Source organism: Zea mays, chromosome 2, assembly GCF_902167145.1.
Source record: "Zea mays cultivar B73 chromosome 2, Zm-B73-REFERENCE-NAM-5.0, whole genome shotgun sequence".
Classification (NCBI taxonomy): domain Eukaryota; kingdom Viridiplantae; phylum Streptophyta; class Magnoliopsida; order Poales; family Poaceae; genus Zea; species Zea mays.
The window spans coordinates 89,635,387-89,779,565 of record NC_050097.1 but is presented as its reverse complement, the minus strand read 5'-3'; positions in this window follow the sequence as shown (position 1 = coordinate 89,779,565).

Sequence of the window (144,179 nt, the reverse complement as noted above, 5' to 3'; positions counted from 1 at the left end):
TCGGGGATGAGCACGTACTCTCCGTCAGCGAGATTGCAATCTAATGAATGCAATGAGTAAGATACATGCATGGTATGATATGCAATTTAGCAATTAAACTTTGATGGTGAATGATCAAATTAATAAGGTAGAGCTTAGTCTTGCTACTAAAGATTCTTGTGGTATACTTAGCAAATTAGGGTCAAGCTTGGTTAAGCTAATTGGTAAGTTTATTTTGGTGTTATACTGATTTCCCTTTAATGTCTTAGTGAGAGTTTGTTAAGGTTTCTAGCTGAATCCTTAGAGTGAGATTTATTATTCCCTCTCTTCTTTTCTATTTCTTTTATGCTTTTAAGGTGGGTTTGAACTATAAGATAGCTTAATAAATTTCCAAAAATTCTACAACAATTACAGTGGCTTCTTACTGGTGTATAATTCTTTGTCTCAAAATTTTGGGTTTCAAAAGTGAGTGATTCTCTCTGCATAAAATTATCAAATATTAGGGCAAAGGGGGTGTTTTGAACTACAACCTTCTTTTTACAGTGAGTTATTGCCCAAGACTTATTTTTGCTAGCATCTAGATGTTATAACATGACTTTGTACAAATTTTTAGCCACTAATACTCATTAATTATTTTATTATGATTTTCCAAGTTTTCTAGCCAAAGGGGTGCTTTCTACTACCACTATATTTGAAAAATATCAAACAACAGATTTCCAATTTTTCCTATCTTCTTCTTTGTGTAAGAGCAATCATTCTGAAGTTTGGTAACTTTTTGCTTAAGGGAAAGGTGGTAGGAATTATTTGCATTAAATGGCATTTTTCATAAAGTATTGGCAATGGGTATTATTTTGTAGTTTTCAATTGGGTTTTGCATTTTTATCGGCTGGTCTACTTCATTACCTATCTGGTAAAAATTTATTTGCCCATTATTGCACTCTTTTTGGTTTGCTCATGATTTAGTTGAAATATGGCTCAATATCAAGTTCTATTTGTATACCCTACTTAAAATGATGGACTCGGGTGTTTATTATTTTTGTAGTGGGGTTCTAGTGGTTACAAGTCCACTAGATTTTTCTTAACAATTTTGAAATTGCCTTCATAAATCTAATAATTGTTTTTCTAGTTTGATTAATGCTTAATAAAATATTTCACCTTGAATCTGTTCTGGACTATGGATCCCTTTAATTTTCCTAGGTTCTCTACTACCTTAGTAGACTAGGAAAAATAATTACATTCATTGTTCATTATTTTCTAATAGCTTTCTGATTTTCTTAAGTTTTGGGCAAAAATGGCTTTTAACAGATAACCCTTCTTAAATCTTCAATAATGGGGTGTTCAATATTTTTAAACAGTGTCTAAATGGTATTTGAATTTCTACAAATTTTCTTAAGTTCAACACAAAAGCATAGCTATTTTTCTTCCTTTTAAAAAGGCTTGGTCAGTTTCTTTAATTAATTTCAAAATCTAAAATTTAAAACAGAAAGCATAAAGTTCAGTATTTTTATGTGATAGTTCATAATATTTTGAATCTAGCAAAATTGGTTTGGCTAAATTTGGTTGAATATAACTCAAGATATAAATTTTTTAAGTTCTCTGCTGAATTTAAAAAGATTAATTAGGAATGGTTAAAGGAAAAGTAGTTTTGCGCTGGGGTCCCTGACGAAAGGTTTTGAATGAATTACAGACAGGTCCTCGGTGCACTATTCACATGAGTCTAAGGCTCTGCAGAAAACCCCTCAGGGTTTTGCAAAATCGAACCTGCGGTCCTTCCCTAATGGAACAGTGGCCGCGGAGGAAGAAAGGGGTGGAGGGGCTTATCGGCGGCGAGACTGGTCCGGTGAGGTGGTCGAGGATGTAGGGGAGGTCCTGAGGGTCACGGTGATGTGCGGGTCGCCGTCGGGAATGGTCGGAGTCGGCCGGTCCACGTGCACAGGCGGAGATGCTCGTCGGCGGCGAGGAATCCGGCCTGCTCACGGTGTGAGTGAACCGGTCAGAGAGCTTCGCTAGAGGTCAAGAAAGATAGCGGTGCAAGGAATTAGAGAATGGCTCACCGGATTGCTCTGCCCACACGCGGCGGCGGGCGACCAAAGTCCGACGAGGGTGAATCTGCCTCTCCGTTGAGGCAATGCCTCGACTCAAGCTTGGAGAAGCTTCACGGCTTCATGGGGAAGCGGTCCAGGGGCTCGGGCGAGGCTAGGGGTCAATAGAAGGGGCTGGCCACAACGGCCATGCTTAGGCAGAGATGGGGGGCGGTGGTGCTTGCTTTCCACGGCGAACTCCGGTGATCTCTGGCTCGGGCGGGGCTCTGGGTGCACGATTGCAAACGGCTAAGGCCTCTGGAGGCATTTATAGGCGAGGGCGAGGTGCAGACGCGTGGGGCGGGGCGACCACGCGCGGGGCGCGCGCTGCTGCGGCCAGTTCGCGCTCGGCTGGCCTGACACGGCGTCGAGCACGTGGCTCTTTGCTTCTGCCCGAGTTCAAACGCTCATAGGTTGGAGATCTTCGCGTATTTGGGCATGACCACTGCACAAGCCCCGATGCATTATCCCTTTTCCTTGATGTTTTAAAATCTTTATCACCTTATATGATGCATTAGGTGATAGGAGTTGTGTGCTAAATACTTGATGCATTCTTTTCCTTGGAAACTTATTACCATTCCTTGTTACCTAATTTACTTAAAAGTTTTCTGATGCTTAGCTTTGCTTTAGAAAACAAAATGTTTTGTTTTAAACAAAAGGTGATGCTTCATATGGGATGGGAATTTTTACAAAGAAAAGACTTGTGATGGTGAATCCATCATGGTCGTGATGGGTTCAACATCTAGAAAGATGTACCTCTGCCAGGTACCAAACTTTGGGTTTTAAATGATAAAGACGAGACCAGACGGGTGACTTGCACAAGAAGGAAGTCCCGGTGTAGTGTCTCCGTCTGAGTCGATTAAGGACCGAACCGATGTAGGCTTGATGATTGAGGACCTTTTAACTGGCTACATGCCTCATCATGGGTAAGCTTTGCCTCGGTCGGACCAATACCAGAAAGGCCACCACACAATGGGAGTGGAGAGATAGCGAGAGTAGCGTGTACCCTCCATGGCAAGAGGCTGGATGATGGTGTATCTGTGCTCTCGGTTGGCGTGAACCCATTTTGGTCTTGAGAAACCCGGTGGTGAGTTGACATATGCAAGGGTTAAGTGCTACATATGTCATGTGGTTGGACATCCCCAGCTGTGTATTAATCGATTCGAATCGTTGTTACTTCTCGGACATGAAAACTTAGTCACTGCCCTACACGTAGCAATCAAGTGAAAACTGAAGGAATGATAAAAGACGGCTAGCATAGGCTAAGTGCCTGATCTAGGATAGAAAGAACTCTAGATGCAGGTAACTTCTTAACCTGGCAAGTAAAATGAATTTTTAAGGATCCACTCATAGTAAGCTTTTCTGTAAACAGAGTCTTTGAATGTTGATAAGCTTTACCTTGATTCCCAAAAGCCAGCATGGCCTTGAGAGTCTTTTTTATTTGATGGGTAAGACTTGCGAAAGTACACTCCATACTCAGGGTTTTTGAACCCATGTTGTTGTAGGTGATGAAACAGCGGAGTTCTATTGTTTCTGTTCTAAGGTGGTGCCAAAGCAGGAGGAAGAACACTAAACTTATTTGGGGAGGGTGTTTTGCCTCCCAGTAATGTAATAAAAAGTTCTGCACTCGAACACCCTGTTATGTAATAATTACTCTTTCTATATTTTGGTATGAATGTAAATTATATTATTGTAATCCTTTCCGCTCATTCTCTTCTCTGATTATGTGTAATGTCTGCGTGATGGGTGAAACACTCTTGGGCGATATGATGAAGATACAGATAACCAAACTTACCGAGTCATTATGCGCACCTGCATGACTATCTGAGGTCCTTAGGACAAGGACATCTGTAGGTGGGCCTAATACCTTGGGAGGTTTTGTCACAGCTGGTATCGGAGCGAAGCCCATCTCTTCGGACATTACGTAGTACTTCAAAAGATTTTTAAAATACTTACCTTGAAACATTCTTTCATTCTTATCTTGCCACTATCTGGTAGTAACTTATCTCTGGAGTCGGTTAACAGAGTGCCAAATAATAGTATACATAGGACGTAAGGGATCAACGAAAAGGTTGATTCCATAATCATTAGGTCATGCATGCATCATGTTTAAACTATACTAAATAAATCTTCCCCTCTTATGGAGGTATGGCGCGTACCAAGACCACCCAACGAAAGGCAACCAGACCTCAAGGTGTGCCCGAAACCAATTGGCTCCTAGACATGAAGGGAGCAGTATTGGAAGCAATGATCCAATAGGGGATCTACAGGCCACGGTGGAACGACTCATGTCAGAACTACGCCATGAAAATAGGGAGCATGCGCGAGATAGCCGTCGCATTGCTAAGCTGACAACGGAGGTTAATCGCTTGCATTAGGAAATTGCAGAACGAGACACGCCTATTGACTGGGTCGTAAATTCGCGTTCTTTCGCCTGGGATTGTGAGGCAAATGTTGAAACCCGGGTAGCGGAACTAATCGCATCCTTGGAAAATCTACAAGCGTACTGTAACACCCTACATGAAGAGGTGCACGTGTTATATGACTGGCTGCATCCGAATGTACCGCCTGAGGTTGCAGCAGTGGGAGCCGGACCATCTGGAGCAGCTAGTGGAGGACCTGATGGGGAGTTGGATCTTTTTGAAGCCCCTCCTTCCATGAACCTCGCATATGAACGTTCTCCCGATGCTGGCAGTGGCGCGGCCAAGGACGAAGATAATTAGAGTAGGGTAGTATAAGTAGTGTCCTTATGTAAGTTAAATAAGGAAGTTGAGTTGTACTAATAAGTATGTATAATTAGTACTAGTTTGGCATGATGTAATAAAGGTGGTGTACTTTCAGCATGTAATAATCCAGTATATTTTTTTCCTCAGATGCCATCAAGAACGCGTGCTCATGACGGGGCGGGAACTTCCCGCGGCGGGAAGGAAACTCCAAATCCGCCACTTGTACCTCCTACAATGGCTGAGGCTATCGCTGCCTTAGTCAATGCTAATGCTGACAACACACGTTTCTTGCGTGAATTGGCGGGGAATCAATTTCAGCAACATGGAGGCACAGGTCAACCTCAAGGGCCACGAGACACCACTTACTTGGAATTTTCTGAAACCCGTTGTTGGGAGCCTTCGTCTTCCAAAGGTCCTCAAAAACATGATTAACAATGTTTCCCAAGCATAATATATGTACAGGAACCTTCGAACTCGGGATGAAGCTGTACACAATACGAAAAGCAGGGTCGGAACGAAGGTTGAACCAGCGTCGAAGCTGCACACAAGGAAGCTTCGACTCAGTACCAGAAAAAGGAACCGACTTAAGGAGGAAAAGGCTATCTAGTCCTCGACAGATTGTTCTTAAGTCAATAGTGAATATGAAGGGCATGAATGTAATTTTACACATGCTGCATTCTGTGCCTATAAATAGATGAACAGTACCCTCGTATTGTTCACGCTGACTTGTACTCGCTCGTGCGTCACGCTTGTACTTTCACCTTCTATCAAGCCGAAGGTACAAATGTAATTCAATATTATTCTTATTCATCCATGATTATATAATAAGGACATGTAAATAATGTTATGTGATTATTCATGTTATTCTCTCATGTTTCATATGCTTCTCCTTTTATCAATGTAAACTGTGATGATGAAGGTATGTCCTTCATGACCTTCGTCCGAAGATCATTATATCCTAAGGGAAATAATGCTTCGAGGGATGAAGGGCATTAATCATTAACTTCTTTCTGTGTTGCCTTGTTCTTAATTCATAGCATTTGAGAACAAGTCCCCAACATTGGCGCCCACCTCCGGTGTACTCACTTCCACAACCTTCGGCAAAGCATCAACCTTCGTCATGCCGCCGAAGAAGATAACAGCGCCAGGGGCTGCTCTGCAGCCACTGGACACAAACCAAGACACTCTCTCTCTCCGAGAGGCCAGAAGCCAAAAGAGGAAGGCCACTAGTCCAACACTTCAGGAGGAGGAGTTGGACTAGGAGATTAGGGATCTAGAAATCATTCACTAGCAGGTGCAAAGGAAAAAGGAGAAGATGGCTCGGTTGGCTAACCTTCAGAAGAAGATCGACGAAGCTACTGAAGAAGTGCGTCATCTTACTCAAGATGATCACGACCGAAGGCCTCAATACCGGGAGCTTCGTCAAGAGGGCTCATTCAACGAAGATGAATGGTACGATGATTTTAATCATGGTACCTTTGCTTTTGATAATGCTTCTCCCCTGGCAGCAGAATTGCAGGCTATCCCATGGCCACAATCCTACAAGCCACCTCAGCTACCCATGTACGATGGGCACTCAGACCCAAAGCAATTTTTGATGAGCTATGAGGCAACAATATCCTCATATGGAGGCAATGCAGCTGTTATGGCAAAGTCCTTCGTCATGGCGGTCCGAAACGTGGCCCAGACATGGTACTCTTCTCTTCGGCCAGGGACAATCACATCATGGCAGAAGCTCAAAGACATGCTGGTTACCAGTTTTAGGGCTTTCAGATGAAGCCAGTCATAGCTCAAGCCTTGTTCCAGTGCACACAAGACCATGAGGAATACCTGCAGGCGTATGTCTGAAGGTTCTTGCGACTGAGAGCGCAAGCGCCCATAGTGCCCAATGAAATTGTCATTGAGGCCATGATCAAGGGTCTTCGACCAGGACCCACAGCCCAATACTTCGCCAGGAAACCTCCCCAAACTCTGGAGAAGTTGCTTCAGAAAATGGATGAGTACATTCAGGCTAACAATGACTTCTGACAAAGAAGGGAGGAAGCTTACAGATTTTCTGAGATGACTAGGGGCTTCGGAGGGAGAGTCCACCCTAGGCATGTCAGATCAATCCATAGCTCCAGTCAGAATGATGACAAAGGAAGCCAGCTTCAGAAGCCACAGCACACCTCATAGTCTTTGGGACAGCAGCAAAGCTCCTTCAGGCCGCTAGCTCCAAGGGGCAGAGGCGCTAGAGGCTTCGGAGGAAGATATGGGGATCAGCCCAGGAAAATCTATTGCTTATTCTGTGGAGATGACAAAGGTCACACTACAAGAACCTGTCAGATCACCATCTTGAAGCAAAAGGAGATTGCTGAAGCAGAAGCTCGGCAGAATCAGCCGAAGCAAGTCCTACATACTGCTTCGTGCCACTCTCCTTACATACCGAAATATGTGGGCAACCAACCTGCAGCTTCTGTTGCTTCGGCAAGCCATTCACAGGCTTCCTGGCCTCAACTCCCACCGCCACCACCACTGCAGCCTACATATTCCCGAAGCCAGCAGAAGTAAGAAGGGCGTCAGCACTCCCAACAACAATGTGACTTCAGGGAGGAGTCCGAAGCTCGTACAGTCAATAGCACTGTACCAGAATCAAAGCACATATACTAAGCAATATCCTACTTCCTAAATGCTTTTATATTCTAGGTTATTTTGTTTTTGAATAAGTAACAAGCAATGAAAACTTAGTTTTATTTTTGTAATGACTTTGCTTCTATCAGAATGAAATGTATCTTCTTCACAGACTTACGAAGATCAAAAGTTACGAAGCTCAAAAAATTTACGAAGCTCAAAAGTCGTTCCTAAGGGAGCGTAGCGTAAGTTTTTTGCTCAAAAGTCGTTCCTAAGGGAATGCATAGCTAAAATTGCCGAAGCTACAAAAAAGTTGTTCCTAAGGGAACGCAGTGTAAGTTTTCTGCTCAAAAGTCGTTCCAAAGGGAATGCAGAGCCAAATACCGCCGAAATAGAAGGCGAAGAAGTTCAAAAGTCGTTCCTAAGGGGATGCAGAACTTATACTACCGAAATAGAAGGCAAAGAAGTTCAAAAGACGTTCCTAAGGGGATGCATAACTTATATCACCGAAATAGAAGGTGAAGAAGCTCCAAAGTCGTTCCTAAGGGGGTGCAGAGCTTGTGTGTTCCAGTGTGGGTGTGTGGATGTGTGGCTTCATCATCATCATCATTTTGCATCATATCATCACATCATTTCGCATAACATCACATCATACATCATATCGCATCAATGACACGAGAATTGAATACGGAACTGATTTTCGGCAAATGCTTCGTCAAAATAAAAAAGTGCTAAGGCACGAAGTAAGCTTCGGGAATTACAGCTTCATCAGCCTGGACACAAAGAGGGGATCTCTCTTTGCGAAGTATGGATATCTTTTTTCTTTATGAAGCATGGACCTTTTTCTTTACGAAGCATGAAAAGAAGGGAAGGTGTTTTTTCGCCGAAGGCTCAAAAACGGTATGTATGTAAGTTTTATGCATCGCAAAAAAATTAAATTACAATAATTTACTTATTCGATTCAAAGTTACACACATCAAATATTACAGCTTTGTTACAATAAAAGCACAATGTCCGTTCTAGTGTCTCTTACATTGACCATTTCAAAAATGTTTTTACAATAAGTGTTATTCTTCTTTAAGGACTTTCTCTGCAACTTCATTTAGCAATTTATTGACGACTTCGTCGACAATGGATTCAGCCATGTTTATAATGTCCAGCGCTTCCTTCATTTCTGGATCGGCTAGGGGATCGAACGGTTCCGGTGGAGGAGATAATTCAGCTGAAGTAGGAAAAATTAGTTAGTCCAAAGCCACGAAAACAAATGTCGAAGCTGAAAACCAAAAAATAATACCTATACGCTTTTCGCGCTCTGCAGCTTCTTCAGCTTGTCTTGCTTCTACTCGGGCGTCATGGGTGTCTTTTTCACTTTTCTTTATAATTTCATGGGCCATCTCTCGACCACCATTCACCCAGACATCATTGTAGAATTTTCCGCCCATCAAGGTTGCTTCAGCTGAAGGATCCTTCGTATCATCTATGGAGAAGGCAGCTTCGGTCTGGGCCATGGTTTTAATATGGTCGCATCCCGCCTTCTCCAAGATGGCTGAAATTCCCCGAGCACCGAAAAACGCGCAAACATCCCTGCGATCACTTAAAATTTCTTCGAAGGTCTCGGCCTCTCCACTTATCCATTCAATAACGCCTTCGGGGTTGCCTCGTATGAAGTTTTCTTCGGCAGAATAGGCACCCACTTTGGCGAAACTAGCTTTTATTTTCTTCACACAATCCAAGGATTTTTCAAAGCACCTTTCCTTGGATGTGCGAAGTTCTTCAACATTTTTCTCTAAATGATTTTTCCAATATTCGATGATTTCTTGGTTAGCTTCTGCGAGTGCGCATTTTTCCTTAGCTTCGGCCAGTTGCCTCCGAAGGCCTTCAATTTCTATCTTTTGGGCTTTAGCCTGAGATTTGAAACTAGCTTCGTCTTCTTTCACTTTGTTAACCAGAGAAATTAAGATTTTGTCTTTTTCAAGACCTTCATTTCTCAATTCAATCACCTCTGAACGAAGGTTGTTCAGAGCCATCGTATAGCCTTCGTCTTCAATAGGGCATTACTAAGAATCAAGCCCTACAAGAGGAGGAAAGAATTGAGTATGACAAATGAAATACCTCATTTTCAAATTAAAAGTTAACTTTTATACCTTTATGCTATTGTGTGCTAGGCTATCAGCAAGTTCATCCTTCGATAAAATCGAAAGGCCGTCTTCCAGCTTCGGGAATCCGATGCTTTAACCTATCTCCCGGCAAACGGATATTTCTTTGTTATCCGGGAGACAGTACAGAAAATCTTCTTCGTCACTACCATAGAACACTAACGCCCCCTTCAGATATTTCAATTTTTGGGCGTAGTGTCGTGCTTCTAGCATTTCTTATTGGGATAGTTCTTTTCCCGAAGCATGACGAATAATGTAGTCAATGCTTTTGTTCGAAGCTTCGGGAGCAGGAGCTTCGATCTTTTCAGATGCAATCTACTATGTTGTTTTTTCCTTAGGATCAGCAGGCTCCATCTCGATGGGCACTGAAGGTCCAGATTCGGCTTCAGTTTGAGCTAGCACAGCTTCAGTTTCTGCTTGCCTAGTTTTGGTTTCGGCCTGCGTTTTTGTAGTTTCAGCAACTTTCTTTGTAGCAGCAGGGCTTAAAACCTTCGTAGTTTCCAGCACAACATCTAGCATGTTGGCCATTCTCCTCCTCTTGGGAGTTGTAGCAGAAGCCTTTTGCACCTTCGGCAGTGTTGCCTCTGTCGGAGGGCTCATAATTTTTGGCACTTGCATTATTTTTTCAGCCTTTGACCCTTCAGCCTTATCAACCTTATCTTCGACTGCCTTGACTGTATGCGTCTTCGGCATTACGGTCGGCTCTTCGGCGCTATGTGTAATCGAAGCAGACTGTGTTGCCTTGGCTGCTGGAGTGGACCCTGCGCCAAATTTAGGCACCACATCTGGTTCAATGTAACGCGGCCGGTGGGTCAGAACCTTCACCTTTTTGCTCTTCAGTACAGGCTCAGTTGGGGTGACCGAAGCAGCAATCTTCCTCTTTTTCTCTTGTCCTCGCAGTGGGTAACGATAATCGGGGTATATGAAGTCGATCGCATCAAAAATCATGTTCAGTCTTTTCTTCCCTCGACCTCCGAAGGCTGCGGACATAGCATTATCTTCGGGCTTGGAGTAAGCTCCAAGCAACTCATCGCTGGTAGCTTCAATACACTTTAGCCAATCATCGTTTGGCTCATCAAACTTCTCCCTAAATCTGAAGGTATTTTTCAGTCGGACCAGACCACCATAACTAGAATCTGTGGTGGTTTCCTTCGTCATTTCCCAGCTTTCCACAAGTGGCCATACCCTAAAGGCTATATGTTCTTGAATCAAATCTCTTGTGCCAATGAAGGAGCAAACAGTGCTGAAAGCCCTCTGACACGCTTCGACAGTGTCATCAATTTCCACCTTCGACCTTCGGAAGCCAAAGCGGGACCAGATGGGGCGCATGATGATTTCTTTAATGTCTTCCCTTGCCTTTAAATCATTCTTCACATAAAACCACTTTCTATCCAGGCCTCAGGCCATCTCTTCCGAAATGTTAGCACCGGGTGGCTTGCGTTAGGGCGAGCAATAAATCCGTAACAACCAAAGTTGTTGTGGTACTGTTCTTTGCCAGTAGCCTTCGTTTCATATAAGAGTTCGTGCATACTGTAGAAGCACTTCGCGCTTGGCTCTAGCCCCTGACTCCTTCCAAACCAGACAAAATCCCCCATCCTCATTATAGCTTCGGGGGTGATCTAATGAAGGAAGATCTGGTAGATTTTTAGCACTTCAACTACAAACTTGCTTAAAGGAAACTGAAGTCCAGCCTTAAAAAAGCTTTGGTAGATAACAACTTCGTTTTCCTCAGGAGCAGGGACGTTGTTGTCTCCGCCAGCCCTCATGATAGACATGTCCTGAAAGTACCTTCCTCTCATGTTCTCAAGATGACTCTGTTTAATGGTCGATTTTCCATAGACAATATGACTTGGTCGCTAGGGCCAGTCTTCAGAATCTTCATCTCCACTTTCCACATCATAGCTATCGCTGTCACCAGTATCTTCAGATAAACCTTCCAGTATCTCTTTAGTAATCTTCTTCGTGTTTGTCTTTTCCATCGACTCAATAAATCCAGCAATATAAGGATCCGCAGCCTTCTTCTCCTCAAACAGCTTCGTCTCCTCAGTCAGCTTCTCCTTCTCAGTAATTTTTCCCCAGACATGGTAAAAACGCGTCTTTTAACCGAAGCTCAAAAGCTTGAAAATCTAGCGAGCGCTAGTGAGCAAGAGCTAAAAGTTTGAGAAAATAATGCATATGGCAGAAACAACGTATGAAATGTAGCCGGTGTGATTTCATATTTATATGCCTAGTACGGTGCAACTTGGAGGGCCCCGTCTGTCATTGATTATTGCTATTCTAGCAAAGGGAAGGTGTTTTTTTGGACCTTCGGCTTAAGTCCTTCGTTCAAGTCGCAGTCTGAATTCGTTGTTATAACAAATTAATACTGCGAGGGGCAACTGTTGGGGGCCTTTGTCTTCCGAAGGTCCTCAAAAACATGATTAACAATGTTTCCCAAGCATAATATATGTACAGGAACATTCGAACTCGGGATGAAGTTGTACACAATACGGAAAGTAGGGTCGGAACGAAGGTTGAACCAACGCCGAAGCTGCATGCAAGGAAGCTTTGGCTCAGTAGCAGAAAAAGGAACCGACTTAAGGAGGAAAAGGTTATCTAGTCCTCGACAGATTGTTCTTTAGTCAATAGTGAATATGAAGGGCATGAATGTAATTTTACACAGGCTGCGTCATGTGCCTATAAATAGATGAACAGTACCCCCATACTGTTCACGCAGACATGTACTCACTCATGTGTCACGCTTGTACTTTCACCTTCTGTCAAGCCGAAGGTACAAATGTAATTCAATATTGTTCTTATTCATCCATGATTATATAATAAGGACATGTAAATAATGTTATGTGATTATTCATGTTATTCTCTCATGTTTCATATGCTTCTCCTTTTATCAATGTAAACGGTGATGATGAAGGTATGTCCTTCATGACCTTTGTCCGAAGATCGTTATATCCTAAGGGAAATAATGTTTCGAGGGACGAAGGGCATTAACCATTAACTTCTTTCTATGTTGCCTTGTTCTTAATTCATAGCATTTGAGAACAAGTCCCCAACACCCGTCCACCGCTTTTTGTCAAAGCAGAAGAAACATTGCAAGTAGATGAATGGGTACGGGTTATGGAGCAAAAATTCGGACTATTCCGATGTACTGAAACACAGAAGCCCCTATTCTCCGCCCAACAGTTGAGAGGTCCTGCCAGCACTTGGTGGGCAAATTTTTTAGCTATTCAGCCTGCTGGACATCTGGTCACGTGGGCGGAATTCAAACAGGCATTCAGGGAACATTATGTTCCAGAAGGGGTTCTACAGATTGAGCTGGAGGAGTTCATATGTTTGAAGTAAGGGGGAGACTCAGTAATGCAGTATCTCAACAAGTTTGATCATCTCTCCCAATATGCTATCGATCAAGTGGACACAGATTTGAAAAAGAAAAATTGCTTCAAGAGAGGGTTGAATGATCGACTCCAGCGCATGATGGCCACATGTCTGGATCTCACCTATAGCAGGGTTGTAAGCACAGCGCTGTCAGTGGAAGCTAAGAATTCGGGACAAGAAAAACCAAGAGATATGGAGGTGAAGGATCATCTCAGGGATCTGAAAAGCGAACAAGGTTGGTAATTCGTCCCTTCAACCCAAACCGTTCTTCTCCTCGTCCACCCACATATTCCTTCAGGCAACAAGTGTTCATCCGTCCCACTCCTGCCCTCGCCCAGAACAATCAGCCGAGTGCCCCTGGTGCTCATTTCCCCGCCCGACCCAGTTCCTCAAATGGCTGCTTTAATTGTGGGAAGTTTGGACACTTTATCAAAGACTGCCCTATCCGAAGCAGAACAAATCAAATTTCCAACAGACTTCGGGGAACGTGACTCAAGGAAAGGGAAATGTGGTAAACCCCCCAGCGGGCAAGAATATGAAGAAAACTGGGCGAGTTTATTACACCCAAGTGGGACTACCCCGGAAGGAGAACCGGTGATGATGGGTATGTTTCTTGTTGCCAACCATCCTGTCGTTATCCTTTTTCTTTCTGGTGCATCACATACTTTTGTGGAGAAGCATTGCATACATAGTACTGAATCAAAAGAGGGATTTGTTATTCACTCACCTGGGGGTCAAATATTTACTAAGGAAGTAGTCTTCCACGTACCCGTAACATTGGCCGGACATGAGTTCCCTACTAACATGATTGTTATAAAGGGACAAGATATAGATGTAATTCTAGGCATGAATTGGTTAGCCTAGAATAAGGCTATCATCAATGTGGATCAAAGGACCATTCAATTGAGTAATGGTCAGGAAGAAGTCAAATTGTCCATCCCTGTATTTGTCCCAGTAAAAACATCTAGACAAGTTTTTGAGGCCATAGTACAAGAAATACAGGACATTTCGGTTGTGTGTGAATTCCCGGATGTATTCTCTGAAGACTTGCCCGGGTTACCTCCGGAAAGGGATGTGGAGTTTGTGATCGAATTGAAGCCCGATACAACTTCTATCTCCAGAAGGTCGTACCGTATGCCACCCAATGAGCTGGTGGAACTCAAGACACAATTACAGGATTTATTGGAGAAAGGATTTATTAGACCAAGTTCATCGCCATGGGGATGTGCAGCAATCTTTGTCAAGAAGGAGGATCAGACCCTTCGAATGTGTGTGGACTATACAGACCCCTCAATGAAGTGACTATCAAAAACAAGTATCCACTTCCTCGGATCGATATTTTATTCGATCAACTCACTGGAACCCGGGTGTTTTCTAAAATTGATCTCAGATCGGGCTATCATCATATCAGAATTTGACCCGAGGATATACCCAAGACCGCTTTTACTACTCGGTATGGGTTATTTTGAATATTTAGTTATGTCTTTTGGATTGATAAATGCTCCAGTCCACTTCATATACTTGATGAATTCGGTATTCGTGCCCGAATTAGACAAGTTTGTGGTGGTCTTCATTGATGACATTTTGATTTATTCCAAGAATGAGGAGGAGCATGCAAAACATTTGCGAATCATGTTAACGCGCTTGAGAGAACATCAGCTTTATGCTAAATTCAGCAAATGCTCGTTCTGGTTGGAAGAAATCCAATTTCTTGGACATGTTTTATCTGCCAAAGGGATTGCAGTTGATCCTAGCAAGGTCAAGGATATTCTGGAATGGAAATCACCCACTACACTGCATCAAGTTAGAAATTTTCTTGGATTGGCTAGTTATTACCACAGATTTATTCCGGATTTCTCCAAAATTGTTAAGCCCATTACTGGGTTATTGAAAAATGATACTAAGTTTGACTGGTCCTCTAAGTGCAACGAGGCCTTTGAACAACTGAAAGTATTGTTGACCACTGCACTGGTTTTGGCCCAACTGGATATTGAAAAGCCATTTGATGTTTATTGTGACGCATCAGGCAGTGGACTTGGATGTGTCCTAATGCAAGAGGGACGAGTAATAGCCTATGCTTCAAGGCAGCTGCGCCAGCATGAGGAATATTATCCCACGCATGATTTGGAACTGGCTGCAGTAGTTCATGCCCTTAAGATTTGGCATCATTATCTATTGGGGAATATATGCCACTTATATACGGATCACAAGAGTTTGAAGTATATTTTCACCCAGTCAGAGCTAAACATGAGACAAAGAAGGTGGCTCGAGCTAATCAAGGATTATGACTTGGAGATTCATTATCATCCAGGAAAGGCTAATGTTGTGGCAGATGTTTTAAGTCGTAAAAGCCTCCTGTCATTGTCTCACAGTAAGGACACCTGACACCACTTTATGTCAAGAAATGGAAAAGTTAAATCTGGGGATAGTACAACAAGGAACTTTGACACATTTGAAGCTTGAGTTAGTTATTCTACAAAGGATTATTGACGCTCAAAGAACAGATAAGGGTATGAAATATATTCATGAGAAAATGGAGGCCGGTAAGGCTAATTGTTTTAGGAAAGATGAGCAAGGAGTGATATGGTTTAAAGACCGCATAGTGGTGGAAAAGGATGCTGAAGTCCATCAACAAATCTTGGACGAAGCTCATCTTAGTAGGTATTCCATTCATCCTGGAAGCACTAAGATGTATCAAGACTTGAAGCAACACTATTGGTGGACTAAGATGAAGATTGAAATTGCACGCTATGTGGCAAAGTGTGACACTTGTAGACGTGTCAAAGCGATACATATGAAAGCTATAGGATCATTGCAATCATTGCCAGTCCCAACATGGAAATGGGAAGATATCAGTATGGATTTCATTGTGGGGTTACCCAGGACAGCTTCAACTCTATTTGGGTCATAATTGATCGGCTTACAAAGACTTTCCATTGTCTTCCCGTTAAGGTTAAATATCCATTGGTTGCATATGCATAACTTTATATTGCTGGTATTCTCAGTTTGCCTAGAGTTCCAAAGATGATAGTGTCGGACCGGGGACCGCAATTTGTATCCAAGTTTTGGGAGGAGCTACACAAATCATTGGGTACTAAATTGCTCCACAGTTTGGACTATCATCCTCAGAAGAGTGGACAAACTAAGAGGGTAAATCAAATACTTGAAGTATGTTACGAGCATGTGTCTTGGAATTTCCACAAAAATGGGATGATTGTCTGTCAGTGGCACAATTTTCTTATAACAACAGTTATCAAGAAAGTATTAAAATGGCACCGTTTGAAGCTCTGTACGGACGACGATGCCGAACACCCTTAAATTGGTCAGAACCCGGAGAACGGTGGTTTTTCAGGCCTGATTTGGTTAAAGAAATGGAAGAGAAAGTCCAATGGATAAGACATAACCTGAAAGAAGCTCAAGCTCGGCAGAAAAATTATGCGGATAAACGACGTCGAGCATTGGTTTTTCAAGCCGGCGATCATGTGTACCTGAAAGTATCACCAATGAAGGGTGTTAGTCAGTTCAGGGTAAAACGAAAGTTGGCACCCTGATATATTGGTCTGTTCACCATTCTTGAATGATGTGGGCAAGTGGCATACAGACTTGAATTACCATAATCATTATCTGAGGTGCATAACGTGTTCCATGTATCTCAGTTAAAGAAATGTCTTTGGATTCCTAATCGAACCATGGATGTGGTTGATGTTAATTTGGAACCAGATTTGACTTATTCAGAACATCCCGTTCGAGTTCTGGACTAGAAGGACAGAACCACTCGAAAGAGGACTCTCAAGTTTTATAAGGTACAGTGGAACCAACACACTGAAGAAGAAGCTACCTAGGAGACTCGAGACTTCTTATAGAAGAATTTTCCTAAGTTTTTAACTTCTTGTAACTTGTAAGATTTGTTTACTTTATTGTAAAGTTAGAACAAACCCCAGCCCTTGCTCTATAAGATAAATTAAGAAATAAAGTTGTGACGTGTTTCCTTTTCCATTACTTACCCTAGTACCTTAAATCTTGCGACGAGATTCTTATATGGGGGGAAGGATGTAACACCCCTGGTGTTACAAGAACTAAAACTTGGGCATGACATCATATGCATTGACACTTTATTATGTATGTTACACCTAGAGTGCATCCACTAGGCTAAAATTTCAAAGCAAGTTGTGATGTGATGACTTGAAGTGCTCCTTAACCCTAGAATAGAGTACTTAACCAAGGGATAGAGGTATGTGGGTGTGTGTGACGTAATAAATTGAGTATTATCTCATAAGTCAGAGGATATGTTCATAAGAGACTAAACTTGGAGAATTTGAGTGGCACATAAACCCTAGAACAGTCAAACCCCTAATAAGAACCCTGGAACCCCTAATTTGTGCTCTAAGAGATGAGATCAGTTTCTATACACTTTTGGACCAAAGTGCATCTATCAAAGTGTTAGAGTAACAAAAACTAAGCAACTATTACATTTGGAGATTTCCAAGTTTTGTGGATCAAGTGGGAGTAATTTGCAAAAAGTCTCAAGAGCATCCATGTGACCTAACCCTGAAAAACAGTGTAATTGGGCTGACTTTGAGACCATGTATCTCTTAATCCATGAATATTTTGTTATAGGTTACTACAACAAATTTGTAGATCTACTATTATAGTCTAAGTTTGATTAAGTGGCTAAGCCTTGGAACTGTATGGAAATTGGATAAATATGGACCTAAAGTTGGGCTATCAGTCACATCAGATACTGAAACTCGACTGACAGTGTGTTCTGATGAACTTTGAGATCGAATTGCGTATGAATCAGTGGGTATCTAATCTAGAGCCCTATAACAAAGTTGAAGCTGGTTATTTGGGCAACAACTTGGATACAGACGGATTAGTGGGTTGTCACATAAAAATTTGAAAACGAAGCCCTTCAATGTGCTCTATCAGAACGACTGAAGAAGATCGCGATTGTACAGTGCCTGCAGAAGATCTGAGATGCAGAGCATCTCTGTTGGGGACTTGTTCTCAAGTGCTATGGGTTAAGAACAAGGCAACACAAATTGTTAAATGTTAATGCCCTTCGTCCATCAAAGCATTATTTCCCTTAGGATATAATGATCTTTAGACGAAGGTCATGAAGGACATACCTTCATTATTGCAGTATACGTTAAAATAGAAGGAGAAATATATGGCGTATAAGAAACAACATAAATGATCATATGACATTGTTGATTCATTCTTATTATATAATCATGAAAAACAAGAACAATATTGAATTACAAAAGTACCTTCAGCTTGTCAGAAGATAAAAGGGTACAAGCGTGACGCAAAAGCAGGTCTAACTCAGCGTGAACAGTACGGGGGTACTGTTCATCTATTTATAGGCACAGGACGCAGCTTGTGAGAAATTACAGTCATGCCCTTTACATTTATTATTGACTTGTAGATAGACCTATGAGGACTAAACAGCCCTTTCCCCTTTAAGTCGGTTCCTTTTTCTGCGATTGAGCCGAAGCTCCCTTGAGCATAGCTTCGGAGCAGCGGCAACCTTCATCATGACCATGCTCCTCCCGTCATGTATGCTTTTATCCTGAGTCCGAAAGTACCTATCCATAAGCCATACTTGGAAGATGTTGTTAAATTACGTTTTTGAGGACCTTCAGAGGACGAAGGCCCCCAACAGTAGCCCCTCGCAGTATTAATTTGTTCAAGATAACGAATTCATACTGTGACATGGACGAAGGCCTTAAGCCGAAGGTCCAAAAAAACACCTTCCCTTTGCTAGAATAGCAACAGACAATGACAGACGGGACCCTCCCACTCGGGATGCGCCGAGCATATAAATAAGAACTCACCCTGACCACATTTGGTACGCTGTTTGTGCCACTTGCTTTGTTTGCTCAATTTTATAGCTCTTGCTTACCAACGCTTGCTTAGTTTCTCAAGCTTTCTAAGCTTCGATTTGAAGGACACATTTTCGCCATTTCCAAAGAAAAGATGTCTCAAGACAAGAAAGTTGCTGCTGAGACGAAGCTAACCGAAGAGGAGAAGCTCTTTGAGCAGAAGAAGGCTGTGAATCCTTATATAGCTGGGTTTTTAGAATCGATGGCAAAATCAAATACATAGAAGATTACAAAAGAGATATTGGAGGGCCTGTCTAAAGATACTGGTGACAGTGATAGTTATGATGCTGAAAGTGGGGGTGAAGATTATGAGGACCGGCCCTGGAGGCCAAGTCACTCGATTTTCAGAAAATCGACCATCAAACAAAATCACCTTGAGAGCATGAGAGGAAGATACTTTCGGGATATGTCTATTGTGAGAGCTAGCGGAGACAACACCGTCCCTGCCCCTGAGGAAGACGAGGTTGTGATTTACCGAAGCTTCTTCAAAGCTGGGCTTCGGTTTCTATTGAGCAGGTTTGTGGTCGAAGTGTTGAAAATTTATCAGATATTCCTTCATCTGATAACCCTCAAAGCTATTATTAGAATGGGAATTTTTGTTTGGGCTGTGAGAAGCCAGGGAGTGGAGCCAAGCGCGAGATGTTTCTGCAGTATGCATGAACATGCATATGAGACGAAGGCCATGGGCAAGGAACAATATCACAATAACTTTGGCTGTTATGGATTTACTGCCCGCCCGAACGCAAGCTATCCGGTGCCAACATACAGAAAAAGGTGGCCTGGAGCGTGGATGGTGGAATGGTTTTACGTGAAGAATGACTTGAAGGCAAGGGAGGATATTAAATAAGTTATTATGTGCCCCATTTGGTCCCGCTTCGGCCTTCGAAGGCCAAAGGTTGAGATTGACGAAGCTGCCGAAGCATGCCAAAAAGCTTTCGGTACTGTTTGCTTTTTTTATTGGTACAAGAGATTTAATGCAGGAGCATATAGCTTTCAGAGTGTGGCCGCTTGTAGAGAACTGGGAAATGCCGAAGGAGACTGTCACCAAGTCTGGCGAAGGTGAGCTGGTTCAACTGAAATACACCTTCAGATACGGAGATAAATTTGATGAACCGAATGATGACTAGCTGAAATGTATCGAAGCTACAAGTGATGAACTGCTTGGGCCGTATTCCAAAGCGGAAGATAATGCCTTATCCACATCCTTCGGGGGCCGGGGAAAAAAGAGATTAAACAGATTTTTTGATGCCATTGGTTTTGTTTACCCCGACTACTGCTACCCGCTGCGAGGACGGGGAAAGAAGAGGAAGGCTGCTGCTTCGGCCAAACTTGTTGCTTCGGCCGCCCCCGATGAGCCTGCACCGAAGAGCAAAAAACTGAAAGTCCTTACCCACCAGCCACGTTATATTGAGCCGGTCGTGGTACCTGAGCTTGGCGGGGAGACTTCTTCAGCTGCTGACCCAAAGGAGCCCATTCTCCTACGCAGAAGGCTGAAGAACCAGCTACCATGCCGAAGGCATCCTCAGCCGAGCAAGCTGAGTCAAAGACTGGTAAAGATAAGGCCGAAGATCCAAAAACTGAAGGAACAAAAATGTTAGAAATTTTAAGCCCTTCAGCGGAAGTAACGGTGTCGAAGATACAAAAAGGTCTTGCGGCAACTCCCAAAAGAAGAAGGATGGCAAATGTACTAGATGTGCTAGAATTAGTAAAGGGTTCAAGCTCTACTCCTTCAGGGAAAATTGCTGAGGCTTCGAAAATGCAAACCGAAGCTGAAACAAAACCGGCCGAAGTTGAAGCTGTAGTGAGCTAGGCTAGTGCCGAAGCTGGGCCTTCAGAGCCTGCTGAGAAAAAACCCTCGGAAATTGAAGAGAAGGCAGCAGAGGAAGAGGCTATAGAACAGACTTTGCCTGAAAAAGTTGCCGCCCCTGCTCCCGAAGCATTAAAAGAAACTATTGAATATATCATCTGTCATGCTTCGGGAAAAAGACTCTCTAAAGAAGAAGAACGAGAAGCTCAACACTATGCCTAGAAGCTGAAATATCCAAAGGGGGCATTAGTGTTCAACGGCAGCGAAGAAGAAGATTTTTTGTACTGTCTCCCGGATAGCAAAGAGATATCTGTTTGCCGGGAGATGGGTAGAAGCTTCGGATTCTCAACGTTAGAAGATGGGCTCTCAGTACTGTCGAAGGATGAATTGGCCGATAGTTTGGCATATAATAGTATAAAGGTGTGAAAATCATTTTTTGTATAAAAAACGAATTATTTCATTTGCTTATACTTAATACTATACTCCTCTTGTAGGGCTTGATCCTTAGCAATGCCCTCAGGGCACAGAAAAATATCGAAGATGAAGGGTGCACGATGGCTCTGAACAACCTTCGCTCAGAGGTGATTGAACTAAGGAACGAAGGCCTTGAAAAGGATAAATGTGGCGGAACCGCCCAAATTATTCCAACTTAAGTGCCTAAGTCCCGCCTTAGAGGCTATACCACACTTAAATAGGAATAACACGTCAGTTCCTCGGATCTAGTCCGACGAGGCCACGAACGGGGTCAAGTACCACATACTCACTCGATGGTGAGGCACAGAGCAAATACAATAAAGCATAAAACCATACATTAAGGAGGATCAAATTTATTACATCATCATCGGAGTTTTAGCAAAAGTAGTGATCCTTGTTCGGAATGCAGCGGAATAAAACTAACGATAAATGGAGGGATGGGGAAGCCTGTCCCATCACTCCTCATGCTCCTCCTCAGCCGAGGTAGGGTCCCACTCGACTGTCCAACCCAGTGGCAAGATGGACGGCCAAGTCACTCCAGCAACCATGTCCTCCAGAGAACCTGTAAAATTATGCCACAAGCAAGGCTGAATATACTAATACTCAGCTAGACTTACCCGGTGTGAGGAGTCTAGTCCTCTACCTCTAGACATGAAGCTGTTTGGCTGAGGGGTTTGGTTTGTCAAAAGCAATAGCTGAGTCTAAAATCAAGTTTTAGCTCTTTCAAGTTTTAGTGTGACTCTCTTAAGACTAAATGTGTACCTATCTAATCATACATGATAGCAAGCAATTTAGCAATCAACATCTTTTGCCAAATCATCACATTTCCATTTGTTACTCAATGTAGCAGCATGGATCAAGCAGTCTCATTAGCTGCGAGAAGCAGACGATTCAAATCGAGTTTCAACCTTGCAAGGTAAACCTAAACACACGACGTGGTGAGGCACTCCGTCCCCACACACATCAACCGTCCCCATCGATTCCCCGTCAACAGAACAGGGCTCAACGCCTTGGCATACAATGCCTCATTGACCCCGACTGCCGTCGTGCAGTGACCGCACTTGTACCCACCATAACTGGATTTGGAGACCAGGTCTCAGGTCGCGTGAGGGGCAAAGTCTGCTGCCAGGTTCAATCAGGTACTAGGCTTACCGATTTACCATATTTCTCGGCATGTGCTTAGTACGTGCAAACGCTTGACACACGGTACCACACCTTAATCCTTATTCCAATTTCCATCTCGTAGACAACCAATCCCCATGGATTGTTGTCCACAGACCAATATCAGTGTGATATGAAAGTGGGTACAACCAATTCCCGATCTCGCGTGAGTGCTAGAAAATCACTCGACTTCTACCGAAATCCCTAATTAGTAAAGCAGCTACTCGACCTAGCATACTAGTATCCATCTCAAAAGGAATCCTGAGTCATGCAACTAGGGTTCCAAACAACTCCTACACTTAAGTGCACATTACAAACCTACAAACAATAGGTGTAGTAAAATAGCATAATAAGTAGGTTATGCATAAAACCGGGGCTTGCCTTCCAAAGCTGGGGCAGGCAGATCCTCGCTGGCAGGCTCTCGTGCTGGATCCGGGGCTACCTCCTGAGCAACTTCTTGCTCCAGCACGAGGATGTACTCTCTATCAGCGAGGTTGCAATCTATCGAATACAATGAATAAGAATATGTATGCTATGATATGCAGGATTTAGTAACCCTTATGCACAGTGAAGAAAAACTAAGTTAGTTGATAACTTAGGGTTTCCATGTTATAAGAAGTTCTTAGTGGTTTATGCTTAGCAATTTAAGTGTGAGGTTTGGCTTAGAGGCAAACATAGTGGATTAAGACTTGGATTGCCCTTAAAGGTTTTAGTAGGTACCCAAGGGGTTTGCTGGGTTGGTTAGGGTAACATAAATTTCTACTTCTAATTTCCTCTTTTCATTTTCTATTTATGCTTTTAAGGTGGGTTTGAACTACAACAGTGGTTTTAAATTTTCCAAAAATTTTGTACAAATTACACTGGGTTAACATTGGTCGCCCTAGTATGTCTTATGAATTTGAAGTAAAAAATAAATAAAATATGCCCTGGACAAAAATAACAAAAGTTGGGGCAGAGGTGTTACTTTGCACTACAACTCTTACCTAGGTGTGGGTTCTGTACCAAGAGTTATTTTTGCTGGTATCTATGGGTAATAACATGCTTCTGTGCCAAAAATCATAGAGGGTTACTTAGTGGTTATGTAGTTATGATTTTTCTAAAGTTAAATGCCAAAACGACCCTTATAACTAACTTGCTATTTGAAAAATATCAAACAACAGAACTTGTATTTTTTCTAGGTTCTTCTTAGCACAAGAATAGCCATTCCTAAGGTAGGGGTGTTTTATCCTTAGGATTATTTTCTTATGACTTTTCAAAGTTTTCTCTGTTTTTCATGAATAATTGTGAGTGCAATTTCCTTTCACTGGACTATGGTTCAACAGATTTTTCTTGTGAACTACATAACTTAGGCATGCTAGGAAAAATATGGTTGCCCTCTGGTTTCCATTTTTAATCAGTTTTCTTAATTTTCCTAAGTTTGAGCATAAACAAGCTTTAGTGAATAGACCTTCCTTAACCTTGTATACTGGGGCGTTTATTAATTTTAAACAGTGTAACTACTAGGTTAGGGTCTCCACTATTTTTCTTAACCCTGGTCTAACAACATTTTTATTTTTCCCTTTAATATTAAGTTTTGGGAAGTTTTCTTATTTAAATCAAAACTCTAGAAAATATTACAGGAACTATGGGGTTTATCATTTTTGCATGATAGTTTATATTTCACCAAGTCTAGCAAAATTGGTTTGACTAATTTTGGATGATTATTCTTCAAGTTATGCATTTATTAAGTTCCCTGCAATATTTAAAAGAAAAGTAAATTCGAAATGGAAAAGAAATACAGATTTGTGCTGAAGTCCCTGGGTTTTCTTCCCCTTTTCTCTCACAAAACAGCCCTCGGTCTAATATTTGCATGAGTCACTGACCTTGCACAAAACCCCCTGGACTTAACCTAAATCTAACCTGCGATCCCTGGCTGGCTGAAACAGTAACCGTGGCAAAGATCACGGCGGTGAGGCTTACTGGCGGCAGTAGAGCTCCGGCGGGGTGATCAATGACGTCGGGGAGGTCACGGCGGTCATGTCGGTGTGCGGGTCGGCGTCGGAGGTGGTCGGAGCTGCCCTGGCCACGAGCGCAGGCAGCGGAGGTCGTCAGCGGCTCCTGCTCTAGCCAAACCATGACGGTGGGGTTCAATTAAAGTGCACGAGGAGCTCCACGGGGTGATGCAGAGGCCATGTGCGCAAGGAATTGAGAAATGGTGCAGAGGGTTACCCGATCCACGTGCTCCGGCGGGTTCACGAACTCCGGCGAGCGCGATTACACTATTCCGGTGGGGCTGGTTCTCGGCTCAAGCTCGGGCAAGCTTCACGGCCTCCTGGGGAAGCTATCCGAGGGCTCGGATCGAGTGGAGGTGGGCGGGAAAGGGTTTGGCCATGATGGTTGCCCTCGGGCGGCTCTGGCGGGTCGCGGGGAGGTCGTCGGAGTTGTGGGCGAGCTTGGGAGGGTTAGGCGCGGTGCGGGGGAGGCAATAGGGAAGATGGTCGTGCACGAGGGTGGGCTTTATACCCGTTCGCAGGCACGGTACGGGCGTGGGCACGGGGGTGGCCGACCACGCGCGGGGGTGCACGCGGCAGCGGCCAGTGCGCGCTTGGCCGGTTAGACAAGGCATCGAGCACGTGGCAGCATTTGTTCTGGTCACTTTCAAGCGTCGATTGGCCCGTGATCTCTTCGTATCTACCCAAAATCCCTGTATAAGATTTCTTCCTTGTAGTATACCCGTTGTATCTCATGTAGTGCTCAAGTGGATTTGACCTCTGGTTGGCAAGTTACGAGGAGGTGAAGTTGTGTCTGTCCGAGCTGTCCACACCGAGACAAAAGTCATGTCAAGTCGGGTCAAACGACTTAGGGTTGGTTTCAAACTTTTCCAGGGTGTTCTAGGGGACTTTAGGCGCCATTTTGTCAATTGGGCCATAAGGTTTTGAGGTTGGGAACAAGGTGAACATGTTTGATCTTTGATAGAGGGTCAGCTTTGAACTTGAGAAAAACCTGATTTTTCTTTTATGTCCTTCTCTTTGGTGACCTTTTTGGGGTTTTTATGAATTCTTTTTGGGGTCATTCTCTTACTAACTCTTGTAGGGTATTAAGTGTACTACAATTTTTATAATTAGCCCAAGTCATGACAATGTGATTTACATAGCCTTTTTGCTATAATCCCCTCTAGGGCTCCATTTGCCTAAAGGGATTTGAATTAGGGTTTGAGCCCTTCTCTCCTCTTTAGGTGCATGATAAGGCCAAGGCATGACTTCTAAGATGGGTTACACCTACTTAGGATCTTGATCCCCAAGTTTGGTGTCTTTTGCTCAAACTAAACCACATGTGATGATAGGTTCACTAGTGTAGTCTTGAGTGAAAACCCTAAGTAACACCTGGGGTGTTACAGCCCTCCCCCCTTAAAGGAATCTCGTCCCAAGATTTTGGGTAGGGTCCTTTAGAGGGGGTACCCAAAAAGGTGTGCTGGGGTGTTGCATTTGCCCTTATCTAAGTTTCTCTAGTTAACTGCTCTTCGAATGTCATTCTCTTTGCAACTTCAGAAGGAAGCCCTTTTTAAAACCATTTTCAAAGTTCACACTACCTTTAACATCTATGTTTTTCTTATATTTAGATTCAAAGGGCAGGTGGGGGTGGGGTTTTGGATTACATACCGACTCCTTTGGGCAGAAAGTCGGGGAAGCGAGAACGTAGAAAATCCTCAGTCTCCCACGTAGCCTCTTCTACTGAATGGTGACTCCACTGAACCTTATACATTTTGATCAACCTTGCCTGCGTTGATCTCTCCTTTTGATCCAATACCTTGACAGGGTGCTCCTGATAAGACAAGTCTTATGACACCCCAGGTGTCAGTTTCGTGTTACGTCGCGAGATTTGTCCTAATCTCGGATGCTCAGTAAAAATTTCTATTTCTCGCTCGCCTATGTCCCTGATTATCCAGATTATTCATTCACGTTTCACCGAATTCAGAGTTACTCAGTCTCACAGAAGGCCAATTTTGGAGCCTGTTAAAACTTTTTTCCTCGGCACGAATGCGAACCCAAAAAAATCATTCTCGAATTATAAATCTCATATGAAGCTCATTTAATCAAACTCTCGACGGTTGTTAATTGGTCTGAGCCCGAGTCTAATTCCTCGAACCTCGATCGATGTCCGACTATTTTGATCCGAGTCCGTACTCTCAAACGGAATACTCAATATGTCGTCCTCAAGTCAATTTTATCCGACTCGGCCAAATATCTCATGTCCGAACCGAACTCAAAACCCCATATCGACAGCGATTTTAAAATATCATGATTCGCCTTCTCCGACTAAAAATCCGAAAGCCGATCGTATCCCGAGGCAATTTATTTTCGAATCATGCGCGAGGAGTTATTTTTGCGAGTGAAATCAAATCAGACTCTCGGCCGAGTTAATCGCTCAATCGTCCGTTCATTCGAACTCTATTTCACTCTGTTCTCCGTTGAGACGAAATCCGCAGGAACATTTTTACTCCGAAAAATAAATTATCGCGGCCCGGTTTAGTGTTTGGGCCAGCCCAACCCAGCCCATTCGGCCCATTTATAACCCTAACCCTAGGGCTTCTTCTATAAATAGGGGTGCTCACTTGGCAATTTTTCACTCCCACCCCTCACTTTTCCCTAGCCGCCACAACACTTCTCCCTCTCCTCCTTCCAGCCAACACACGCATCCTCCCTGCCTTCTTCTTCCTCGCTGCTCACGGCACCAACAGCCACCAGCAAGCTCCCTCTCCTCCCATGGCGTCCTCCCCTTCTCCCCCTCGGCTACAGCTGCTCGACGCCCACTACTCCTTCTCCCTCGCGCAGCAGCAGCCGGCGCCCCTTATTCTTCTTCCCTGATATCCACGGCAACCAGCAGGGAGCTCGGTTTCTTCTCCATGGCGCCCCTCCCTGTAGGTCGCCAGCGGCCTCTCCCTGGACGGCGCTCCCTATCCTTCCCCCCCGGCGCGCGCCCCTACAGACCTCCCCAGCAGGGAACGCTTCTTCCCTACGCGCAGAGGCTTCTCCGTGGACGCACCCCCTGCTCATGTCAATGGGTCTCCAACACCTTCTCTCCTTAGCGCGCAACCATGGTTGGCATCCCTCCATGGCCGGCGCCCAGCAACAGTAGCAGTCGGGTCTTCGTCCTCCCTCTGCTGTCCGCGGCTGCAGCAAACATGGAGCTCGAGTTTCTCCCATGGCTGCCGACCTCCTCTACCCCCTTGCTGTCCCACCCCTTCTCCCTCAAGCCAGCGCCTTCCCCGACCATATCTCCATGGCCGAGCAGCAGCTCTGCTCGCCCCCCCCTCCTTCTTTTTCCCCTTGTGCAGCAGCAAGAAGCCCCTGCTCGCGGCCTTGGCGTCCAACTTCGCTGCGCAGCGGTGCCGATCCAAAACAGCGGCCCCCGGATCCCCTCCGCACTGCGTGCTTCACCGGATCTGCGCAGCCCCCAACATCGACGTCGTTCACCTCGGTGAGACGACGACGATCTTTATTTGATTCCGTATTGGCATTTTTCTTTGGTGATTAATTATGTATGTGTGCTGCTTTGTTTTATTTTTGTGGAGGAGAGAACCTCGTGTTTTGCGTGGAGAAGGCAAGCCGCTCGACGCTCGTCGATGTCGTAGCGATGCACAAATCGGAATCGCCATCGTCCTTACAAACACCAATTGGGTTTGTTTATGGTGAGCCGATGCATATCGCTCTCGATCGACTCGATTAATTATTTTGAATGGATGTGTGTAAAATGTTTCGATTATGCGTATTGGTAGGATCGAGTTTGCGATTGGAGAACAAGAGGTTAATTGATTTGCGCGATTTGTAGTTGTCTAATTATGTTTTGGTCGATGATGTGCATGTGGTTATATGTGTGTGAAAGTATAATTTTATGAATGGACGCGTGTAGGGAAGAAAATGAAATAGAAAAGAACTCGGGTATTTTTATTTTGATAAGAAAATATGCGATGCGTTGTTTGATGCGAAAACTAAGTTACAAAATGTGGATTTTGTTTTGGGAAATGCATCGATATGTGTTTATGTGAAAAGTGTATTTGTTTTAAGCAATGTGATGGGATTCGTAATTTTAGAGGGGATATATTTATTGATGTGACGAGTAGTTTAGAGAATGCTGGTTTGCGTAGAGGATGTATCGTTAAGACATGAGTGTCGGAGTCCATTTATATTAGTGGTCGCGCCACATTGATTGAAGTGTCTCGAGTGCACGCCATAATATGGTTGTATGCGAGATAGGGTTATGCGTATGATGAGTTTAGTAAAAATTCCATCGGTGTCAGTTGTGTTAAGTTGAAGTTTATTTGTGCATGTAAAGTAGTATGGTATTAATGCTTACGACTCTTAGTCGATGGTAGAAATTGTCTTGACTTAAATAGGGAGGTGGTGACATGCCAGAGTAGTCATCGCTTTCTCTATATTTATAGGTCAAGTCATGACGATGCGTATTATGCATTCGTTAAATAATGTTTCGTATATAGTGTAGGATTGTGCTCACGATTTCGAGTAGACACTTCAAATAAGTCAAGTAGGTTTGTAATGCAAGATGTGTGGTTTAGGATATGTGTTGAAATGCTCCATTCATGTGATAGACATGTATGGTTATTTCAAAACGAGTCGATGTGTGTGATGATGATATTCATGAATTAAGTAGATGTCCCGAAATTGTGCAGTGAAGCTTAGGTTAAGTTGCAAGCGATGTGGGAATATTTTGGTAAAGATGTATGTGAATTGTGAACGAGTCATTTAACGTTTTAGGCATGTCGTGTAGTGGTGGTATGAAAAATGGGTTAGGAATCGATCGGCTAAATGCCAAGTTCGGTTAGAGTTATTTTGTTAGTTGGGATTGTGGGGTGAAGTGCTGGCATGACTACGTAGCCGTCACGTCATCTATTGTGTGACTATGTTTAAGTGTGCCTTGATATAATTTAGAATAAGTCGAGTCTCTAGAACGCGGCAATTTTTAAAAAGTAAATAGAAGCTGAATTTATTGATTGCTGTTTTGGGCTGCACGCGCTGTTTTTGTCATGCTGTATGTTTGAGGAACTAAATCATATTTTCTGTAGAAAAGTCATATATAAGAGTTGTAGGTAACATGGTTATCTTGCTTGTACTAAAATTTGACAGCCATAAACCTGATCGTTTAGGAGTTGTGCTTTTCACAAGCCCAGCACCTGAATCTGTCGAATTTCTGAACAGATTTCAGAGATTGCAATGGTTGCTTAAGTTAATGTTGAAATCAGTGATTGGTGGTCAGAAGAAAGTTGTGGACAACTTTATTACCTTACTGGTGTTAAAATTTGACAGCCATAGGTCTGACAGTTTAGGAGTTATGCTTTTTACAAATTCAGTAACTGAATCTGTCCACTTCCTGTACAGATTTCAGAAACTGCACTGTTTGCTTTAAGTTAATGTTACAATCTGTTCATGGTCCTTATAAGAAAGTTGTAGGTGCTTTTCTTATCTTGCTTGTGTTAAAATTTCATGACCACATAACTGATAGTTTAAGAGTTATGAATTTTACGACTTGGTTGCTGTGTTCTGTCCATTGACAGAACATATTTCGAGAACTGAATTGTTTGGTTCAGTTCGACATCGAATCACTTCTTGGTGATTATAAAAGATGTGTAGTACTTTTGCTGAGCTTTCAAAAAAGTCTTGGATCACTCTTTTTGGTGATCTGAAGATTTAGTTATGGATGTTTAAAGTCTGAAGACTGAATCTGTCCAGTTCTGGACAGCAAAGTCTTCTAGTGTATTTTCTCCTTAGTAAAATATTGAATCACTTTGAGATGTTTATAAATGATATGTATACAATTTTATTACCTTTCCAGAAAATCTAAGATCACTTTGTTTGGATGTCTGAATCTTCAGTTGTGAATTTTTGAAGTTGCAAGTCTGAATCTGTCCAAATCTGGACAGAGCTGTTGTATTAGCTGTTTTAGCCTTGCTAGGTGTTGAATCTTGTTAAGGTGAAAATACCAAAGTTGTAGAGCACATTTTAAGCTTTCCAGAAAGTCCTAGTTTGCTATGTTTGGATAAATATATGAAGAGTTATGACTGAAATAAGCACCTGCTATGCTGCAGTCCTGATTTTGTTATGTTTGGTGGATGCGCTACTCTATTGTGTTTGACTCGAGTCGACTGTTTCCTCATTTGATGATTTGTTGAACCCGCAGTAATGATAATATAACTAATACAATTAGGCTTAATTATATAAGTAACAAGTATACGTCTCGCTAAGTTAGTGAACCAAATTAGTGAGAGTCTAATAAGTGTTTGCCTAGTGAATAATTTTAAAGCCCAATTAAGTGTCTAGTTCCTTTTCAACTAAGTCTATCTATATATAAGTCATAGCGAACTTGTGTACTTAACTAATTTAATGTTAGGTAACTAATGTATGATTAAAGTGAACGTGGTAAACACTTGTGCTCATGCTTGTGTGGTCATGTTTGTATTGGTTAAGTAAAGTAAGTGTCGTCATCTTTCCAGTGGTAGCGACTACGTATGCCCGATGACGTGTAGATAACTAATGATAACGTGTGGTGGTTTACGGTGTCTTCTAAATTAATGTTAGTTTGCTACTGTGTTTTTGTATATCTTATGGTATTTTTCATTATATTCATACATATGCATCTTGCATCTCATTTAGGACCGAGAGATGACGATCATGCAAGTGATGTGGTGCCAACCACAAGATGCCGTTGGTGGACGACCTGAAGAATGGACTTAACCAGTGGATGCTCGCCAAGCGAGTACCTCCCCAAGAAACACTGTCTAAGTGTTAAATTAAAGGCAAGCCCCGGTTTTATGCATAACCGTTATATATGCTATTTTACTGCACTTAATGTTTGTAGGCTTGTACTGTGCACTTAAGTGTAGGAGTTGCCTGAAACCCTAGTTGCATGAACTCAGGATTCCTTTTTGAGATGGATACTAGTATGCTAGGTCGAGTAGCTGCTTTGCTAATTAGGGATCTCGGTAGAAGTCGAGTGATTTTTCTAGCACTCGCGCGAGGTCAGGAAATTGGTTGTATCCACCTTCATATCATACTGATGTCGGTCTGTGGACACGGATCCATGGGGATGCGTGGTCTACGAGATGAAATTGGAATAAGGATTAACGTGTGGATACCTGTGTCAAGCGTTTGAACGTACTAAGCACATGTCGAGAAATATGGTAAATCGGTAAGCCTAGTACCTGATTGAACCTGGCAGTAGACTTTGCCCCTCACGCAACCTGAGACGTGGTCTCCCATTCCGGTTATGGTGGGTACAAGTGCGGTCACTGCACGACGGCAGTCGGGGTCAGTGAGGCATTGTACGCCAAGGCGGTGAGCCCTGATCTGCTGACGGGGAATCGATGGGGACGGTTGATGTGTGTGGGGACGGAGTGCCTCGCCACGTCGTGTGTTTAGGTTTACCTTGCAAGGATAAAAACTCGATTTGAATCGTCTGCTTCTCGCAGCTAATGAGACTGCTTGATCCATTGTACTGCATTGAGTAAAAAGTGGAAATGAGGTGACTGGCAAAAAGATGTTGATTGGTAAAAATGTTGGATACCATGTATGAGTAGCTAGGTACTCACCTAGTTTAAAAAGGAGCATACTAAAACTTGAAAAGCTAAAACATGATTTTAGACTTAGCTAGTGCTTTTGGCAAACCAAACCCCTCAGCCAAACAGCTGCATGTCTAGAGGTAGAGGAGTAGACTCCTCACACCGGGTAAGTCTAGCTGAGTATTAGTATACTCAGCCTTGCTTGTGGCATAATTTTTGCAGGTACCTCCTTGATTTAGTTGATGGTGTGACTTGGCCTCCATCTCTGCCACCGGGATAGACGGTCGAGTGGGTTACTGCTTCCGCAGGAGAGGACCAGGAGGAGTAGCGTGGCCAGGCTTCGCCATGTTACTCGGTTTTCTCCGTTAGTTATTTCCGCTGCATTAAAATTTATGGTTATTATTTCTGAAACTCCGATAATGTAATCACTAATGATACTCCTTAAATTTGTGGTATTATGCTTTATTGTATTTCTCTGTGCCTCACCTTCCAGTGAGCTAGTGGTATTCGATCCTGGATAAGTGGCCTTGTCGGACTAGATCCGAGGGACTAACGGGTTATCCCGGTTTAAGTGTGTTGCTGCCCTTGAGGGTGTGACTTGGGCACTTAAGCTGGAATAATTCGGGCGGTTCCGTCACAAGTCTGGTTCTATCTCCAATTCTGGATCAGGTAGTACTTCTGTGGGTAAGCGGACACACTTCCGTAGCTGAGAAACATGGAACACATCATGAACTGCTGACATGTGGGGTGGCAACTTCAATTGATATGCTACAGGCCCACAAGTTTCTATGATCTCATAGGGTCCATGTAGCGAGGAGCTAACTTGCCCTTGATTCCAAATCTCTGAACACCTTTGGTGGGTGACACCTTAAGATAAACATGATCTCCCTCTTCAAACTGTAGAGGCTTCTTCCTCTTGTCATGATAGCTCTTTTGTCTGGCCTGAGCAGCTTCTAAGTTCTTCTTAATGACTCTGACTTTCTCCTCTGCTTCAAGTACCAGGTCAGGTCCAAATATTTCCCTCTCTCCTACTTGTGACCAATTTAGCGGTGTCCTACACCTTCTCCCATAAAAGGCCTCAAAAGGTGCCATCTTTAGGCTGGACTGGTAGCTGTTATTATAGGAGAACTCTGCCAACGAAAGACACTTGTCCCAATCCTTACCATCGTGTAGCACAAATGCCCTCAACAAGTCTTCCAAAATCTGATTCACCCTTTCTGTCTGACCATCTGTTTGAGGGTGGTATGCTGAGCTTCTTATTACATGGGTCCCATGTGATTCTTGCAATTGCTCCCAGAAACGTGCTACAAATGGTGCTCCTCTGTCAGACACAATAGTCCTTCGTATCCCATGCAGACGAATTATCTGGTCAATATAAATTTCTGCATACTTTTCTGTCCGGTGGGTGGTATGTCCTGGCAAGAAATGAGCCATCTTGTTCAACCTATCCACAATGACCCAAATAGAATCGTGGTGCCGGGAGGTATTGGGCAGTCCCACAATGAAATCCATGCAAATATCCTCCCATTTCCAAGATGGTATGGGAAGGGGCTGTAAGGTGCCTGCTACCTTCAAATGACTGGCCTTGACTCTCTGGCAAGTGTCGCATTCAGATATATACTTAGCAATTTCCCTTTTCATTCTGGTCCACCAGTACAAGGATCTGAGGTCATGATACATCTTGTTACTGCCGGGGTGCATGGAGAATTTTGAAAGGTGAGCTTCATCCAATAGTTTCTTTCTCAGCTCAGGGTTCTTGGGAACAACCAATCGGTCTCCAAACCATAGAATCCCTTTGCTGTCCTGACGGAAGCATTTGTATTTGTCCACCTTTTGTTTGATCATTTTCTTAATGACTTGAACACCCTTGTCACCAATCTGTGCTATGACTATCTGCTCATGTAAGGTGGGCTCCACTGAAATATAACTTAAAGCACCGGAGGAAATGACTTCTATGTTCAGCTTGCACAACTCATCACATAGGGTGGTGATTTTTGCATCCATATTCATACAGTTGCACCGGGCTTTCCTGCTTAAGGCATCTGCCACAACATTGGCTTTGCCAGGATGGTAATGCACCTCTAATCATAGTCCTTGATTAATTCTAACCACCTTCTCTGCCTCATATTAAGATCAGCCTAAGTGAAGATATATTTGAGACTCTTATGATCAGTGTAAATATTACAATGAGCTCCCATCAAGTAATGTCTCCAAATCTTGAGAGCGTGAACCACGACTGCTAACTCTAGGTCATGTGTGGGGTAGTTCTGCTCATGGGGTCTGAGTGCTCGGGAGGCATAAGCAATGACTCTGTTGTCTTGCATCAAGACACATCCCAATCCAGTACCGGAAGCATCGCAATAAACCTCAAAGGGTCTGGTGTTGTCCCGCTGAGCTAGCACAGGTGCTGTGGTCAAATGTTGCCTTAGCGTATGAAAGGCATCCTCACACTTCTGGCTCCATTCATACTTGACTCCTTTCTTCAACAATTCAGTCATTGGCTTGGCAATTCTGGAGAAGTCCGGAATAAACCGTCGATAATACCCTGTCAATCCCAGAAAACTACGGATCTGCCGTACTGTGGTAGGAGGCTTCCAATTCATCACTTCTTGTACCTTCTCAGGATCAACTGATATCCCATCCTGAGAAATTGTGTGACCCAAAAATTTAATTTCCCTCAGCCAGAAATCACATTTGGACAACTTAGCATATAGCCGATGATCGCGCAGTCGCTAAAGCACGATGTGTAGATGCTCAGTATGCTCGTCTTCATTCTTGGTATAGACCAGAATATCATCAATGAAAACCACCACAATTTTGTCCAGCTCTGGCATGAATACCGAGTTCATCAAATACATGAAATAAGCCGGGGCATTGGTCAGCCCAAAAGTCATCACCAAATACTCATAAAGCCCATATCTGGTAGAGAAAGCCGTCTTCGAAATATCACTGGCCCTGATCTTGATCTGATGGTAGCCCGAGCGAAGATCTATCTTGGAGAATACTTTGGCTCCCACCAACTGATCCAACAATACATCAATGCGAGGCAATGGGTACTTGTTCTTGATAGTCACTACATGGAGAGGGCGGTAATCGACACACAATATCAGACTCTCATCCTTCTTCTTCACAAATAAGGCTGGACATCCCCATGGTGAAGAACTTGGGCGAATGAACCCCTTGTCCAACAACTCTTGTAGTTGCTTTTTCAATTCCGCCAATTCTGCTGGAGGCATCCTATAGGGTCTCTTGGATATAGGTGCAGTTCCGGGTTGTAATTCAATCGCGAACTCTATGTCTCTGTTGGGTGGCATTCCTGGTAACTCATCCGGAAAAACATCTGGGTAGTCACAGACCACTGGGATTTTCTCAACAGGCGACTCTATCATGGTGAAGGCACAGGAACGGGTACATCCCTGGTTAGGTAGGTACAAGGTGATCTCGCCATCCAGTGGGGAGTAAATTTCTATGGCTCTGGCTGCGACATCAATTACCGCATGGTGTCGCGATAACCAATCAGTCCCCAGGATGATATCCACGCTATCCAATCCCATGATCAGGAGAGTGGTTTTAAATATGAAACTACCCAACTTTATTGGTACGTGTCTATTGATCTGATAGGTGGCAACCCTGCCTCCGGGTGTAGAAATTGTAATACCCCCATTGGTGTGGTGAAAAGGTAACTGACACTTGGCCCTAAATTTGGTACTGATAAAACTATGTGATGCACCAGAATCAAAAAGAATAATTGCAGGATAATTCAAAACTGAAAAGATACCAGTCAAGACGGGTGCTCCCTCTAGAATATCAGCCATGGTGGTGAAGTTCAGCCTGCCCTGCCTCACTTGCACCTTCTGCCTCTTGCCTTGGTTCTGGTTGGAATTTTGTCCCTGCCTCTGCTGATTTCTGGGGCAATTCTTAGCATAATGTCCAGGGTTACCACAAGTGAAACACCTGTTGTCATTGGCCTAACGGTACTGCTGTTGCGTTGGCTGGTTGTGCCTTTGAAATGGGGGCTGAGAGCGGTTGGGTGCCTCCTGCTGCTGCTGCTGGGGTCGGATTACCCAACGTCCTTGTTGCTGCTGAGGTCCCCTGTTCTGAGTGTCAGATACAATTCGGAAGCGCTGCGGCTGAGCTGATGATCCTACCACAGGAGTCTTCCTCTTCTTTTCTGCCTGACAGGCTATGATGCAGTCCTCCTGAGAAATGTCCATGTTGACTAACTCATTGTAACTATTAGCCCTGACGGTGTTGAGGCGGTCGCGGAGCTTAGTGCTGAGCCCCCTCCTGAACCTGTCCCTTTTCTTCTCATCGATGTCAGCATGATATCCGGCATACTGGCACAGGTCATTGAAGGCCTGAGCATATTGTAACACTGTCCGATTCCCCTGAGTAAGTGCCAAAAACTCATGGAGCTTGCGGTCCATAATGCCTGCTGGTATATGATGCCCCCTGAAAGCTGCCTTGAACTCTCTCCATTCCACCTCATGGTCAACTGGCTGCATAGCAAGGAAGTGGTCCCACCATGTCCGCGCGGGTCCGCAAAGCTGCTGGGTGGCGAATCTGACCTTAGTCACATCTGAACAAACTCTGTTGAGTAGTGGGAATTTGGATTCCACTACCCTAAGCCATACATCAGCATCCAGTGGATCCTCTGCTCGAGTGAACAACGGCGGATGGATACTAAGGAACTCTTGATAAGTGGCTGCTACTGGGTGACGCTGATGATCACCACCACCATAATGCTGAGGCGGCGGCTGCCGCTGAGCCAACTGTCGCAGAATCTCATTCTGCGGAGCCATCAGTTCTTGCAGGGTAGGAGGCGGTGGCGGAGGAATGCGTTCATTCTGTCCACGACGTGCTCTTCCTGCCATCTGAAAAAATCATGAATGCTCTCAATAGCACATTTCTGATGTCAGGGTTCATACGTGGTGAAAGATTCGCAAGGGTAAACCACTATTTTCTTGCGTAATTCATAAAAAGATTCCACATGGCATAAAACTTTCCTTAATAAATTAAAACTGACATCATTCATCATCCATACTTCCAAAAGAGTTTTCTAAGATTACATCAGTGATCCAAAAGACTCAACTCTGTCTAGCCTAGTACCCCAAGGGTGCAAAAGCTAAGCTAGCTTCGAGGAGTTCTACTGCCACACACTTCTAACTCTATCCCGGCGACCTAGTGAGCTAACGAGGCAACGCTCGACTCGGGAAAAGGTGGTCTCCTTGAGCCAGCAGTGTCCAAGCTGGAGGCAGGCTCCGGCTCCTCTCCTCCCTCGATATCGACATCCTCGTTGGCCTCCATGTCCTAGATCTCCTGGTGGTGCATATCCAAATGTTGGTTAGCTTCCACAAGTTGTTGCTGAGTGTTGATTAGCTGATCCTCGAGAACCTCAATGGTGTTCTCCCTGGTTTCCAATAGCTCCTCAAGCTCCAGGAACTCGTTGGACATCTGTTCCACCTGTAGGTCCTTTTCCACCATCTCAGTGGACAGGTCTACCACAAGTTCCTCTCTGTTATCCAAGGTAATCTTGGTAGCCTCCAATAATGCCATCAGATGAGACATTGCCTCTCCTCGCCTCACCTGCAGAGGATACAGAGCATCCATGCATCGCACCGTTAAGTGTGTAGTCTGCCCTGGGTAAAGAGCCCATATATCCTTGACATGCTCCACTCGGTCTTTCCACATTGGGTCGTCCTCCTTTTCAGCAGGGAATAAGCCAATGGGATGAGTAGACAGCTCCAAGGGGTGAAAACCACAGAAGGTGGTCAGCCCGTGGAGAGCAATTGCCTCGATGGTATCCTCAGCCCGGTATCTGAAAGACTCGGAGTCCAACGAATGCCAGCCTGGCTGTAAGGGATGAGGCTCTAGGGTTCCTCACCCTACAGCGGGGCACTCGGTGCTTCTCGAACAGCTGCACCGCGTACTAGGGAGGTGTCGTGTAACCGGCTCCCTGAAGTACCACCCACAAGATACGGGGAAAACCCTCTCGTGCAAGTCCGTCCGTGTGGGACTGTGCGTTCCCTTCGTCCGAGGATCCGTGAGAAGTCATCTGTGTAGGGTTAAGTGTAAGTGAAAAGGAAAAAGAATTATAAAACAAAAAGGGAATTAGGGCCTGGCCTCTCGAAGGTTACGATAAGGTCACTGAACGTACTTAATCTGTCATTATCTCGTATTAAAAATTCTTACCAAATAATCAATAGTTTAAGTAAGGATGCATGCATGCTCGTCCTAAATGACCTCATTTCAACTTAGAGGGAATAGGGAGGAACTCCCATCCCATATAGTAGCCTGTAGGGCTTACTCAAATAGCCACCTAGCTACCCCTCTATCATCCTAAGGCTTCACGGCCTAGGTCTATCCTGATTGTCCTGACGATCTATCCAACATTTGTCTCTATCAGGTTTTACTTTTGAAAAGGATGGTATTTATAGTTTATTGATTCCTCTGTGGTGGTACGTGCTCTGATACCAGTTGTGGCGGAACCGCCTGAATTATTCCAACTTAAGTGCCTAAGTCCCGCCTTAGAGGCTAGACCACACTTAAATAGGAATAACACGTCAGTTCCTCGGATCTAGTCCGACGAGGCCACGAACAGGATCAAGTACCACATACTCACTCGATGGTGAGGCACAGAGCAAATACAATAAAGCATAAAACCATACATTAAGGACGATCAAATTTATTACATCATCATCGAAGTTTTAGAAAAAGTAGTGATCCTTGTTCGGAATGCAGCGGAATAAAACTAACGATAAATGTAGGGATGGAGAAGCATGTCCCATCACTCCTCATGCTCCTCCTCAGCCGAGGTAGGGTCCCACTCGACTGTCCAACCCGGTGGCAAGATGGACGGCCAAGTCACTCCAGCAACCATGTCCTCTAGAGAACCTGTAAAATTATGCCACAAGCAAGGCTGAGTATACTAATACTCAGCTAGACTTACCCGGTGTGAGGAGTCTACTCCTCTACCTCTAGACATGCAGCTGTTTGGCCGAGGGGTTTGGTTTGCCAAAAGCACTAGCTGAGTCTAAAATCAAGTTTTAGCTCTTTCAAGTTTTAGTGTGACTCTCTTAAGACTAAATGTGTACCTATCTAATCATACATGATAGCAAGCAATTTAGCAATCAACATCTTTTGCCAAATCATCACATTTCCATTTGTTACTCAATGTAGCAGCATGGATCAAGCAGTCTCATTAGCTGCGAGAAGCAGACGATTCGAATCGAGTTTCAACCTTGCAAGGTAAACCTAAACACACGACGTGGTGAGGAACTCCGTCCCCACACACATCAACCGTCCACATCGATTCCCCGTCAACAGAACAGGGCTCACCGCCTTGGCGTACAATGCCTCACTGACCTCGACTGACGTCTCAGGTCACGTGAGGGGCAAAGTCTGCTGCCAGGTTCAATCAGGTACTAGGCTTACTGATTTACCATATTTCTCGGCATGTGCTTAGTACGTTCAAACGCTTGACACACGGTACCACACCTTAATCCTTATTCCAATTTCCATCTCGTAGACAACTAATCCCCATGGATTGTTGTCCACAGACCAACATCAGAATGATATGAAAGTGGGTACAACCAATTCCTGACCTCGCGCGAGTGCTAGAAATTTACTCGACTTCTACCGAGATCCCTAATTAGTAAAGCAGCTACTCGACCTAGCATACTAGTATCCATCTCAAAAGGAATCCTGAGTCATGCAACTAGGGTTCCAAATAACTCCTACACTTAAGTGCACATTACAAACCTACAAACAATAGGTGTAGTTGTCGGTGTTTTGGGTCCGACCGCACACCCGGGGTTGCCCCTCAAGGTGTTTCTAGGAGTAGGACGGTGTCGACGACTGTAGCAAAATGGTTCGTGCCGATCAAACGAGGGACAGTGGACAAGATTTACAGGTTCGGGCCGCTTAGAGATGCGTAACACCCTACGTCTTGGTGAGTATGTGAACGTGGTTACAAGAGGGCTCTCTGGATTGAAGACACAGAGAGTTGATGTGGGTGGCTAAGTAAGATAGGGTCGATCGTTCTGAAGGGGTGCCCCCTAGGCCTTATATACTCGACCGTGGGGCAGTACACGTGGATATGATAACAACAAGTAGCTAAAAGGTAGTGAACCTCCTGAGTTTATCCCTACGTAACCCTCGCCGACTTATCCTAGCATGGCTCCGTTGCATGGGGGCTTCGGCGCGGGAAAGTCGGGTCTCTGTTGCGATTTACTCGTTCGATGTTGTGGGCCGTCCGGGTTTGCACCAATCCGGTCTTACGTCTTCTCTGCTTTGTTGGTTGTCTCTCCCCAGGCCCACGAAAGAATGACCTTACGATTTATTGGGCCCTTGGGCCTTTCGTGAGGTCTTTTACTCCTTTAGTGGACCCGGGGGATATCTATCCCCCACAAGCCCCCGATCTTTGGGTTAATTTAGAGGTAATCAACCCAAAGATCCCAGGTCCAACTTGCGGGTGTTTTGAAGAAAAATGACTTCCTGCTGTCTTCTCTTGCTCCGATCACTCATTTGACCGAAGCTTAGTTTCGTGCTTGTGCCTTAGAGGTCGGCATTTCGATTTGTAGGATTCTGAACTTCATTGGGTGCACCGGAGGTGCACCCAATGGGTGTAGCCCCCGACCTTTGAGTAGATTTTAGAAAATAATCTACTCGAAGGTCTTCCCCAGAAATTATCTCCATTTGTGCTCCTGCATCTTGGTTGAGGGTTGGTCTTTTAATCTTGTCCCACGCCTTAGAAGTCGGCACTATCCCGGTTTGGAATGATGATCCATGGGGTGCACCGGAGGTGCACCCAATGGGTGTAGCCCCCGACCTTCAAATGGATTTTTAAGGATAATCCATTCGAAGGTCTTCCTTTCGTTTGTAAAAATTGGCATGAAGCTATTTGCATTATGCTTTGGAGGTCAGCATTATGTCATCAATATTTTGCTGAAGAGGTCAGCATGTATTTTGTCTTTAGCAGCCGAGTTTGCAATCCATCCATATCTTGCTAGGTAGTGCAATTTATTTGCTTCTGCGACTGATTGGACGTTTGATGGACGTTCTCTGTCTAGTCTTCACGTCGCTTCTGCCGGCCATATCTTGTACTTTGCTGGCTATATTTGGCTTTCCTCTGATCCTTACTGATATCTCATTTTTGTCTTGAGGTATTCACTGCGTGCCCTGCACGGATGTGACTGTTTTGAAAAATATACTGATAATTCCTGGGCGTCCCCCCCCCCAATGGGTGTGGGCGAGGGACGGCTTGGTACGCTGAGTGTTTTAGCCGGCTGCTTCTGAGTAGTAATGTGATGGGACGTCGAGTGTAATCATATCCTTTGCGCTGTTGACTGGAGTCCCAATGGGTGTAGTGTTGCATGAAACGGCGTCAGCCATCTGACGTGTCTTCAGACGGGTGGAAGTGCTTATTGAATGCTTTGCGACTGTTCAGTGACCACGGTTGGAGGTGAGCGGTTGCCTTTTCCTTCTATAAATAACGTCGTTGCTCCTCTGGTTTTTTCACATCTCTTCGCTGTTCTTTACTGCATCCTTCTCTTCCCTTCCGTCTGCTTCCGCCATAGGCAAGAGTAACAAACGCAAGCGCGAGCCGACTCCTCCGTCGGAGGACTTCGGCGACTCGGAATACTCGGAGGAGGAGTTCTCCTCCGAGTCCGAGGGGTCTCCGGCTCCCGTCTCTCCCCCGGCGTTGTCTGATGATTCAGACGACTCCCAGGGGATTGCCGCGGAAGTCTGGACGTACATCCGGGCCGTCGAGCGCTCCGGGCTCGAGGGCTCAGATGAGTCGGAGTTCTCCTCGGATGAGGAGGACTCGGACGGCGGCGAGGACGAGGATGACGACGACGACGATGGCGACGACGACGACGGTGGCGACGGCGACGGTGACGGCAGCGGCAGCGGCGGGGGCAGCGGGAGCAAGGGCAGCACCAGAGGCGGCAGCAGCAAGGGCAGCACCAAGGGCGGCGGTGGTGGCAGCAGCAGCAAGGCCAGTGGCTAAGCGCCACTGGTCTTTATATATTAGTATAGTGTAGTTAGAATAATGTAGTAGTAATGTAGAGTAGTATAGCGTAGTATAGTAGTAGTAGTAATGTAATGTAGTAATAGTAGGGAAGCATCAACTCGCAAAGAGTTGATTTGTAAGCTCATTGTCTTCCCTTAATGAAAAAATGACGTTGGCCTCTTCTTGACGACTCGCTTTCCTTGATTATAGAACTGATTCTTTTGAGACAGTAGATGAATAACTTGTGCATCACACTGACGCTTCTAGAAGTAGCTGCTGAGTAATCTTGTAGTCGGTATCGGCGTTTTAGAAGCAACGCCGAGCGATTGAAGGTCGACGTCAGCATTTTAGAAGTAATACCGAGCAATCGAACACGAGATCAGCGTTTTAGAGGCAACGCCGAGTGAGTGAAGGTCGACGTCGGCATTTTAGAAGTAATGCCGAGCGATTGAACACGAGATCAGCGTTTTAGAGGCAACGCCGAGTGATTAAAGGTCGACATCGTCATTTTAGAAGTAATGCCGATCGATCGAATACGAGATCAGCGTTTTAGAGGCAACGCCGAGTGATTGAAGGTCAATGCCGGCATTTTAGAAGTAATGCCGAGCGATTGAATACGAGATCAGCGTTTTAGAGGCAACGCCGAGTGACTGGAGGTCGGCATCGGCTTTTTAGAGGTAATGCCGAGCAACTGAATATAAAATAAGCGTTTTAGAGTCAACGCCGAGTGATTGAAGGTCAACGCCGGCATTTTAGAAGTAATGCCGAGCGATTGAATACGAGATCAGCGTTTTAGAGGCAACGCCGAGTGACTGGAGGTCGGCATCGGCTTTTTAGAGGTAATGCCGAGCAACTGAATATAAAATCATCATTTTAGAGTCAACGCCGAGTGACTGGATGGTGACATCGGCATTTTAGAAGTAATGTCGAGCGACTGAATATGAAATCAGCGTTTTAGGGTCAATGCCGAGTGATAGCCAGCCGCATGAGTTATTTTGAGGATGATAACCGAGTGATGAAGTGGCACGTCGACTTTTTGGAAATAACTGCCGGATGACCACGTGGCATGCTGGGGTTTCGGAAATAACCGCCGGGTGATGACTGGGCACTTTTGAAACGGTATCTGGCTCGAGAATATCCCATAAGAGCTGCGCTTTTAGCCGCCTTTGCTTTCCGTGCCCTAGTTCTTGCATTCCTGCTTCCGAATCCTCTCTGCCATTCGCCTCCTACTCTGTTCGCTGGTGAAAATCGAGATGGCGCCCAAGAGGAAAACTGCGAGCTCGTCTGCTGCGGTGATCCCTCCAATCGACCCCAACAGCCAGTTGCCTTTCGCAGGTAACCATATGTCCATCATTTCCGAAGCTGAACTTCTCCACCTCGTATCCATCGGGGTTCTTCCTCCGCGGGAACTCTGTTCTTGGCGGATTTGCCACGGGACTACTGTCCCGACAGAGGATACCCACGAGTCTGTAGTTTACGCTCCTTTTCTTCTCCGCGGCCTCGGCCTTCCCATCTCCCCCTTTTTCCGCGGCCTCCTTGATTTCTACCACATTAACTTGACCCATTTGAACCCTAATTCCATTCTGCAAATCTCCATTTTCGTTCACTTATGCGAAGCCTTTCTTGGCGTGCTGCCGCATTTCGGTTTATGGAAGTATTTGTATCATTGTCGCCCTGGGATGGCCGGGGGACAACATCAGTTGGTCGGAGGTGCCAGTTTGGAGATGCGCCGCGGGCGGAAAACTGAGTATCTTGAGATTCCCCTCAAGGACAGTATTAAGGGATGGCATCTAGAATGGTTCATAGTTGATAATTATGGAAATTCTCTCCCCTCCCGGTCGGGAAGACAGCCAGACGTTCGCACTCCGAGCTGGACCGAGTCTCCCACAGATCAGGAAGTGGCTGAGGCAGGTGTGTTGCTAACTGAAGTTGGACTGCTGAAAGAGAGAGGTCTAACTGCTGAAGCTGTGGTCACTGACTTTGTTTTCAAGAACATTCAGCCACTGAAAGACAGGGCCTATCCAGCATATCTGTATCGAGGGCTAGCCGACTCAACTCGGGTTACCAATAGGAGAATTCCTTCTGTAGACTTGGTAAGCCGACTTGAAATGATCCTCAGGGGTAAGGTGTCAAATGTTGGTGCTCCAGTGGCGTACTCAGCCTGGAACCTGCCTCCTCCCAAAGCCTTCACCCTTTTTGTGTCAAATCCGCCTGTGACTGATGGCAATTTGGGCCTTAGAGTGCGACCCTCTGCTGAAGAAGTCAGTACTTTGGTTGCTTCGCTTTGGAAGATTCCTGATGACGAACGGCAGGTCCATTTTGAGGTGCCCCTGAACCCTAGTGACGCGGACATAAATGCCATGCTTGATCTGCTAGCTGAGGATTCCTCCGACGCTGTTCCTGCTGGTACCAGAGGTTGATACAACTTTGGATGTCCAGAAACCTATCAGTACTCGCCCGAGGCGCCCTAGCCGAACCAATCAGCCTGAGCCTTCTGCTGATGAGCAAAACAAGAAAAGAAGACGCCTCCGGCGAGTATCCAGTTTTGATGAGGACACTGGTACCTCAGTTCCTGCGACTGAAGAAGTGCCTGCGACTGGACTTACTGACGCCGACCCCAATGGGTGTACCCAAACTGCTACTGATCCCAATGTGGGTGCTCCATCTCTTGCTGATCCCAATGGGGGTGCTGCTTGCGTTGTCACTGTGGAAGATGAGGAGGAACAAAATGAAGCTCCTTTAACTCGGAAGAACAATCGGCAGTTCATCGCCAGCGGTGGAAGTAGTGGAGTTCCTTCTCCTGCTTTGTCTGCCCTCATTGGTCTGCAAGAACTGTCCTTGGCCAACTTTGATCAAACTCTTGAGGATATGGTCCCAGAGGACTTGTTATCAGAGCCAGTGGATGATGATGCAACAGAGGCTTGCGCTGCCGTGCCTGATGCTGGGTTGAGGTCATCCCGTGCCTCGTCGACCTTAGAGCGCGATCTCGAGGGTCGGGATGCTGACTTGGATTGTCCTGGTTCCATGGAAGTGGCTGAAGGCCCGTCAACCTTAGAGGTGGTTACTGCGGAGAGCCTGGACCCCAAGAATGGTGCTGACACACGCCCAGCCCCCGAGGATGTCGCCGGGGATGACTTGGCTCGGGTGAAGAATGTAAGCCACTGCCCAGCCCCCGAGGGTGCTGCCGGGGATGATCCGGCTCAAGTGGGCAGTGCCAACTATGACCCAGCCCCCGAGGGTGCCCAAGCAGGGTCTCCTTCCTGCACTTCCATGGACGTTCACGCGGGTTCACCTCCACACTCTGGCTGCATGGTGGTAGCCCAAACTTTGGACCAGGGAGTCGCTTTAGAGGGCAGCGTCCCCGCTGATCTGGCGTTTGGCTCTGTTGAAGGCACTGAGCTGATTCCTACTGGTTCGTTGCAAGCTGCTTCGGGTGGTGGTCTTGCGCCTGGTTATCAGCTGATTTCTCCTGATTTGGGGATCCCTTCGTTCTTTTCCAACCTCCAGGTACTGTGCTGTACTTTAGCTTGATCTTTACGTTGCACGAACTTTTGTCATTATGTTCATCTGTTCTTCTCATCAGGCTTTGGTGGATGGGATGGCCAACCAACTGAGATTGCAGGGTGCTTCCGTCCCAGAAGTGGCTTCGTCTCTTGCGTGTTGGAATCCAGTGTCACTTTATCGTCGTGTATCCGAGCTGGAGGCAACTAACGCTGGTTAGTGCCCTTTTTCTTCTCTTCGCCTTTGTTGTGGACTGTTTTACCTTCTGACCTCGTTTTGTTTGATTACCTCTTGCTAGGAATGACTCGGCAGATTGCAATTCTTGAGGAAAAACATTCCCGAGATCAGGCTGAAATGGTTCAACGGTGCGCTGACTTCGAGGAGAAGTACTCTCAAAGCCAAACTGAATTAAATCAGGTCTCCGCTGCCTTGGATGACGCCAATGCCCTGAGTTCTTCTCTTCATGCTCGGCTTGACTCTGAAAAGGTAACTTACAAAACCGTGCCTTGCCTTGCTATGCTCTTATTACCTGTTTGGTTTCTGAAGGAGTTGATTTTTTGTTTGTAGGAAGAAAAACGTATCCTTGCTGCTTCTCGTGACAATCTAGACAGATTGTATCGTGATTCTAGCAGCTCGCTGTCAATCTTGGAGAGGAGTCACCGCTTTACAATGGAGGAACTGGACAATCAGCGTTGTAGGCTGCAAGAATCTGCGGACGAAGTGACCCGCCTTAAGCAATTGATATCAGCGAAGGATGCCACCATCAAAGAACTCCGAGCTTCCAAGAAATCCATTGCCCAGGAGTTAGAGGCTGCTCGGCTGGCTGCTAAAGTTGCCGAAGAAACTGCGACTACTCTCAAAGCCTAGCGCGATAAAGCCATGGACAAGGCTATTCGTGCTGGACGAATCTTAATGAGGAGACCCGACGTGGTTGTTCCTGAAGACATAAAGGCTGACGTGAATGCTGCCCCCGATTCCTCGAATCGTCCTACTTCGTCGGTCGCTCCTGAAAAAGACATTGCGAAATAGAGAAACATTTTGCGTGCTCTGAGCGCGCGGTTAGCATGATCGAGTATTTGTTAGAAGACATCAGTTTATCATTCGAATGACATAACTACTCTCTTATTGTATCAGAATTTATTGGTTCATAAATTTGTGGTAATGACGCATGACGATTATGAAATTTGTTTGCGGGATATGGAAGTCATCCCCTGAATTACATAGGCGCGAGTATGTTGCGCCGGCTTAAGCCACCGCTGACTTTAGCCGATAGCTCCATTAGTAGGGCATAGTGGTCACCCCGAGTTAAGTAAGCGTGAGCATGTCGCACCGCCTTAAGTCGTTGCCGACTTAAGTCGATTGCTCCATTTGTAGGGCATAGTGGTCACCCCGAGTTAAGTAAGCGTGAGCATGCTGTACCGCCTTAAGTCATTGCTGACTTAAGTCGATTGCTCCGTTTGTAGGGCATAGTGGTCACCCCGAGTTAAGTAAGCGTGAGCATGTTGCACCGCCTTAAGTCGTTGCCGACTTAAGTCGATTGCTCCGTTTGTAGGGCATAGTGGTCACCCCGAGTTAAGTAAGCGTGAGCATGTTGCACCGCCTTAAGTCGTTGCCGACTTAAGTCGATTGCTCCGTTTGTAAGGCATAGTGGTCACCCCGAGTTAAGTAAGTGTGAGCATGTTGCACCGCCTTAAGTCGTTGCCGACTTAAGTCGATTGCTCCGTTTGTAGGGCATAGTGGTCACCCCGAGTTAAGTAAGCGTGAGCATGTTGCACCGCCTTAAGTCGTTGCCGACTTAAGTCGATTGCTCCGTTTGTAGGGCATAGTGGTCACCCCGAGTTAAGTAAGCGTGAGCATGTTGCACCGTCTTAAGTCGTTGCCGACTTAAGTCGATTGCTCCGTTTGTAGGGCATAGTGGTCACCCCGAGTTAAGTAAGCGTGAGGATGTTGCACCGCCTTAAGTCGTTGCCGACTTAAGTCGATTGCTCCGTTTGTAGGGCATAGTGGTCACCCCGAGTTAAGTAAGCGTGAGCATGCTGTACCGCCTTAAGTCGTTGCCGACTTAAGTCGATTGCTCCGTTTGAATCACCATTGAATCACTTGAACAATCCCATTCCTTGTTTATCTGGCTGATGACTACCAGAGAATCTCCGTATACCATCAATCTCTTGACGCCCAGTGATATGGCGATGTTCAATCCGTGTATCAAAGCTTCATACTCGGCTGCATTGTTAGAAGCCGGGAATAGCAATTGGAGGGCGTACTTGAGGTGTTCGCCTCTAGGTGCGGTGAAGAGAATCCCTGCTCCTGCTCCCTGCAGCTTCAGCGAGCCATCAAAATACATTCGCCATACTTCTGCAGTTTCTGGATTATCTGATACTTGCTGTTCTGTCCACTCTGATACGAAATCAACCAGTGCTTGAGTTTTGATGGCAGTGCGAGGTCGGAACTCGATGTCGTGGGATCCCAGCTCGCAAGCCCACTTGGCTATTCGGCCAATGGCTTCCTTGTTGTGAAGAATGTCCCCTATTGGAAAACCAGTGACTACTATGACTTTGTGGTCGTCAAAGTAGTGACGCAGCTTGCGGGCAGTTAGAAGTACTGCATATAATAGTTTCTGAACCTGAGGATACTTTTTCTTCGAGGGGCCTAGAACCTCACTGATGAAGTAAACAAGATGTTGTACTGGATAGGCATGTCCTTCTTCTACTCGCTCGACTACCAACGCGGTGCTTACCACGTGAGTCGTGCAAGAGATATACAACAGCAAATCTTCAGCCGGTTGAGTCGGCATAGCTTGCCGGGGTGGTTTCATTACTGGTGGTGTTGTTAAGAATTTCTTCAGTGCGTCTAGAGCTTCTTGTGCTTCTGAAGTCCATTGAAACTTGTCCACCTTCTTGAGTAGCTTGTAAAATGGCAAACCTTTTTCTCCCAGCCTGGATATAAATCTGCTCAGAGCTGCCATACATCCAGTAAGTCGCTGAACCTTCTTTTGTGACCGAGGAGCTTCCATCTTCATGATAGCTTCAATCTTATCTGGGTTAGCCTCAATTCCCCGGTGGCTGACGATAAACCCGAGCAACTTTCCTGCTGGTACCCCGAAAACACATTTTTCAGGATTGAGCTTCCATCTATATCTTCTCAGGCTGTTGAAAACCAGCTGTAAATCTTCGATGAAGTTTTCCGAATTCTCTGTTTTGATCACCACATCATCTACGTAAGCCTCCACACGCTTGCCCCAGTGATCGGCTAAGCATGTTTGAATGGCTCTCTAATAAGTCGCTCCAGCGTTTTTGAGGCCGAACGGCATGGAGGTATAACAGAAAGCACCAAACGGAGTGATGAACGCCGTTTTTTCCTCGTCTTCTTTTGCCAAACTAATCTGATGATACCCGGAATAGCAATCTAAGAAAGACAGCACGGAACATCCGGCGGTAGAGTCCACCACCTGATCTATCCTCGGGAGCCCGAAGGGATCCTTCGGACAGTGTTTGTTGAGATCAGTATAGTCGACGCACATGCGCCAATCCACTTTATTCTTTTTTAGTACAAGAACAGGGTTGGCTAACCACTCGGGGTGTAATACTTCTCTAATAAATCCAGCCGCAACCAAGCGAGCTAACTCGGCGCGAATGGCCTCTCTCTTGTCGGGCGTGAAACGACGTAGCTTTTGCCGGATCGGCCTCGCCTGGGGATAAACCTTCAACTTGTGCTCGGCCAGTTCTCTTGGGACTCCCGGCATATCCGCAGGTTGCCATGTGAATACAATTCGGTTATCTTGCAGGAACTGGACGAGCGCGCTTTCCTATTTGTCATCCAAGCTGGAGCTGATGATGGCCGTCTTGCGCTCATCAGCGAACCCTAGGTTGATTCGCTTGGTTTCTTCAGTCGGCCGCATAGAGGTCGCGGCCTGAGCTTCGTTTGCCGGTACTGCGAGGTCCTCCTCAGGCTTAGAGTTCGCCAGCGTAGAAGGAACCGTTGACGGCTTGGTGGTGAGGGCTGCTTGGATGGCCACTCGGAAACATTCTGTGGCGCCTTGGAAGTCGGCGCGCACAGTTATGATTCCTTGCGGTCCTGGCATCTTCAGTATCATGTATGTATAGTGCCGAATGGCCATGAATTTGGCCAATCCCAGCCTTCCGATGATGGCGTTGTACCCGCAGTCGAAGTTTGCCACTTCAAACCTCAGGAACTCGGTTCTGTAGTTCTCCGGAGTTCCGAAGGTGACCGGCATGTAGATGTGGCCCAGCGGGGATTCCCCCTCCATCGGCACGATGCCGAAGAAGGGAGTGTCCGACTTGTGGAGCTCTTTGAGGTGAGCCCCCAAGCCTTGGAGTGTCCGGGGGAAGGTGACGTTGATGCTGCTCCCCCCGTCCACTAGCACCTTCTTCACCCGGCTCTCTCGGATCACCGGATCGACGAGGAGCGGGTATTTGCCCGGATGGTCGAAGTTGAGCCATTGATCCTCCCGAGTGAAGGTGATCGGGTGTTCTGACCACCGGTATGGGGCGGGAGGACCGGTGGTCGCCACCAGTATCTGGCGGTCGTTGAGCTTTTGTTGTCTCTTGTTCTCCTGCGACCCGTGTCCGCCGAAGATGACGTTGACCTCCCTGTCGACGCGTGGGAAAGCTCCTCCTCCTCCCTCCTCCGGCTGATGAGGTTGTCGTGGTTCATCCGGTCCTCCCCTCGGCGGAGGAGGAGGTAGAGGTTGAAAGGGTCGGCCATGCCCAACGGAGTGCTTGAAGTCCCGGCAGTTGCGAAGAGTGTGGCGCATGTCCTTGTGGTATGGGCACTGGGCGTCGAGGATGTCGTCCAGCGTGCGCTCGCCTCCGCGAGGTCCTCCTCGGGCGCGAGAGGCAGGTGGTCCGGCGGCGTGTACTTCTTCGCGAGGCCTCTTCTCCCAGCGTTTGTCGGGTGGATGGTTCGCGTCGCGTCGTGGTGCTGCCGGTGCAGGCTTTGCTCCTCCGATGAGGTCCTGAGCTCGCTCGTCGGCGGTGATGTAGAGGTCGGCTTCCCGAAACAGCTCCTCGGAAGTAGTCGGCGCCTTCTGTAGTATGGCTCGGACAAAAGCCGAGTCGTTGGATCCTCTGTAGAAGTCCTCGATCACGGCCGCCTCCGTGACCTCGGGGATGCGATTTCTCATGGTCTGGAACCTTTTGAGATACGACCGGAAAGTCTCATCCCCCCGGCGCTTGATGGATTTGAGGTCCCACGGTTGCGCTGGCTTGTCGGAGAGGGACTGGAAGTTGGCGGTGAAACGTCGACTGAAGTCTCCCCAGTCGTCGATGCAGTGTCGGGGTAGATGTCGTAGCCACTGTAGCGCATCTTGCCCAAGGACGATGGGCAAATACGCGGTCATAACGTCCTCAGATGCCCCGGCAGCCCGAGCAGCGGTGGTGTAGACGGCTAGCCAACCCCCTGGATCCTGCTTAGGCTCATATTTGTCGACATTGGATACCTTGAAGTTGGGAGGCCATTGGATGGCCCTAAGGCGCGGAGTAAGAGCGGACACTCCGCATGTGTCCTCCTGTCGTCGGGGACGATGTCTGTCCCGGGGAGGGGAGTTGTGATGGTGGTTCCTTGACCGTCCCCGGGTGGTACCGCCAGTTGAGGCCGTTGCCGACTCGGTCCTGGTGGCCTGGCTCTGAGTCGGGATGCCATGATCCCGGTCGTATTCCTCCCGACGGCGAATCTCGTTCTCATGCCGCCGTTCGCGCGAAGCATTGATGGAGCTTCGCGCGTCTCGGCGACTGTTGATGGCGTGTCGTAGATCGTTCGGCGGGTGAGCGAGCGGTAGAAGATGGTTGGCTGCCTGGGTGAACAGGCGTCAGTATCCCTCGGTGTCGGGAGTCCGAGGAAGTCCATCAGCTATCCGAGCTAGTACCCCTCCGACTTCGCTGGGCGTGTTCATAGCTCGGGCGAAGTCGGGATTCAGGTTGCGCCCGAAGAGCGGATTCTCCCGGCGCTGTCTTGCGTCCTGCTCAGCTTGTTCCTGAGCCCGTCGGCGAACACGTCGTCGGGAGTCCCTTCGTTCTCTGAAGACGCGTTCTTCCGGAGTTTCTCCTATCTCCGAGACCTCGTCTCGCGAGACAGGCTGCTCCGGATCCCGTTCTCCGGCCGCGTGATGTCATCGAACGTTCCTGCGCCGGTTCCTCCGTCGGCGGGATTCTCGTTGAGGCGGCTCTTCTCCAGGCGCGGTCGGTTCGTCGTCAGAGACGGTGGGCGACTCCACTCTCCCGATGAAGAGGACGTCGGGGTAGAATGGTGCTGCTGTCGTGGCGACTTTCTTTCCGTTCTCCTTTGAGGCCGGAGGAACGGAAAGAACGACTTGCTTTTCCCTGGTCTCCTTCTTCCTCGTGATCTGTGTCCATTCTTTTGTCGAGGAAGTAGACAGCGGAGTCTTCCGGGTCAGCGAGCCCTCGGCCCCCGCCTTTCCGAAGACGATCTTTTTCCGAAGAGCTGGAGGTTGTGCCTCTCCGGCATTTTCGGAGTTCGTTGGAGGAGACTTCTTTTCCGGCGGATCCGCGATACGGTGTAGAATTCCCTCTTCATCCGCTACAGATGAGATTGTCCCGAAGCAGAATACGGATCCAGGACGCATGGTGATCTTGCTGTAGAAGGTGATGGCCATTGAGCTAGCTTGGATCGTCGACACACCCCCTACCTGGCGCGCCAGCTATCGGTGTTTTGGGTCCGACCGCACACCCGGGGTTGCCCCTAAAGGTGTTTCTAGGAGTAGGACGGTGTCGACGACTGTAGCAAAATGGTTCGTGCCGATCACACGAGGGACAGTGGACAAGATTTACAGGTTTGGGCCGCTTAGAGATGCGTAACACCCTACGTCCTGGTGAGTATGTGAACTCTCTTAAGACTAAATGTGTACCTATCTAATCATACATGATAGCAAGCAATTTAGCAATCAACATCTTTTGCCAAATCATCACATTTCCATTTGTTACTCAATGTAGCAGCATGGATCAAGCAGTCTCATTAGCTGCGAGAAGCAGACGATTCGAATCGAGTTTCAACCTTGCAAGGTAAACCTAAACACACGACGTGGTGAGGAACTCCGTCCCCACACACATCAACCGTCCACATCGATTCCCCGTCAACAGAACAGGGCTCACCGCCTTGGCGTACAATGCCTCACTGACCTCGACTGACGTCTCAGGTCACGTGAGGGGCAAAGTCTGCTGCCAGGTTCAATCAGGTACTAGGCTTACTGATTTACCATATTTCTCGGCATGTGCTTAGTACGTTCAAACGCTTGACACACGGTACCACACCTTAATCCTTATTCCAATTTCCATCTCGTAGACAACTAATCCCCATGGATTGTTGTCCACAGACCAACATCAGAATGATATGAAAGTGGGTACAACCAATTCCTGACCTCGCGCGAGTGCTAGAAATTTACTCGACTTCTACCGAGATCCCTAATTAGTAAAGCAGCTACTCGACCTAGCATACTAGTATCCATCTCAAAAGGAATCCTGAGTCATGCAACTAGGGTTCCAAATAACTCCTACACTTAAGTGCACATTACAAACCTACAAACAATAGGTGTAGTTGTCGGTGTTTTGGGTCCGACCGCACACCCGGGGTTGCCCCTCAAGGTGTTTCTAGGAGTAGGACGGTGTCGACGACTGTAGCAAAATGGTTCGTGCCGATCACACGAGGGACAGTGGACAAGATTTACAGGTTCGGGCCGCTTAGAGATGCGTAACACCCTACGTCCTGGTGAGTATGTGAACGTGGTTACAAGAGGGCTCTCTGGATTGAAGACACAGAGAGTTGATGTGGGTGGCTAAGTAAGATAGGGTCGATCGTTCTGAAGGGGTGCCCCCTAGGCCTTATATACTCGACCGTGGGGCAGTACACGTGGATATGATAACAACAAGTAGCTAAAAGGTAGTGAACCTCCTGAGTTTATCCCTACGTAACCCTCGCCGACTTATCCTAGCATGGCTCCGTTGCATGGGGGCTTCAGCGCGGGAAAGTCGGGTCTCTGTTGCGATTTACTCGTTCGATGTTGTGGGCCGTCCGGGTTTGCACCAATCCGGTCTTACGTCTTCTCTGCTTTGTTGGTTGTCTCTCCCCAGGCCCACGAAAGAATGACCTTACGATTTATTGGGCCCTTGGGCCTTTCGTGAGGTCTTTTACTCCTTTAGTGGACCCGGGGGATATCTATCCCCCACAGTAGTAAAATAGTATAATAAGTAGGTTATGCATAAAACCGGGGCTTGCCTTCCAAAGCTGGGGCAGGCAGATCCTCGCTGGCAGGCTCTGGTGCTGGATCCGGGGCTACCTCCTGAGCAACTCCTTGCTCAGGCACGAGGATGTACTCTCCGTCAGCGAGGTTGCAATCTATCGAATACAATGAATAAGAATATGTATGCTATGATATGCAGGATTTAGTAACCCTTATGCACAGTGAAGAAAAACTAAGTTAGTTGATAACTTAGGGTTTCCTTGTTATAAGAAGTTCTTAGTGGTTTATGCTTAGCGATTTAAGTGTGAGGTTTGGCTTAGAGGCAAACATAGTGGATTAAGACTTGGATTGCCCTTAAAGGTTTTAGTAGGTACCCAAGGGGTTTGCTGGGTTGGTTAGGGTAACATAAATTTCTACTTCTAATTTCCTCTTTTCATTTTCTATTTATGCTTTTAAGGTGGGCTTGAACTACAACAGTGGTTTTAAATTTTTCCAATAATTTTGTAAAAATTACAGTGGGTTAACATTGGTCACCCTAGTCTGTCTTATGAATTTGAAGTAAAAAATAATTAAAATATGCCCTGGACAAAAATAAGAAAAGTTGGGGCAGAGGGGTTACTTTGCACTACAACTCTTACCTAGGTGTAGGTTCTGTACCAAGAGTTATTTTTGCTGGTATCTATGGGTAATAACATGATTCTATGCCAAAAATCACAGAGGGTTACTTAGTGGTTATGTAGTTATGATTTTTCTAAAGTTTAATGCCAAAAGACCCTTATAACTAACTTGCTATTTGAAAAATATCAAACAACAGAACTTGTATTTTTCCTAGGTTCTTCTTTGCACAAGAATAGTCATTCCTAAGGTAGGGGTGTTTTCTCCTTAGGATTATTTTCTTATGACTTTTCAAAGTTTTCTCTATTTTTCATGAATAATTGTGAGTGCAATTTCCTTTCACTGGACTATGGTTCAATAGATTTTTCTTGTGAACTACGTAACTTAGGCATGATAGGAAAAATATGGTTGCCCTCTGGTTTCCATTTTAATCCCTTTTCTTAATTTTCCTAAGTTTGAGCATAAACAAGCTTTAGTGAATAGACCTTCCTTAACCTTGTATACTGGGGTGTTTATTAATTTTAAACAGTGTAACTACTAGGTTAGGGTCTCCACTATTTTTCTTGACCCTGGTCTAACAACATTTCTATTTTTTCCTTTAATATTAAGTTTTGGGCAGTTTTCTTATTTAAATCAAAACTCTAGAAAATATTACAGGAACTATAAGGTTTATCATTTTTGCCAGATAGTTTATATTTCACAAAGTCTAGCAACAATGGTTAGACTAATTTTGGATGATTATTCTTCAAGTTATGCATTTATTAAGTTCTCTGCAATATTTAAAAGAAAAGTAAATTCGAAATGGAAAAGAAATACAGATTTGCGCTGAAGTCCCTGGGTTTTCTTCCCCTTTTCTCTCACAAAACAGCCCTCAGTTTACTATTTGCATGAGTCACTGACCTTGCACAAAACCCCTGGACTTAACCTAAATCTAACCCGCGATCCCTGGCTGGCTGAAACAGTAACCGTGGCAAAGATCACGGCGGCGAGGATTACCGGCGGCAGTAGAGCTCCGGCGGGGTGGTCAGTGACATCGGGGAGGTCACGACGGTCACGTCGGTGTGCGGGTCGGTGTCGGAGGTGGTCGGAGCTGCCCTAGCCACGAGCGCAGGCGGCGGAGGTCGGCGGCGGCTCCTGCTCCGGCCAAACCACGGCGGTGGGGTTCAATTAAAGTGCACGAGGAGCTCCACGGGGTGCTGCAGAGGCCATGTGCGCAAGGAATTGAGAAATGGTGCAGAGGGTTACCCGGTCCACGTGCTCCGGCGGGTTCACGAACTCCGGCGAGCGCGATTACACTATTTCGGTGGGGTTGGTCCTCGGCTCAAGCTCGGGCAAGCTTCACAGCCTCCTGGGGAAGCTATCCGAGGGCTCGGATCGAGCGGAGGTGGGCGGGAAAGGGTTTGGCCACGGTGGTTGCCCTCGGGCGGCTCTGGCGGGTCGCGGGGAGGTCGCCGGAGCTGCGGGCGAGCTCGGGAGGGTTAGGCGCGGTGCGGGGGAGGCAACGGGGAAGATGGCCATGCACGAGGGTGGGCTTTATAGCCGTTCGTGGGCACAGTACGGGCGTGGGCACGGGGGTGGCCGACCACGCGCGGGGGCGCGCGCGACAGCGGCCAGTGCACGCTTGGCGGGTCAGACAAGGCATCGAGCACGTGGCAGCATTTGTTCTGGTCACTTTCAAGCGTCGATTGGCCCGTGATCTCTTCGTATCTACCCAAAATCCCTGTATAAGATTTCTTCCTTGTAGTATACCTGTTGTATCTCATGCAGTGCTCAAGTGGATTTGACCTCGGGTTGGCAAGTTACGAGGAGGTGAAGTTGTGTCTGTCCGAGCTATCCACACCGAGACAAAAGCCATGTCAAGTCGGGTCAAACGACTTAGGGTTGGGTTCAAAATTTTCCAGGGTGTTCTAGGGGTCTTTAGGCGCCATTTTGTCAATTGGGCCATAAGGTTTTGAGGTTGGGAACAAGGTGAACATGTTTGATCTTTGAAAGAGGGTCGGTTTTGAACTTGAGAAAAACCTGATTTTTCTTTTATGTCCTTCTCTTTGGTGACCTTTTTGGGGGTTTTCTGAATTCTTTTTGGGGTCATTCTCTTACTAACTTTTGTAGGGTATTAAGTGTACTACAATTTTTATAATTATCCCAAGTCTTGACAATGTGATTTACATAGCCTTTTTGCTATAATCCCCTCTAGGGCTCCATTTGCCTAAAGGGATTTGAATTAGGGTTTGAGCCCTTCTCTCCTCTTTAGGTGCATGATAAGGCCAAGGCATGACTTCTAAGATGGGTTACACCTACTTAGGATCTTGATCCCCAAGTTTGGTGTCTTTTGCTCAAACTAGACCACATGTGATGATAGGTTCACTAGTGTAGTCTTGAGTGAAAACCCTAAGTAACACCTGGGGTGTTATAATAAAATATTAATTTCATTGGTAAACAAGATAAAAGAAGATGAAGCTAGTTCCAAAGTTCAAGCTGAGGCCCAAAAGAGTGAAATTGAAGATCTTCGGAAACAATTAGCTGAGGCCAAATTAAAATGCGTTGTTGCCGAAGCTGATCGAGATGCCAGCGATACTGGAAAAATTATTTTGAAAAAACAGTTGCAGAGCTTCGCGCATCCAAAGAAAGGTGTTTTGAAAAAATCTATGGAATGTGTGAAAAAGATAAAGACTAGCTTCGCCAACATGGGCGCCTACTCAAACGAAGACAACTTCATACGGGGCAACCCTGAGGGCGTCATCGAGTGGATCAGTGGTGAAGCCGAAGCTTTTGAGGAGATTTTGAGTGATCGCGGGGACGTCTGTGCATTCTCTGGTGCGAGGGGGTTGCAGCCGTTTTGGAGAAGGCAGGTTGCAGTCATGTTAAAACCTTGGCCCAGGCCGAAGCTACCTTCTCTGTTGACGACACAAACGACCCCTCGGCCGAAGCGAGTTTAATAGGCAAAAAAAATTTCACTCATATCTGGCTCATGAAATAATGAAGAAGAGCGAAAAAGATATTCATGACGCTCGAGAAGCAACGAAAGAAGCTGAGAAAGCTGCGGAACTTGAAAGACGGATAGGTATTACTTAATGGTTTTTAGCTTTGTTGTTTATTTTCGTGACTTCGGACTAAATGATGTCTTCTACCACAGCTGAACTATCTCCTCCCCCAGAGCCATTCGACCCACTGGCCGACCCAGAAATAAAGAAAGCGATAGAAATTATTAATATGGACGAAGCTATTATCGATGAAGTTGTTACCAAGGTGCTTAACGAAGTTGCAGAGAAAGTTTTGAAGGAAGAATAGCAATTATTGTAAAAACATTTCTAGGATATTAATGTAATATTTGGTGAACTAAGTCTGTAATGTTTGATGTTTATATTTTTCAATGTAATATGTAAATTGTTTGTAATTCAGTTATTTGCGATGCATGAAACTTTATGTACATACCGTTTTTGAGCCTTCGACGAAAAACACTTTCCCTTCTTTTCATGCTTCGTAAAGAAGAGTTTTTATGCCTCGTAAGAATCATCCACACTTTGTAAAAACATCAAAGCTTCATAAACAACAGATCTCTTTTTCCACATCAGAACTGATGAAGCTATAATTCTCAGCTTGCTTTGTTCCTTGGCATCTTTTCATTTTTTGTAAAGCATTCTCCGAAGATCGGCTTCGTTTCCAATTGGTGTCATTGATGTGATATGATGTATGATGTGATGCTATGCGATATGATGCGATGATATGATGCAAAGAACGATGCTAATGCCGAAGACACATACCCATGCTGAAACACAATCTCTACGTCCCCTTAGAAACCATCAAAATCTCTTTGACGTTTATTTTTTGGCTTCACCGCTTATTTTTCAGTGTAAGTTCTGTATCTCCTTAGGAACGTCTTTTGAACTTCTTCGCCTTCTATTTCGGCGGTATTCGCGTTGACTTTTCGCGCTTCGCCTTATATTTCGGTGGTATTCGGCTCTACATTCCCTTTGGAACGACTTTTGAGCAGAAAACTTACACTGCGCTCCCTTGGAAACGACTTTTTGTAGCTTCGGCAAACTTATGCTGCGCTCCTTAGGAACGACTTTTTGTAGCTTCGGTAAAACTTGCAATGCGATTTTTAGCTCTGCATTCCCTTAGAAACGACTTTTGAGCTTCAGCAGTTTTTGAGCTTTCGTGAATCTGTGGGAAAGATATCACTATGACAAGAACGAAGCTATTACAAGAAATTAAAAATGACAAGAAGACTAGACTTACATTGGTTGTTCCTTATTAAAAAGAAAATGACAATGAATGTAAAAATGCTTCAGAGGTAGGATATCTCTCAATAGATGTGTTTTGATTATGGCACGGTACTGTTGACTGTGCGAGCTTCGGATTCCTCCCTGAGATCTCGCTGCTGATGAGTCTGATGGCTCCCTTCTGGCTGCTGACCTCGTGAATAGGCAGGTTGTAGTGGCGGCGGAGGTGGAAGCTGTGGCCAAGAAGCCTGTGGCTGACTAGCCGAAGCAACATAAGCTACAGGATGATTACCCACATATTCTGGTATGTAGGGTGAGTGACACGAAGCAGTGTGCAGGACCTGCTTCGGTTGACTTTGCCGGGCTTCGGCTTCTGCGATCTCCTTCTGCTTTTGGATGGTGATTTGGCACATTCTTGTAGTATGGCCCTTATCTTCACCACAAAATAGGCAGTAGATCTTCCTAGGCTGGTCCTCATATCTTCCTCCGAAGCCCCTGGCGCCTCTGCCTCTTGGAGCTGGCGGCCGAAAAGAGCTTTGTTGTTGCCCCGAAGATTGTGAAGTATATTGCGGCCTCTGCAACTTACTTCCTCTATCATCACTCTGAGTGGAGCTGTGAATTGACCTGACATGCCTCGGGTGAATTCTTCCTCCGAAGCCCCTGGTCATCTCAGAGAACCTATAAGCTTCCTCCCTTCTTTGGCGGAAGTCATTGTCAGCCCTAATGTACTCATCCATTTTTGAAGCAGCTTCTGCAGAGTCTGTGGAGGCTTTCTAGCGAAGTACTGGGCAATAATTCCTGGACGAAGCCCTTTAATCATGGCCTCAATGACAATTTCATTGGGCACTGTAGGGGCTTGTGCTCTCAGACGCAAGAACCTTCGAACATACGCCTGGAGATACTCCTCATGGTCTTGCGTGCATTGAAATAGGGCCTGAGCTGTGACTGGCTTCGTTTGAAAGCCTTGGAAACTTGTCACTAGCATATCCTTGAGTTTCTGCCACGAAGTAATAGTCCCTGGCCGAAGAGAAGAATACCATGTTTGAGCCACATTCCGAACTGCCATGATGAAGGACTTGGCCATGACGGCTGCATTGCCTCCATATGAAGATATAGTTGCTTCATAACTCATCAAAAACTGCTTCGGATCTGAATGCCCATCATACATGGGGAGCTGAGGTGGCTTCTATGATGGGGGCCATGGGATAGCCTGCAGTTCTGCTGCCAAGGGAGAAGCATCATCAAAGGTAAAGGTATCATGATTAAAATCTTCATACCATCCATCCTCGTTGAACAAGCCTTCTTGATGAAGCTCCCTGTGTTGGGGCCTTCGATCTTGTTCGTCTTGAGCAAGATGGCGTACTTCTTCAGTGGCTTCGTCAATCTGCCTTTGAAGATCAGTCAGTCGGGCCATCTTCTCCTTCTTCCTTGGTACTTGCTAAAGGATTATCTCCATGTTTTTGATTTCTTGATCCAACTTTTCTTCCTGGAGTGTTGGACTAGTGGCCTTCCTCTTCTGGCTTTGGGCCTCTCGGAGAGAAAGGGTCTCCTGATTTGGATCCAGTGGCTGTAGTGCGGCAGCCCCTGGCGCTAAAACTTTTTTCGGCGGCATGACGAAGGTTAGTGCTTGCCGAAGGTGGTCGAAAAAAGGTTCACCGGAGGTGGGCGCCAATGTTGGTGACTTGTTCTCAAGTGCTATGGGTTAAGAACAAGGCAACACAAATTGTTAAATGTTAATGCCCTTCATCCATCGAAGCATTATTTCCCTTAGGATATAATGATCTTTAGACGAAGGTCATGAAGGACATACCTTCATTATTGCAGTATACGTTAAAATAGAAGGAGAAATATATGGCGTATAAGAAACAACATAAATGATCATATGACATTATTGATTCATTCTTATTATATAATCATGAAAAAACAAGAACAATATTGAATTACAAAAGTACCTTCGGCTTGTCAGAAGATAAAAGGGTACAAGCGTGACGCAAAAGCAGGTCTAACTCAGCGTGAACAGTACGGGGTACTGTTCATCTATTTATAGGCATAGGACGCAGCCTGTGAGAAATTACAGTCATGCCCTTTACATTTATTATTGACTTGTAGATAGATCTATGAGGACTAAACAGCCCTTTCCCCTTTAAGTCGGTTCCTTTTTCTGCGATTGAGCCGAAGCTCCCTTGAGCGTAGCTTCGGGGCAGCGGCAACCTTCGTCATGACCATGCTCCTCCCGTCGTGTATGCTTTTATCCTGAGTCCGAAAGTACCTGTCCATAAGCCATACTTGGAAGATGTTGTTAAATTACGTTTTTGAGGACCTTCGGAGGACGAAGGCCCCCAAAAATCTCGCCGCCGGTGATCTCCACGCGTGGATTTGCGTCGGCCGCAGTGATTCGTGCACGGTGCGGTGTGGATATTACCGGGCCAGTGAAAAGATCGTGACCGCGGATGAGATTATGAGCTGGCCGTTGTACCCACTTGCCCCACGACCGGTCAACATGCCATCGTTGGAGTTCGCCGCTTGCCACAAGGGTGCCACGTGCTTGGAGACATTACCACGTCACAGTAGATCGCAGTAGACATCCCATCTGTCACCTGAGTCTTTGCCCCAGTGAGCGGCACGATAGATGAACTCCGGTAACTCATTCTCTCATCACCACGAGCTCTTCTCCATCCAAATTCATGGTACTATGGTCGCCCTCTATAAATTGAGTGTTCGGCCTGCTCCGCTATCTTGTTACAAAGCCAGTGCACCGCTCCCCACCACCGATTAGCCACCATAGCCCGAGAATTCCAGTTTTCCCCCAATTCGGTCTGTCGCGCCGCCGTGAGACATCTCACTGTGGCCAGCCGATCTCAGGTCCGTTCGTGCCCCTCTGATCCATGTTTCTGCCTCCTCTAACGCTAGTGAGGCTCTCGGTCTTGGTCGATTGAACGCTACCACATTGTAGCTTAGGGAACGTCACATTCATGTTTAGGAACGTCGCCACAGACATGGCTTCCGTAGACCTGTCGTTCTAGGTAGTCTTTGTCCAAAATCATGCAAGCACAGAAGTCCTAGCATGCCACTGATTCTTCCTTAGTCGATAGGTTGAACGCTACCGGCTCTTGTAACCCAGGACGAGCTCGCCGAAGCATTTGCTCCATGGTTGTCGCAAACAAGCATGGATAAGTGACGGACTAGTCAAATTAAGTGTAGAAAGGCGTTCGGGTGGCAACTATGATGGAGCCTATACACTTGACGCCATTGGAACGGGTCATCGCCGGCGAGTACGAGCGGTTCCCGCCAGGTGTTCGACCTGTGTGTGGTCGGGGACCTAAGCCGTAAAGAAATAGAAGTTCAGGGGCCTTTGCGCAAACGTCACTGAGACAGATGAATAGTGCCATGGGTTCTGTTGGGGGCCTTCGGCTTCCGAAGGTCCTCAAAAACATGATTTAACAATGTTTTTGGAGTATAATACATGAACAGGTACCTTCGAACTTAGGTCAAAACCACAGTGTGAAGAAGCACAAAGAATACGAAGGATGGCGCAGAGCCGAATCTATGCGCAGGGGAGCTTCGGCGTGATAGCAGAAAAGGAAACCGACTTAAAGGGGAAAAGGCTATTTAGACCCCGATGAATTACTATAGAGTTATTAGCAGATGTAAAGGGCATGGGTGTAATTTTACATGGGCTGCGTCCCGTGCCTATAAATAGATGAACAGTGCTCCCGTACTATTCACGCTGACTTGGCATTTGCTTTTGCGTCACGCTTGTACTTTTACCTTCTTTCAATGCCGAAGGTACATTTGTAATTTGTTATCATTTCTATTTTTCCACAATAATAAAATAGAAATGAGTTAATAATAATATTTAAGTGTTTATGTTATTTCTTATACTTTACATGAATCCTTCTTCATTATTTGTTGTGCTCATGAAGGTATGTCCTTCATAACCTTCGTCTGAAACTCATTATATCCCAAGGGAAATAATGCTTCGAAGGACGAAGGACTTTAACATTTAACAATTTTTGTGTTGCCTTGTTCTTAATTCATAGCATTTAAAGACAAGTCCCCAACATTGGCGCCCACCTCCGGTGAACCCTTTTCGACCACCTTCGGAAAGCATCGACCTTCGTCATGCCGCCAAAGAAAGCTTCAGCGACAAGGGCTGCTGCTCTGCAGCCGCTGGACCCGAACCAAGAGACCCTTTCTCTTCGAGAGGCCCGAAGCCAAAAGAGGAAGGCCACCAGTCCAACACCCCAAGAGGATGAGTTGGACCAAGAGATCAGGAATATGGAGATGCTTCATCAGCAAGTGCAAAAGAAGAAGGAAAAAATGGCTTGACTAGCTGACTTACAAAGACAGATTGACAAAGCCACTGAAGAAGTACGTCATCTTGCTCAAGATGAGCAAAACCGAAGGCCCCAACACAGAGAGCTTCAACAAGAGGGCTTCTTCAATGGGGATGATTGGTATGAGGATTTCCATCATGGAAATTTTGCTTTTGATGATGCTTCTCCTCTGTCAGCAGAACTGCAGGCTACACCTTGGCCCCCATCTTACAAGCCACCCTAGCTCCCCATGTATGACGGACACTCAGATCCGAAGCAGTTTCTAATGAGCTACGAAGCTACCATATCTTCATATGGAGGCAATACTGCAGTCATGGCGAAGTCTTTCGTCATGGCAGTCAAGAATGTTGCACAAACCTGGTACTCCTCTCTTCGGCCAGGAACAATCACATCATGGCAGAAGCTGAAGGACATGTTGATCACCAGTTTCCGAGGGTTTCAGACAAAGCCGGTTACTGCTCAAGCTTTGTTCCAGTGCACGCAAGATCACGAAGAATACCTTCAGGCGTATGTCCGAAGATTCTTGCGTCTGAGGGCACAAGCGCCAACAGTGCCCAATGAAATTGTCATTGAGGCCATGATCAAGGGGCTTCGGCCAGGACCTACGGCCCAATACTTTGCCAGGAAGCCCCCTCAGACCCTGGAGAAATTGCTTCAGAAGATGGATGAATACATCCGCACTGATAATGACTTTCGTCAAAGAAGGGAGGAAGCCTACAGATTCTTCGAGATGACCAGGGGCTTCGGAGGAAGGATTCATCCAAGGCATGTCAGATCAATTTACTCCACCCAGAATGACGACAGAGCAAGCCAGCAATAGAGGCCACAGTATTCCTCGCAGGCTTCGGGGCAGCAACAAAGCTACCCTCGGCCGCCAGCTCCAAGGGGCAGAGGCGCAGGGGCTTCGGAGGAAGGTTTGGGGATCAGCCCAGGAAGATTTATTGTCTATTCTGCGGTGAGGACAAGGGCCGTACTACAAGGATGTGCCATGTCACCATCTAGAAACAGAAGGAGATAGCAGAAGCTGCAGCACAACAGAACCAGCCGAAGCAAGTTATGCATACTTGTCGGGGACCATAATTAGGGGTACCCTCAAGACGCCTAATTCTCAGCTGGTAACCCCCATCAGCATAAAGCTGCAAAGGCCTGATGGGTGTGATTAAGTCAGGGATCAGTCCATACGAGTGACTCGATCACGCTTCGCCCGAGCCTAGCCTCGGACAAGGGCAGCCGACCTCGAGGGACTTCCGTCTCGCCCGAGTCCCCCCTTTTAATGGAGGACACACCTCCGGCTCGCCCGGGGCCTTGGCTTCGCTAAGAAGCAACCCTGACTAAATCGCCACACTGACTGACCGAGTTGCAGGAGCATTTAACGCAAAGGCGGCCTGACACCTCTATCCTGACGCGCGCCCCCCGGCAGAGCCGAAGTGACCGCTGTCACTCCGCCGCTCCACTGACCGGTCTGACAGAAGGACAGCGTCGCCTGCGCCACTCCGACTGCAGTGCCACTCGACAGAGTGAGTCTGACAGGCAGTCAAGCCTTGCCAAAGGCGCCATAGGAAACTCCGCTCCGCCCGACCCAGGGCTCGGACTCGGGCTAAGACCCGGAAGACGGCGAACTCCGCTCCGCCCGACCCCAGGGCTCGGACTCGGGCTAAGACCCGGAAGACGGTGAACTCCGCTCCGCCCGACCCCAGGGCTCGGACTCGGGCTAAGACCCGGAAGACGACGAACTCCGCTCCGCCCGACCCCAGGGCTCGGACTCGGGCTAAGACCCGGAAGACGGCGAACTCCGCTCCGCCCGACCCCAGGGCTCGGACTCTGGCTAAGACCCGGAAGACGACGAACTCCGCTCCGCCCGACCCAGGGCTCGGACTCGGGCTCAGCCCCAGAAAACGACGAACTCCGCTTCGCCCGACCCCAGGGCTCGGACTCCGCCCTGGCCTCTGCCGAACGATCTCCGCCTCGCTCGACCCGGGGGCTCGGGCTCGGCCTCGGCAACAGAAGACAGACTCGACCTCAGCTTCGGAGGAGCCCCCACGTCGCCCGACCTAGGGCGCAGGCCCGCCACGTCAACAGGGAGCGCCATCATCATCCTACCCCGAGCCGACTCGGGTCACGGGGAACAAGACCGGCGTCCCATCTGGCTAGCTCCGCCAGATGGGCGATGATGGCGCCCCACAAGCTCTGTGATGGCGGCGGCTCTCAGCTCTCTTACGGAAGCAGGGGGACGTCAGCAAGGACTCGACCGCTCCAACAGTTGTCCCTCCGCCAGGCTCCGTTGCTCCTCCGACAGCCACGACATCACGCCAGCAGGGTGCCAAGATCTCTCTGGCTGCCACATTGGCATGTACTTAGGGCGCTAGCTCTCTCTCTGCTAGACGCGTAGCACTCCGCTACACCCCCATTGTACACCTGGATCCTCTCCTTATGCCTATAAAAGGAAGGACCAGGGCCTTCTTAGAGAAGGTTGGCCGCGCGGGGACAAGGACGGGACAGGCGCTCTCTTGGGGCCGCTCGCTTCCCTCACCCGCGTGGACGCTTGTAACCCCCTACTGCAAGCGCACCCGACCTGGGCGCGGGACGAACACGAAGGCCGCAGGATTTCCACCTCTCTCACGCCCGTCTCCGGCCACCTCACTTCTCCCCCCTTCGCGCTCGCCCACTCGCTCGACCCATCTGGGCTGGGGCACGCGGCACACTCACTCGTCGGCTCGGGGACCCCCCGGTCTCGAAACGCCGACAGTTGGCGCGCCAGGTAGGGGGCCTGCTGCGTGCTGACGAACAGCTTCCCGTCAAGCTCCAGATGGGCAGTCTCAAGCAACCTCTCCGGCCCGGGACGGTGCTCCGTTTCGGGAGTCTTGAGTTCATGTCCTTCGACGGCAGCTACGACATGATACTCCTTCCACTGCCGCGCGACAACGACAATGGCGGCCGACATCCCGCCCGCCGGCGACGGAACCGACGACATCTTCCCCGCGCGGTGGAAGAACAACATTCGAGCTCGCCCCGTCCTCTCCCCCGCCAACGGAGGAGGAGGCGGGGCAACCAAGGCCAAGCGGGAGGCTGCGCTTCGTCGGCTGTCGAGCGAGTCGACATCCCCAGCTCCCCGACGGAAGGCACGCCGGGCGTCGACCTCGCGTTCAAAACGAAGGCGAGCGCCGTCCCCCCGCGACACGCCAATCCCGAACAAGTGGACGACGCCGGCGCACTCGCGAAGAGCTTGCAGGACGTCGCCCTCGTACCTGAGATGACGGTGCAACCAGTCCCCGATGTGACCACGTCGCTCCGCGTCGACCAAAAGGTACTGACTAATTCCCATCCTACGTCTTTTCGACTCGGCCTCAACCCGCCAAGCGACCTCGCTTTGGCGGGCGCTCTCATTGAGGCGAGTGCAACCCCATTGGGGTTTCGTATGCGGTCGCCTTGGGACCGGTTGACGGACGTCTCGACCTACGGGCCCTCTGGGTCCGAGGAAGATGACGATCCCAGCATCTGTTGGGATTTCTCTGGATTTGGCAACCCCAGTGCCATGCGGGACTTCATGACCGCATGTGACTACTGCCTCTCCGACTGTTCCGACGGAAGCCGCAGCCTTGACGACGAGGACTGCGGCCCAAGCCGCGAATGTTTCCACGTCGAGCTAGGGGATCCCTCCGAAGGCAACCATCTTGGCATGCCGGAGGATGGTGATTTTCCTAGGCCGGTGCCTCGCGCCGACATCCCGCGGGAGCTAGCTGTGGTCCCCGTTCCGGCGGGGGGTCACGACCCACAGCTCGAGCAAGTCCGCGGGGCGCAGGCCAGGCTCGACGAGGGAACCGGGGCGCTTGAGACGATCCGCCGGGACGTCGGGCAGGTATGGGCGGGCCAACCCCCGGCCGGAGAAATACGTCACCTGCCCCAGGGTCTCCAGCACCGCGTCGCCAACGATGTCAGGGTCAGGCCGCCGCCCGCATCCAGCGGGGTTGGTCAGAACCTGGCTGCCGCAGCGATGCTCCTCCGCGCGATGCCGGAGCCATCAACCACCGAGGGTCGGCGAATCCAGGGAGAGCTCAAGAATCTCCTGGAAGGCGCTGCGGCCCGACGGGCCGAGAGCACTGCCTCCCGAAGGCAGGGATACCCCTCGAAACCTCATGCCGCGACTTCCCGATTCATGCGGGAAGCCTCGGTCTACACCGGGCGCACGCGCAACACCTCGCCTGCGGCCCCGGGCCACCTCGGCAACGAGCACCACCGTCGCGACCGTCGGGCCCACCTCGACGAAAGGGTGCGCCGAGGCTACCACCCCAGGCGTGGGGGACGCTACGACAGCGGGGAGGATCGGAGTCCCTCGCCCGAACCACCCGGTCCGCAGGCCTTCAGTCGGGCCATCCGACGGGCGCCGTTCCCGACCCGGTTCCGACCCCCGACTACTATCACAAAGTACTCGGGGGAAACGAGACCGGAACTGTGGCTCGCGGACTACCGCCTGGCCTGCCAACTGGGTGGAACAGACGTCGACAACCTCATCATCCGCAACCTCCCCCTGTTCCTCTCCGACACCGCTCGCACCTGGTTGGAGCACCTGCCTCCGGGGCAGATCTCCAACTGGGACGACTTGGTCCAAGCCTTTGCCGGCAATTTCCAGGGCACGTACGTGCGCCCCGGGAATTCCTGGGACCTCCGGAGCTGCCGGCAACAGCCGGGAGAGTCTCTCCGGGACTACATCCGGCGATTCTCGAAGCAGCGCACCGAGCTGCCCAACATCACCGACTCGGATGTCATCGGCGCGTTCCTTGCCGGCACCACCTGCCGCGACCTGGTGAGTAAGTTGGGTCGCAAGACCCCCGCCAGGGCGAGCGAGCTGATGGACATCGCCACCAAGTTCGCCTCTGGCCAGGAGGCGGTTGAGGCTATCTTCCGAAAGGACAAGCAGCCCCAGGGCCGCCCATCGGAAGAGACTCCCGAGGCGTCTACTCCGTGCGGCGCCAAGAAGAAAGGCAAGAAGAAGTCGCAATCGAAACGCGACGCCGCCGACGCGGACCTTGTCGCCGCCGCCGAGTACAAGAACCCTCGGAAGCCCCCCGGAGGTGCTAACCTCTTCGACAAGATGCTCAAGGAGCCGTGCCCCTACCATCAGGGGCCCGTCAAGCACACCCTCGAGGAGTGCGTCATGCTTCGGCGCCACTTCCACAGGGCCGAGCCACCCGCAGAGGGTGGCAGGGCCCGCGACGACGACAAGAACGAAGATCACCAAGCAGGAGAGTTCCCCGAGGTCCGCGACTGCTTCATGATCTACGGTGGGCATACGGCGAATGCCTCGGCTCGGCATCGCAAGCAAGAGCGTCGGGAGGTCTGCTCGGTGAAGGTGGCGGCGCCAGTCTACCTAGACTGGTCCGACAAGCCCATCACCTTCGACCAGGCCGACCACCCCGACCACGTGCCGAGCCCGGGGAAATACCCGCTCGTCGTCGACCCCATCATCGGCGATGTCAGGCTCACCAAGGTCCTGATGGATGGGGGCAGCTGCCTCAACATCATCTACGCCGAGACCCTCAAGCTCCTGCGCGTCGATCTGTCCTCCGTTCGGGCAGGCGCTGCGCCATTCCACGGGATCATCCCTGGGAAGCGCGTCCAGCCCCTCGGACGACTCGACCTTCCCGTCTGCTTCGGAACGCCCTCCAACTTCCGAAGGGAGACCTTGACGTTCGAAGTGGTCGGGTTCCGAGGAACCTACCACGCGGTACTGGGGAGGCCATGCTACGCGAAGTTCATGGCCGTCCCCAACTACACCTACCTGAAGCTCAAGATGTCGGGCCCCAACGGGGTCATCACCGTCGGCCCCACGTACAAACACGCGTTCGAATGCGACGTGGAGTGCGTGGAGTACGCCGAGGCCCTCGCCGAGTCCGAGGCCCTCATCGCCGACCTGGAGAACCTCTCCAAAGAGGTGCCAGACGTGAAGCGTCATGCCGGCAACTTCGAGCCAGCGGAGACGGTTAAGGCCGTCCCTCTCAGCCCCGGTGGCGACGCCTCCAAGCAGATCCGGATCGGTTCCGGGCTCGACCCCAAATAGAAAGCAGTGCTCGCCGACTTTCTCCGCGCAAACGTCGATGTCTCTGCGTGGAGTCCCTCGGACATGCCCGGCATACCGAGGGACGCCGCCGAGCGCTCGCTGGATATTCGGGCCTGAGTCCGACCCGTCAGGCAGCCTCTGCGCCTCGGTCATCAAGGAAGGGTCGGCCTCGCCTCGGCAGAGCCCGACCCTCCCTCGGGGGCTAAAAAGGGGGAAGCCCTCTGCGTCGAGATTGGGCGTACTTCTCCGCGTCAAAAATTTTCAATCAAAAAAGGGGCCTCTTGCGTTCTCCCGGCTATGTCAGAAGCAGGGTCTCGAGGAGCAAACGTGGGTACATGTAAATGGCGAGGCCGACTGAGCCGAGGAACTCCTGTGCCTCCGGGTTAGGGATACCTCACTCATCACCTGCCACGAAGAATGACCCAACTCGGGAAGCCACCCTATTATTGACACGCTAGGACGGACACGCAAATGGGAAGAAAGGAGAGTACGACTTCATGCAAGAAAGACAAAGTGTTCAGGCCTCAGCGGCCGCGGTGAGACGCACATCCAACAAGAAATTGTTCCAACAAGAATTAGGCGCCGCCTTGGGAAGGAGCCGCGCCCTCAGCTCCGTCCCCGCCGTCGGTAAGGTCCATCTCGGCCTCCGGTGACGGCGCAGGGGGAAGGATCTCCGCCTCAAAGGTGGTCGCCAGCGCCGCGCTCGGACCCGCGGCGACCGCGTCGAGCCGCTGGACTTCTGCCAGGGCAGCTTCGTCTTCGTCAGGAAGACAGTACCCCTCACTAACCCGCTCCAGGTCCACAACGTAGTGGGAAGCGAGCACGGCGAAGGCCCGCCTGACGCCGTGGTGTAGCGCCTCGCGGACTCTGCCGCGCGCGTGATCACTCAAGGCTTGAAGGCGGCTTTGAGGGGAGCTTCCTGAAGGGACGTCGCCGGAGCCGAGGATACGATAAACGTCCGAGACGGCCTCGGACATGGCCGCGAGGTCAGCTTCCCTCTGCTCGGCGGCTCCGGCAAGCGCCTTGGCGGACTCGTCAAGGGCGGACTCAAGCTCTGCGAACGACCAGGAGAAAGACCTCAAGCACAAGCAGAGGAAACGGACAAGGACAAGAACCAGGGAGGGCCAAGGCGTACCTCCGGCTCGGGCACGCTGCTCCGAGGCTGCGACCTGGGCCGCGGCTAGGTCGGCCGCGAGGGTCTCAGCTCGGCTTTCGGCCTCGGCAGCCCGGCCCCGAGATTGGTCCCGCTCCTCGACGACCTGGACGAGCTCCGATCGCTGCCGTTGTGCCTCCGCACGCGTTGCTGCCGCCTCGGCTCTCAGGTCAGCGCAGAGCAACTGGAGGTCCGCTACCTTGGCATCCCGCTGAGAAAGGCGCGCGGTAGCCCCAGCGAGCGAGGTCCTCAGGGATCGCAGCGAGCCCCAGACATCGACCTCGCGGCGGATGAACGACGACTTGGCGGCGCTCCGGTCCGTCAGATCCTGGGGAAAGGAAACAGGGCGTCACGACGAGTGTCTCGCTCACAGAAGGAAAAAGGTATGCCTGAAACCGCTACCTGGAGGATTTTGGGGACGTCTCTGTAGAAAACCTCCAGCGACGACCGGAGCGACCCCACCGTTGCTTCAGCACACTCGCGGAGCTCATCCCAGGACTGGTCCTCCTGTTCATCGTCGAGAACGAAGACAGGGTCCGAGGCCTCGCGGGTCCGGAATCGGAGCAACGAGCGCCGGGCCTCGGGGCTCCGCCGCACAGCGATAAGGTTGCCACCCGGCTGGACGGATCGCGCGTCCACGCCCACCTCTTCTGAGGCACTGGGCGCCGACGCATCAGCCATCCCGACGCTGGCGGCAACTGGTCGCTCTCCGACAGGGACGGCGGCAACTTCGGCGGTGGAGGGCGCCAGCATGGCCGGCACGACAGGCGGGCTCAGGGCCACGTCGGCGTCAGCCGCCTCCTCAACCACGATGGCCGCCTCGGCAGAAGAGCCGGCCTCGGGAGCCCGCTCCCCAGAGACAGGCGACGCCCGAGCCCCCTGCGGTGAAGTACCCCGCGAAAGGGTCGGCCGAATGACAAGGCCCGGGGCGGCGCTGGCCGCACAGTCTGGCGCCGTCTTGAGGGCCTTCCGGGGTGCCAGGTCGGTCTGGCCATGGCTTCGCTTGCTGGATATAAAAAAAGAGGAAAGGAAAATCACGGCCGAGACATATGAATGGGAAGCCAAGACGAAGACATTCCGAGATACTCACCCACTTCGGGCCATTATCCACCGTGCCTGGGGGGAGGTCTCTTGGATCCTGGCTCCCAAGACAGCCGCCGAGGTCCGCTTCGCCGGCATCTTCGGCGCCACCCTTGCTTTGGACGCCCGGGGAGCAGATTGCCCGGGCGCTGTCGCGATGACCTGAGGGTCACCCCCATGCGCCGCCGGTACGAGCGGCGGCCCCTGGGGAGCAGACGCCCTGACCTGTCCCTCCGGAGCCACCTCAGCTCCTCCGGCCGAGGGAACAGGTGACCTCTCGGGTCGCCCCCGTGCCTCGGGCTGGGACCCCGACGCCCCAACTCCGGGGACTGATGGTGTCGGCCCGCGCGGGGGCTGGCTCGACGGCTCCTGGCCACACCCCGAGCCGGGGCTGAGGCCGAGACGGGCGGCCATGTCGTCCTCCTCCTCATCATCGTCGTCATCATCGTCGTCGGGCGTCTCCGGCGACGGCTCCCTCGGGAGTCCTTCCCTCTCCTGCTGGCGACGGTGCTTCTCCAAGGCGTCCCGAGCCCGCCTCCGCTCGTGGGCCCGGGCCTTCTCCGCGTCCTTCTTCTTCTTCTTCTCCTCCGTGGCGACCCGCCGCGCTGCACGGTCCACCGTGTCCTCCGGGACCCGTGGCAGGGAGGGCTTGTGCCACCCCACCTCCTAAAAGAAGGGGAGAAAGGAACCCGATCATAAGGACCCGGAGCAACCCGATGTATGAAGAAGGAAGGAGCGAACACTCTCCAAAGTTACACACCCCTGGTCGGGGCGCATCCGAAGCTGGGAGTAGGCGTGGGGGTCCGGCTTCCCCATCGCAGCCGACACCTGCCATTGGAGGGCGTCGAAGGGAAGAGGATCAGGGGACATTCGCGAGCCCTCCCAGTCAGCCTCCGGGGTCATCTCCCAAAGCGGCAGCCGCCGCTCCGCCAAGGGAAGCACCCTCCGACGGTGGATGGCGGCGACCACTCCCGCAGCGGTGAGTCCCCCCTCCCGCAACGCCTTCAGGGCCTGGAGAAGGGGTTCGAGATTTTTCTGTCTCTCGTGCGGGGTCCCGTGACGCCAGGCGTCGGTGGCGGCGGTGACTACTCGCTGGGAGAACGGTGGGAGCAACTCACCGTCATTCTGGAGGTAGAACCACCGGCGCTGCCACCCCTTGTTCGAAGACGCAAGGATGGCAGGGATGTACTGCGACGCCTGCGACTGCCTCAGCAAGAGAGTGCAGCCGCCAGCCCGCACCGCTGCACGGACCCTCCTCTCCCCCGTCGGCAAGGCGAAAGGCTCGGCGAGGAAGAGATGAGTCCACAAATCCCAATGGGGGGCGATCCCCAAATACCCTTCACACACCACTACGAAGATAGCGGCCTGCGAGATGGAGTTGGGGGTGAGGTTATGCAACTCCACCCCATAGTGGAACAGGATTGCCCGCATAAAGCGGCCCGTCGGCACGTCGAATCCCCGCTCGTGGAAGGAAACGAAGCTCACGACGTACCCCGGTGGTGGGGATGGAGCGACTCCGCCCACGGGGGGAATCCACTCTGGCCGCTGCTTATCGGTGAGAGGGCGGAGCAAACCCTCGCCGACCAGCTCCTCCAGATCGCTCGCCGTCACCGTGGAAAAGGGCCACGGATCGCGCGGGGAGATTATGGTCACCCGATCAGCCATCACCAAAATGGAAGAGATGGCGGCGCGGGGGGCAGGAAGGGCGGTTTTTCTCTTCTGCGACTAAAGTTTCCCGGGTTGCGAAAACCTAAAGGGAGAGGCAGGAAGCAGAGCAAAGAACCGTCACCAGACCCCCTCTCGAGTATATGAAGGCCAGGGCGAAACCGTTTCCAGCGCTCCGCCTGGACCGGACGCGGGATTCAAAAAACGCGAGGCGAAACAGCCGTTCCTCGAACGGCTCGCGCACGCGCAACGGCCGCCCCGCCAACCACTCGCCCCGTCGCATTAACTCCGCGGCGGGACAGGCGGCACCCCTGGCAGGAGAAGCGGGCGACGCTTCGCCTTCGCCGTAATAACCGCGCCAAAAAAGGTACGCTGCGTCATTCGATTTCGTATCCTTTTCCTTTTTCCTCTTTCTCTATCTCTTGCAACAGGGACCGGGAAAGAGGGATACCCCGAAAAGGATCCTTCTCTGTGAAGGAACCGGGCTCCGAGCCCCCCTACTGATCAGAGGTTCGAAGGCTGGCCCTCCGAGGGGTTCAACAGTCGCCTCAGATCGCGTGGGCCCGACACCCACTACTGGTCAGGGGTTCGAAGGCCAACCCCCCGAAGGGCTCCATGGCCGCCTCAGGCTACTCGGGCTCCGCGCCCATTACTGATCAGGGGTTCGAAGGCTGGCCCCCGAAGGGTTCACAGTCGCCTCAGACGCCGAGCGAGGGATGACCAGGGGTACGTTCGATACATAACCGAGGCTCGGGCTGCGCTCCCGAGGTACCCTAGGACATTTCCGAGACCAGCGGGAACGATCTTGTAACGGAATCCCATCGGAGGGAGGCATCGAGCCCTCGGACCCCGTCGCCAGGGGACCGGGTCCGGCAGATCACCCGCAGGTACTTTTGGGCGTGCCTCTGGGCCCCTAGCCGACCCCCAACGAACGGGGCACGGACGTCCACTCGGATCACCCGCTTGCAGCTCACCGAAGGCACCATGTTCGATGCCCATCGAGGGTAACATGGCACTCTCCCCCCTCCTCCTTGCGGAAAGGCGACGCAGGGGCGTATGTAAAAAAGCCGAGTCTGTCCCTGATCGTCCTCTCGCCCTGTGCGGAGGCTCGGGGCTGCTCTCGCAAACTCGGCTCCGGCCAGACCGTTGACAGCGTCAACATACCAGCCCGAGAGCTTGGGCCCCGACCGTGCACCCGGGCTACGGCCAGTTCGCATGAGGGAACAACCAGACCAGCCGAAGCATTACGCAAGGCATTAAGACCTCGAAGGAGTGAAACCACTCCTCCGAGGCCTCGGGGGCTACACCCGGCGGGTGCGCTCGCGCGCACCCACCGGAACAAAATGCAACCGAGAAAGGCTGGTCCCCTTGCAAAAAAGTGCGACGAAACCCTCCAAGCGAGTGCTAACACTCCCTTCGAGGCTCGGGGGCTACTGTCGGGGACCATAATTAGGGGTACCCTCAAGACGCCTAATTCTCAGCTGGTAACCCCCATCAGCATAAAGCTGCAAAGGCCTGATGGGTGTGATTAAGTCAGGGATCAGTCCATACGAGTGACTCGATCACGCTTCGCCCGAGCCTAGCCTCGGACAAGGGCAGCCGACCTCGAGGGACTTCCGTCTCGCCCGAGGCCCCCCTTTTAATGGAGGACACACCTCCGGCTCGCCCGAGGCCTTGGCTTCGCTAAGAAGCAACCCTGACTAAATCGCCGCACCGACTGACCGAGTTGCAGGAGCATTTAACGCAAAGGCGGCCTGACACCTCTATCCTGATGCGCGCCCCCCGGCAGAGCCGAAGTGACCGCCGTCAATCCGCCGCTCCACTGACCGGTCTGACAGAAGGACAGCGCCGCCTGCGCCACTCCGACTGCAGTGCCACTCGACAGAGTGAGTCTGACAGGCAGTCAGGCCTTGCCAAAGGCGCCATAGGAAACACCGCTCCGCCCGACCCAGGGCTCGGACTCGGGCTAAGACCCGGAAGACGGCGAACTCCGCTCCGCCCGACCCCAGGGCTCGGACTCGGGCTAAGACCCGGAAGACGGCGAACTCCGCTCCGCCCGACCCCAGGGCTCGGACTCGGGCTAAGACCCGGAAGACGACGAACTCCGCTCCGCCCGACCCCAGGGCTCGGACTCGGGCTAAGACCCGGAAGACGGCGAACTCCGCTCCGCCCGACCCCAGGGCTCGGACTCGGGCTAAGACCCGGAAGACGACGAACTCCGCTCCGCCCGACCCCAGGGCTCGGACTCGGGCTAAGACCCGGAAGACGACGAACTCCGCTCCGCCCGACCCAGGGCTCGGACTCGGGCTCAGCCCTAGAAAACGACGAACTCCGCTTCGCCCGACCCCAGGGCTCGGACTCCGCCCTGGCCTCTGCCGAACGATCTCCGCCTCGCCCGACCCGGGGGCTCGGGCTCGGCCTCGGCAACAGAAGACAGACTCGACCTCAGCTTCGGAGGAGCCCCCACGTCGCCCAACCTAGGGCGCAGGCCCGCCACGTCAACAGGGAGCGCCATCATCATCCTACCCCGAGCCGACTCGGGTCACGGAGAACAAGACCGGCGTCCCATCTGGCTAGCTCCGCCAGATGGGCGATGATGGCGCCCCACAAGCTCTGTGACGACGGCGGCTCTCAGCTCTCTTACGGAAGCAGGGGGACGTCAGCAAGGACTCGACCGCTCCAACAGTTGTCCCTCCGCCAGGCTCCGTTGCTCCTCCGACAGCCACGACATCACGCCAGCAGGGTGCCAAGATCTCTCCGGCTGCCACATTGACATGTACTTAGGGCGCTAGCTCTCTCTCCGCTAGACGCGTAGCACTCCGCTACACCCCCATTGTACACCTGGATCCTCTCCTTACGCCTATAAAAGGAAGGACCAGGGCCTTCTTAGAGAAGGTTGGCCGCGCGGGGACGAGGACGGGACAGGCGCTCTCTTGGGGCCGCTCGCTTCCCTCACCCACGTGGACGCTTGTAACCCCCTACTGCAAGCGCACCCGACCTGGGCGCGGGACGAACACGAAGGCCGCGGGATTTCCACCTCTCTAACGCCCGTCTGCGGCCACCTCGCTTCTCCCCCCTTCGCGCTCGCCCACGCGCTCGACCCATCTGGGCTGGGGCACGCGGCACACTCACTCGTCGGCTCCGGGACCCCCCGGTCTCGAAACGCCGACAATACTGCTTCATATCATTCACCGTACATACCAGAGTATGTGGGTAACCATTCTGCAGCTTCTGTTGCTTCGGCAAGCCAACCTCAGGCATCTTGGCAATAGCCTCCACCTCCACCACCAATGCAACTCGCATATCCCCAAGGCCAGCAGCCAGAAGGGAGCCAACACACTCACCAGCAGCGAGACTTCAGGGAGCAGTCCAAAGCTCGCACAGTCAACAGTACTGTGCCAGAATCGAAGCACATCTACTAAGAGATATCCTACCTCTAAAACAGTTTTTGCATTCGTCATCATTTTCTTTTTTAATAAGGAACAATCATTGAAAGCCTAGTTCTTTTGTTGTTTTCAATTTATTGTAATAGCTTCGTTATTGTCATAGCATAATATACCTTCTTCACATACTCATGAAATTCAAAAAGTCGGTGAAGCTCAAAAGTTGTTCTCAAGGGAACGCGGGGTTCAAAATCACATTACAAGTTTTACCGAAGCAACAAAAGTCGTTCTAAGGAACGCAGCGTAAGTTTTACCAAAGCAACAAAAGTCGTTCTAAGGAACGCAGCGTAAGTTTTACCGAAGCAACAAAAAGTCGTTCCTAAGGGAGCGCGGCGTAAGTTTTCTGCTCAAAAGTCGTTCCAAAGGGAATGCAGAGCTTACAGCGAAAAGTCAACGCTGATTCCGCCGAAATATAAGGCGAAGCGCGAAAAGTCAACGAGAATACCGTCGAAATAGAAGGCGAAGAAGTTCAAAAGACGTTCCTAAGGGAATGTAGAACTTACAGCGAAAAGTCAACGCTGATACACCGAAAAATAAGCGGTGAAGCCAAAAAATAAACGGCAAAGAGATTGTGTGTTCTACTGTGGGAATGTGTGTATATCTTCGGCACAAATATCATTTTGCATAGCATAACATCATCACATCATTCGCATAACATGACATCATACATCATATTGCATCAATGGCACAAGAAGGGGATACAATGTTGATCTTCGGAAATTGTTTCGAAGAAGTTGTGCCAAGGCACAAAATAAGTTTTGAAGAAGTACAGCTTCATCAAGTCTAATATCAAAGGAGATCTATTGTGTACGAAGCATAATGTTTTCACGGAATATGGATATTCTTCACGAAGCATGAAAAGAAGGGAAGGTGTTTTTTCGCCGAAGGCTCAAAAACGGTATGTACATAAAGTTTCATGCATCGTAAAGAATTGAATTACAAACAGCTTATATATTACATTCAAAACCATAAAATATTACACACTTTGTTAAGCAAATATTACATTAATATTCCAAATGTTTTTACAATAATAGCTATTCTTCTTTTAAAACTGCTTCCGCAGCTTCGTTTAGTAGTCGAGTAACAGCTTCGTCCATAATAGCTTCGGCCATCTTAGTAATTTCATCTTCCTTTTTTGCTTCAGGGTCGGCCAATGACTCGAAGGGCTCCGGGGGAGGAGATAGTTCGGCTGCGATATAAAACATAAATAAGTCCGAAGTCACAAAAATAAAACATAAAGTTAAAAGCAATTAGGCAATACCTATCCGCCTTTCGAGTTTTGCAGTCTTTTTAGCTGCTTTTGTTGCTTCTCTAGCATCGTGAGTATCTTTTTCACTTTTCTTTATAATTTCGTGGGCCATCCCTCGACCGCCATTTTCCCAAACATCGGTGAAAAACTTTCCACCAACTAAGCTCGCTTCAGCCGAGGGGTCCTTCGTGTCATCAATAGATAAAGTAGCTTCGGCTTGGGCCAAAGCTTTCACATGCTCGCAACCTGACTTCTCCAAAATAGCCGCAATTCCTCTAGCACCTGAGAAGGCGCAAACATCCCCACGACCGCTCAAAATTTCCTCAAAAGCTTCGGCTTCGTTGCTGATCCAGTCAACTGGGCCCTCAGGATCGCCTCTCACGAAATTGTCCTCGCTGGAGTATGCGCCAACATTGGCGAAGCTAGTTTTTATTTTCCCACACATTCTATGAATTTTTCATAACATTTTTCTCTTGAAGAGCGAAGTTCTACAACCGTTTTCTCCCAATAGTTTTTCCAGTAATCGCTGGCTTCTCGGTCAGCTTCGGCGATAGCACATTTTAATTTTGCTTCTGCCAGCTGTTTCCGAAGATCCTCAATTTCGCATTTTTGGGCTTCAGCTTGGGCTTGCGAAGTAGCTTCGTCTTCTTTTATTTTATTCACCAATGAGTTTAATATTTTATCTTTTTCAAGACCTTCGTTCCTTAGCTCAATTACTTCGGAACAAAGGTTGTTCAAAGCTATAGTACATCCTTCGTCTTCAGCACTTTTTGCGCCCTGAGGGCGTTGCTAAGAATAAGGCCCTGCAAAAGGAGTGCGGTATTAAGTATAAGTAAATGGAAAATTTTTGTTTTTAAGTACAAAAATCTCATTTTCTCACCTTTAAGCTATTGTATGCTAAGCTGTCGGCCAATTCATCTTTTGATAGCACTGAGAGCCCGTCTTCTAGTGTCGGGAATCCGAAGCTTTTGCCCATCTCCCGGCAGACAGAGATTTCCTTGCTGTCTGGGAGACAATACAAGAAATCTTCTTCTCCGCTGCCATTGAATATCAATGCCCCTTTCGGGTATTTCAATTTATGGGCATAGTATTGAGCTTCTCGCTTTTCTTCTTCAGCCTTTTTCCCGAAGCATGACGTACAATATAATCAAGAACTTGGCAAGATGCTTCGGGAGTAGGAATAGTAGTTTTTTCAGACTGAATTTGCTCTGCAGTTTCTTTTTTTGTTTCCTCTTTTCTGGTTTCCAAGGATTTCTCTTGACGGGCTCTGAAGGCCCAGCTTCGGTCTCGGTCTGGCTCTTTGCAGCTTCGGCTTCGGATGGTTTTGTCTCAATTTGCATTTTTGACGCTTCGACAGTTTTCCTCGGAGTGGTGCTCGAAGACTTTATTGTCTCCAGCACATCTAGCACATTGACCATCCTTTTTCTCTTGGGAGTCACCGTGAGATCTTTTTGTGCCTTCGACACTGTCATTCCTTCCGAAGGGCTTATAACTTCTAATATCTTTGTTTTCTCGACCTCTATCTCTTCAATATTATCGGCCTTCGGCATCATAGCCGGCTCTTCATTCTTCTGTGTAAGAGCAGGTCCTTTGGCTTCAATAGCCGAAGAGGTCTCACCACCAAATTCGGGCACTATGGCCGGTTCAATGAAGCGCGGTCGGTGAGTAAGGACCTTCAAATTTTTCCTCTTTGGCGCGGGCTCGCTTGGAGCAGCTGAAGCATCACCTTTCCCAGAAGTTGCACTTTTTCTCTTTTTCCCTTTCAACGGGTAGCGGTAGTCAGGATACATAAATCCGATGGCGTCAAAAACTCTATTTAGCCTCTTCTTTTTCCGGCTCCCGAAGGCCGCGGATAAAGCATTATCTTCCATTTTGGAGTACGGTCCAAGCAGTTCATCACTTGTAGCTTCGATACATTTCAGCCAGTCATCATTTGGCTCATCAAATTTATCTCCATATTTGAAGTCGTATTTCAGTCGAACCAGCTCTCCTTTGCCAAATTTAGTGATAGTCTCCTTCGACATTTCCCACTTCTCTAAGTGGCCATATTCTGAAGGCTATGTGCTCCTGGACCAGGTCCCTTGTCCCAATAAAAGAGCAAACCGTGCCGAAGGCCCTTCGGCATCTTTCGGCTGTCTCATCAATCTCTACCTTCGGTTTCCGAAGGCTGAAGCGCTACCAGATAGGACGCATGATAATATCTTTAATGTCTTCTTATGCCTTTAAATCGTTTTTCAAGTAGAACCATTCCTTCATCCAGTCCCCAGGCCATCTCTTCCGAAAGGTTGGCACGGGGCAGCTTGAGCCAGAATGAGCGACAAAGCTATAACAGCCAAAATTGTTATGATACTGCTCTTTGCCCCAGGGTTTCGTCTCATATAATAGTTCGTGCATACTGCAGAAACTTTTTGCATTTGGCTCCAAGCCCTGGCTCCTCACGGCCCAGACAAAGATTCCCATTCTTATGATTGCTTCGGGAGTAATTTGGTGAAGAAAAATCTGGAATATCTTTAAAACTTCAACCACAAATTCGCTTAAGGGGAGCCGAAGCCCAGCTTTGAAAAAGCTTCGGAAGATCATGACTTCATTCTCTTCGGGAGTAGGAGCAGTCTTCTCTCCATTGTCAGCCCTCACCAGAGACATATCTCGAAAATATCTTCCTCTCATATTATCGAGATGACTCTGTTTAATAGCTGATTTACCGAAAACTGCATGACTTGGTCGCCAGGGTCGATCTTCGGAGTCCTCGCCACCACTTTCCACATCATAACTGTCACTATCACCGGTGTCTTCAGATAAGCCTTCTAAAATCTCTCTAGTAATCTTCTCTGTATTCGTCTTCACTATTGATTCAAGAAAGCCAAGATTCTTCTCCTCAGAAAGGCTCAGTTTCGTTTCAACAACAGCTTTTTTATCTTGAGACATCTCTTCGAAAATGCTGAAAATGTGCTCTTAAGGCCGAAGCTAAAAATCTAAAAAGCCAGGCAAAGCGTTTGTAGGCAAGAGCTAAAAATTGAGCAGGCAGAGCAGATGGCAAAAAGTGTGCCAAATGAGCTCATGGTGTGCTCTTATTTATACGCCTAGTGCATTGCAAGTGGGAGGGCCTCGCTTGTCATTGACTGTTGCTATTCTAGCAAAGGGAAGGTGTTTTTTCGGACCTTCGGTATAGGGTCTTCGTCCATATCGCAATCTGAATTTATCATTCTAACAAATTAATATTGCGAGGGGCTACTGTTGGGGGCCTTCGGCTTCCGAATGTCCTCAAAAACATGATTTAACAATGTTTCTGGAGTATAATACATGAACAGGTACCTTCGGACTTAGGTCAAAACCACAGTGTGAAGAAGCACAAAGAATACGAAGGATGGCGCAGAGCCGAAGCTATGCGTAGGGGAGATTCGACGTGATAGCAGAAAAGGAAACCGACTTAAAGGGGAAAAGGCTATTTAGACCCTGATGGATTACTATAGAGTTATTAGCAGATGTAAAGGGCATGGGTGTAATTTTACATGGGCTGCGTTCCGTGCCTATAAATAGATGAACAGTGCTCCCGTACTGTTCACGCTGACTTGGCATTTGCTTTTGCGTCACGCTTGTACTTTTACCTTCTTTCAAGCCGAAGGTACATTTGTAATTTGTTATCATTTCTATTTTTCCACAATAATAAAATAGAAATGAGTTAATAATAATATTTAAGTGTTTATGTTACTTCTTATACTTTACATGAATCCTTCTTCATTATTTGTTGTGTTGATGAAGGTATGTCCTTCATAACCTTCGTCCGAAACTCATTATATCCAATGCTTCGAAGGACGAAGGACTTTAACGTTTAACATTTTTTGTGTTGCCTTGTTCTTAATTCATAGCATTTAAGGACAAGTCCCCAACAGATTCTTTTCTGGTTATTCAAATAGCTTGGGACTTCTGCGCAAAGCCGCCAGCGCGGGTGTAACACCCCAGGTGTTACTATACATTTAACAGCGAGTATGGATTTAAGTATGGAAAAATAACAGTCTCTATGTCTTAATTTGTTTCGTCTGTCGCGAGTTCAACATCATTTTTATCTTTATCTATCCGGGCTTTTCCAAAATTTTCGTGATGTTCGAAACATAATTGTTCCGAAAATCGTCGAGTCTGGTGATTATTTAAAAATTCATGGCTCACGCGAAGACGAATTTGAAAATTTAGTTCAGTCCTCTGAGTTCATCCAAAACAAATTAAATAGAACTCGACGACTAAAGTTTTCGGTGCAAAATAATTTAGTCCCCTCTCGTCAAGCGAGACAACGTGTTTGAAGAATTATAATCATGGTTGGTTTCTAACAAATTATCCTCGACAAGAAATCAAATAGGTTAAAATGGCAGATAGATATTTGTCCGATTTTAGCTGCATCAAATATTATCTGAAGTACTGAAGCCGGTATTATTTTGGATCTGTCTGTTTACGTACGTGTTGTTCGAGAAAAACAATACGCTAGCTCATTAATCGAATCGTTCTGTAGTCAAATGACCGATAGCACGTGAGACTCGTAAAAATTTGACTGTATTAAATATAGTCTAAAATATCAAAGCCGAAATCAGTTTGGTTCAGTTTGTGTGTTTCTCTTCTCGATCTAAATCTTCAAATATAAATATAGATAATAATTTATCTGACTCCATAATATTCATCTTCATCAAATTAAATCATGTTCAAATGTTGTCGTTGATCTTGGGTTGGTGCGAACTATTTCTATATCTTTTAAACATAATTTCTGTAACTGCATTTATCTACGCATATTTGTTTAGAAAAGAGAGAAAGAAAATCTGAGTTTTTTTATCCTCTACATATTTATCTAATTCTATTTCTTTACATACCTGACTTGATTTCCTTGAAAATTTTATCCACCGCAGCTCCAGTCGTCCTCATCTCCTATCGCCATCTCAGCTCTCTGGAATACTCCCAGCCACCACATTCATGCCACCTGCCCCCTCGAACTGCTGCACCGTTCGTTGCTTCCAGCAACTCGCCAAGACCCAACGCTAGGCTCTCATCTCCCTCACGTACGAACTTGTTCTTCCTTTGTACGTTCAGTTCCTTGACAAGCTCACTCCGCTCTCGTTCTCCCCACACAGCGCTTGGACGCTCGCCTCACTCCGCTCTCGTTCTCCTCGCCTCCATGCTCCATCCATGGCGTGTGCCTGCCAGACGCCGATGTGAGCTTCCTATGCTCTTTTGGCCGTGCTCCGCCCTCTGCGCTACTGGCCGCTCAGACGCGAGCTCAGCTCTGGTGCTCAGGCCGTGCCAGTCGTCCTTGCCAGGTCTCGGATGCTGTCTTCATCTTCCATGGTGCTGGCCGTGAGCTCCACGTACGGCTCCGGTCAACGCTCCTCTAGTCGTGCTCCGTTTCTGCTCGTCCATGCCGCGCGACCCATCTGCGCGCGATGCTCCCTACTCGCACCCATACAGGACCGCGCCATATCCTGTACTGAGCTCTGCAGTCGCGCTTTCTCCAACAGCAGCTGCGTCACCAGGCGCTCGACGTCGTGCTGTGCGCTGAGACCGTCCGTAGCTCGCCTGCTTGCCCAGCCGTCTCGAACCGCGCCATCGACACTCGGCACCACGAGCTCACCTCCCCTTACGCACATCTCTGCTCCCCTTGCACATATCTCTGCAGACCCTGCCTCATCATGTGTGTGTCGTCGTTCCGTGCGTCCAGGGGCGAAGCCAGAATCCGAAGATAGAGGGGGCAGGCTTAGCCTCCAAACGACCAAACCAGCATAGACACAATATAAAAATGACAAAGAAACTAACCACAATGTATATATTGATATATAATCTTCATTAAAAAAACAGTATAATGAAACAACAACTATTTTATCAAACAAAATAAAATTACATCTCAGTTATTTTGAATTTAGCTCTACGTATATTAGCTAGATCATAGACTTTGATAATATCATCAGAACAAATCATTACCGTTAATTCCCTTTCAATATAAACGACCAGATAATCTCGTAAATAGGCATCTCCCATTTTTCTTCGAAGACGTGTCTTCACAAATTTCATAGCTGAAAAGGCTCTGTATGTGGTCGTAGTTGACACAGGGAGAGTTAAAAGTAATCTCAATAATTTATCTACCATCGGATAAGAAAAATCTTTACCCAGCTTAACTAATCCACTTGGTTGGGCTAAAAATTAAGGGTTTCAGACTACCAAATAATAAACTGGCAGCAAGATAATAGGCTATATAGAATACATTATTAATCTAACTTGGTTGGGCCATTGGGGGGTGCCAGGCCCACTCCGGCCCCCCTGGTGGCTTCGCAACTGCGTGCGTCATCAAGAAATCCCGGGAGTTGGGTGAAGAAGCGATTCTCGCGTGACGCTCGTCAAATATTCGACGAACATCTTGAACATGTGAGCATCGTTATTTCTGTGAATTCCAAATCGGATTTAGGTAAGCTGATTCACTATTTTTATTAGTTGATTGGGTTGATGGATCAAATAGAATTGTTTAACGCGATTATTTTCTTGATTTAGCATATGTGTGTTGAAATCGGGATTTTAGATGCGACTCATATGAATGGTGAGGGTAGACATATCTAAATTATGTGACCGAATTAATAATACAAATTATAGGACTAGTGTTTCTAAGATCTGGCAGATAGATGTTGTTAAGTTGCTTTGGATGTATTTCGTCGATGTTTGGAGTCGATGTCCTGATGTGGGAGACATTATACGATATTTAGTGGTCGATAGGTGTCTTGGCTAATTGTTGAGTAACATCGGCCAGCCAGCATCTGTTGAAAATTGGAGAAAACCCTGTGGTAGGTGTAAATACTTCAAATATTTAAGTTGATAAAAAAATAAAAATACAGTTTCGGTGGCAAGTGTCTTGGTAGATACTAAAACTTGAGCATAACATCATAAGCGTTGGCATATCATGTGTTTGTCACACTTAGAATGCATTCACCAGGCAAAAATTTCAAACAAGTTGTGTGAATGTCACTAGTTGTGGGTAAAAGCCTAAAATAGGGTACTTAACCCTAAACTAGACTCAGAAGAGTAAATAAAGCCTAAACAAGAGAAAACTTCAAAACTTGAAAATAATGATCATAAAATGTCACCATTAATGAACTTAAGTGATATCCAAACCCTAGAAGTACCAAATACCCTAAATAGACCCCTGGAAAACCCTAGACTGAAACCCTAAGGGGTTATATGCAAAATGTGCACATTTTTGGACCTAAGTGCAAAACCATGAAATTAGGGTACCTTAACCCATATGATTCACATGTATGTGGATTTGCAAATTAAACCTTGAGATTTGGACTTATTTGCAAAAAGTCCAACTTAAACTCTATTAAGTATGAGTTTCAGTGAATTGGCTCAACTTTGAAGCCCTATATCTTCCAAATTATGAAGATTTTGCCCCATGTCAACACATCAAGTTTGTAGATCTATGTAAGGAGAACAATTTTGGTTAAGTAACTAAGCACTGGTGCTGAATAGAAATTGGAGATAAATAAGTGTGAAGTTGCGCTATCAGAAGCCAATTGGGCAGTTCTAAACACTGGATTCAGAAAAGAATGGTCCCAGTGAAATGCAGTCACTTTGAGAGCACCAAATCTGAGAATCTATATAGAATTGATCCATGAACCCTATAACAAACTTAAAGACTATTGTTTGGGGAACAAATTTTATTAAGGGAGGTTACCCTATCCTTAACAAGAATTAGGAGATAGAGAGGATGAAAGGTGGTCGGTTCAGTAAAACGCTGAAGATCAAAGCACTGTAAATATCTGAAGAACACGGATAAGATCTAAGGCACTATTGAACCGGATGTGCTCGAGTGATCCAGTGAAGGTAGTCGATCGCGGAGAGATAACTTCGGACGTGGCACCATCCCGCGAACCCAGCCGTGCGTGGCCTGAGGTATCCCACCGGCGGTCGCCGTGGCTCGGTCACTTCCGCCGCGGTGTCACCCATGCCTTGTTTTCCCCTTACTGTGCCTCTTATCTACGTGGTTGCCATGCGTGAACAATGCAATCCGCGGCCGCTGATCGTTAGCTAGACTGTCGTGGCTATAAATAGCTCCATGAACCACGGCAAGGCACTCACAGCTTCACCAGCGAGCTTGGGAAAAGCCAAAATTCACACTGCCTTCTCCACCTCTCCCTAAATTAAGTGTGCACGGTGAATCGGTAGCACTTTGCGACCGTGTAGCCCCAATCTCACCTCCCAATTTCACCAGAGCCCGTCGCGACGCCATTTTCCCCCTTCTTAGTCTCCGGCAAGTGGAAATTCTCCGCGCTCCGTCGCCGGACCATTCTGGTATGGTTCTGCACTTCTCGCGTATTGTTTTAGCAGCTCTGCGTACCCATGAAGCTCATCGTGGCAACCATTTGACCAATTCAAGCGTGATTGAATGGGAACGCGGGCTCGATGTCGCGGTTTTCTGTCGTGCGCGTGGGTAGAACATTCTCTAAGTGTGCAAGCCAAATTAAAGCTCGTTATGGGTTTGCCTCGGCTCGGTGATGCTTGTCCATTAGTTAATTTGGGCAGCCAACGCCGGTCATGGCCAGTCCGAGTCGTGTGGTGATCGACGGCGAGCGCGTCGTGGCCATGGGTCTGTTTGGAGAAGAAACAGAAGTCAGGGGACCTCTGTGTAACTGTCAGAGAGACGATGAATAGTGGCTAGGGGTTTTTAACGAGTTATCCAAGCCATCGGGGGCCTCTATGCAAATTTGCCAAAGCAGGCGCGCGCGCGGGGGCGCGTCCCCGTTTTCTGTTTCGGGTTGGGTCGGTTGGGTCAGTTCTGGCCCAACACTGTTGAAAGATTTTCTTTTTCTTTTTCCGAGAAGCTTTAGAAATCCATAAAAAATTGTAGAAAAATTCTAAAAATACCAGACCAATTTTGCTAGGATTCTAATTTCTTATAGTATTTAATAAAAATAGTTTCCTGATTTTTAGTTCCAATAGGGAATTATGGGACATTTAAAATCGCCAAAATCCATACTTCTGGAAGTTTAGAGAATAGTTAATAATTCCAAAATTCACCAAACTTTTTAAATAAGCTTTAAATATTATTTAGAAGCCTTGGGTAAAGTTTGGTATAATATGGACCATGTTTGATACTTAGAACCCAAAACCCTAGCCCCCCCGCCCTATGAACTTCACTATAGACTCCGAAAACCCTAGTTTCCCGGAGATCCGTGAAGGAAAGTTATATTCAAGACATTAGATAATAAACTTTTATTATCTTAGCACTTTCATGAGCATTTCATGAGCATTACATGAGCATTCATGATTATATATGGTTATATCTAGAGATCGAAGAGGAAATAGAAGTTGAAGAAGCAAGGACTTCACCACCACCACCTGAAGAACCTCAGGAAGGAAACCGTTTTTATTTTGATATCTACGGAACAGAGCCTGATTCACCTATCACACAAGGCAAGCCCCAGTGCATTTGCCACTCTCTTGTTATTTTGAAATCTTTCTCACTTACTTGATGCATTAGGTAATAGGAGTTGTCTACTAAACCAGTTGCTTGGATTTGATGCATTATTTTGAAATCTTTCTCACTTCCTTGGATTTGATTACTTCCCTTTAATCCCCTGATTTACTAAAAGGTTTTTCTTATGCTTAGCTTTACTCTAGAAAACAAAATGTTTTGTTTTGACAAAAGATGGTGCTTCAAAGTGGGTGGGATGTTTTCAAAAACACAACTTGATGGTGGATCCATCATGGCCATGATGGGTTCAACATCAGAAAAGATGTACCTCTGCCAGGTACCAAACGTTGGGTTTGAAATGATAAAGCTGAGACCGAGCGGGTGACTTGCACGAGAAGAGAGTCTCGGTGTAGTGTCTCCGTCTGAGTCAATTAAGGACCTTGTCGATGTAGGCTTGCTGATCGAGGACCCTTTAACTGGTCACATGCCTCATCATGGGTAAGCTTTGCCTCGGGCAGACTAATACCAGAATAAGATAACACGCAATGGGAGTGGAGAGATGGCAAGAGTAGCATGTACCCTCCATGGCAAGAGGCTGTATGGTGGTGTATCTGTGCTCTCGGTTGGCGTGAACCTGATCTAGTCTTAAGAACCCCGGTGGCGAGTTGACATATGCAAGGGTTAAGTGCTACATATTTCATGTGATTAGAGATCCTCAGCTGAGTATAATCGATTCGGATCGCCGTAACTTCATGGAAATGAAGACTTGGTCACTGCCCTACACGTAGCATTCCAGTGAACAAGAAGGGTTGATAAGAAATTGGCTAGTATAGGTCAAGTGCTTGAACTAGGGTATAAAGAACTCTAGATACAGGTAACTTTACTTAACCTGACAATTAAAACTAGATTTTTAAGGATCCACTATTAGTAAGCATTTCTGCAAACAGAGTCTTTGATTATTGATAAGCCATACCTTGACTCCTAAAGGCCAGCATATCCTTGAGAGTCTTTTATTTTGACGGGTAAGACTTGCGAAAGTACATTTCGTACTCAGGGCTTTGTCCCATGTTGTTTTAGGTGAAGAAGCAGCAAACTTTTGTTGCTTCTGTTCCAAGGTGGTACCTAAAGAAGAAAATCAAGACTAAAGATGCGGAAGGAAGAGTCCTCCGTTAAGAAAAACTTTTTACCGTTTATCGGGAGGGGTTTTTACCTCCCAGGTTATGTAATAATAATACTCAGCACTCTTATAGTTGTTCTGGTTTGTAATAAATACTACTCTTTCTTACCTTTAAATAAAGCAAGTTATTGTAACTGCTTCCGCATTTTCGTACCTCCGATGTATTGTAATGTCTGCGTGACGGGTGAAACGCTCTTGAGCAAGGTAAGAAATTCAGATACCGAACTTGTCAAGTGATCAGGTGCACCTGCAGGGTTGTCTGAGGTCCGTTGGACAAGGACAACTGTAGGTGGGCCTAATGACTTGGGAGGTTCTGTCACATTCTACTTCTTAGATTAAGGATAAATGAGATATTTAATTTAGTTGGTCCTACGCATAATAGCCGAAAATAGTAATTCTAGAAGTTAATTGAATGGTTTCTATTCTTAGTCTGAGTCATGGGTGTCCGGTAATAGTGAGTCGGAGTTTTATTAGACTCTCCATGTTATGCTTTAATTAAGGGTAACATAGTGTGTATTTATAGTTATTGTTGCTTGATGCCTGAGTTGGATCCGATTAACTGAAAGTTCATGATCGTTGTCTTAGAAAGTCAAAAATATCGAGTATTTGCATATTAGAGTTGACAACGTCTTGCTATGCGTGTCTAATTCTCTTTGGTACAACAATATTTAGTCTTGTACTATTATTGTTTATATGCATTCATGTGCATTATGCAAATCATTTAGGTACATTAATTAATCAAGGACCAGAACCAAGTCGACCACAAGATGTCATAAAGCGCAAGCTACTCAAAAAGGTGATGTTGATGGACCAACCTGAAGATGGATAATTTGAACTAGTACCAAGACAAAGGATGGTCGTCAAGTGATTGATGTCTAACAAACACTAACCTATTGTTATTCTAGGCAAGCCCGGTGCATTATCCCTTTCCTTGTGTTTTAAAATCTTTATCACCTTATATGATGCATTAGGTGATAGGAGTTGTGTGCTAAACAACTAATGCATTTCCTTCCTTGGAAAATTGATTACCCTTCTTTGATACCCTTTTATGAAAAGGATTTTATGATGCTTAGCCTTGCTATAGAAAAACAAAATGTTTTGTTTTAAACAAAAAGTGATGCTTCATAGTGGATGGGAATTTTTCAAAAGAAAAGACTTATGAGGGTGAATCCATCAAAGGCCTTGATGGGTTCAACATCTGAAAAGATGTACCTCTGCCAGGTACCAAACTTTGGGTTTAAATAATAAAGACCAGACCGGGCGGGTGACTTGCACGAGAAGGAAGTCTCGGTGTAGTGTCTCCATCTGAGTCGCTTAGGGACCATGTCGATGTGGGCCTGCTAACTGAGGACCCTTTAACTAGCAAACATGCCTCGTCATGGGTAAGCTTTGCCTCAGTCGAACCAATACCAGAAAGGCCAACACGCAATGGGAGTGGAGAGATGGCGAGAGTAGCGTGTACCCTCTGTGGCAAGAGGCTGGACGGTGGTGTTTCTGTGCTCTCGATTGGCGTGAACCCGGTCTGGTCTTGAGAAACCCGGTGGCGAGTTGACATATGCAAGGGTTAAGTGCTACATAGGTCGTGTGGCTAGAGATCCTCAACTGAGTATTAATCGATTCGGATCGCTGTTACTTCTCGGACATGAAGACTTGGTCACTGACTTACACGTAGCAATCCAGTGAACTAAAGGGTTGATAAAAGACGGCTAGTGTAGGCCAAGTGTTTGAACTAGGATAGAAAGAACTCTAGATGCAGGTAACTTTACTTAACCTGACAAGTAAAATGAATTCTTAAGGATCCACTCATATTAAGCTTTTCTGCAAAAGAGTCTTTGAATCTTGTTAAACTTTACCTTGATTCCCAAAAGCCAGCATATCCTTGAGAGTCTTTTTCCTTAGATGAGTAAGACTTGCGAAAGTACACTTCGTACTCATGGTTTTCGAACCCATGTTGTTGCAGATACTAGAATTGTGTTGTTGTGGATGGTGTTAAGCGCCGGTGGGCACGACCTTCTTATAGGTTAAAGTAGCTCTTCTATGCTTCTTATTGAGGATTGTCATTAAGCTAGCATATATTTCAAAATTATAAATAATTTATAACATTTCAAAGTTTATTTCTTTGAATTACTTTTGTAACCACTCTGATAAACATAATGTAAATTTGTTGTAACTTGTAACTTTTTGTAATAAAGAAATTCCGCTACAAACTGTTGGTGTGTGATTTGTGTTTACTTAATCTTGCGATCCTAGTTGTAAGTGGTTTATCCTGGGTCCCTAGGACACTCGGACGGATCCTGTTAAGTTATCTGGTGCACATGCATAGCCGTCTGAGGTCTTTGAGACAAGGTCAGGTGCATGTGGGCCCAATAACTTGGGAGGTTCTGTCACAGCTGGTATCAGAGCAAGATTAAGTACAATATGGTAACACACGTATTTTAAAACAAAGTTTTGGTTTTAGAAAACCTATTTTCAACTAAACACATTGTTTGGTTTTGAAAAACTACACATTTCAAAACTATAATGCTAGCGACATCCTCTATTAAGCCCTAAATTAAGGACTATCAGGTGGCTTAGTTCAAAACACTAACCCACAATCGGGGGGATATTGCATACGTGTGTATTGTTATTTTTGAGGCCATTCAGTTTTGAATGGATCGACACTCAAGGTAAGGTGAGATGTGAGAGCATGACCGAACAAACGTCGGTCTAGGGGAGTGTTTAAATGTGGCGTCCGACTATATACATGTACTACATATGTATATATGAAGACTGTGATGTGGAGTATTTACTTTTCTGGGAATTCAGTACCCCATGGATGTGTATGGGCATACAAACATGGGACTACTGAGAAGTGTAATGTACTTGCAACGACGCACCTACGCTCAGGTAAAAAGGTGAGTTACCATAATGGGCTGCCCTGTGGTTAAAGTGTGGCAGCGGCGCCTATGCATGGCTCGACGGTTAATGAAGAGCTGGCCTCCATATAGCAATATATGGAGTATACACTGTGGTAAAACTGTCATGTGTGAATTGCATCAAGGGAAACTGGGTTTTGATGGAATTTTCTATAGGTACACTAACCTCGAAAACGTATGTGTAGCTGACGACTAGCCAAATATCGAGAGAGTCATAAGTATGCCACCGATATAGAACGCTATTGCCACATTAGATTGGCAAAATTTTGAGAGGACGCATAGGACGAGCATGCATCTTGATTGTTGCATCATGTTTGTCACCTATGCACGAAAATGCTTCTCTCGCCTTTATTCCAGTAACCGGTGATTGTAGATAATGTGGTGTAATGCTGTATTATGAACTCCAATGAAATAGTTGTCCTCCGTTCTTTAGGTAATCTATTTAGGTGTTATATATGTGCTTGCTCTTGTATTTGATGTGTCTATAGAATGTTGGTGACCTGATTGTCTAAACCCAAAACTAGGCCATGTTCTTATTTAGTGAACCATGACCTAAATTTGAGTTTTCCGTTATCCCTCCATGACCAAACTCATGCAAATGAATGCTTAGATAATTTCTTTGTTGGACATAAAGTGTACCCAGGCTTGAAACAAGAATCGCGAGTCATGTCTCCTTCCAAAACCATTCCCTTGTTCGGTTGGTGCAAATTGATATCTCTATTCTATTTTGCCTTTCGTGGAGGATTGCATTGTCGTTATTTTATCAACCTAACCTAGAAAAGACATGTCCGATCATTTTCTTGAGTTTGATGCCTTTGGTTTCCCCATATCTATCGAAGGTATACCAACTTAATCTTATGATTGTTTTCCCTCCGTATCTAATCAGATCCTAATCCTTGACCTTGTAATTGTTGTGAGGGGCATAGAAATATGCTTGGGGCTGAAGTAACAGTCTCCCATCGTACTTCTCTCATCAAGTTTAGGTTATGGCCATGCCTTGTTCATTTCATCGGGCCATGATCTATTTGGCTCTCTACATGTAACCATTCTTATAGGTGGAGTATCTCTTTGTATATTGTCACCCTTGCTCAATCTATTTGTGTGGCGTGAGATTTCTTATTGGTTACATCTGGTAATGGTGTTATGACTAAAACCGATGGTGCCTTGACGAAATCGAGGGCCTCCTGTGAATGTACACACAGGGTCGTGCTGCTCGTCACGCGCTGGTATCACGGTTAGTAGTTGTAATCCATTATGAGACTATATCAATGTGTTATCTTGGCACAATCTAGTTTGACCACGTGGGATTCATTATTGGTGTTGTTCGGTAATGGTGTTGTAACACCCTAGGTGTTATCATACGTTTAACAGCGACTATGGACGTAAGTACGGGATATCAGTAATAATAACAGTCTCTCTGTCTTAATCTGTTTCGTCTGTCGTGAGTTCGACATCATTTTTATCTATCCGAGCTTTTCCAAAATTTTTGTGATGTTCGGAACATAATTGTTCTGAAATATGGCAAGTCTGGTGATTATTTAAAATTCATCGCTCGCGCAAAGACGAATTTGAAAGTTTAGTTCAGCCCTCTGAGTTCATCCCAAACAAATTAAATAGAACTCGATGACTAAAATTTTCGGTGCAAAATAATTCAGTCTCCACTCGTCAACTGAGAAGTCGCGCCCAAGGAATTATAATTGAGATTCGATTTTCAACGTAAATTATTTGTGGTCGTGAAATCGGGTGTTGAGACTGCGGATGAAATTAGTTGATTTTAAATCAAAACGAACACAGTCTAAAATACCGTTGTTAACATCATTCTGGTTTGTTCCGATTGCATCTCGTCCAGATCCGAACGTTCGGATATAAATAACGGGTGAAAATTCATCTGACTCCGAAGTATTTACCAAATTAAATCCGGTCCAAATATTGTTGTCAATCTTATTTTTTCGACCCTTATATATATCTTATAGATCCTCATTTTATACCCAAAATATCTGCATTTCGCTGTTGTAAAAAGTAAAAATGGCAAAGTGGAAAAATATCTATATTTGATTTTTCTCCCATTCTTTATCTGCCGCCGCTCATGGTGTTGATTTTTTTCTGTTACGCGCGGTGTTGATTTTTCATGCGTGGTGCTTACTCCCTGGATATTTCAGCGCTCGGCAATCCTTATCTTCAGCGCCCAAGGCTGCGCATGCCTGTGCCCGCTCGGATGTGTGTTCCTGCGCCCTCCTTTTTTTCTCTGCAACAAGCTGATGCCCATCTCCCTCTTCTCTCTCTCCCTCAGATATATTTCTTCACCGTCGGCATTCGGATATGTCTGTGCCGCTGGTCCTCACCTCAGCTCAGCCGCGCACATGCTGGCTACCTGCGCGTGGCGGCCGCCAGGTCATCTTCTCCATCTCTCCCATGGCGCTCGGCTTCCTCTTCCTGCCCTCTCCCATGGCGCCCGTTCTTCCCCTGGTCGCCCATGGCGCGCCCCCGCTCCCTGGTTTCTCCAGCTCAGCCTCCTCTCCATTTTCCTCAGCCGCGCCTGCTCCCTCTGTCCATCCCTGGCTACGTGTGGTGCTTCTCCATGGCTGCGCCCGCTGCTCGCTCCCGTGCTTTTCTCTCTCCCTGGACGCGCGCGCTACGACTTCCCCTGTCGCGACCCCGCCGTGGAACTCCCAGCTCGTGCTCACAATCGCCATCGCTTATGCGTCCACTCTAGCATCTCCCTCATGCGTCCTCTGCGCGAGCGAGTCCGCCTTGGTCCGACCAGCGATACCTCCGCCGGCTCCCTGATGCTCGCGCGCGTCAGCTACTTCTCCGCCTATCGCACTTGATTCCTGTAGGTCTCGCCCTCCGAGCTCCTCTCGGTCGCCAGACATGCATCGCTGCTGACCTCCCTCATCTGATCAGGCCCTACAACAGTAGCATGTCTTCTCGTCAAGCTCGTGGTCGTGGCTCCCTGATGCCCCGTCATCCCTGTTCTCCCTCACAACGTGAGCTCGCCTCTGTGTGTTCGTATGGTGCCACAGCGGTCTCATACCAGCAACCACTGCCGATGTCCGTGGTTAGGATAGCAGGTAGGGTGTTCAGAAAATACCTTAATGATCGACATCATCTTAATCCGTGTGTAGTGATCTGTATTTCCTTGTGATGGTATGGTATGTCATATGTGTGTGTAGCAGTATACGACTGTCGTGGAAGGCTAGAGTGTGTAGGCGGTGAAGGTTCATGCCGCGTCCGCTTGGTGTTCGGTAAAACGTCCGAACCATGATTCATCGTCGAGTTGCGATTATCAAATTATTTTTGGTCATGGTGAGCGGATGCGTTATTCGATAATTAAATAAATTAATGGGTTAGTGCGATGATCATTTTATTTAGTAGGTATGCGCTTGGTAGTTATGGCTAGATCCGTTGTCATGTCGTTGTGTTGTGTGATGTTATGGGGTTGATGATAGAAGTGGAATTCTAGCTGCTGGGCGACGACGAGAAGGACATTGTTCATCCCGCGCTAAGTGCTTGATGGATGGTTTGAACCGGGATCATCATCATTCTCATGAATTTTGTATCGACTAGTAATAGTACACTGATTCGCTAGTTCCTACTATTGGTTCAAGGATTGGATTAGTTAGCTATATTAGATGCGTTAGTTCTCTGGATGGTAGCAACCGTGCGTTGTGGTTGTATTAATTGTTTATTAAAATGCTTCATTGTATATTGTGATTTGGTTAGGTTCGTGTTTGTGAAGTAACGCTTCATAGGCGTGTGGAATCTAAGTTAGAAATGCGAGTTAGATGAAGAATGTGTTGGCAGACTTACATACATAGCGTGAGTGGATTAATAATATAAAAGATAGATTGAGTATTTTATCCGGCTAGCTTATAGGTTCTAACAATGTTGTTGTGCCGATTTATTTTATTTGAGGAAATTAATGCTTGCTAGTAGTCATTATATGCTATGTCTAGTGGTGGGATAGCGGTCGTAAATAGATGTTGATGGCTAATTGAATATGTAATGTTTGACGGCACTCTGCCTACTTGATCTAGGAATATTGTGATGTTTTATTAAATGGTATGCTATATATGATAGCTTGGAGTGGTATGTAATTTAATCCGGTCGCGTGGTCTAGGAAGTGATGTGCTTTTGTTCTTGTTCTAGATTTAAATTTCTTAGACCACTGAGTTTAGAATTATTATGTTTTTAGCATTTAACTTTAACTAAGACACGTAGAGCTTACACATAGTTATCATTTCTTAAAGATTGAGTTAGATCGGGTTAAGCTAAAGGAACATGATTGTTATATCTAGTGGTATAGTAATATCTAGCGTTGTTTGAGTGTAGTAATGCCTCGACACTAAATATTTAATCATCTTCAGTGTAGCAATATTTAGTCTTGTACTATTCTTGTTTATATGCATTCATGTGCATTATGCAAATTATTTTGGTACATTAATTAACCACATGACGCGGAGGACCAGAGCTGAGTCGACCCCAAGATGACGTAACGGGTGGACTACTCCGCATGGTGAAGCTGATGGACGAACCTGAAGATGGACAGACTGAACGAGTGACAAGACAAAGGATGGTCGCCAAGTGATCGACGTCTAACAACACTAATCTAGTGTTATTCCAGGCAAGCCCCGGTGCATTATCCCTTTCCTTGTGTTTTAAAATCTTTATCACCTTATATGTCGCATTAGGTGATAGGGTTTGTGTGCTAAATAGTTGATGTGTTTCCTTCCTTGGAAAATTGATCATCATTCCTTGACTCCCTTTTATGAAAAGGATTTTTATGATGCTTAGCCTTGCTTTATAAAAACAAAATGTTTTGTTTTAAAACAAAAGGTGATGCTTCACGGTGGATGAGAATTTTTACAAAGAAAAGACTTATGATGGTGGATCCATCACGGCTGTGATGGGTTCAACATCTAAAAAGATGTACCTCTGCTAGGTACCAATTTTTGGGTTTTAAATAATAAAGCTGAGACCGAGCAGGTGACTTGCGTGAGAAGAGAGTTTCGATGTAGTGTCTCCGTCTGAGTCGATTAAGGACCGTGTCGATGTAGGCTTGATGATTGAGGACCTTTTAACTGGCCACATGCCTCGTCATGGGTAAGCTTTGCCTTGGTCGGACCAATACCAGAAAGGCCAACACGCAATGGGAGTGGAGAGATGGCAAGAGTAGCGTGTACCCTCCGTGGCAAGAGGCTGGACGGTGGTGTATCTGTGCTCTCGGTTGGCGTGAACCCGGTCTAGTCTTGAGAAACCCGGTGGTGAGTTGACATATGCAAGGGTTAAGTGCTACATATGTCGTGTGGTTGGAGATCCCTAGCTGGGTATTAATCGATTTGGATCGCCGTTACTTCTTGGATATGAAGACTTGGTCACTGCCCTACACGTAGCAATCCAGTGAACTGAAGGGATGATAAAAGACGGCTAGTGTAGGTCAAGTGCTTGAACTAGGATAGAAAGAACTCTAGATGCAGGTAAATTTACTTAACCTGACAAGTAAAATGAATTCTTAAGGATCCACTCATAGTAAGCTTTTCTGCAAAAGAGTCTTTGAATCTTGTTAAACCATACCTTGGTTCCCAAAAGCCAGCATATCCTTGAGAGTCTTTTTCCTTAGACGGGTAAGACTTGTGAAAGTACACTTCGTACTCAGGGTTTTCGAACCCATGTTGTTGCAGGTACTAGACTTGTGCTACTGTGGATGGTGTTAAGCACCGGTGGGCACGGCCTTCTTATAAGTCTAAGTAACTCTTCTATACTTCTTACTGAGGATGGTCACTTAAGCTAGCATATATTTCAAACTTATAAATAATTTATAACATTTCAAAGTTTATTCTTTTGAATCACTTTTGTAATCACTCCGATAAACATAATGTAAATTTGTTGTAACTTGTAACTTTTGTAATAAAGAAATTCCGCTGCAAAAATGTTGGTGTGTGATTTGTGTTTACTTAATCTTGCGATCCTGGTTGTAGGTGGTTTATATGGGGTCCTTGGGACACTCGGACGGATCCTGTTAAGTTATCTGGTGCACATGCATAGTCGTCTGAGGCCTTTGAGACAAGGGCAGGTGCATGTGGGCCCAATAACTTGGGAGGTTCTACCACAGGTGTCATGGTTAATGACTTATGGTGCCGCAGCGAAACTGAGAGCCCCTTGTGAATGTACACGCAAGGTTATGCTGCTTGGCGCATGCTGGTATTGAGGTCTCTAGTCATGATCCATTATGGAACTACACTGATATGTTATCTTCCATAGATCTCTCCATTGAAACAATTTCGGTGTTGTTTGTCGAAGTGATCAAGCAACATCTGTCATCTCTTTTGGATCAAAAGAGCATAACACTTTAATGTGCTCTTTAACGAATTCACTAGCAATTTAGAAATCTCCAAAAAAAATTATTATTAAGTCAAGTCGACTGATAACCACCTAATCATCGCTCTAATCATGCCTCGATCGCCTCACATGTGCTTTTCCAGCATGAGTGATCAGGTCGAGTCATGCTTAGTGCTCGATAAAATGGATTGATTGTGAAGTCAACATTTGTTGATTATCTTCACTAATGCGTTCCTCGAATTTTTATCATCTTCCTGGAACTTGAATTCCTCAAATAACCACGAGTTAACTGTGATGTTGTTCGACATCCACACTCATCTTATGTGTTATGAATTTTCAATGACCACTTGTTGGTAAACCTCTTTTTGTGTGTTTTACCCAAGAGGTTGCATCTAGTTCTGTTTGGATAAAGTCACATAATGACCGCTCGCTCAACAGACTCAGATAGTACAGTGTCATCAGAAAAAGCAAACTGCACACATGGAACCTTATGTGTTCTTCTGGTAGACATCGCATCTACTGATGGACATCTCTAAATTAGCTTACGGCGATACATATTATATCCACTAGAGAAACTACATCCTGAGATACTCGCCTTTGCTTGGAACTGTTTTATGATTATCGCTGATATGGACAAGGGTTACATGCTTCTCTACTCTTAAAAGTCTTTCGCCCTGAATCTCGGGACGAGATTCTTTTAGGGGGGCTGTAACACCCCAGGTGTTACTATACATTTAACAGCAAGTATGGATTTAAGTATGGAAAAATAATAGTCTCTATGTCTTAATCTGTTTCGTCTGTCGCGAGTTCGACATCATTTTTATCTTTATCTATCCGAACTTTTCCTAAATTTTCGTGATGTTCGGAACATAATTGTTCCAAAAATCGGTGAGTCTGGTGATTATTTAAAAATTCATCGCTCGCGCAAAGACGAATTTGAAAATTTAGTCCAGTCCTCTGAGTTCATCCAAAACAAATTAAATAGAACTCGACGACTAAAGTTTTCGATGCAAAATAATTTAGTCCCCTCTCGTCAAGCGAAACATCGTGTCTGAAGAATTATAATCATGGTTGGTTTCCAACAAATTATCCTCGACGGAGAAATCAAATAGGTTCAAATGGCAGATAAATATTTGTCCGATTTCAGATGCATCAAATATCATCTGAAGTACTGAAGCCGGTATTATTTTGGATCTGTCTATTTACGTGTTGTTCGAGAAAAACAATACGCCAGCTTATTAATCGAATCGTTCTGTAGTCAAATGATCGATAGCACGTGAGACTCGTAAAAATTTGACTGGATTAAATATAATCTAAATTATCGAAGCCGAAATCAGTTTAATTTAGTCCGTGTGCTTCTCTTCTCGATCTAAATCTTCAAATATAAATATGGGTAATAATTCATCTGACTTTATAGTATTCACCAAATCAAATCATGTTTAAATATTGTCGTTGATCTTAGGTTGGTGCGAACTATTTCTATATCTTTTAAACCTAATTTCTATAACTGCATTTATCTATGCATATTGTTTAGAAAAGAGAAAGAAAATCTGAGTTTTTTTATCCTCTACGTATTTATCTAATTCTATTTCTTTACATACGTTACTTGATTTCCTTGGAAATTTTATCCACCGCAGCTCTAGTCTTTCTCATCTCCTATCACCATCTCAGCTCTCTGGAATACTCCCAGCCACCACATTCATGCCACCTGCCCCCTCGAACTTCTGCACCGTTCGTTGCTTCCAGCAACTCGCCAAGACCCAACGCTAGGCTCTCATCTCCCTCACGTACGAACTTGTTCTTCCTTGTACGTTCAGTTCCTTGACAAGCTCACTCCGCTCTCGTTCTCCCCACACAGCTCTTGGACGCTCGCCTCACTCCGCTCTCGTTCTCCTCGCCTCCATGCTCCATCCATGGCGTGTGCCTGCCAGACGCCGATGTGAGCTTCCTATGCTCTTTTGGCCGTGCTCCGCCCTCTGCGCCACTGGCCGCTCCGACGCGAGCTCAGCTCTGGTGCCCAGGCCACGCCAGTCGTCCTTGCCAGGTCTCGGATGCTGTCTTCATCTTCCATGGTGCTGACCGTGAGCTCCACGTACGGCTCCGGCCAACGCTCCTCTAGTCGTGCTCCATTTCTACTCGTCCATGCCGCGCGACCCGTCTGCGCGCGATGCTCCCTACTCGCACCGTACAGGACCGCGTCATGTCCTGTACTGAGCTCTGCAGCCGCGCTTCCTCCAATAGCAGCTGCGTCACCAGGCCCTCGACGTCGTGCTGTGCGCCGGGACTGTCCGTAGCTCGCTTACGTGCCCAGCCGTCTCGAACCGCGCCGTCGACTCTTAGCACCGCGAGCTCACCTCCCCTTGCACACATCTCTGTAGAGCCTGACTCATCATGCGTGTGCGTCATCGAACTTGTCGTCTTCTGTGCGTCATCAAGAAATCCCGAGAGTTAGGTGAAGAAGCGATTCTCGCGTGACGCTCGTCAAATATATTCGTCGAACATCTTAAACATGTGAGCGTTGTCATTTCTGCGAATTCCAAATCGGATTTAGGTAAACTGATTCACTATTTTATTAGTTGATTGGGTTGATGGATCAAATAGAATTGTTGAACGCGATGATTTTCTTGATTTAGCATATGTGTGTTGAAATCGGGATTTTAGATGCGATTCATATGAAGGGTGAGGGTAGACATATCTAAATTATGTGACCGAATTAATAATACAAATTATAGGACTAGTGTTTCTAAGGTCTAGCAGATAGATGTTGTTAAGTTGCTTTGGATGTATTTCGTCGATGTCCTGATGTAGGAGCCATTATACGATATTCAGTGGTCGATTAGGTGTCTTGGCTAATTGTTGAGTAACATCGGTGAGCCAGCATCTGTTGGAAATCGGAGAAAACCCTGTGGTAGGTGTAAATACTTCAGATATTTAAGTTGATAAAAAATAAAAATACAATTTCGATGGCAAGTGTCTTCGTAGATATATAGGTCTAGTAATTGAAGTGATCCTATTTATATGATACAGTTACGTGTTTGTAGTAAGCACGCTACATTTGTGTGATGATGTCGATAGATTACTTTAGCAATCGTCATATTCTCTGCTAGTGGTCGATCAAGTGTCATGATTTATTATCGCTTGGTTTTCAAATATTTAAAATCGAGTAACATCAATAAGTCTATTTCTGTAAAAACTTGAGGATTGTCGGTGGGGAGTGAGCATAAGCGGTTTAGATTTTTGGTGCTAGGAAAGCAGTTTCGTAGAACTTTATATTGCATGATAATGTTCTACTTGTTAGATTAAGGATAAATGAGATATTTAATTTAGTTGGTCCTACGCATAATAGCCGAAAATAGTAATTCTAGAAGTTAATTGAATGGTTTCTATTCTTAGTCTGAGTCATGGGTGTCCGGTAATAGTGAGTCGGAGTTTTATTAGACTCTCCATGTTATGCTTTAATTAAGGGTACATAGCGTGTATTTATAGTTATTGTTGATTGATGCCTGAGTTGGATCCGATTAACTGGAAGTTCATGATCGTTGTCTTAGAAAGTCAAAAATATCGAGTATTTGCATATTAGAGTTGGCAACGTCTTGCTACGCGTGTCTAATTCTCTTTGGTACAAAAATATTTAGTCTTGTACTATTCTTGTTTATATGCATTCATGTGGATTATGCAAATCATTTAGGTACGTTAATTAATCACGATATGCGTAGGACTAGAACCAAGTCGACCACAAGATGTCGTAAAGTGCAAGCTACTCCAAAAGGTGATGCTGATGGACCAACCTGAAGATGGCTAATTTGAACTAGTACCAAGACAAAGGATGGTCGTCAAGTGATCGACGTCTAACAAACACTAACCTACACTACTACAGGGATCCTCTGTACAGGCGGTCCGGTTAGCCTCTACACAGGCGGTTCCAGGAACCGCTTGTGGTGCACCGCCTGTGATGTAAAACAACATCACAGGCGGTCAATCAAAAACCGCCTGTGATAGACACACATCACAGGCGGTCCGATTTAAAAGAACCGCCTGTGATAGACACACATCACAGGCGGTCCGGTTTAAAAGAACCGCCTGTGATACACACACATCACAGGCGGTTTTAATTATAAGCCGCCTGTATTCCAGAAACAGAATTAATAACAGAATTAATAACAGAAACAGAATTAATAACAGATTCAAACACAGATTCAAACACATATTCCATACACATATTCATCATACAAAGATTCCATACACAGATTCAAACAAGTTCTATATATAGCAGGTTCCATACACAGATTCATCCACATATATATCAAGTTCCATCATACACAGATTTATACACATCAAGTTGCATAATAACTCAACATCTCAAAGTTCCATAGACAACTAAACATCTAAAGTTCCTAACTAAAGACCTAAACACTGTGTGATATTGTGTACAAACTTAGTTCTGGGAATTTTTTGCAAATTTCCATTTACATTGTAGAATAGCCCTTGTTGATGAAGAACTTCACGGCGCATAAAGTAAAGCAAGTCTCTTACAACCTTAGCCACGCCGGTGGAAACCATATCTCTTTCTAACCATTCAGCATTGATCTTAGATTTAGGAACCTGCAATGAAAGCAAAAAGCAATCGGTGCTAAGAGTAATGTGATGAGCAACAATATAACATAAAAATTGCAACATAGACAATGATAGCGAACTTACATCCTCACGATTGACCATGTAATGGAAGGTGACACGACACCATTCGCATACATAATAACCGCACAGGACAGTACCCGGAGGTTGTTTGTCACCATATGGAAATAATGATATTGACAAATTAGGCTTGTCCTCTGGATGTTCGCCGCCAAGATCTTTCCAATAAAAACGATATGCACTGCATATAAGAATAGCATTGTGAGATTAAGAATACATTTGTTAAGTTGTAATAAGTACAAGTGTGCAATAATAATCATACTTCTCTAAAATCTTCAAGAAGTCATTATACGTAGCCTTTTCCATTCTCAATGAGTCGAAGACCACGACTTTACCATCCTTTGGCCAGATCATGATACAAATGTAGTGGTCACTATATAGACATAGACGAAAACACATGTTAATATCACGATTGCCATAATTTATAGTTCAAAATTAAACCATGTCGATAACTTACTTAAAGTGGTGCGGAGCTATTATTAAGTCCTTGCCATGTTGTACATGATTATACATGGCTCGTCCAATGTATGCCGCCATTACCTTCATTTTCTTTCTCTGATTCTATTTGACGGCTTTCTCAAATTCAGCATCGTCCAAGTCTTTGTATTCTTCTCCTTGCCTCCGAGCAACTACTTTGTAGCGAGCTTGGGATATCATCAACGGGTCAAGAAACCCTGTCTTAAGTTGTTTCTTCTTATCATCCATGTATTGCATCCTACGTGTAATAGTGTTAATCGTTAGACTCTCGTTTATGTGTGCGTGTACAAAACTAACAAATATGAAAGTTTAGAGGTACTTACAAGCAAAAGAGGGTTAAGTAGTTGGTTTCCATCCTTTGTCGGTGGTACAACGACCAGAGATCGTCAAAGAATAAATGCCGCACAGGATTTATATGATCATTGCTCCAAAATGCATCTTCTGGCACAACAAATGTGAATTCCTCGAGTTTGTATTTGTTGCTAGCCACCATGTACCACTCATGCATTCTAATCTCCGGAGTTGACAACTTAGAAAGTTGCACCGTCGTTAAGAACGGCCTCCCATTCACAAATTTAGGAGGAACATCCTCCTTCTTGTATACCGAGATATTGGTTTTAAGACGTAATGATTCTCGAGTATGAATCATTCCATCTTCTTCCCATACTTCGAAATTGTCTATTTGGGCCGACCGTGTGCCTACTCCATGAGATGCTGATACTGCTTTTGATTGATTAGTCATAACTCTCTGCAATTTATGCAGGTAGCGTGCCACTGATTCTGACGGTTTCTTGACATCGTCTGTGGCGATTCGCTTATGAATTTTCTTTGAAATAGTTGGCCCTTCAACATTGGTGCCAACCTTTGGTTCCTTTTTGATGTTGACGTCGACATTCTGAGGAACAATTTTGTCTACGTCCCCCTCGTCGAGTTCCTTCGCAAGAGGCGATATGATTGTTTCAACGATTTTTTTGGAGGTCGGTGTCATATCTTCCTGCACCATGGGGTGTGGAATGATCGAACTAGCTTTTTGTTGCATTGGTGTTGAATTCGGCTCATCACCAAACTTGATGTCGCGTCGATGCCAAAGGACCAACTCGTTCATTGCCTCCTTCAAAGTTATGATCCCCTCAACTGGAAAATCTATCTCCCAATCTTCACAACCACTGTCTATGATTTCTAGAACTTGGACCACAGCATAGTGTGGCGGGACAGGATTGTCCTTGTAGTTAACAAGTCCTGGTTTTACCAAACCAGTAGCAGCTTTCTTTGTTTTTGTCCCAGATCGATTGATTGGAATATGAAGAAAGCTAGGCTTGTCCTCAACAATATCGTCTACAGGGTACTTGGTCAAGTCTTGCACAGATCCAACGCTGCTAGGGACTATAGGTGGACTCATGTGGCTTGGCTTGAGTTCAAATGATATGCATTCTGTTTTCTTCATTTTGTTCATCACGTCATTAATAGCCTTTTGTACCCTTTCATCAATAGTCTCTTCAAGGGTCCTTTTCGACTTCTCGTGTTTCCTATATGACGACGCATACTCTGGAAACGCCTCTCTCCAGGAAATCTTAGAAGAGATTCCCCGAGCCCGTCCAGTGTGTTCAGGATTGCCTAGTGCTGCAGTTAGTATGTCATTCTCCCTCCGAGGCTTAAATTCTCCTTTTTTCTCTTATCTGCATATTCTTGAATTTTTGACGAAACTTCGCCTACCAATTCTGGATGCAAAAGTTTGCCGTCCTCACTCAAACCTGCTCGACCTAAGATCCAACGAATAGCTCTCTCATCGATATCTTTTAATATTGGGTCCAAAGTGTCGTTAGTTATAGCTTCCTCGATAATCTTGTTCCACTGCACAACTTTATGGTGATATCCGCTTGACCCTAGGCGATGGGGGTGTTTGTTCATCTTCGCTCTCTGAGAATTAGTTTCGCCCAGTTCTTTGGCCTTCAGTTCGGTCTTCTGACGAACAAATTCCTCCCACTGAGCTTGAGTGATTTTCCCCATTTTCTTGGGCGGAGGAACCTTATTCTTCTTAACAAAGTCCCTATTCATCTCGGCCTTCCACCCACGAAACATATTGGCCATAGCAGAGAGCATCGACTTCCTTACTGCATCCTCTGTGCCTTTTGGGAACTTGAATGACTCAGACAACTTAGCCCATAGCTTGTTGCGGGTGTCTTCATCTAAATCCTTCCATTTTTGAAGTGTGATTGGCACTATATCTCTAACAGTAGCCCCGCAGGAATTTCGAAACTTTGTAACCACGTCAAGTGGTTCTTCAGGAAACCCCTCTGCATTTAGTTTTGTTACATACATAACTGCACCTTCTTTCATCTGATTTGGACCTCGTCGCCCTCGTTTCCGCTTATGTGAAACGGATGATTCAGGCATCGGAGCATCCTCCGTGTTTCGTGTAGAAGATGCATCCTCTTTCTTCTCTTCATTTGAAATCTATATAGTGAAAAAATTAATGGCCTTTTATATATGAACATTATTTTACAATATAGTCGGCATATTTCTATTTACCTCTTCATCGTTGGGAATATAGTCGGCATCAAGCTCATCTGATGTTTTTTTCTTCCTTGGAGGTATAGGAGTACAAGGATTGTCGTCACTAGAACTATCCTCCCCGCTCCCTTCACCGGAGCTGCTCGTTGTCTGCCATTCAAGTTTGGTCGCGTCTTCATCAACTTTGTTAGACGCACCGGTGCAGACCACATCCATACTAGGCTGCTCGTTGTCTGCCATTCAAGCTGGTTCCATCGATAAAGGGATATACTGTTAGTCTGATATACTGGTTCCATCAATAAGGGAACTTGGAGAAAAGGTGATTCAAAAGAAATCGAGCCCAAACCCCCCTACGGGGCAGGATCGGGTCGGGAAGCAAGCTCGCAGATAGAAGGGCACTTTCCAATGCAGTTAGACAGAGAAGGCATGGCTGTGATGTTATAATGCTGAAGGACCCCAAGAAGAGATTATGCCCTATAGTCTACCACCTCTCGTTATTTGTGGGCTTCACCGAGGGCGGGAAACATTTGGTGACATCAAATGACCTTCGGGCTGGGGACGTCTGCGAGCTTGTTAAGGGGCCAGACGATGGTGAGCCGGTGTACTCTGTCCGGATGTGTGGTCACAAAATTTAAAGCCGCCCCGGCTTCATCTGTGCGCTTCTCTTCTCTTATGTCGGCTACTAAGATCACTTAGCACCCCACCTAAGAGAAGAGAAGCACACACATGCAGCCGGGGCAGCTTTTAATTTTGTGACCACACATCCGGACATAGTACACCGGCTCAACATCGTCTGGCCTCTTAACAAGCTCGCAGACGTCTTCAGCCCGAAGGTCGTTTGCTATCACCAAATGTTTCCAGCCATCGGTGAAGCCCACAAATAACGGGAGGTGGTAGACTACAGGGCTTAATCTCTTCTTGGGGTCCTTCAGCATTATAACATCACAGCCATGCTGAAGGACCCCAAGAAGAGATTAAGCCCTGTAGGACCCCAAGAAGAGATTAAGCCCTGTAGTCTACCACCTCCCGTTATTTGTGGGCTTCACCGAGGGCGGGAAACATTTGGTGACATCAAACGACCTTCGGGCTGTGGACGTCTGCGAGCTTGTTAAGGGGCCAGACGATGGTGAGCCGGTGTACTCTGTCCGGATGTGTGGTCACAAAATTTAAAGCCGCCCCGGCTTCATCTGTGCGCTTCTCTTCTCTTATGTCGGCTACTAAGATCACTTAGCACCCCACCTAAGAGAAGAGAAGCACACACATGCAGCCGGGGCAGCTTTAAATTTTGTGACCACACATCCGGACATAGTACACCGGCTCACCATCGTCTGGCCCCTTAACAAGCTCGCAGACGTCTTCAACCCGAAGGTCGTTTGCTATCACCAAATGTTTCCAGCCATCAGTGAAGCCCACAAATAACGGGAGGTGGTAGACTACAGGACTTGATCTCTTCTTGGGGTCCGCCGATTCAGGCATTCCGCCGATGCCATTCTCCATATAAGTCCCAAACAGAGAATAGGGATGAGGTAGTCAAGATTGTAGGCGCTAGTGCTCAACTACTAGCATCTATAGATATGGACACAAGTCCAAATTTGGTGCTACTCGGCACCATCGATATCACTAGAAAAAAAATACATCAAAGAGATCCACTTCCCAATAGTACTCGAAGATAGTTCATTGACTTGACACTCTCTAAGAGGTTCATACAAAATACATTCTCTCTAAGAGTGAAACCTACGATACTCATATCATGTTGTTTAGGACTAAACATCAACAACCCCTTGACTGGTCGCTATCATACTCAATTCCAAAATATTTTTCCAATATGTCGGCTTGAGTAAGGAGATCTGGGCTTGGGAGTTCCTCCAAATCATCTGCAGCTTCATCATCTTCAGCATATTGCAGGGCTTCATCTTGAATAATTTTAGCCCTCTTGGAGTCAGCATACTTTTTGATGGACAGAGCACACTTCTCAAGCATGTCGCATACATCTCCAATTTGAAACAAAGTGGTCTTAAGTGTGTACACTGATTCCGGTTCACTAGTATCCACAACCCCATCAGTCACTAGACTGCGAATGATGTCAACATGTGTCTCGATGACTCGAACTGAGCTCTCAACCATGTCAAGTGGCTCTTTTTCCATCTCTAAAACTGAAAATGGCCAAGTCTCACAATCAAAATTGAGATCGCAACAAAGGCAGGGATCAGAGGGAAAACAAGGATGTGGCTTATAGGGCAAAAAGAGGGGTCCAAATAACATTGTCATGGCTATGAATAAGTCAAAGATGGGAGATAAGAACAAGTCTTATAACATAGGGTTGGGAAGCAAAGATAGGTAGTCAAAAAACTAAGAAGGGAGATAAGAACAAGTCTTATAACATAGGGAGATAATAACATTGCCATGGCTATGTACTTCCATGATGTATGTGGCCATAAGCACTAAAAATAGACTTGTTGCCCCAATCACTATGGAGATTTTCTACCAAGAAGGGGTCCTAGTAGTGCACCATGATCAAGGAGTGCACTGATAATTAACAATATAAGCATGAATTTGTAGTGCACCAACAATATAAGCATAATGACCAACAATATAAGCATAATGACCACTGATGATCAAGGGGTACTAAAAATATGTAAGTGAAAACACCAACAATATAAGCATAATGACCAACATTAACAATATAAGATTAACAATAATTAATCTAAGCACTGATAATTAATCTAATGTACACTATCTGCAATGTAGTGCACCATGATCAAGGAGTGCACTGAGGAATCAAGGCATGACTAGCAGAAACAAGTAATCAAGGCATGAATTTGTAACAAGTAATTAAGGCATGATCAAGGAGTGCACCGAGGGCTCGGAGATGGGCACGGCGGCGCACTCGGCGCTCGGGCTCGGCGGCGCTCGGGCTCGGGGACGGGGACGGCGGCGCTTGGCCTCGGGGACGGGGACAAAGGCGCTCGGGCTCGGAGATGGAGATGGCGACGCTCGGAGATGGAGACGGCGACGCTCGGAGATGGAGACGGCGACGCTCGGGCTCGGAGATGGGGACGGGGACGGCGGAGTTGGGCTCGGGGACGGCGCGGCCTGGCGGGCGCCCAGCTCGGAGACGGTGGCTCTTGGGCTCGGGCTCGGCGACGGCGTGGCGGGCGCTCACGGCTCGGAGACGGGGACGGGAACGGCGGCGCAGCAGCCTGGCGGCGTAGTATCAGCTCCGGGCGAAACCTAAACCCTAAGCCACCGTACCGAGGCTTTTATATAGTAAACACATCACAGGCGGATTTTTAGAACAACCGCTTGTGATGTATAACATCACAAGCGCTTTTCTATTTCGACCGCCTGTGATATGTAAACTTCACAGGCGGTCCAAATAGAAAACCGCTTGTGATGTTATACATCACAAGCGGTTTTTCTAAAAATCCGCATGTGATGTGTATGTAGTATAAAAGGCTCGGTGGTTCCAGCGCAGGAACCCTAACTTCCGGAGCCCGACACGCCGCTAGGCTGCGCACTACTGTAGCGGCGGCGGATTTTTTTGATCTACGGGGAGAAGGTTTTGTTTTTGATTTTCGGGCTTGATTTCAAGAGTTCATGCATATATATGATCTCCGTTTGTTTTCTTTCTCATTTTGATACGATTTTTTGCCTCAATTTTGTAATATAGACCGGAATTGAAGAAAAACTCAGGAATTCCAAGATTTGGACTTGTAGTTGATCTAATTTAAAGATTTTTTTTGAAGAGTTGTCTCACCTCAAGGTACCTATATTGCTGCAATCTTGTTTCATTTTCATGCACATTAATTCGTTCATGATTTAGGGATTAAATTCAATTAATTAGGGATATTTTAAAAAAAAATTGTCTCATGTGCTAGGTACATCTCGATATGATCTTGTTTCACTTTCATGAACATTTATTTTTTCATGTTACATCTCGATATTGACGTTAATCAATATAGGGATAGGTAATGGACCGAGGTTGGATGTACAATGTGCCAAGACCACATCCGTCGTACATTCGAAATTTGAGAAGCTTTATTGAAGCGGCCAACAAGCACGCGAATTTGCGAAAGAGCAAGGAGATATTATGTCCGTGCATCGATTGTGATAATAAGATAGCTTGGAGAGATATAGGAGTAATCCAATCACATCTGCTAAAAAGAGGGTTTAAAAACAATTACACGATATGGTCAGAACATGGTGAGTTGGATCCGTGTGAAGTGCCTGGTAATGACGAGAGAGTTGTCGGAATTTTAGATCTTAAAGTTGATGGTAAAGTGGATAATGTGGATGCTAATCAAGATTTTGAAGAATTTGATTGTGAAGAGATGTTGCGCCATATGGAACCAGAAATGTTAAGTTCTGTGGGATCGCAGAAAGGGCTATCTAAAATGGAGGGACTGGAAAGTGCCTCAAAAGAACCTTTATATGATGAATTAAAGGGTTGTGACAAAGAGTTTACTACACTGCGTACAGTTCTAGAACTTCTGAAGTTGAAGGCTAGCGCCGGATGGTCTGATACTAGCTTCACAGATCTTTTGAATTTTCTGTCTCAATTACTACCAAAACCCAACAAACTACCAACAAGCACTTATAAAGCGAAGAAGCTTATATCTCCCATAGCTCTGGGTGTGCAAAAAATTCATGCATGTCCGAACCATTGTATTCTGTATCGTGGCGATTTTGAGAACGCATCAAGATGCCCAGTTTGCAATGTCAGTCGATACAAGAAGAGCTACAATCAAGACTGTGTAAAAAAATTCCCGAAGAAAAATAAAAACAAGAAATCCACTATTGGACCTGAAAGTGACGATGACACTTTTGATGACATGGATGGGAAAAAGAAGTCAAAGAACCCAGCTTTGGTGATGTGGTATCTTCCAGTAATTGATCGCTTAAAACGTTTGTTCTCAAACCCTAGGGAGGCTGAGCTTATGCGTTGGCATGCTGAAAATCGCAAGCAGAATAACAAACAGATTCGACACCCTGCTGATGCATCACAATGGAAAAATTTCGATCTTATGTATCCTGAGTTTGCCAAAGAAACCAGAAATGTAAGATTTGCTTTGGGTACAGATGGAATGAATCCATTTGGTGAAAAAAGAAGTGTACATAGCACCTGGCCCGTGACTTTAACGATGTACAACCTTCCATCATGGCTGTGTCACAAAAGAAAGTATATTATGTTGACTATTCTTATTCAAGGTCCGAAATCAGCTGGTGTTGATATTGATGTGTTCCTAGAACCTCTTATGGAAGATATGACAAAGCTCTGGAATGAAGGAGTTAGAATATGGGATGAGTATTGCCGTGAGTATTTCAACTTAAGAGCAATTATATTTGTTACCATCCATGATTCTCCCGGTGGCGCCACACTATCAGGGCAAAAGACTAAAGGAAAGAATGGTTGTGTAGTGTGCGTCGATGGAACTGCTTCCATGTACCTTAAATCATCCAAGAAGTTGGTGTTCATGGGACACAGACGGTTCTTGATGAAGCAGCATAAGTACCGAAAGATGAAAGAGGAATTTAACAATCAACTGGAAAGTGAAGGTGCACCAAAGCCTTATAGTGGGAAACTTGTTTTTGAAATTGTAAAGAACATTCATGTTGTATTCGGAAAGGGAAAAAACAAAGGAGAAAAGAGAAAGAGAACTGACCCTTCAACTTACACAACTTTCAAGAAGCAATCAATATTTTTCAAGTACCTCCCATACTGGAAGGATATGGAAATTTGCCACAGCATTGATTTGATGCATGTAACAAAAAAAGTTTTTGACAGCATCATTGGAACCTTGCTGGGCATGCCGAGTAAGACAAAAGACGGACTTAAATCACGCAATGATCTAGTAGATCTTCAAATCAGACCGGAACTTCATCCAGTGGATAGTGGCAAAGGGAAGCCTTACCTCCCCCCAGCTAGCTACAACTTGTCAGTTGAGGAGAGAACAAAGATTTGCAAATGTTTGCGTGGGGTCAAAGTGCCCACAGGTTTCTCATCCAATATCAGCAGACTAGTCAGGATGAAGGACTTGTCTCTATTTGGCTACAACTCTCATGACTGCCATGTGATGATGACGGTGTTCCTCCCAATTGCGGTAAGAGCCCTCGAAACAGAGCATGTCAAAGTTGTCATCACACGCTTGTGTTACTTTTTCAATGCGGTTTCACAAAAAGTAATAGCTTTAGAAGACTTGGACTATCTAAAGGCATACATCATCGAGACTATGTGCAAGCTTGAAATGTGTTTTCCTCCATCATTTTTTGATATGCAAGTACACCTAATCATACATCTCGTGGATCAGATAAAAATATTAGGGCCACTATATTTACATCATATGTTTCAGTTGGAGCGATACCTGGGAGTATTAAAAGGTTATGTGCGAAATCGCGCTCACCCAGAGGGTTCAATCATGGAGGGATACACTACAGAAGAAGTGATTGAGAGCTGTATAGATTACATCAGTGACGGAACAATGATAGGTGTGCCTGTACCTAAACATGAGGGTAAACTATGTGGGAGAGGGAGAATGGGCAAGAAAACTTTTCGCGTTGAGGATTACAAGCTAGTACATTGTGCTCATGGTAGTGTACTACAACATCTCACGATAGCCGAGCCTTACATAGAGGAACACCTGAATGAGCTTCGTAAAGAAAATCAGAACCGCACAGAGGACTGGATCATGAGGGAGCACAAACATCGTTTCAGCGAATGGTTAATGGACAAAAACATCCCATTCGGAGACTCTTCGGATGAGAAAACAATGAAGAATTTGGCTTCTGGGCCATCGTGTTTTGTGACATCATGGCAAGCATATGACATCAATGGGTACACATTCTACACTAAATCAAAAGACATGAAAAGTGTTGCACAAAATAGCGGTGTTCGTATCGATGCTTTTGACCTACATGGACAGAAGACCACATATTTTGGATTCATAGAGGAAATATGGGAACTTGATTATGGCCCAAGCATGAAAATACCCTTATTTAAGTGCCAATGGGTACAACATCCCGTGGGGGTGATAGTGGATAACTACGGACTCACACTGGTAGACTTAAAGAAAGTAGGATATAAAGATGACCCGTGGGTTCTCGCCGAATGTGTTGCACAAGTGTTCTATGTACTCGATCCAGCAGATGAGAAGATGCATGTAGTTATTTCTGGAAAGCAAAAAATTGTTGGAGTTGAGAATGTGGGAGACCAAGATGAGGAATACAATAAGTATGAAGAGATGTTCGTCTTTAACGGTCCAGAGAGAATCAAGCATGTGCAAAAGAAAATTGATAAGAACTTAAAGCCATACATGCGGAAAAATGGTAGTTCATGAAAAATTGTATGAATCAAATTGTATTTGTTATCATGTATGATCGACTATGAATTGTAGTTGCCAATTAATTTAAAATCTCTCTAGTTATCTATGTGTGCTATTATAATTCATTTAAATTGTATTTGCATATTATTGTTAAAAATTAAATATTAATTCATTTAAATTGTATTTGCATATTTCTGTTAAAAATTAAAATTATTTTCATATTTAAATTGTATTTTCATATTTTTACAATCACAGGCGGTTTTTGTCTTAGGGTCCGCTTGTGAAAATGATAGAGCACCACAGGCGGTCCTAAACAAAAACCGCTTGTGATACTATTACATCACAGGCGTACTGAACCGCCTGGGACATCACAGGCGGTTTTCTAACCGAACCGCCTGTGATGTAAAAATCCTACCGCTTGTATAGAGCCAAATTGTACTAGTGCTAGTGTTATTCCAGGCAAGCCCTGGTGCATTATCCCTTTCCTTGTGTTTTAAAATCTTTATCACCTTATATGATGCATTAGGTGATATGAGTTGTGTGCTAAACAACTAATGCATTTCCTTCCTTGGAAAATTGATTACCCTTCCTTGATACCCTTTTATGAAAAGGATTTTATGATGCTTAGCCTTGCTTTAGAAAAACAAAATGTTTTGTTTTAAACAAAAAGTGATGCTTCACAGTGGATGGGAGTTTTTACAAAGAAAAGACTTATGATGGTGAATCCATCAAAGGCCTTGATGGGTTCAACATCTGAAAAGATGTACCTCTGCTAGGTACCAAACTTTGGGTTTAAATAATAAAGACGAGACCGGGCGGGTGACTTGCACGAGAAGGAAGTCTCGGTGTAGTGTCTCCGTCTGAGTCGCTTAAGGACCGTGTCGATGTGGGCCTGCTGACCGAGGACCCTTTAATTGTCCACATGCCTCATCATGAGTAAGCTTTGCCTCGGTCGGACCAATACCAGAAAGGCGAACACGTAATGGGAGTGGAGAGATGGCGAGAATAGTGTGTACCCTCTGTGGCAAGAGGCTGGACAGTGGTGTATTTCTGCTCTCGATTGGCGTGAACCCGGTCTGGTCTTGAGAAACCCGGTGGCGAGTTGACATATGCAAGGGTTAAGTGCTACATATGTCGTGTGGTTGGAGATCCTCAGCTGAGTATTAATCGATTCGGATCGCCGTTACTTCTCGGACATGAAGACTTTGTCACTGACTTACACGTAGCAATCTAGTGAACTGAAGGGTTGATAAAAGACGGCTAGTGTAGGCCAAGTGTTTGAACTAGGATAGAAAGAACTCTAGATGCTGGTAACTTTACTTAACCTGACAAGTAAAATGAATTCTTAAGGATCCACTCATAGTAAGCTTTTCTGCAAAAGGAGTCTTTGAATCTTGTTAAACTTTACCTTGATTCCCAAAAGCCAGCATATCCTTGAGAGTCTTTTTCCTTAGACGGTTAAGACTTGCGAAAGTACACTTCGTACTCAGGGTTTTCGAACCCATGTTGTTGCAGGTACTAGAATTGTGCTGCTGTGGATGGTGTTAAGCGCCGGTGGGGACGACCTTCTTATAGGTTAAAGTAGCTCTTCTATGCTTCTTATTGAGGATTGTCATTAAGCTAGCATATATTTCAAACTTATAAATAATTTATAACATTTCAAAGTTTATTTCTTTGAATCACTTTTGTAACCACTCCGATAAACATAATGTAATTTTGTTGTAACTTCTAACTTTTTGTAATAAAGAAATTCCGCTGCAAACTGTTGGTGTGTGATTTGTGTTTACTTAATCTTGCGATCTTGGTTGTAAGTAGTTTATCCGGGGTCCTTGGGACACTCGGACGGATCCTATTAAGTTATCTCGTGCACATGCATAACCGTCTAAGGTCTTTGAGACAAGGTCACGTGCATGTGGGCCCAATAACTTGGGAGGTTCTGCCACAGCGGGCGCGGGCGCGCGCGTGTTTCCCCGTTCGAGGGCTGGTCTGGGCTGAATTGAGCCCATCACTATTCATTCTTTTTACTGCCAGATTAGGAAATTTGTAGAAAATAGCAGAAATTTGGTAAAATCATGAGACCAATTTTGCTAGACTGCTAAAATCATCTAGTATTTAATAAAAATAGTTCCAAGATTTTTTTTCCAAACATAGAATTATATAGCCCTTAAAGGTGTTCAAACCAAGCCCTTTAGAATTTTAGAAATAAATTAATAGCTCCAAAAATGGTAAAACTTTTTGGGTAGGCTTAGTATGATGATGGATGGTATGGCAGGACCTCCCAAGTTATTGGGCCCACATGCACTTGACCTTGTCTCAAAGACCTCAGACGGCTATGCATGTGCACCAGATAACTTAACAGGATCCGTTCGAGTGTCCCAAGGACCCCGGATAAACCACTTACAACAGGGATCGCAAGATTAAGTAAACACAAATCACACACCAACATTTTGCAGCGGAATTTCTTTATTACAAAAAGTTACAAGTTACAGCAAATTTACATTATATTTATCGGAGTGGTTACAAAAGTGGTTCAAAGCAATAAACTTTGAAATGTTATAAATTATTTTTAAGTTTGAAATATATGCTAGCTCAATGACAATCCTCAATAAGAAGTATAGAAGAGCTACTTTAACCTATAAGAAGGTCGTGCCCACCGGCGCTTAGTACCATCCATAGCAACACAAATCTAGTACCTGCAACAACATGGGTTCGAAAACCCTGAGTACAAAGTGTACTTTCGCAAGTCTTACCCATCTAAAGAAAAAGACTCTCAAGGATATGTTGTCTTTTGGGAATCAAGGTAAAGTTTAACAAGATTCAAAAACTCTTTTGTAGAAAAGCTTACTATGAGTGGATCCTTAAAAATTCATTTTACTTGTTAGGTTAAGTAAAGTTACCTGTACCTAGAGTTCTTTCTATCCTAGTTCAAGAACTTGGCCTATACTAACCGTCTTTTTATCAACCCTTCAGTTCACTGGATTGCTACGTGTTAGTCAGTGACCAAGTCTTCATATCTGAGAAGTAACGGCGATCCGAGTCGATTAATACTCAGTTGAGGATCTCCATCCACACGAAATATGTAGCACTTAACCCTTGCATATGTCAACTCGCCACCAGGTTTCTCAAGACCAGGCTAGGTTCACGCCAACCGTCCAGCCTCTTGCCACGGAGGGTACATGCTACTCTTGCCATCTCTCCACTCCCATTGTGTGTTGGCCTTTCTGGTATTGGTCCGACCGAGGCAAAGCTTACCCATGATGAGGCATGTGGCCGGTTAAAGGGTCCTCGGTCAGCAGGCCCACATCGACACGGTCCTTAAGCGACTCAGACGGAGACACTACACCAAGACTTCCTTCTCGTGCAAGTCACCCGCCCTGTCTCGTCTTTATTATTTAAACCCAAAGTTTGGTACCTAGCAGAGGTACATCTTTTCAGATGTTGAACCCATCAAGGCCTTTGATGGATTCATCATCATAAGTCTTTTCTTTGTAAAAATTCCCATCCACTGTGAAGCATCACTTTTTGTTTAAAACAAAACATTTTGTTTTTCTAAAGCAAGGCTATGCATCATAAAAGGGTATCAAGGGATGGTAATCAATTTTCCAAGGAAGGAAATGCATCAATTGTTTGGCACACAACTCCTATCACCTAATGCATCAAACAAGGTGATAAAGATTTTAAAACACAAGGAAAGGGATAATGCATCGAGGCTTGCCTGGAATAACACTACGTTAGTGTTTGTTAGACGACGACCACCTGACGACCATCCTTTGTCTTGGCACTTGTTGGGGACTTGTTCTCAAGTGCTAAGAGTTAAGAACAAGGCAACATAAAAAGTGTTAAGTGTTAAAATCCTTCGTCCTTCGAAGCATTATGTCCCTTCGGGAAATAATGAGTCTCGGACGAAGGTCATGAGAGACATACCTTCGTAAACATAATAAGTAATGACGAAGGGCTCACATAAAGCATGAAATATGATATAAGCATCACCATAGAATCATTTCTATTTTATTGACATGGAAAAACAGAAATGATTCCAAATTACAAATGTACCTTCGGTCCTGAGAGAAGGTGAAAAGTACGAGCGTAATGCCAAAAGCAAATGCCAAGTCAGCGTGAACAGTACGGGGGTACTGTTCACCTATTTATAGGCACGGGGTACAACCCATACAAAATTACATACATGCCCTTTACATTTGGTGATAATTCTATAGCATTCTATCGAGGTCTAAATGGCCTTTTCATCTTTAAGTCGGTTCCCCTTTCTGCGAACATGCCGAAGCTTTCCTGCTTCGCAGCTTCGGCACTGTGTCAACCTTCGTATCTTTTGAGCTTCTCCCTTTCTGATTCAAGTCCGAAGATACCTGTTCACACATTATACTCCAGAAACATTGTCAAATCATGTTTTTGAGGACCTTCGGAGGACGAAGGCCCCCAACAGTAGCCCCTCGCAATATTAATTTGTAAATACTAAATTCAGATTGCGATATGGACGAAGGCCTTGAGCCGAAGGTCCGAAAAAACACCTTCCCTTTGCTAGAATAGCAACATTCAATGACAAGTGGGGTCTTTCAACTTTCAACGCACTAGGCGTATAAATAAGAACACATCGTGAATTCATTTGGTACACACGCTTGCCTTTTGCTTCGGCCCACTAAAAATTTTTAGCTCTTGCTCATTGAGATTTGCTGGTCTTTTTGATTTCGAAGCTTCGGCCTCGGGAACAAATTTTTAGTGTTTCCGAAGATGTCTGAAGACAAGAAGATCCCTGCTGAGACGAAGCTGAGTCTCGAGGAGGAGAAGAATCTGGGGTTCCTGATAGCGATGGCAGAGACTAATACAGAGAAAATCACGAAGGAGATTCTCGAAGGTTTGTCCGAAGATACTGATGACAGCGACAGCTATGATGTGGAAAGTGATGGGGAAGAGGCCGAAGATCGACCGTGGCGACCAAGTCACTCAGTTTTTGGGAAAACAACCATCAAGCAGAGTCACATTGATAATATGAGGGGGCGATACTTCCGAGACATATCTATTGTGAGAGCTGATGCCGGGGAAAAGACTTCTCCCACCCCTGAAGAAGATGAAGTTGTGATTTTCCGAAGCCTCCTCAAGGCTGGGCTTCGATTCCCCCTGAGCAATTTTGTTGTTGAGGTACTGAAAACATTCCAAATCTACCTTCATCAACTCACTCCCGAAGCTATTATAAGAATGGGGATTTTTGTCTGGGCTGTGAGAAGCCAAAGTTTGGAACCAAACGCTAAAAGCTTCTGCAACATACACGAGTTATTGTACGAGACGAAGCCCTGGGGAAAGGAGCAATACCACAACAACTTTGGGTGCTACAGCTTCGGCGCCCGCTCCGGGTCAAGCTACCCTGTGCCAACCTTTCGGAAGAGGTGGCCCGGAGCCTGGATGTCTGAATGGTTTTATGTGAAAAATGATCTAACAGCGCAAAATAATGTCAAAAGTATCATTATGTACCCAATTTGGCAACGCTTCGGGCTTCGAAGGCCGAAGGTTGAAATGGATGAGGCAGCCGAAGAATGCCAAAGAGCCTTCGGCGCAGTCTGCTCCTTCATTGGGTCAAGGGACTTGGTCCAGGAGCACATTGCCTTCAGGGTATGGCCACTTGCAGAAAAGTGGGAAATGCCGAAAGAAACCATCAAAGAGTCCGACGAAGGCGGACTAGTCAGATTAAAATACACATTCAAATATGCAGATAAATTTATTGAACCTGATGATGACTGGCTGAAAAGCATTGAAACATTAAGTGATGAATTACTTGGGGCATTCTCGAAGGCTGAAAATACTGCACTATCAGCAGCCTTCGGAGGCCGAAAAAAGAAGAGACTGAACCGAGTGTTTGATGCAATCGGGTTCTTCTACCCTGATTATTGTTATCCCATCCGAAGGCAAAAAAGGAAAAACATAACCTCTGAAAAAGAAGAAGCTGGAACCGCTCCTAGCGAGCCAGAACCAAAAGGAAAAAGGTTGAAGGTCTTCACACACCGACCACGCCATATTGAACCAGCTTCGGTGCCTGAGTATACTGGAGGAACTCCTTCGGCCGCTGAAGCTGAACGGCCACTCTTATTGCCAGAAATTGCAGAGATGGCCGAAGCACCATCGACAGAAAAAATGGAAGAAGCGAAAAATGTGACTAAGGAAAAAACCTCAGAAATTTTAAGTCCTGCAATAAATATTGAAGCAGCAAAAATCCAAAAGGCTCCAATGGTGACCCCAAAAAGGAAAAGAATGGTAAATGTACTAGATGTCTTGGAGACAATTAAGTCTTCAAGCACAACTCCAAAAAAGAGTGTTGAAATTGCTGAAGCTTCCTCTGAAGCTCCGACACAACAAACTGAAGCTGAAGCTGGGCCTTCAGAGCCCTTCAAGGAAGAAACTTTGGAAGCCGAAGCGATAAAAATACCAGAACCAATTTTAGTTGAAGAGACTGACACTGCCATCCCCGAAGCGCCTGCCAGCATGTGTGATTACATCATACGACATGCTTCGGGAAAAAAGCTATCTGATGGAGAAATTCATGAAGCTAATCATTATGCAAAGGAGCTGAAATATCCGAAGGGGGCAGTAATATTCAATGGAACAAATGAAGATGACTTCTTATACTGCCTGCCTGATAACAAAGAGCTATCCGTCTGCCGAGAGATGGCTAGAAGCCTAGGCTTTCCGAAGCTTGAAGCTGGGTTAAGTGCCATGACGAAAGAGGATCTCGCAGACAGCCTTGCGTACAACAGCCTGAAGGTACGGGAATTAAACACTTGAGAAAAAACCCCCCTTTTTTTTTTACGCAACTCATTCCTTTTTTCTTATATGAATTCTTTTTTCATATAGGGCCTGATCCTAAGCAACGCGTTAAGAGCGCAAAAGAGCGCCGAAGATGAAAGTTATGAAATTGCGTTTAATAATTTACGCTCCGAAGTTATCAAACTGAGAAACGAAGCTTTGGAAAAAGATAAGATTCTGCTTACACTGGTAGATAAAGTGAGAAAAAACGAAGCTGCTTCAAAGGCCCAGGCCGAAGCTCAAAAACTCGAAATAAAAGATCTTCAGAAACAGCTGGCCAGAGCCGAAGAGGAGCGCGCGCTTGAAGAAACGAAACGAGAACTTAGTGATTTTATGGTCAACAAATTGGAATCAAAAGTTAAGGAGCTTCGCACATCTCAGGGGAAATGCTATGTCAAATCTGTAGAATGTGTTAATAAAATTAAATCCAGCTTCGCCAGCGTAGGCGCTTTTTCCAGCGAAGAGAATTTCTCTCGAGGCAATCCCGAAGGTCCGCTGGAATGGATTAGCCACGAAGCAGAGGCCTTCGAAGAGATTCTGAACAGTCGCGGCGACATATGTGCTTTTTCGGGCGCCAGAGGAATTGCTTCCGTCTTGGAGAAGAAAGGTTGCGAACATGTAAAATTTTTGGCTCAATCCGAAGCTACCTTATCTACCGAAGACATCAAGGACCCCTCGGCCGAAGCGAGCGCAGTTGGAGGCAAATTTTTTACTGATATCTGGAACGACGGCGGCCGAGGAATGGCACGAGAGATCATTGAAAGAAGCGAAAAAGGCATTCACGATGCTAGAAGAGTAGCAGACGCTGCCGAAAGGAGTAGGGAGCCCGAAAGACAGTTAGGTACCAACTAGTCGTTCTTGTTGCGCTGTAATTTTCATTTTAAACTTTGCTCGCGATTTGTAAAAGTACTGAAGAAGTGTTCTCTACGCTCAGAAGCTGTTGGACGATCTGCCGACCCCCACACAAAAGGGGATGAAGAAATTAATCAAATGGCCGAAACTATCATGGACAAGGTTGTTAACCAACTCCTGAATGCAGCCGCCGAAGCAGTATTGAGGGAGGATTAGGTGCTATTTGGAAAAAAAACATTTAAAGTGTAATCTATGCAACACTTTGTACATTTGAATGTAATATACAAGTCTCTTTTCGTTACTGAATTCTTTACGATGCATGAAACTTTAAATACATACCACTTTTGAGCCTTCGGCGAAAAAACACCTTCCCTTCTTTTCATGCGTCGTGAAGAAGATAGCCTTCGTCAAAATTATTCTGATGAATGACATCGATGCCTCGTGAAAACATTTTCCGAAGCTATTTTCCGAAGCTATGCAACTTTGATATTGATCTGATAAAGTTCGCCCATGTTTCGTGAAAATATTCCCCGAAACTGTATTCCGAAGCTATACAATTTCAATGTCACTTTTGCAAAGCATCCCTTCGAAGGTTGAGAGTGTCCCCTTCTTTTGCCGAATGCGATATGATGTATGATGCTTATGCTATGCAAAATGATGTGATGATGTTATGTTATGCATGTGACATTTGTTCCGAAGATACACATAAAATATATTCGTAAGCTCTGCATTCCCTTAGGAACGTCTTTGGAGCTTCTTCGTCTTTTACTTAGACGGCATCAGCGTTGACTTTTCGCTGTAAGCCTCCCTTAGGAGCTTCTTCGTCTTTTACTTAGACGGTATCAGCGTTGACTTTTCGCTGTAAGCCTCCCTTAGGAGCTTCTTCGTCTTTTACTTAGACGGTATCAGCGTTGACTTTTCGCTGTAAGCTCTGCATTCCTTTAGGAACGACTTCTGAGCAGAAAACTTACGCTGCGCTCCCTTTGGAACGACTTTTTGTGACTTTATAAACTTACTCTGCGTTCCTTAGAACGACTTTTAGTCCGAAGGTCCCTCTTGGTAACGGAAGAAATTTTAGGCTTCGGCAACTTAGGCCTGTGAATCAAATAAATTTTTCTCGTGGAAACAACGAAATTATTACATGGAAACTATCAATGTTTTTTGCTTCACAGAAAGTAAAACTGAATAGAAAAGACTGCTATCAAAGGTAGGATATGTCAATAAATGTGCTTCGACTCTGGCACAGTGCTGTTGACTGTGCGAGCTTCGGACTGTTCTCTGAAGTCCCTCTGCTGTGGAGCGTATTGACTCCCTTCTGGCTGTTGACCTTGCTGCAATGGAGGTGGAGGCGGAGGCTGCTGCCAGGAAGCTTGAGGTTGACTTGCCGAAGCTACAGAAGCCGCAGGGTGGTTGTCTATGTATTGTGGGACATAAGGTGGATGAAACGAAGCAGTATGCAAAACCTGCTTCGACTGAGCTTGTTGAGATGCAGCTTCGGCTAGTTCCTTTTGCTTCTGAATTGTAACATGGCACGTCCTAGTGGTGTGGCCCTTGCCCTCTCCACAGAATAGGCAAAACAGTCTCCTTGGCTGATCTCCGAATCTTCCGCCGAAGCCCCTGGCGCCTCTGCCTCTTGGAGCTGGTGGCCGAAAGGAAGTTTGTTGTTGCCCCGAAGCCTGTGAGGAGCACTGCGGCCTGTTTTGCTGACTCCCCTTATCATCATTCTGAGTGCTGTGAATGGAACGGACATGCCTCGGGTAGTATCTTCCTCCGAAGCCCCTGGTCATCTCAGAAAATCTGAAGGCCTCCTCCCTTCTTTGGCGAAAGTCATTGTCGGCACGAATGTACTCATCCATCTTTTGGAGCAATTTCTCCAAGGTCTGAGGAGGCTTCCGAGCAAAGTATTGAGCTGCAGGTCCAGGACGAAGCCCCTTGATCATGGCTTCGATAACAATTTCATTGGGCACCGTTGGTGCCTGCGCCCTCAATCGTAAGAACCTTCGGACATACGCCTGAAGGTATTCTTCGTGGTCCTGAATACACTGGAAGAGAGCTTGAGCTGTAACCGGCTTCGTTTGAAATCCTTGAAAGCTGGTCAGTAACATATCCTTCAGCTTCTGCCATGAAGTGATTGTTCCTGGCCGAAGGGAGGAATACCAGGTCTGAGCAACATTCCTGACGGCCATGACGAAGGACTTCGCCATGACTGCAGCGTTGCCCCCGTACGAAGACACTGTTGCTTCGTAGCTCATCAAGAATTGCTTCGGGTCGGAGTGGCCGTCAAACATGGGGAGCTGGGGTGGCTTATAGGATGGAGGCCAAGGTGTAGCCTGCAGCTCAGCAGACAGAGGAGAAGCATCATCAAAAACAAAATTTCCCTGATGGAAATTATCATACCAGTCGTCTTCGTTGACAAAGCCCTCCTGATGAAGGTCTTTCTGATGAGGCCTTCTGTTCTGCTCATCGTGAGTGAGATGGCGAACTTCCTCAGAAGCTTCGTCAATTTGCCTTTGCAACTCAGCTAGGCGGGCCACCTTCTCCTTCTTCCTCTGCACCTGTTGATGTAGCATCTCCATCTCTCTGATTTCTTGATCTAGCTCTTCTTCCTCAAGCGTCGGGCTAACAGCTTTTCTCTTCTGGCTTCTGGCCTCCCGAAGAGAGACGGTCTCCTGGTTGTGGTCCAGCGGTTGTAGTGCTGCAGCCCCAGTCGCTGAAGCTTTCTTCGGCGCCATAGCGAAGGTCTATAGCTTCCGAAGGTGTTCACGAAGACTCGAAGTGGAAGTGAGTTCACCGGAGGTGGGCGCCAATGTTGGGGACTTGTTCTCAAGTGCTAAGAGTTAAGAACAAGGCAACATAAAAAGTGTTAAGTGTTAAAATCCTTCGTCCTTCAAAGCATTATGTCCCTTCGGGAAATAATGAGTCTCGGACGAAGGTCATGAGAGACATACCTTCGTAAACATAATAAGTAATGACGAAGGGCTCACATAAAGCATGAAATATGATATAAGCATCACCATAGAATCATTTCTATTTTATTGACATGGAAAAACAGAAATGATTCCAAATTACAAATGTACCTTCGGTCCTGAGAGAAGGTGAAAAGTACGAGCGTAATGCCAAAAGCAAATGCCAAGTCAGCGTGAACAGTACGGGGGTACTGTTCACCTATTTATAGGCACGGGGTACAACCCATACAAAATTACATACATGCCCTTTACATTTGGTGATAATTCTATAGCATTCTATCGAGGTCTAAATGGCCTTTTCATCTTTAAGTCGGTTCCCCTTTCTGCGAACATGCCGAAGCTTTCCTGCTTCGCAGCTTCGGCACTGTGTCAACCTTCGTATCTTTTGAGCTTCTCCCTTTCTGATTCAAGTCCGAAGATACCTGTTCACACATTATACTCCAGAAACATTGTCAAATCATGTTTTTGAGGACCTTCGGAGGACGAAGGCCCCCAACAGCACTCATTTAGATTATCCATCTTCAGGTTCATCATCTGCATCACCTTGAGATTAGTCCAGTTCTTGTCCTTCACATCGCGTAATCAACAAACGTACCTCATGGGATGCATGATGCACATGTATGAGTGCCAGTATAAATATTACAAGATAGATAAGGCTACTTGAAGAATATTAAACACCTATAGCAAGACATCACAAATCTAGTACGAAAATACTAAATGTCGATATCACATTAAAACTATAGCTATGGCATTCTAACTTACTCGGATTCAATTCTAACAGCACACAACAGTAAACTATGTATAAGCATTTTACTCTCCTAAAACCTACCCCTCGACATTCAAACTTGGAATAAGCATAGAAATTGTTTAATTAACTCTTTAAACTAATTCTCTAGGTTAACTTGTTTAGCACAATAATTAACATGGCATTACATCATTTGCTTTAGCATGTAGAACCTCATCAAACATCAAATGACTGTTTGTTTTGGGGTTGCGGGATCGAGGGGTACAATCTTCGTCCCGTCATTGCTCTGCAACTGGGCGTTGATCTTTCTTCTTTTGGTTGAGCGATGACCATCACTGCCTTCGCACTCTGTTGTTAGGCAGTGAACATTGCGCTGCCCTAGAACGAAGTCTCTCTCGATGTTCCGTGCTGTCTGTTGATCTCCATAAACTGTGATGACGCCCTGTGGGCCTGGGATCTTCATGCAGAGATAAAGCCCGTGAATGGCTGCCTCAAACTTGTTGATTGAACCGTTCCCCATTATGGCGTTATACAGGTAGACCATGTCGACTATGTCGAAGGTGACTTGCTCGCTTCACGCGCTGGGTGCCGTGCCGAATGACAATGGTAGCTCTACTTTGCCAACAGGGAACGTGCCATTGCCTCTGAAACCGTATAAAGGGTTGTCTACGGGTTTAAGGAGGTTGTGGATGATGCCCATGCCATTGAAGGCGTGCAAGAAGATGATGTCGTCCTGGCTGCCATTGTCAACCAGTACTTTGTGCAAATCCCAGCCTACTACCCTGCAATTGATTACCATGGCATCTACGTGTGGTGCACTGCGCAAATCAACATCCCTGGCATCAGAAGTGAGCGATATGTGGGACCACTTTGTTTGTACCACTAGGCCGGTGAGAGCGACGTGGTTGACACTGCGGTAGTGGTCCTTTTTCTGCCGCTTGGTGTCGAAGTCTACACTAGATCCCCTGGTGATCATGTGAATGACCCCGTGATAAGGTTTCTCAGTGAAGTCTTCTTGCTTGGGTGCTGGCGGTGGGGGTTTTGATGTGGAGGATTTGGATGGTGTGCTGGTGGTGGGGGAGAACTTGCACTTCTTGATGGTGATGGTATGCATGGTTGGGTTGGTGGTGAACTTGCTCATTGTGCTATGGTTGCTGGTGGTATTGCTGGGGGTGATAGGTGTGCGCGACGACTCGGTTTTCGGTTGGCTGGGCTCTGACCATTCTGTCCTTGGTGGCCTTGGTCTCCGGGCAGTCCTTGGTGGGGTGTGAGCAGTCTTCACCGTGAAACAGACAATAAAATCTTCGCTGTTGCCGGGCTCGGCCTCTGCCTCTTTGTCTTGTGTTGTTGTCGTGGTTTTGAGAGGGGTACTCCTGACGGCGAACTGTGTCTCCAGCGGGATGTTGGTTGGTGATGGTGTGCACATGTTGCTGGTTGCGATTGCCCAACCGGAGTCGGACTGCGCTGGCCTGACCCAAGTTCTGCTGGACTACGGGGTGTCCTTGGGTTTCCTCTGAGATTCGATCTTGCGCTGGTGTAGCTCCTCGGATCTGGTATATTTTTCGAACAATTGGTAGAGCTCTTGCAAGTGCTTGGGCGAGTCTCTAATGCAATGGCTGTATAAGACGCTAGCTCGAAGACCGCTGATTGCATAATGGATTGCTATGTGATCGTCAACAGATGGCAATTGCGACTTGAGCGTGAGGAACTTTTTGTAGTATTCTCGAAGAGTCTCCTTCTCCTGCTGCTTGCAGAGTGATAGCTCGGCCACTGCATATGTGTCTGGTCTGTATCCTTGGAAATTCACTAGGAACATGTCGTGAAGTCCCTTCCACGACTCGATTGAAAGTGGCAACAGCCTGGTATACCAGGTTAGGGTTGGGCCTTCGAGTGCAATGATGAAGGATTTGGCCATGGTGGTGGCATCCCCTCCGGATGATGCAACGATGACTTGGTAGCTCATGATGTACTGGGTCAGGTTGGTGCTGATGTTGTACTTGGGGAAGTGTCGGTCCTAAAGTTGGTGGGCCAGGGTGACGCTTGGAGCAGCGGAGCGAGCGGACTTCGCTCGTTGAGGTAATTGATTCCCTGGAAAGCGGCTGCTGGGGGACGAGGGGGCCACGTTGCGGGTGGTATGGGTCTCCGCCTTGTATGTTTTGTTGGAAGGCAACCGGGGCCGCGATGGGGCCACGCTGCAGGTTGTAAGGGGCTTCGCCGTGTATAAGTGTGATTTCTTGCTCTAGATCCCGAGCTTTTTGTTCCTCATCCAGTATCATTTGTCGCACTTTGGCTTGCATGGTGACGTGTTGGTGCTTGGCTTCGAGTATCTTATTTTGCTTTTGAAGGTGGTTGTTCTTGATGCGTAGGGCTCGCAGTTTTAACTGATCTTCGGCCGAGATGCCTATGATCTCGCCATCTTCTATGGTGTCTTCGCCTTCTAGATGAGCGAAGCCCGGTGGGGGTGCTCGCGGTGCACCCCCGGAACTACAAGTGCGCACAGTGCCGTCGAGCGTGGGGTTGTCGTGGCGTTGCCTCTTGCTGTTGACGGCGTCATCTTCGAAGGCCTCCTGAAGGGTGTTGTCCGCAAGGGCCTTGCCTTTCTTTTCCGCCAGGAGCGCTGCCTTCGCCGTGTCGTCGATGGAGGCGGCGGCCTTCGAACTTGCTCTCTTGGGGGCCATCGCGGGATGTTTTCTCGTCGCACGAACGGTGGGCGCCAAATGTTGGAACTTGCCAATCCGAGGACAACAAACTCCAATAGGAAGAAAGGGGAATGGTTTGATGCCTCTGAACACAAGGCGTTAGAGCAACAATGTTTTTTCTTTTCGTCCCCTGCATTGGCACGGTGCACGGGTATTTATAGGTAACTGAGGGACCGCCCGACCCTATCAAGGACAATTAGACCCTCAGTTACCTAGTTTATCCCCGGATTATTCCCTCACAGGGAGGTTACAGCGTGTCATTACAACATACTTTATTACAGATGTGGCCCAACCCGCTCTGCCCATATGGCGACCTACGGGCGGGGCCTTACAACATGGGCCTGATTGTACACGGGCCCCTTCTTGCATTGAGGGAGACAAATCCTTGAGGTCTTCGCGGTCTCGGTCACCCGGTCCCTGAAGTCTTTGAAGGCCTTCGCCTTGGCTCATCGGAGCGAAGGGGGCGCTCGGGTCTTCGCATGGGCGATGTCCGCGGGCATGGCTAGCGGAGCCTCCTGACAGGGCCTTTGATCTGTGATACGTCGATGTGAAAATCCTCGAGTGAGGGGGGCGTGTTCGCCTTTGCCCCAACAACTAGATTTATTAAGCTAGATGTGGGGATAATCTAGGTTGTCTAATTATCTTATAAACATTTTTATGCCTAGATGTATATGCAGATGCCATTGTGGACATTACTCCACAACTCATCACACTCAATCAAAGAACCAAATCAAACAGTTATCATAAGAACAAGCATTCAAGCATATAGATACCTGTAAAAATAGTTTGTTTTTTGTTCCTTTAATTAGCTCTCCTATTCCTAACGATCACTTTAGATATAGGATTTCAAAGTGTGAAATCCACTTTTGTCTCTATAAGGGAAAAGGTAAGGGTAATCAGAGTGAAGTAGTAGAAGATGAGAAAAGATTAAGGAAAGTATAGAAAAGAATCGGAGTAAAGGTAAGTAGATAATGGTTGTTCAGTTCTATCTAGGTTACGTCCTACAGTCAACATTCATCTTATACCACTTCTGTCACACCCGGATTTAAGGGGCAAACCTGGGCGCGAATAAAATGTGTGATGGGATCAAGTCTCACACATATGATGACTCATGGTACAAAAATGAATGTTACATCTTTACTACATAATAGAAGTTATGTACAAAATAGGTAATTAATTAAATCATGCGAAGACAACGATCCCGCAACCATAGTTGACTGGGAGACGATGGCCTAGACCTCTCACGAACTCATCGCGGCATCCTTCATGCACCTTATCCTGCAGTACCTGTTCTTGACCTAGGAGATATGAGTACAGCAAGGGTGAGCTCACATACGCTCATCACACAATAAGTTATGGGGAATAATGTGCATGAGGTCACTTACAGTGGGTCTCATGTGAAGTGTAAGGCTTACCAAAGGAGATGGTTAAAGTTGAGCATTGCTTTTAGAGTTGGTCAAAATTTTATTAGCAATTACTAAGTGTAAGTAGATACCAACCCAAATAAAAAAAAGAGATCAAATTAATAATAACACCCAAAATGTAATTCATATGATAAATTAAGTTTAGTTCAATAAATTACTCATGTGAGGGTTCGAGCCGCTCATGACCATGAGCACGGCTGATATACTAGTTTTACACTCTGCAGATGTTGCACATCTTTAACCATAAGTCGTGTTACCCATTAGCCACGGGGTCATGAATCCCATACACCTCTATCGAGGAGGCGAGGCAATGTAGCACTACGTGGCCTTTACAAAGTTCCACTAGCTTCAGAAAACCTGCTACGGTTTCTAAGAAGGGCAATATAGGAATCCCTCGTCCAAAAAGCTATCCCATCATGATCGACCCGAGAACCTCCCTATATTGCAGCTCCTCTACCGCCCTTGCCCCTTTTTGGTAAGGTAGTCCTCCACTAGCTTTCCTAATTAGTCAGCCAAGGACGTCCCATACCAACCTTATGGAAGCACTATTTTCCCGGGTGGTTCTCCATGTTCTAATTAACATAATGATCTTATCATGAACAATAATTAAAACAACAGCATAATTGGAACATGATCAAAATATAACATTATTTTCCCAAAACTAGGTAGAGCAATAGCAAATCTACCCAATAGTTTTTTTGTTTGCAAGGTGTGGGATAAACAATACTAGGGAAACCTATAAGGTCCCATCAAATTAACATGAGAACAAGGACACAACTTGTCTTATACTTGCGATATCCAGGTGCTTCACCAAGTTGGTCTTCGGGTTTCTCGTGACCTCGCTGCTACTCGTAGCAATACATACAAATAGACAAGGAGTACATAAAAATAACATTACACGAAACATGAGAACAACCAGCATAGGAATATTCTACGCACCGCTACGAGATCGTAGGTTTGAGAATCACTAAAATCGGAGTTACGATTAAAAAGGTACAGTTTTCTAAAGAGTTGTGTGTTTAAATAACACAACTATGTTCTATGTTGACTATAATTCATGTGATAAAGATATTACAAATAAATAACTTAATTGGACCTTATTCTAAGTTATAAATTAGTTAGAAATCATATCTCAGTCAAATTATAGCCATATACTAGATTAAAATATTGCGTTCACTGTAATTATAGAAGTTAATCGAGTAGTTTGTTAATTTTGAAACATGTTACATGATAAAACAATGTTACTAATGTGTGGGGAATTTTATTACGAAGCCAATGCAATTTGAACGAATTAAATCGGAGCTAAGACATGAAATATATGATTTTTGCAAGTGTCTACATTTATTTTAAAACTAGTAATCATTTTCTAGATTTCTTTATAAATTTTGGGCTACGGCTTCTATTTCTGGAAGGGTCTTTTCTATGAAAATCTGGACCTATGCGTTATGATCTTTGAACACAAGGAGCGATTGTGGGTTTATTTGCTAAATCTTCAGGGTTCTTAATCCAAAAACGCCACGCGAAGGGGTATGCACTAACCTCAGCCGCCCGATCCAAGATCGAGGGTCCACATTAGATCACCTTTAATCGAAATGGTATGCACTCAGGACCACTGGATCTCATATCCAAGCTCGAGATCGCACCAAGCGAAAGAATACACAAATGCCATCTGATCTAACCGCAACGACTGAGATTAAATGACACGAAAGGGTACCTGCTACTCTAATCTAGGCCACTCATCCACACATCCATGATCGTAGTGTTTCTTCTTCCTTGTGAAGACCAGCAGCGGCTGTGATTCGCTTTGCTACGGGGCCATGGCCGGCCACATGCATCGGTGGGTCCAATGCCCTAAACTCCACTTCCCCAAGAAAAATTAATTGCAGTGACTTCTATACCCAGTTAGAGCTTGTTCGGTTACACTAATCCAGAAGATGATTGGATGAGATTAAATCCTCTCCTAATAAAAATGAATAGGAGTGGATTTAATCCCTCTAATCCTCTTCTGAATTAGTGTAACCGAACATACCCTTAGAGGATGCCTTACCGTGAGCCACGTAGCAGCAAGCCCCAACCACGACCGGGGGGAGACCATAGCGATTCTTTTGCTCAGCAAACACGTACGATCCCTTGCATACGAACGCCTCGTGCTAGCACCACATGTGAGGGTGAATCTCCTATGCTGGACACTGAGAACAGGCTGGCCACGAACCCCTTTGCTCTATCTCCTTGGTTCGACAAGGGCGTAGACCACCAACGCAAGACGGTAAAGGGCGTGCGGCAGCCGAGGAATTTATAGTCAAGGTTCGGCCGAGACGGACGCAGCTAGCGGGGGTGGTTGCAACGACCCAGGATTCCAGGTGAGGACTTGTTCGGTTATTCTCAAAACATATGGATTGTATGAGATTAGAAAAAAATGAAAAGAGGTTTAACTTGTTTGAGATTCAAACCTATATAATCCTACTCAATTTATATGGATTGAGAGTTAACCGAACAAGCCCTGAGGTGGTTACATGCTCACGAGCTGAACGAACTCCCAGAGAGAAGAAGATATGGGCAGTGGGTGCCCAGGTAGCTATAGTCTGGGCCTAGATCTGCATGCGGTTGCAACTGCCGAGCTTGCTATGGCATTATTTGCGCACGGCTGCAGGTGATTAACAGGCTTGGGCTCGGGCTAGTTGCTGGTGCTGGTAGACGATCTTCTAGGTAAGTTCTTGACGGTGATACAATACAAGAGCGCGTGTTTGGAGATTCCAGCGAACGAGGCCACATGCTAGTGTCTCTTGGCTGACGTCATAATGAGGTCGCGATGATGTGAGCTTGAGGCCAACGAATAAATAAATGTAAAACTATGCAAGGATAGGTGGCCTATCCATCCGAAAGAATTGTTGCTGGGCCGATCATAATAGTTCTTTTTTCCCTTTTTTTTCTTTTCTTTTCTATTTTTGCTTTATTTTTTAATTACAAATTTTCAATTTCAAACCAAAATCTATAATTAATATACTTAAAGCATCAGTTTCAACGGTCGTCACACGTCATCTTTTTACAAACAACCCCTCACATTTATTCGTTGCGGCCAAACGGCGGCACAGCATGGGTCAAATGCTCGCGGGACACAACTCTGGCCCAGTCGGCCTGCTGACTGTGACGGGCCAGCCTGTCGGCTCATTTGATTAAATCAGCGTAAAATGTTAAAAAGTGGTGCATGAGGTGGGGTTCAAACTCATGCCCTGATGGAACAAGGGCAGGAAACACTGGGTGAAGTTGTCTAACCAGTAGAACATCATGCTCATATATTTTTAAAATTGAATATAAATTATATATATGTATATACGTTTTTTTTAAATAAAAAATATAATCGTGTCGTGTCGGGCCGGGCCAGCACTACGGGCCGAGGCTACAGCCCAAGCACGGCACAACGTTCTTGGCTCTTGCAAGCATTGGGTTGTTTATGAGACCACATTGGCGCAATGGACTCCATGGTGTTTGAGGTTGCTGAATTGGATGAAGCAACAATGATTTGTCACACTAACAGTAAAATAAAAGGTTATTTGTTGGTTTTAAACGTTAGTAATTGTTACGAAGTAGCATAATTTATATGGAGCGCATCCAGTTTTTATTGATGCCTGACTTTAGTAATCACTCCATATTTTGATCCATCCTTTTTATAAGTTTGAGTTCATGTGACTTATTTTAGAAACTTGAGCTCATAAACTTTCTCTTATTTGTTCTCTGTATGGTGGAATTATGTCATTTTATAATCTATGTTTGTTCAGTCAGTCGTTGTGAACTCTCTTCTAATCGCTCACTTCATTAGCCGTGTTGTAACATGATATATTGCATGGAGTAAACAATAACATCAATTAGCTAAATCAAAAAATATTATACGGAGAGCGGAGACAATCAATAAAAAAATCTTGAAATTTTTTTGGTGGATAGTTTACGTGGGTATTGTTGTAAGCCGTCGCAACGCACGGGCAACCGACTAGTTTGAAATAATGTCTGAGTTTTTTTGTAATTAAAATAAGTACAACAATCAAAAAGGATCCAGCATTATATACAAGCATAATTTATTTATTTATTTATTGTTTTATTCATTTATGCAAATGCTTTTAAATATACACATAATAATATTTATTTTAGGAAAATTATTTATAATGTGTTATTAAAAGATACTCTAACCTACACTTTATAGAAAATATACCCAAACATATATTCAATAAGGATCTTCTCATATTTATTATCTTCTTTTTTTGCCCACAAAAGAAAATCCACACCTAAGTTTGGGGCCATTTTAGAGAGTAGCTTTGAAAAGAAAGAAAAATCTTATTAGTAATTACTAGTTTATGATAGCATCTTAATAATCCCAAAATAGATTTTTGGGTTTTACATTGAACAATTGTATTGCAATGAAATGCTCATCACTCCCTTCTATCACACATGCTTCTTTAACCGATGACATTACCTCTCTTATGAACTTAGGGGTGATGTCACCACTCAGTGCTTTTGAGGTCATAAAGTTCGAACTAATAACATCATCCACCATATGGCAAAACACCCTAACCATGGGATTCTTCAATTTCTTCCACAAGCATGTGTTTCTTAGGGCTTCCAAATTTTAACTTCCTCTTCAATTGGTTGCTAGTGGACAATGAGGGTGTAAACTGATCGAGCCGTAGTTGTAGTTCCTCAATATGGTCCTCCTCTTGTCCAATGGGCATGTTATCTCCCACCTTCCTCACCAGGAATTCATGTAGAGAGTCTAGACACACGACTCCTCTGAAACACAATTTCCATTTCTGCCAAACAGATTAGAGGACCATAACGACAGACCTTCTTCTCCCTCTACATGTGTCCCTACACAAACACACAATCATTGGTTAATTACTTGTACTCATCTATGTACACATAAAAGATAAGGTAGATTACTTACCTTTGTGTTTGTTTTCCACCATTCATCACTTGTCTCTACTAACCCTATATATGGGTTCCTTCCTAGACCAAGCTCTTCAGCTTTCTTAGGCTTTTCGTTGATCATTTGTTAAGTACGAGCATCAGGAGGAGCCGGTGGTGGAACACCGGCACTGCTGCCACTTGAGAAGGTGGAGCAGGCTGAGTCAATGAAGCTTTATCCTTGTTAAAAGCATCGAGCAAGAGGGTAGCTGAAAGGGAAATGGCCTCAACATTTCGTATAATCGATTTTGGTGTTTGACGACCATCACAAACCTTATGTACTAATTAGTTTGCCGAGTTGATCATTTCTCAGGTGCATAAGTTCATCTACAACTATTCTAAGTCGATTGTCCGGAATACCATAGATTATTCCGGATAGGAGAAGCTTTTTGGAAAAACACCTATGTACGGACCATCCGCGGCACCAGGGTGAGCCTTGGACAGGAACACTGCAAAAAACATCGTTTACACTGTGGACTGTCCGAAGGAGAAGTGAGCACCGTCCGAGACCAAGCGCGGACCGTTCGGCCTCAGGCGCGCACCGTCCGGTCGTTGACAAACCAAAAAACCCGAAGGTGACGGGTTCGGTAAAATGCATTTTTAGCGTCCTCGCGGACTGCACGGGGTACACAGCCGGACCGTCCGTGACTGCTTTATCTGACATCTAACAACGCATTAAATGCACTATAGCCGTTGATATAGCCGTTACTGCTGACCGTTGCGATTTCAGTCGTTGATGTGCAGGGGTGGACCGTCCGGATCAGGGGCGCGGACCGTCCGCGGTCGGTAGAATTGGAGCAACGGCTAGGAAGTGGTTGAAGACTATAAATACAACCCCAACCACCTCCATTCACTTCATCCAAGCCTCTCATTCACTCTCATTCAATACAAGAACATTCACTTCAACGAAAGACACATTTAAGCTTCCAAATCTCTCCAAGTTCCATAATTGTGACTAGTGATCATTAGTGATTAGTGACTTGAGAGAATGTGATTTTGTGTATTTTCTTATTGCTCTTGTTGCTTGGCTTTTAATTGTGCTTTCTTCTTCTCATTCTAATATTTCCAAGTGTTTTGTAAAGCAAGAAAGAGACACATAATTGTGTGGTGATCCTTGCGGGGTCTTAGTGACCGTGAGATTAAGAAGAAGCACTCGACCGGTCTAAGTGACCGATTGAGAGAGGGAAATGGTTGGAATAGACCCATTCTTTGTGGCCTCCTCAATGGGGAGTAGGTTCTTTGGAACCGAATCTTGGGAAACAAATCGCCGTGTCCACTTGTGTTGATCTTCACCTTTCGATTTATTTCTCCCCTCTCCTCTCTCTCTAAAGTTCTCTTGTTCATATTGGTTTGAGTTGGTTCCCAAAGTTATCCACATTGATTGAGCAACTCATAGCAAAAGGAACTATCTTCTGCACTCTGAATTCACTATTATTTATTTCTAACCCTAACCCCGGGTGAAGTGTGTGTTCAAAGTTTATATTTTTTAGGTTTCGCCTATTCACCCCCCTCTAGGCGACTTTCAATTGGTATTAGAGCTTGGTTCTTTATTAGAACACGTTAAAAGGGAGATAGTGACTGGGGAAAAGCCCAGATCTTTGGGAAAGAAGATCGAAGAAAGGACTCCATCGAAGGAGGCCGGCGACAAGGAAAAGGAGCACAAGGAGGAATCCACCGGCTCCATCAAGTCACATAGGAAGGGTGACAAGAAGAAAAAGAAAATGAAGAAGGTGGTCTACTACGAGACCGACTCTTCCTCACCCTCCACCTCCAGCGCCGAGTCCACATCTTCAAAGTGCCAAGAGCATAAGAAGTATAGTAAGATGCCTCTTCGCTATCCTCACATTCCTAAATGCGCTCCTTTACTTTCCGTACCCCTAGGCAAACCATCATATTTTGATGGTGAAGATTATTGTATGTGGAGTGATAAAATGAGGCGCCATCTAACCTCACTCCACGAAAGCATATGGGATATTATTGAGTTTAGAGCACAGGCACCATAAGTACTCCGATGAGGCCGCCCAAATAAGGCACTTCAACTCCCAAGCCACCTTTATACTCCTTGCTTCCTTGTGTCGAGAGGAGTACAACAAGGTGCAAGGGTTGAAGAGTGCCAAAGAAATTTGGGAGGTCCTCAAGACGGCACATGAAGGGGAAGAGGTGACCAAAATCACCAAGCGTGAAACAATCGAGAGAGAGCTCGATCGATTCGTCCTTAATAAAGGAGAAGAGCCACAAGCAATGTACAACTAGCTCAAGACGATGGTCAACCAAGTCTGCAACCTCGGGAGCACCAAGTGGGATGACCATGAAATGGTCAAGGTTATTCTAAGATCTCTTGTCTTTTGTAATCCCACTCAAGTACAACTAATCCGTGGAGATCCTAGATATAAATAGATGTTTTCTTGAGGAAGTGATCGACAAGTTGGTGATCTTTGAACTTATGATCAAAGACTCCAAACATATTGTGAACTTGGAGAAAGGCGCCACCTCCACACCCGAGGTACAATCCGTTGCATTCAAAGCAACGGAAGAAAAGAAGGAAGAGTTTACACCAACAAGTAGACTCCCAATCGATGCCTCCAAGCTCGACAACGAGGAAATGGCTCTTATCATCAAGAGCTTCCGGCAAATCTCCAAACAAAGGAAGGGGAAGGACTACAAATCCCGCTCCAAGATGGTTTGCTATAGGTGTGGTAAGTCTGGTCATTTTATCGCTAAATGTCCATATACAAGTGATAGTGACAGGGACGACGACAAGAAAGGGAAGAAGAAGATGGAAAAAGAAAAGATACTACAATAAGAAGGGTGGCGAGGCGCATATGGGGCAGGAATGGGACTCCGACAAGAGCTCCACCGACTCCTCCGATGATGAGGACGCCGCTAACATCGCCATCAACAAAGGCCTTGTCTTCCCAAATGTCAGCCACAAATGCCTCATGGCTAAGGATAGCAAAAAGAAGAAGGTACATTCTAGAGACACCCCCAAATACACTACTTCTGATGATGAGGGTAGCTCTAGTGATGATGATGATTTGACTTCTCTTTTTGCAAACCTTACCAGAGAGCAAAACAAGAAGATTAATGAATTGATAGAAACCATTAACGAGAAGGATGATATCTTGGAATGCCAAGAGGACTTGCTCATTAAGGAAAATAAAAAGTTTGTTAAGCAAAAATATGCTTATGCTCTTGAAGTAGAAAAATGTGAAAACTTGTCTAAAGAGCTTAACATTTGCAATGATTCCATTTTTTGTCTTAGAACTGAAAATGTTAGTTTAATTGCTAAGATTGAAGAATTGAATGCTTGCAAACCCTCTACATCTACTGTTGAGCATATCACTATTTGCACCAGATGTAGAGATGTTAATATTAATGTTATGAATGATCACCTTGCTATGATTAAAGAACAAAATGATCACATAGCTAAATTAAATGCTAAAATTGACGAGCATGAGCTTGAAAATGAAAAATTTAAATTTGCTCGAAGTATGCTTTATAATGGGAGACGCCCTAGCATTAAGGATGGCATTGGTTTCCAATAAGGGAGCCAAAGCAATATTAAACTTAATGCCTCTAAGAACAGGCTATCTAACTTTGTTAAGGGCAAGGCTCCCATGGTTCAGGATAGGGAGGGTTACATTTTATATCCTGAAAACTATCCTGCGCACAAAATTAGAAGAATTCATGCTAGGAAATCTCATTTTGTTTCTCATCATGCTTACATATACAATAATGAGGCTTCTAGCTCTAGGCATACAACTCATATCAAAATGCCTAAGAAAAAAATTGTTGATGCATCCAATGAGCATAGCATTTCATTTAAGACTTTTGATGCATCCTTTGTGCTCACTAACAAATCAGGCAAGGTAGTTGCCAAATATGTTGGGGGCAAACACAAGAGCCCAAAGACTTGTGTTTGGGTACCCAAGGTGCTTGTTTATAATGTAAAAGGACCCGAGACCATTTGGGTACCTAAGAACAAGACCTAAATCTATGTTGTAGGTTTATGCATCCGGTGGAACAAGTTGGATAATCGACAGTGGGTGCACAAACCATATGACAGGGGAGAAAAGGATGTTCTCCTCATATGAGAAAAATGACGATCCCCAAAGAGCAATCACATTCGAAGATGGAAATCAAGGTTTGGGTAAAATTGCTATATCTCCTAACCATTCCATTTCTAATGTTTTTCTTCTAGATTCTTTAGATTACAACTTGCTTTCTGTTTCTCAATTATGTAAAATGGGCTACAGCTGTCTTTTTACAGATGTTAGTGTTACTGTCTTTAGAAGAAGTGATGATTCAATAGATTTTAAGGGAGTGCTAGATGGTCAGCTATACTTAGTTGATTTCAATGATAACAATGCTGAACTAGACACTTGCTTAATTGCTAAGACTAACATGGGCTGGCTCTGGCATCGACGACTTGCTCATGTTGGGATGAAGAATCTTCACAAGCTTCTAAAGGGGAACACATTTTAGGACTAACAAATGTTCATTTTGAGAAACACAGGATTTGTAGTGCATGTCAAGCCGGGAAGCAGGTTGGAGTTCATCATCCACACAAGAACATCATGACGACCGAGAGGCCGCTTGAGCTACTCCATATGGATCTATTCGGCCTGATTGCTTACATAAGCATCGACGGGAGTAAGTATTGTCTTGTGATTGTGGATGATTATTCTCGATTCACTTGGGTGTTCTTTTTGCAGGAAAAATCTCAAACCCAAGAGACCTTAAAGAGATTCTTAAGATGGGCTCAAAATAAGTTCAGATTGAGAATCAAGAAGATTAGAAGCGACAATGGAACGGAGTTCAAGAACTCTCAAATTGAAGGATTTCTTGAGGAGGAGGGCATCAAGCATGAGTTCTCTTCTCCCTGCACACCTCAACAAAACGGTGTTGTGGAGAGAAAGAATAGAACTCTCTTGGATATGGCGAGGACCATGCTTGATGTGTACAAGACATCAGATCGATTTTGGGCGGAGGCGATTAACACCGCTTGCTACTCCATCAACCAACTATACCTACACCGAATCCTCAAGAAAACATCGTATGAACTCCTAACTGGTAAAAAGCCCAATGTTTCTTATTTTAGAGTTTTTGGGAGCAAATGCTTTATTCTTATCAAAATAGGTAGAAATTCTAAATTTGCTCCTAAAGCAGTCGAAGGCTTTTTACTTGGTTATGACTCAAACACAAGGGCTTATAGAGTCTTCAACAAGTCCATTGGATTAGTTGAAGTTTATTGTGACATTGTGTTTGATGAGACTAATTGCTCCCAAGTGGTGCAAGTTGATCTTGATGAATTAGATAATGAAGAGGCTCTGTGTGTCGCGCTAAGGAATATGTCCATTGGAGATGTGTGTCCAAAAGAACCCAAAGAGCCTTCACAAGCACAAGATCAACCATCATCTTTCGTACAAGCATCTCCACCAACTCAAGATGGGGAAATGGCTCAAGAGGAAGAGGATGAAGATCAAGACGATGAGCCACCTCAAGAGGAGGACATTGATCAAGGGGGAGATGAAGATGATCAAGAAAAGGAAGATGAACAAGAAGTTTAAGATCAAAGACCACCCACCCAAGAGTCCACCAAGCAATTCAAAGATATCACCTCGTCAACTCCATTCTTGGTGACATCCACAAGGGGGTAACCACTCGATCTCGAGTTGCTCATTTTTGTGAACATTATTCTTTTGTGTCTTCTATTGAGCCATATAGGATAGAGGATGTACTAAGAGATCCGGAATGGGTGGTGGCAATGCAAGAGGAGCTCAACAACTTCACGAGGAATGAGGTATGACATTTAGTTCCACATCCTAACCAAAATGTTGTAGGTACCAAGTGGGTATTTAGCAACAAACAAGATGAGCATGGTCTGGTGACTAGGAACAAAGCCCGACTTGTTGCCAAAAGATATTCACAAGTCGAAGGTTTGGATTTTGATCAAACCTATGCACCCGTAGCTAGGCTTGAGTCAATTCGAATATTACTTGCCTATGCTACTTACCATGACTTTAAGTTGTATCAAATGGACGTGAAAAGTGCCTTCCTCAATGGCCCTATCAAGGAAGAGGTATATGTTGAGAAACCTCCTGGCTCTGAAGATAGTGAGTATCCTACACATGTTTATAAGCTCTCAAAGGTGCTTTATGGGCTCAAACAAGCCCCAAGAGCATGGTATGAATGCCTAAGAGACTTTCTTCTCACTAATGGCAAGTTAGTAAAGCTGATCCTACGCTCTTCACCAAAGCAATTGATAAATACTTATTTATATGCCAAAATTATGTTGATGATATTATCTTTGGATCTACTAACAAGTCATCTTGTGAAGAGTCTAGTAGGATTATGATACAGAAATTTGAGATGTCTATGATGGGGAGTTGAAGTATTTGCTCAGATTCCAAATCAAGCAACTCCAAGAGGGCACCTTCATCTGCCAAACTAAGTACATTCAAGATATTCTTAAGAAGTTTGGAATGAAGAATGCCAAACCCATCAAGACTCCCATGGGAACAAATGGGCATCTTGACCTCGACACAGTAGGTAAATCTGTAGATCAAAAGGTATACCAGTCGATGATAGGTTCTTTACTCTATTTATGTGCTTCATGACCGGATATTATGCTTTCAGTATGCATGTGTGTAAGGTTCCAGTGTAAAGCCCTAAAATTTTTATAATAATAAAATAAATAAATACATATATTTATATAAAAGCGTTTTGGGGATCATGGAACCTTTAGAGACTATCTAGTTTTATTTCCTTTGTGCATATTAAATTAATGAAAATATATTGATCAAATAAAAAATAAATAAATACTGAAATATGCATTCTATGCTGAGGTTTTTGTATTTTTACATTTGTATTCAAATGTGGGAGACAAGTTTAAGTTTGAAGATTAGAATTTGGAAATGGAAGGACGAAAAGAAAGGGAAACAATATACACTAAGGAAATATATATATATATATAAATATATCGTTTCAGGCTAATACTTTTATTTGAGCACTTGACCCCTTTATGAAACTCATAAACAAATTTGAATTCAAATTATGAATTGAAGTGGGAAAAACAAAACTGGAATAAAAAAAGGAATTCCTGACGCTTGGGTCGCTCCCCTCTCCCCTCGGCCCAATACCGGTTTTTTCCACCGCGCGACCCACTCGGCTTTCTCCTGGTCTACGCGTCGGGCCGCCGACTGGTGGACCTCTGCGGGTGGGGCTGTCATCGGAGAGCGCCTTGATGCCTTCTGTCGCGGATTGATGGGGCCTAGTTGCCAATCTCACCAGCGTCGCACCTGACACAGACATGCGGGTCCCGCTTACCTGTTGTGGCACGCACGCTGCACTGACCTGCGGGGCCGTCTCGTCAGAGCCATCGTCCCCACCGAGAACCACACGAGGTAGTTGGAACTGCCAAGGCGGAATTAGCTGGCCGCATGCCGGTTGTTGCGTGCTGACTCCGCTCGGCCCGGGGCGTTGCTTAGGGCATAAATAGCGGGCTCACGACCGCTCTGCTCCCCCTCCCAACCAGACGCTTTTTGCATAAGAACCCTCGTTGCTTAGGGCATAAGAACTGCCAAGGCGGAATTAGCTGGCCAGCGCTTTTTGCATAAGAACCCTCGTGATTTTGATATACCAACCCGCAGTCCATCCCTATGTATAAAATCATTACATAATGGTCCACGAATTCGTAAAAATAACCATGCTCTCTTAGGAAATAGCAGGCGGGGTCCAAAGGTAGAAATAAAATTAATGGAATAAATATTGAGAACGATTTTTAGTATAAAAATAAATCTAGAAACTTGTTTGATTCATATTAAATTCATTTTAACTTCTTTTTAATGCATTCCAGATGCATTAAATTCATATTAATATTGTTTATCACTTAGTAACTTTATTTTGTTATGAAACCTAAACTGAAATTGTGTACTTAATTTCTTTTGCACACCACTACTAAATCTTTAGAAATTCGTAACTTTTTAACCGTAACTCCGATTTACACCGTTCAAATTGCGTTAGCCTCACATTAATATTGTCTACATGATAACAACAATTATGTTAGTGCTTGCATAAGTAATTGAATACATGTTTATTAAATTTACTTTTCTAAACCAGGTTAATGTGACATGGTAAATCAACCTATGACTATAATCTAACTAAAGAAATATGATTCTAACAAGTTATAACTTAGGTTAAAATTAAATTAATATTTTCTTAAGGATATATTTCTCACATGATTTATTAATTAACATAGACATAGTACCCATAATTGATCACATAAAAACCATAACTTTTTGTGATATCCTGGCCCCTGGGATGGTGATTTCCTGGCCCAAGGCTTAATAGAATTAATAGAGTATCCATACCAACAAGGTGCATCTTATTTTTTCGGAAGTCTATCTCGAAAGAACCTCCAAGTTAAGCGTGCTTGGCTTGGAGCAATTTGGGATGGGTGACCGACTGAGAAGTTTTCTCGGGTGCGCATGAGTGAGAACAAAGTGCACACAAAAGACTCATGTTGGTATGTGGGGACAATAAATGATACTAGAGAGCTGTCAGGAGTAAGTACTGTCGGTCCAGGGATTGGACAGGGTGTTACAAGTGGTATCAGAGCCGACCGTCAAGGTTTCACGGGCGTGTGCTAGGGGGTTCGGGTATATGGCGCATGACGCATGTGGGCCCGAAGTGGTCACATGGCATGGCATATGACGACACTAGACACACAGACGTGGCTAAGAGGGGAGGTTCCTGGATTGGGGTTGATCGACAAGGACGTCGGTCTTCTAAGGGGGGTGGATTGTGATATCTTGGCCCCTGGGATGGTGATTTCCTGGCCCAAGGCTTAATAGAATTAATAGAGTATCCATACCAACAAGGTGCATCTTCTTTTTCGGAAGTCTATCTCGAAAGAACCTCCAAGTTAAGCATGCTTGGCTTGGAGCAATTTGAGATGGGTGACCGATCGGGAAGTTTTCTCGGGTGCGCATGAGTGAGGACAAAGTGCGCACAAAAGACTTGTGTTGGTCTGTGGGGACAATAAATGATCCTAGAGAGCTGCCAGGAGTAAGTACCGTCGGTCCAGGGATTGGATGGGGCGTTACCTTTTCAACCGTAAATCTGATCTTAGTAGTTCTCGATCCCACGATCTCGTAGCAACGCGTAAATTATTATTGTGCAGTTTGTTCTTATGTTTGGTGTGATGTTAATTTTGCCTATGCACTGTTTGTTTGTATTTCTACGACTAGCGTGAGGTTACGAGTCATCTGAAGAGCAAGTTGGTACCTGGAATCTCAAGTCCCTGGCAAGTTGTGCCCTTGTTCACTTATTTTTACCCAATCATGTCATTATTAATCATAATGATCTGCATAGGTTAATTTTGATGGGACCCAACGGGTTACCCTAGTTTGACTACCTTTATACCTTATTTACCACTGATTTTTTTGGGTAGTACCTGCTATTGTTGTATGTGGTTTTGGGTATAGAGATATACATTATTCATGATCACACTTTTATTATCAGTTTGTTATTTACTGTTCATGATAAGATCATTATGTTAATTGGAACATGGAGAACCACCCGGGAAAATAGTGCTACCATAAGGGTGGTATGGGACGCCCTTGGCTGACTAAATAGGAAAGCTGGTGGAGGACTACCTTACTCGAAAGGGGCAAGGGTAGTAGGGGAGTGGTCAGTGTAGGGAGGCCCTTAGGTTGATTTTGCTGCGATGGCGGTCAGGCGAGGGGTCCCTGCATTGAAGCTTCCTAGAAACTGTAGTCGGTTTTCTGAAGCTAGTGGAACTTTGTAAAGGCCTCGTATTGTTACCCTGCCTCGCCTCCTCGGTGGAGGTGTATGGGAAGTCGCGATCCCTTGGTAGATGGGTAACATGACTTGTGGGTAAAGATGTGTAACTACAGGGTGTAAAATTGGTATACTAGCCGTGCTCATGGTCATGAGCAGCTCGGACACTCACATGATTAACTTATGGAACTAAATTCAATTTGTCATATGCATTGCATCGCAGGTGTTGTTATCACTTTTGTTCTACTACTTAATTGGGTTTGGTATTTACTTACACTTAGTAACTTATAATAAAATTTTGACCAACTTTAAAAGCAATGCTCAGCTTTAACCATCCTATTTGGTAAGCCTTACACTTCACATGAGCTCCCACCTTTGGCGAGTTCATGCACATTATTCCCCACAACTTGTTGAGCGATGAACGTATGTGAGCTCACTCTTGTTGTCTCACACCCCCTCACAGGTCAAGGACAGGTACCGCAGGATGAGGCGCATGGAGGATGCTGTGACGAGTTCGTGAGAGGTCTAGGCTGTCATCTCCCAGTCAACTTTGGGTTGCTAGATCGTTGTCTCCTTATGATGTAATTATTTATTTATTTTGTACATAACTCCTATTATATAGTAAAGATGTGACATTCGTTTTTGTACCACTATTCATCATATGTGTGAGACTTGGTTCCAGCACACCTAGTGATTATTTTGCGCTCGGGTTTTGGTGCCCCTAAAACCTAGGTGTGACAGAAGTGGTATCAGAGCGATGTTGACTGTAGGACGAAACCTAGATAGAACTGGACAAACATTATCTACTTACCTTTGCTATTCTGATTCTTTCTAAACTTTCCTTAATCTTTTCTCATCCACTCCTGCTTTACTCTGATTACTCTTACCTTATCACTCTAACACAAATGTGGATTTCACACTTTGAAATCATGTACCGAAAGTGACCTTCAGGAATAGGAGACCTACTCTTAGGAACAAAATCAAAACTATTTTTTGTAAATATTTTTGTATGCTTGAATGTTTGTTCTTGTGATACATGTCTGATTTGGATCTTTGATTGAGTGCGATGAGTTCTAGAGTAATGTCCACAAATTACATTTGCATATACATATAGGCATAAATATAAATAAATGAAATTCGTAAGATAACTAAACAACCTAGATTATCCTCCATTAAAGTGTATCTATTTTAAATAGATCTATCTTATCTTAAAAGACTATCTCTTATCTTAATAGATTCATCTTATCTTGAAGGAATCATCTTATCCTAACCACATTACTTATCTCATCCTAAAGTAACAACCAGGATCTAATCCAAAGTAATGAGATCTTATCTAGTCTAATCCAGTCACACAAATATAACTTAGATCTGATCTAATGTGATAGATTAATCTAACCTAACAAAGGCTAACCTTAAGTTGAGTTAATCGAATGTGGCTTACTTAAATAGCTAGTTAATACTGGAGAAATAAATTAGACCTTATTCCTATAAATAGGTGTTAACCTAAATTGACGCCCTATACTAATCTGACCATATGCAACTACCTTAACCATCCGATAGTTGCATAACCCCTTTCTTTTAACCCATCAGAGATTCTGACCGACCTACATCATATGATCTATACTATCTAGATTCTAACATATCCCAATAATATTTATCCTACCCTAGTAGATCTATCTAACCTAAACTAGCCTAATCCAGTCATATCCAA